Genomic DNA, 144179 nt, shown 5'->3' with positions numbered 1-144179 from the left:
CTCCAATTGGATGAAAAACCAGTGCAGGGAAGCACACCTAGTGAGGATAAGCAGTATAGAAGATGGATGGTTGGCAAAGTCAAGACTGTGAATTCGAAATTTCCTTCCTTTGGTGCTGTTTACAACTATTTAAGTAGCCGAATGTATTTGTGCTGACACATAACCACCCAGACATGCTGACATTTCTTTCACATCCCCAGTGTGTGCTCAAAGTCTGGGAAATGAGCGTCATTAGTGAAAAGCTCTGTTGCTCTGTCTGAAAGCACTGCATGTATTTGCCTATCCCAGATGGTTTGTTTGCAGTCGTGAGAAGAACTTACTGTTCGCGTGAGTGTGGAGCGAGTGAACAAATATATATCTCTGCCTCCGACATCCTGCCGGAGGAAACCATTCGCATGGACCACTCATTCATGTCAGTGGCCTGACATGTTGTTACCTGTTTAAAATAGAAGAACGTGTGCCCACTGACCTTGGTGTTTTCTCCACAAGCCTGTGTGAAAAACACCAACAACAAATGATATTTAAGGGAACATGCCAGAGTGCAGTGTCTCTATTTTTAGTGCAAACATAACTTATAATGTCCCAAACCTTTATGTACAATAAATATGATATTGGTTATCCTAATACAGATGAATTTATTGCAAAAAAATCCCATATTAAATCACAATTGCAATATTGAGGGGGATAAAAAAAATCTTATTTTGATTATTTTTCAAAATTGTCCAGCCCTATCAATGACTGTGGGCCGCTTAAAAAGCAGAGTACCAAGTGTTAAGTTTTTACTTTTTATTTTCTTTTATTTCATAAATTCCACATCTTTGTTGTTGGTCTGTGCTCCTTGACTGATCTGTCTTCCCTTTATTTTATTTATTTATTTATTTTTTTAAATCCTGTTATTATCATACTTCAGTACTTACTGTATGGACATTTTTTTTTTAATGTTCCTGTTGTGTTCACAGCTTTCACACATGGCTGTCAGACAATGTTGAGGTTTGTCAATTTGGGCCAAACATATGTTCTTCTGTCACACTTTGCTGGGAGGATGCTTTATGGCTCCAAAGACATACATGTAAACATACACACACATGCTGACATGCAGTAACAGTGACAGGACAGTGTTTATTTTTGTCTCTTGATTTGCTTTACTGTGCAAAGGTGGGTGTGCAGTGTTAGTACAGCAAATATATTACATAGAAGTTGTCATAACTTGCTGTCTTGTTTTGAGACAAATGTTATTCACAGACAGCGACCGAGGGGTTAGCACGTCTGCCTCACAGTTCTGAGACTTGGGGTTCAAAATTCGGCTCCGGCTTTCCTGTGTCACGTTTGCATGTTCTCCCTGTGCTTGCGTGGGCAGGCACGATGGATTCCACTCAAATTCCAAAGACATGCATGTTAGGTTCATCAAAGACTCTAATTGTCCACAGGCGAGAATGTGAGTTTGAATATTTGTTTGTTTATATGTGCCTTTCTATTGACAAGCAACCAGTCCAGGGTGTACCACGCTTCTCGCCCAAATTCGGCGTGGGTAGGCTACAGCGCACCCCAATAATGTGAAGCAGTATAGAAAATGGATAGTTGAATGTGTAACTGTAATACATTGTAACTACAGCAATATTATTTATTTTAATGGAAAAGACCCTGTAAAATGAATGATGTTTGTTTCAAAATACATAACATACAGTATGCTTGAACATAGTTACTGAAAATTATCTACTACTGAGTTGTGGATACGGGGGTCCCTATTTTCGTAGATAGCCACACATGTGTATGCTTGGCGTATAAACTAGCACATACTGTATCCATTTTTTTTTTTAACCAGGGCAAGTTTAGTTTACTGTGTTTAGAATTTCTGCGTTCCAGTGGACCAAGGGAGATTTTCTTTTACACGCCCCTGAGAATTGGGTGACTGTTAGCAGACTAAACTTTAGACCTGCTACAAGCAAGGTAAATTGTGGCGCAGGTGGTGTAACATGATTTTGATGAATTTGATCGATGTGCAGGCAGACAGATTCTGACCTCCACTGATATGTGTGGTGGATGTCTTCTTATTTCATTGATAAATATGATCGCCACATGCATGCATTGAACCGTCTGAATCATTGTAGAAATCAATTCATTGAACAATTTCTTACTATTATCACCTTCAAAATATTTTTGAAAGCACCCCCCTGACTGCAGCACTACTATAGAAGGGACGTGGGGGGGGGGGGTCTTATCACACACGGATTCACATTTGGGAGTTGAAGGTGGTCTCAAAGTGCCCACTCCACAACAGCCACCTTTACATCATCTGCAAGTAGTTACTTTTAAACGGGTATAATGGAAATGAGGGGAGCTGCTTCCATTGAATGGCAAAAAAAATGTGAGTGTCTGTGTTCCCACCCACAACGGCGAAAACGCCCCCTTGTTTCTGTGCGCATCTAGGAAAATACCAAACGAAAGCAAACCTCACCCATGCACACAGTTAGACTGTGCTTTGCTTTGCTTTGCTAGACTTGTGCTGGGCACAAAAATAGTGCCCCATAGCATTAAACTGTTTTACTACTATTTTAGTCTTTCTGATTTTTTTTTGTGAAAAAAAAAAAAAGTGACCGACACTCGTCTGACAGTCCACCCCCCTCTCCGACTGTTTAATAACTTGAGCACCTTCGTTCACACCAATGGCTATCCGGTGCAATTGCAAGTACTGTATCTTGATAATTATGACTAGGCTCATTCCTACTATTGTGCGGTTAGCTAGCTAACTATGCCTACACCTAGAAAATGCATCTTCCCTGCATGCCACAATTATCAGGACACTTTGTTGTCATTAATTACAATTTATTATAATTACATTTCAGGAGGTGATGTTACGGACGAGCCCGCTAGCCATTTCTTGAGAGGCGCCCTGGAGCCTGCTAGCTTGTGAGCTACCTGCTGGAAAGTCACGTGATGACTATGATATTTCAGCCACAAAGGCTTTAAGTGGATATATTTTCATGTCTCAAACATGTAGGGGTGCGTAGTCATAAGAAAGATGCTAAACAAAGTCGCATTTGAGCATGGCCTGATTTTTCAAGATTTTGAAGCCTCATTTTATGTAGGTTTTTTTTTTTAGAATTTTTAAATTTATATTTTATGTCGTTTTTTTAGCATTGTTAAAACCATTTTAGTAGTGTGTCAAATTTGAAAGAACTGGGGAAAAAAGACAAATGTAGTTCACACGAGCAATCAATGGGTGGTGACAATGCGCAGCAAAACATTTTGCCAGCCGCTAACGAGAAAGAACAGATGAAGCCACTCATAACATGGACAAACTAGTCTACTCTTTATACCGCCGCAGTCACTCTGACTAAACACATACACACAAGAATGGCGACGACAAAGAAGTTTCGTGTTCCTCACTTGACAGCTTGTCTTCTGCTCGTGGTGCTTCTTTCACAGTATCTGGCTCATGCTTCGGAAGAAAAGACAAAAACGGTGGAGTTTGACGTGAGACCGGGAGGAACGTTGTACACCTTCACCGAGTCCATTGTATGTATGTTCAAATAATTACATAATCGCACAGCATGCACTTGCTTAAAAAAGTACGTTTGCCGTCATGTTGCTTATTATTAAAATGCCCTTATAAAACGATGTCAGGTTACAAGTATGTCACCGCCACACGACAATAACTACTGTCTTCTTTTGTGTACAAGTCACCGGCTTTATTAGACCCCCGTTCATTGTTTGTGATTGTCTTGCTAAACATAAGGTTAGGTGCTGCCTTACAGACGTCCGTTACATCGATGTGCACACATTGGCTAGTTAAGCATGATGCTTAAATGTAACTTCTGATGCTAAATAACGTGCCTATCAAACGTGTCAGTCATGTTTTGTCTTCACTTATAACTGAAGACAGCGTTTATAAGCCTCATGTGTCATATTTCTTACTTACGAGGGGAATCAGACTACATTTTGTCGCCTTTTGATGACGCCAAGCATATGAACGACTGACACGTTGCTGGCTGCTACAAAGGCACTATTCATTGGTTGAGGAATAGCCATTATGTGGAATGATGTCGATGGAGCTAAACTTAATAGTGTGTGCACGACTGCACATTGCACATTTTACTGTAATACCCTTTCATCATTATTATAAGTGTTACTCTTATTGTTTTTATCATTTTGGTGGCACAGTGTTAGAGTGCTTAATAAAGCTCACAATCTAAATTTAAACCTTACACTTCTGAAGTTTGGGGTTCTTGTTTGGTTGTTTTTTTTAATCATCATCACATAACAATAATCGGTTAATAAAAAGCAATGGTGGTAAATAATAGTTTTGTAATACACTTTATTGCTAAATTAAATTGTATCCGATTTAATCAATTAATTGATGGACAAATCGTTAAAATGATTCTAAAAAATATCTAAAAATATTCTATAGTGACAGCCTTAGTTATCATTGTTATTGCAGTGATAATTGTATTGCATTAAGCTGTGCTTTTGTTGATGTTGTAGTGTGACATTTTTCCAAGATGGATTATAGTACAATTAATTTCATTTTAATAATTCAATTTATTGTATTGGAATTATTTGAAGGCGGCACGGTGGTCGACTGGTTAGCACGTCCGCCTCACAGTTCAGAGGTCGTGGGTTCGATCCCGGCTCCGGCCTCCCTGTGTGGAGTTTGCATGTTCTCCCCGTGCCTGCGTGGGTTTTCTCCGGGAAACTCCGGTTTCCTCCCACATTCCAAAAACATGCATGGTAAGTTGATTGGATACTCTAAATTGTCCCTAGGTGTGATTGTGAGTGCGGATGTTTGTCTCTGTGTGCCCTGCGATTGGCTGGCAACCAGTTCAGGGTGTCCCCCGCCTACTGCCCAAAGACAGCTGGGATAGGCTCCAGCACGCCCCTTGTGAGGAGAAGCGGTACAGATAATGGATGGATGGATGAATTATTTGAATTCGATTATAGATTTTCACATTTGCCTGCTTAATACTTTAATCATACTAGTGATAATCAATTTCCATCTTCAGAGGCACTCACTCACCAGTTGAATTAATTTTTTTTTTAAACTGACCGGATATGAATGGTGATAAGATATATTTGATGGAATGTAGCTGAAGGTGTGTCAGCATTCTGTTTTTTATGTTTTTCAGGGGGATTACGAATGCTCGTTCTCATTCAGTGCACAAGGAGGAACGAATGAGGTTTGTGTAAACCAGTTCCCAAGCATGATTCCATGCTTAAACACACGCCCATGTCAATTACAATCAACACCGGCATTTTAACTTTGCTGTCACGACGCGGAAAGTTGTTGTTGAATGATATATGACAGCAGGGGTTGTACCTGCATGACAACATGCACAACAATGCAATTGTAGTACTGGAAATGTTTCCAAGAGATGGATGGTTTATTGCTGTCAATTCCAGTAGACTGAGTTTATTTCGATAGTGTTGAGCTATGTTGTTCTCTGTTTCTAGAAATGGCTCATGAGTGTAGGCTTTAGTGATGACAACAAGCTTTTTACCTGCTCGGTGTGGAGGTGAGACCAACACACGCACACGCATGCACACAACCCACTAGCTCAGTCCTGTAATTGGAAAAAATGAAAAACAAGCAAGAATATCATGCAGAGTGTGTCCTGTAGGTGGCAGTAATGTAATATCCATACAAACACACTGGTGAAAATGTTACCTCCTCCTGTGGTGCTGTGGTGCAGGTAAAGGCCTAGATAGACCAAAAAGACGCTGGCCAACAATGACAGACGCTTACCCCCTGTGGCGTCCGGCCGGCTGTCGGCACGTCATGCTGGCAAAGCACACCGCAACGACAGACAGCGACCATTAAAGTACCTTATGCGCATGCATAAGATGTAATACTCTTCCGTACCATCGGCGGCAGTAGTCACCATTTCTCATGGTTAGAAAAATCCAACCGGAAAGCTGTTGGCCGGGGGCGGATTATTAAAAACGTAAACAATGCATTCAGCTATATTCTTCTCTCACGATGAACTCCCACGCGAAGTAAACCATCATGTTCTTGACACGACTGGCGACGCCGATTCAACATGCGTAAACGCCCCCAAGATGCTCACAGACGGGGTTACGACACTACGACGGTGGCCACTACACCAAATAGACGGCGCATTCAGACGCCACGACGCTTCACGACCTCCGACATCGGTTTGGTCTATCGGGGCCTTAAAAAGAGTAATAGAGAACGCCAAAGTAGTAGTTAGCATGCTACTTCCTGGTCAATAGAGGCAGGGGACCTTGGAAGTCGGAACTGTTAACTAGAAATGTAAATCAGGACTCCAAACTTCCCTTAAATTGCGACATTTTCACTCTAAAGTATAAGACCTTGCAACAAAATTTTTCATCTAATCGCACGTGTGACCAGTAAATTTGCTGTTTTCACTGCCAGGCATTTTCAGACCCTCTTTTACTCTAACATTTTGAAAAAAATAGAAAAAATATATATAAATAAGTTCCTGGGATTGAATGGCTGGACTGTGAAAAGACAAGTTCGTCAATGGCAGTGAATGAGTTAAATATTTACAAAGTTTACACTGTGCAGTATATCCAAATATGTTCCTTAAATAAAAGGGGTGGAACTTCCTCACAGTCCATGACTGAACAATACACGATAATTAAAATGATTTAAAGGCCTAAACTCAAGTAAACAAACGACACAAAAAAAAACAACTATAAACACACCTGTAATGTTGACACTACTTGCAATTACTTCTTTGCTATTAGCATACATTTTTGCACAGGTAAAACCTGCTGCTTGTCTGTAAATCTTGCATAGCAAGAATGATGGAAAGGCGTGACTGCCTTCTAAATGTTGCCACTGAAGCACAAAATCTATAAAACGAGCCCACGTGTCTTGCTAGTCCATGTCACTGCATTGGTTTTCTTTGCAGGTGAAATACGCACACAGCAACATTTCTCACAATATTCTTCATCACTTGATAACATTTTGTCCGTCTATGAGTCTACCTATCTTGCATGTTTTGTATTTTAATTTTTTTTTTATTGTGCTATGCGATCGCCAATAGTTCAGTTCGCTTCTCATTGGTCAATACAGACATTGCTGTCTTAACGGAATCTCTGATTGGCTTGTTTGGTCAGTTAATTTGTAAAACGAAATACGATGTTGTAAAATAATGTGTACTTTTCCATCGTGTGAAAAGCCACGGTAGTAAAGTTATTTGTTTTTCCGGTCGTTTGACCCACCCTTTTAATGATCAGAAATTGAAATGTTGGAGGTCTGTGAAGTAGGCTTTAGTGACATCATGTCGTACTTCTTTAGTCCTCAAAGTATGCATCAACAAGTAGTGCTCTCCATTTTGCCTCAATTGTTTCAAGACACTTTTAATCACCAAACAATTCCACCCAGGCGACCAAATAACGATCAATTATTCTATTACAATGTCCATCCCAAGTTACAGGAATGAATGTATGCAAATTAATTAATATGCATGACAACTAATGATTTTGTTTGTTTTCACCACAAAGGCCCACAGGGAAATCATACTTGTTTTTCACCGCGTTCAAAATGGAGATGAAGGGAACCAGAATTGAATATGCAAATGCATCCGTAAGTATAAACAAACCACTTTGTGTCATCAATTTTGTCTTTTCGATTTCACAAACATGAATCCTCTGAATTACAGCACACTTTACAAACCCTATTCCTGGTCGCTCTTGAAGTTAGCCCCTTTTTAGGGGCCGGCCTTCCTCATACAAGTGAATAATGCTATACCGTTTCCCATATACTGTTGGGCCAAATGTGTGTCGGCCTTTTAATTACCATGACGACCGAATGGAGCCTGAGCCATGTGACTAGAGTGGCTTCATGTCTGGAGTAGAACCCAGAATGTGCAGGCAAAAAAGCGAGAGTGATAGGTAAAGCTAAACTGTACATCCAACAAAAATGGGACGGAAGTACTGAACGGCGACCAGAACAGATACATATCCAGAAATAGACATGATTAAGATTTACTTGGTTGTATAGTTTCACTCTTGATGGGTGGACAGACACTTCAGAGACACAACTAATTGTTTAAAAACAACGAAAAGTAAATTTTTCATCATATGGCCCTTTAACTTTTATTGCTTTTGCTGGGCAGTTAAATTCGAGGGTTCTACAGTTTTGTGTGCCTACATCAGTTGGTAGAATCGAGTTATATGATATTTTTGCCACGGGGCGTATTCTCAGTTTTATTTTCATTCTCATTTTCCATAATATGTCCCCTCTCAGATTTCACAAAAATACCATTCAAATTTAAAGCATATTAATGAAAAACAAAAATGATGAAATAACAAAACAACTCTGGCACTAATTTTATAGTCCATTTTACACTGTACTTGGCTTTTGTGGTGTTGACCTCATTCTGGCGCAAGCGTGTCCATATTTGGCACTGGTTGCTAAGATACCCTGCAGGTAAGTAGCCTGGTGCAGTTTTCTGCTGGTTTGGATGAAAAGTAATTACAAACGTAAAGCTTTGGCTTTCCTTTTTTTTTTAGGACATGAGACTACTAGCATTATGTGTGACTATTCTGCATTTCATTTTAAGATTACATTTCTATTGTTATGACTTATAACCAACCTGATGTATTTAACATTGTGGAGATCTCCATTCATCACTGTGCCTTCTTTACTCCGTCACAGTATGTCATTTGTCTACGCTTGGGGAACTGGAACACCATATTTATTTTTCCCTCCATTTTCTCCATGTCTTTACCATACAACTCTGCCAAAATCTCTTGCTGTTTCTCTGAAATCACTTCGACACCACCTCTCCTATTTGCCGGAGCACTGCGCTCTGTTAAGTGCAGTGTAAAAGAAGGCCTTTAAAAGGGAAGACAACCCAAACATATATTTTTTTCAAGAATATATTCTATGCAGGGCGGCGCGGTGGTCGACTGGTTAGCACGTCCGCCTCACAGTTCAGAGGTCGTGGGTTCGATCCCGGCCCCGGCCTCCCTGTGTGGAGTTTGCGTGTTCTTCCCGTGCGTGCCTGCGTGGGTTTTCTCCGGGTACTCCGGTTTCCTCCCACATTCCAAAAACATGCATGGTAAGTTGATTGGACTCTCTAAAATTGCCCCTAGGTGTGATTGCGAGTGCGGATGTTTGTCTCTGCCCTGCGATTGGCTGGCAACCTATTCAGGGGGTCCCCCGCCTACTGCCCGAAGACTGCTGGGATAGGCTCCAGCACGCCCGCGACCCTTGTGAGGATAAGCGGTATCGATAATGAATGAATGAATGAATGAATGAATGTTCTATGCAGGCCCACTAGTTGAAACGAGGCACTTTGATTAAGCAAGTGATGTGGCAAAGCAGTGTGCCACCACTTGGCGATTTTCGGAGTTCCATTTGCGCCTCCTCAGCGCTTCTCCTGACAACGTGTGAGCAGTTGGCACGGCACTAGTGTTGGACAGCAAAAAACTGACACCAATTGAGCGCCAGTGCAAAGACACAAGCCCCGGTGACAGTTTTGACTTGCTATTACCTCGGATGTTCTCCGTATGCACCCCACACCCCACTATCCCCGTCGTTGTGCTGATCAAAGTGTTTCCCCACACTCTTGAGGAGGTTTGGAAAGTACAGAGTCGGCACAAATGTCACGTAATCAAAGCAAAGCGGCACAGAGGACAAGCTTCTTTTTTTTTTTTTCCTTCATGTAGTCCGTAAATAAGGACGCCTCCAGCTTGTCAGTACAACAAGGCTCAAGATGTCTGCGCCCTACGCTTGCCTACGTTTGTCTTTCATACAGCTGAGCTGACAATATATTGAAATACATTACACCCCGCCCCAAAAAAAAACACTCTTGACATGCACACTGGGGTAACTTCAATCATCCGGAGACTTTTATTATGACACAACGTGATTTTATTGCAAGCAATGTTCGGACTACACACGTCAGCCGCATTGTTGTTGGGTGCACAGATTAGTGTTATTTGTAACGTGTGTTTGTTTTTGACAACCCTGATATATATAGTGTCATAATTGAAGGATGCCTATTCCTATTTGTTATTGTTGTTATTTGTTGGACGCCATGAGGTCGGTGATTCTCAACCACTGTAAGGTGACGCCGAAAAATTTCCGCTGTCTTTATTGTGTCTGGAAAATAAGGGAAAAGATATGTAGGTAAGCAGATTGTATTTGTTACTAGAAATACATTTTTGAGGTGTGATAAGATTAAGCCTCTTATGGGTTGGCCTTACATTGCTGAGCCGAATTGAATGACGCACATTATCACCACCACCATCACTTTGCTTTGCCCTTTAATTTATTGTTGCATTTCACAATTTATCTTCCACCATGGAAACCTGTACCTCAGGTTGTAGCCACCATACACCCCAAACAAAAAATTGAAATCAGGCAGAGGAGTGAAGAAAAAAAAGGTTGAAACTTTATTTGGGTTTCATGGAGGGGAGGTTGTGTTTGGACTGTCTTCCTGAGCAATTGTTGTGGCCACGCCTCCTTCCACCGTTAAGGACGTACTCTTGGTGTTCCCTCCACCTGCTTCACACACACACATGCAAACAAATAAAGCAATTACAAAATGAGTACACAAACAACCACTTGCAGAATCCACTTGACCTTGTTGACATACCCTCAACCTCTTCTTCCTATTCTTTCCTTCATATTCATGTGTGTGTGTGTGTGTGTGTTTGTATTTCCAGTCGCAGGTGGCAGTGGCAATAGGACAGAGTGATACGGAGCTTAATCCAGAGGAATACACCATCGAAGAGTCGGCAGGTGAGCTTTAATCACCTCCCAGTGCTTGTTGTGTCTAGGTCACCCCCACCTCTCATGTGGGAGCCATTAGAATTCACTTTAATCAACATTTTTGGCTTGTTTGCTGTCCAGAATGTCAATTAATTAAAACCAACAACCATCCGGATCCTGGAATGATCCAATTTTTGGTCTGTTTGGGGATGGCCACTTGCTACACTACAGCAGATAATTAAATGCAGTCATTCTCAACCGGTCGGTTGAGGACAAGTTTGAAAAATATAGAAATAAAAAATTACACGGGATCCTCGGTTTGCAAGGATACTGACAGACAATGTTTCAAGGTTATGAATGGTATGCGTGGAAATCGTTTGCCAAGGACAAATGCGTGACTACTTGGTGCAAGAAGGCACACTCACTTACCGTCCTATTTATTGGTTTTCATTTGACTGTTTTATATGATTTTTTTTTACAAATATTTGGCGGTATTATGCGCAAGTGTGCAGTGGAACGCCTGTAAACAGAGGACTGCCTGTACAATGAAATATTCAACATGCATCCCAAGTCGGACATGCTCCTTACTTGGAAAATAAAATAAAAGTACCCCGCCTCTTTCCCAATGTCAAATGGGATAGACTCCAGTAACCAAATGACGCTATGGAAAATGGATAGATAATCAAAGATATTAAGTGGCACACTGGCATCTCATTATATTAAATAGAGTAATACCTATTAATAAATATTATTTGAAAAAAGTTACTGAAGTTACTAATTGTGATTTTCAAATTGAATGCATTATATAAGATGACTCAGTAATGTAGTAGATTCTCCAGTAGGTAGCACTGTTCAGTCGCTCTTAGACTCAGTTGACATATTTGTACCTTCCCAAACCTAAAGGGTTTGAAGTTTTTCATCTGTAACATTGAACATGTATGGCTTTGTGTTTGGCAAATTGGAGAATATGTAGCCACGTTTTCAACTGTGCTGAATGAGTACATTCTGCATCCATGTATCACTTAGTAATTTGCGAGGTGCATAATGCATGTTCAACTTCCTAACTGTATCAAGAAATAAAAATGATTTATTTCAGTAGTTCAATTCAAAAGTGAAATCAGTTTACATTCACTAAATACATACTGAAATATTTTGCACACACAAAAATACTATTTGAGTGATTAGCGCTTACAGACACGTTAAAGGAGGCATAAACAGTGCATAAGTGGTCCACTTTGCTTGTCAAGATCGGATGCACAGTTGAACGATGAAGATCGCGTTGCGTCTCCTTCATAAAGTAATCTCCTGTCACTTGTGACCCCCTCAGTGACCCACACAGAAGGGAAGTTCAAGGCTCAACTGTCCAAGCTGATGGCGGTCGGACTCACGAGACACGTCGAGCTGTGAGTGCTCGGTCGGGACTCGGACGCCGCGTCGGGCATCCTTCCCGGGTGAGCTGCTGACTTTTAGCTCATTCGACAATGGTTCCATTTTGGAGAGTGGCTGAGTGACCGAGGAGGAGGAGGAGGATGATGATGACGACAATATAAGTGTGCGCACAATTGCCCCTCATGGTGATAAATACAGTCAACAAGATATTTTTTATTTCCACCGTATGATGTTTTTACATTAAAGTACCATTGGTGTCTCGCTTATTATTAACTTTTTGCGGCATAATGTGTGCTGATCCATCGGGGCTATTCCATTTGGAATCATAAATGTGCAATTCTAATCTTTTTTTTTTTTCCTCTCATTTTAGTATGGGCCTCTCAAGACTTTACTGAAAATGCCCCCAGTGGTACTATAATCCTTAGTATCATCACATCAAAATTTCCAAATTTTCTTCAATATTTCTTGCAGCATATTTCACAAATCACTACTTTTATTTTGGGGGGGGGGTTTGGTCAACTTTTTTAGAATGGTAGCGACTTTTTCTATCGAGGGACGGGTGTCTTTTCTTTATTTCTTTAATGTGAACTTATTTTTCAATATTTAGAAAACTAGGGTTTTGGTGCTGTTAGGAAGAAGGATGCCATCATGTACCCAAATCTGTTACTTCCATCCCCCAGATGAAACATTTCCCTAATTCCCAGTCCCTCGCTGATGAATACAAATTCCAAACACCTTTGATGTTTGTATTGTACTTTTGATTTGAAAGCTTTGGAAAACGACTTTTTCCCCTCTACTCTAATATTTTTGGGTGCTGTTTGTCCTGAAGCAAGACTCCCATCATTTTCCTAAATCGGATATTTCTATCCCCCAGAGGCAACATTTCCATAATTCCTGGTCCCTCTCTTGTCTGATGAATAAAAAAAAAAAGCAACAACACATAGTTGTGATGTTAATACCTTGTTTCCTTTGCTGTGTCATCTCTTGCTTTGGTGGCCGCCCGTGAAGGTCGAGGAAACGGTTTTAGTAGGGATTTTGTTTGCCAGGCGTTCCTCGGTGGTCCCAACAGGATGTAAACCTCATCTAGGTGATGGCTGGGAAAACACAAGTGATTCAAATGTTGCTTAATTTTGTACAAAAAGGCTTTTTCTTCTTTTTTTTTTTCATTTTTTTTTTTTTACCACTTGTGATTCCTGACTCAATAAATTCAATCTGTCACTGAAAATTCTTGTGTTTTTGGAGTTAATGAACCTCACACATTCATTGGTTGGTTGAAGTGTGTTAACCACATAATCCAAACTGTTGAGTTTTTCCTTCCCAGCGCCTGAACCAAATGGCCAAATTATTGCAAGGATGGGTGTCGTTGCACGTTCACTTGCGCAAAGGTATTTTTGTGAAATTTTGATGTTTACACTTTGTTGTTTGCTGTTTGAGTCCACAGACGGGGGGGAAACGTCATCTTGATTTGTTTTGACAGTCAACAACTGTTTTGATATACTGCTACAACTCAGAGACTTCATCTGCTTTGAAAAGTAAGCTTTTGATCCATTTCTCAGTCAACGCAAGAAAAATGTTCAGAATTTTGATGATGACTTAGATCAGTCATTCCTAATCACTTTAGTGCACAGTAGTGTAGTGAGCCAAGGAACCCATTTACATTGAAAAACATTTCATGGCACACCACCAAACAAAAAGTGGATAGACAGGTTAATTGTTATCTAATTAAAGACCATTTCTTTGTTCTGTTCGTCACTATAGATCACTGGCGGAGATGAATAAAGGTACATTTGTAGGAAATACAATAATTGTCGACCAATTACGTGATACTGGACAATTTTCTTTAGCTCATTTCATGATCTCCCGAATAACACAAATACATTGCACTGCAATGTGCAATGTGGTGCGAGAGATAATCGGCCCTGCAGGAAAGTATCCAATTTCACTTAATTGATCTAAATATTGTATGTACTACAAATGTATCTAAAAATGAAATGCTCTTCCACTAGATGGAAGAAGGTACAATTAACCTGTGTATCATACGAGAGAATAATAGCATCATGTTCAATCAATTGAACAAGCCCGGATTTCATACTTGAGTACATGTGCGAGGGAAATGTTTATAGTTTTGAGGCGTTTTGTGTCTCTTGGTATGCCGTGAGATTTTTCTAATGTAAAATATGTGCCTCGGCTCAATAAAGGTTGCGAAACACTGGACTAGACCGTGATTGAATTGTCGTGGATTACATTTTTTTTATGTAAATTGTGACTGCCAGTGAAGCGCTGTCAAATCTTTTATGCTTCTTGTCATGCCCAAAATCAACTCATTTTACACACAAATATTCTTAATTTAATCTCTGCTCTGAAGCAACAACGCGAGACAGTTGCTCAGCAAACACGACTCCATTAAAATAAATGTTTCTAAATGTATTATGCCCCATTAGCGTGTATCGTCGCGGGATACATGTTTTCCATGAGATAAAGGGCTTTCATTGTTGCCTCTGTTCTCATTCCATGCGGGAAAGGCTTTGCAGGGATGAACTAAATCCTGCAGTACATATGGGAATGTATATGATGCTGATCATTGTGATCTTATGCATATACATTATATATAAGCGTCAGGCGGGACTCATTCATTTCATGTTAAGCCTAGAGAAAGCAGCTCATCTTGATTGCCCCCCCCCCCCCCATCCAATCCCAAAGCTGTTTAAATATATATAATAAATGCCACATTGACCCGCAACACTTGACCAGTTGATGTTGACTACGGTCACGACACCCGCGAGGCATCCTCCCTGTAATAAAAGCATCAAAGGCTTCCTAATGCTCTCTATCTCGGTATCACTTCAACTCGTGTCCTCTTTATGACACTCCAGGCAGCCTTTATGTTGACATCACTACTCTTTTGCACTTCTAACGTTTCCCCCCGCTCCACCAACAGAATATAAAAATGACTTTTTTTGTTCTTAATACACTCCACGCTGGCAAGAAGCGGGGCAGATTGTGATGGCGTGCTATAAAAGTCCACTCATGATGTTGCTGCTGGGCAGACTCGACTTTGTTTGCCAGCTGGTCCGCCCCTCTGCTGCTCCCTCCAAAATTTCTCGGCGGCCATCTGATAAAGGCTGTCATGAGATGTTGTAAATACTTTCATGCTCCACTTTTGATGAGCTCAACTTGACTTTGGAGTTTGGAGTCAAAGGTCAGCGCGGCAGATTGGCTGCCCTAAAAATGCAAAAATAAAGATTTTCTCTGTTCTACCCGTTTGCCTCAAACAGTGGAGCGTTCCAAATCCAATGGCCCCAAAGTGGTACAATTTAGAGGTCAACTAAAGTAAAGTCTAATGAAACGGGGGGTGGCGGTGTCGGAAGACCAAGCCCTGCTGCAAATGGCAAAAATCTGCAAGTAATTGACGTGCCCTTTAAAAAGGTTGATGATTGCTTATAGAAGATAGCACACACAAGATAGCAACGATGTGACTAAATTAAGCTCCTCCCACACTTAAATATATTTGCATAGCATCAACATGCTACAAGATGGTGCCAAAGGATTTTTTCTTTTACCTAAGCACATTCACAGCAAATAGGTGAATTTTCCTGAATGTTGAGGAACACCGATATACAGATGGGTCACGACATTTTTACTGTGCTTAAAACCTTTTTATTTCCCCAACCAAGAATGAAAGTTGAATATGAATGACTTTAAATAGTATACATATTTACAAAGCAATCAGAAGCCTCAACATGGGTTGTTCTGCCGCCTGCCACAGACATAATAATAACTGTAGTACTTATAAACTGCACCTAGGTGACAGTATTGCTCTTCCCTGTTCTCTAATCTGTGCATGCGTAAAATCGTTTTCTTTTTAATTTAGGACGTGTGTGTATTCCCTGTAATTATAATGTTATGTTATACTCATGTAATATGATTCTCATTGTATTCTTTTTTTTTTTCCTTTAAAGTGCAACCCAATTACTTTGTGGATTTAACTCAATGTGGTTCACAGTTGAGAGATTTGAGGGTCGAATCTTGGCTCAGCACTTCCTGCGTGGAGTTTGCATGTCCTCCCTATGCTTGTGTGGGGTGTCTCCCACATTCCGAATACATGCATGTTTGGTTCATTCAAGACTCTAAACCAGGCATGTCCTGTTTGGACACCCCTGCTCTAAACTGCCCATAGGTCAATCCTAATGAAGACATTAGACTTCAAGTGATAGAATGGATGGATGGATTCGATTGCATTATATAAAAATCCTGAGCCATCCTTAGCCATTTTTTCTCATGCTGCTAAACCCTGAGTCAATTTTTTGATAAATGTTTTATTAGTTTGGATGAAACCCCACAGCGGATGACAACCATTTATAATAGATCACTTCCATATACTTCATGAATTCACCAAATGTTTTTTTGTTTGTTTTTTTTTATCATACTGTTTTATTTTCCTTTTTAGTTCAAAACTATAAAGCCCTGCTGGTGTTTTGTCACTGGCAAAGCCAACTTATTTTCTTCGGCATGACCAAACAGGATTTGGGCTTAAGTGATGCTAAAGTCACCAAGCAATCTTATCTTTTAAAAAAAAGAACCCGCTCAAAATAAACTACATAAACACCTCCGGTGTGAGCAATGAGCGACCTAAATGAATAAAACATGGCTTTGCTGTGCTGTAATGAATCAGGAGTGCATTCCACAGTGTCCTCTCACACACACCTGCCCCCTACCTCTCCCCCCTCTATTTTGCATCTCCTGATATTTAAAAGGGAACAGATGGAGGTTGTGGCCCGGGTCAGTCAAACCATAGGCAGGAAAGGCAATAGGATTTTTCTAACACCAGGGGTCCTTGAAGGACTCAACCAATGGCCAGCTGCCCCCTGTCGAGCGTGCGCTGACCCTGTCAGCTCAGAGCCGTTCGACGCCGCTCTAGTCTTATCTGGCCTGGATACAATTTATCACTTCTTTACCCCCTCGCTACATGTACTTTTTTGCACCACTGAGCCAAAGCAGTCTGAGCTGCAATTAGTTCCCATTATATCCCAACGCCTGGTGGCGTTTATATAACCCCCAAGGTCGTAATGGGCTCAGGAGTTGTCGCTTGTCATTTTTGTAATCATTTAAATTTAAATCCTTTCAATTCTGTAATTGGACCCTTTTTCTGGGGTCCTTTAAGCGCCCGATTTACTTAAGGGTTGCACGTGTCAAGAATGGGGGCAAACTTGATTGCTCACACAAATAAATGTAGAAGCTGATCTACTAAGCGGGAACGCCCAGGATTACCAAATAGATGATAGACGATTGCATACACGGAAACAATGGGCTTCCGACTATGCTTAGTCCGTCTATTTCTTTAAGTTTCCTTCGTTTATCAAAATGGGCGTCCATCATAGACGGATAGACGGACCGGTCCGAATGCCCAGCTCTGGAAAGCAGTATTTAAAAAGTAGTGCAAACTGGCACTGCTGATGCGTACTGATGACTGCGGTTATTGTGGTTGGGAGGAGGCAGAGGTCAACTACAGGAGAACAGATGTTTTTTCCACGTGTAAACATTTGTTGAAATGCCAGAAACAAAAAATCTCGCACCATATGGTATATTCAGCAATGCAGTTTTGGAGCTTCTGAATAATCCAAGTGATGACTTGATGACAAGAAGGGGTCGTTTTAACTCTGCACTTCATTTTGTCTGGGTGATTTCAGTATACTGTACTGTATGCCCAGATCAGTTTTTCAGGTGCGCCGTTTTAAATGCAGTGTTAGGACACAACCATCTATTTGCTACACAATCAGGATGAGTGGGTATCAGTGCTACCTGTAGTGCAAAACCAGCATTGACACCTCAATAGCCAACCGTGTCACAATCATAGATCAAGCATCGCACAACTACCAAAAAGAGCCTACGATCTGTTAGCGTGAACATGGAATTCAGCGGCAACAATTTGAGATCATCAAGCCCAAAGAGTGCAATCTGTGGGTGCAAAGCGAGCATCTGCACAGGGGCTCTCGTTACCAGAACATTAACCCGGACAGATGTTATGATGGCCTGTGTGTGTTGAGTCTAAGTACCGGGGGGATTTGTAGACAAGCTGTTCTTTCCTTACTCACCCCAAGTCTACGTCCTGTCACCTTGGAAACCTGGTCTGTCTCAGCTCATTGTGGCCCGGCCTTGAAACTCTCCTGTTGGGTAGAAATGATCTAGAAATGATCATTCATTCCTTAATCTTCTAATTTTTTTTTCTTCACCTCTCTCAACAAAACTTCATTAGACCGTCTCCAATCGTTGTTTTTTTGTACAGTAACATCTACTGTATGCTAATTGCATAAATTACGACAACTGACATTACAGTATATTCGCTAGAAGGCTTTCGGTAACGACATTTTATGGTTTGGTTGAACATAACAGAAATGGAAAATCATTTTTCTGTGCCAGCACAATGAATTATGGGGTACATTTAAGTGTTTTAGTGACCATTGGTCACTAATTTTCAAGAAGAATGTGGGGTACATTGAGGGCAGTATTTAGGGTATACCCAATAGTCATTAGACTTTTGAACAGCACTACAAAATGTTGAAGTTTCTATCCTGGGTACTATATAGCGGTACCTTGACATTTGAGATGCCCAATTTAAGATTTATTCAATTCGAAAGCCGTTGCTCGCTGATTTTTTTCTTTTTTGCATTGTGCTGTGAGCAAACATTGGACTTGAGTGAGCGTCAGACACTTTAACCACTCACTGGCAACTTAACAACATCCGGCCATTATCAGTTCACATTGGTTACTTCCAATGAAAGTAGTATTTTTTTTTTTTTTGCTTGCATTAAAATAATAAGAATTGTCACGGGGCAATGAATGTTTGAACAAAAACGGTGAAGCAACACATGTAGGCGGATATAACAATACTCACAGTTATATATCATTTATTGTCTGTGAAAAAACTACTGATATCTCTAATATAGCATCTTACTGAGTCGGTTGTGAAACTCTTTTTTTGTTTGTGTGTATGTGTGTGTGTGTGCGTGTGTGTCTACAGTATGTCTGGATTAAACTGCCCTCTGGTGGCCAAGGCGCACACACCAGAAGGAGCGCAGTCTGTGTTGCTGGAACAGATTCATGTCATTTCCTTTCATTTCAATGGCGTGATTGATTTGAGATACGAGTATTAGAGTTATGAGCAAAGTCACATAATGAATTCAGCTCATAAATCAAGGTACCACTGTATCGTGGATAGGGAGTGATTCCAAACATAGCCTATGTGAAGCACTTTCCAAATCCTGTCTGTGAAAAGTGCTACATAAATAAAGTTGACTTACTTGCTGTTGGAGGGGCCGGAGTCTCACACCGTGGTTGAGAGCAGTCTTCTTTTTTCAGGGTACGGAGGAGCTTTGCGGGGATCCTGCGTTGTTTTTGCAGAGTCTGAGAGTCTGTTGTGAGGGTAAGGCGGAGGCTTGCGACCCCTGCGGCCTTGCCCAGATGGCGGTTTGCCGGTCGCCGCCAGAGGCGGCCCCGCCGATGATGCCCGCCTCTCTCTATCTGCGTGAGTAGGCGTCTCCGAGTCTGCGGGTGGGCAGCTGGCGGACGGGTGTCGAGATGCCGCGGACGGACAGAAGCGCACAGTCGCCGGGTGGTCGCTTCGCGGCGGCTCGATAATGACAGATGGGGCGAGCACGGCGGTCGGATGACACTTTGGGGACACCGGCGAGATGGGGCTGATCATGACGGAGGATGATGCTCCCGGGGAGGATGGAGGGGACTTGGGGACGTTGACTGTCAGCGGCGAGAGTCCGGGGGTGGGCGGTCGGACGGGGAGGCTTCTTTGAGGGGACAACGTGGGGTGCGGCTGAGTGCAAGAATCTGGATTGTTGACCAACGTTAGCAGCCCTCCGCGTCGGGGAGAATTTCCGAACCGAAGAGTTCTGGTCAACTCTGTGCTCAGTTGGCATGGCAACTCGACTGGAGGCGATCCCCTCCTACTGGGATGGTCTCTCCTTAGAGTGAAAGTGCTTCCTCGGTGGTCGATTGGCACCGAGGGCCTCGGATGGGGGCTGATCACCGTCACTTCATTGGAACCAGAAGAGGAGCAGCTCTCGCCTCCTGCCGCCTGGTCTTGCTCTTCGTCATCCAGGTCTAAGCAGGAGGTCAGGTAGTCGATCTGATGAACCACCTGGAAAATAAGGGTTGAGTGAAGGCTCCTTTTGGAACTTTAGGCCGACAATGACTTGTCATTGGGAAACTTAAATGGCCATGTTTTCACCAACAAGTTCATTTGATATCTTTTTTGAACGGGAAAATGAAAAGAGCTGTCATTTTCTATTTGATCAATAAATTTGGGAGAAATTAGGAAATAAGTGACCCCATGAATAACGCCTCTTGTTAATGAGGAGAATGGCCGCGCCCCCTGCCGTTCTATCCTCGTTCGGTCGCAGTCACTGGAGGAACCGATTACAAACTCTCCATTGGAAATCATTGTACTGATAAAGATCCATGCTTGCCTGATTGCTTGCCCACTGCCAGTCGCCGTCTGCCTCCCGAGGGTTGATACGAGTTTAGCGTCGCTAAATGTCCGAAATAGAACCAGTCGGAGTTCGTGTGCCTGTGGAAGTGGAGCAGCGATCGCCACGGTATTTTTGATTTCGTGATTATGATGAGATCAAGTTTTATGTCAATGAATCCAAACTATTGTGCAGAACACTTTTATACTTTTACAGGTTGAAGTGGACAAGAGTAGTAATGTGCATTTGCATTATGGTGGCGATCGGTCGCCGTTTTAGACAACAGAACTGACAAAGCGAGCAATATTACCACGCTTGGCTCCCTCCCGTGACGTAGACAGCTGAGACCGAAAACATAACATAAGCCACGCCCCAAAAAGGGGTGGGGAGATTTGCTGTAAACCTAATCACAATCCTTTTGTAAGTGTTGAATTTCTGGGAGAACTTCAGGTTTTCAAGGGTAATTCCAAAGGCGACCTTAGGTTTTGGGGAGCTGTTGAGAAAGGCGCTTTAGGCCTTAATGGGTTAAGGATGCTACATTAAATTTACTTCAACTGCAGAACATAAGTGGCGACCGCCTTCAGTTCTTCAGCCCGCCCAAATCCAGTCATGGACCCCATTTTCTGAGTCAAAATTATGAACCCTACCTTGAGTTAAAGTAACCCAATCTGCTGATAATCCACAGCTACAACCTTCAGTCTGAAAAAATTTAATCTTTGACCCAATTTTCCACGCCAAAATTATGAACCAAACATTTGGTAAAAGCAACCCAAACCCCTCAAAATCCACAGCTACCCAGCGAGTGTGTTAGGGAAATAACCCAGCATTTTTGACTGATATGTACTGAACCGGAGAGTATGATGACGCATTTTGGATGCCGCCTCTAAGAACGGAAACGTTTTTTTTGTTTTTAATTTTATTTTGGGGGGGGGGTTTACTTCAAAATGGCTTACTTGGGCCAGGATCCTTTGCACGCTGTGGCCAAAGATAGAATCCAGGCGTTTTTTTGTAGGTAGATCCTTGTTCTGCGGACCGATTGCATAGTTTCTAGCTCGCTGGGTAATTGGGGAGCTATAGAAAATGAATGGTTGGATGGACAGTTGATATTTATTATATTATATTGGGTTAATAAAATAATGCATTTGTATTGTATATAAGTTATGTTTGGTTTAGGGCACAAAAATATCAATTTATTCCAACACTTACTTTTAGCCACACGTCAAGTTCCACGCAACAGTGTTTTGTTGGTTGAGCACAGAAAAGTTAGATTAACGTTGATATACTTAATATTTGTGTGTTAGCAAACTTATCGCGTGCTTTGACATCAAAATATAAACTTTGCTTTTTTCTTAAATTGCTACACTTGAAATGTCAACAGTTAAAGGCGCATTCGTAAGCAGATAAAGCCACAGGACATTCAATTGTAGGAAGTTTGATGTTGTTTGACATCAAGCAGAAAGTCAATGTGCAATTATGAAAATTGATTATGCTATTTTTTTCTTCCAAGTTCAGAATTTTTGCTTGAAGGTTTTTCTGTAATAGCATTGCAATTGTATCGCATGTTGAGCAAAGCACCTGAGATTACTGTCACGCAAACTTAATTTGTTTAGATTCTTATGCACAACATTTAGTACATATGCGGTAAATCAATGATTCCCAACCGCAGTATCACGGCAAATGATCCAATTTAACTTCATTGGTCCGAAAATCATTTATTTACCTCAATTAGTGTGCTTTTGTTCATCTATTTACTCAAGTGCCGTATATTGACAGACAAAACTGAATGCCTTTCCCACCAGATGGCAGAAGTTACAATTAACCTGTGCATCCACCTGTTGCCGTCAATACAACAGAGTAGGCCATGGCTAACTAAATTTATGATGAAATTGAGACGAAAGCATCATTATTTCAGTACTGTATACTTTTTTTTGACATTTTTCTTTGGTGGTGTTCGGGGAGATTTTTTTGAATGTAAGATATGTGCTTCGTCTCAATAAAGGTTGGGAAGCACTGACGTAAAATACAGGAATTGACTGCGGGTAAGATAATGATTGCAAACAGCACTATGTATATTTATATCTATATAAGGCAGTCAATAGGGACAATGTTTTGGGTTGGCACACACACACACACACACGGAGTAAAATAATGGCAGTTGCGATGATTGGAGAAAATTACTCTGGGGAAAATGTTTGACCTCTCCCTCCACCTGTGCATGGATAAATCCTGAGCTGGAACAGAAGTATTATTGTTTTTTTGTATGTTCAAAAAATATCCTTGCTGATGTCAAAGGATGACCTGTTTTTTTTTTCCCCCCTCTCATCTAGCTTTGTGTTGGAGGCTTTTGGTTTTACTTTGAAGTGCAGAGTGCGTGTTGTGTGTGTGTGTGTGTGTGTGTGTGTGAGACGTTGGGCTCGCAGCTTGTTAGAATGTCAGGAATCACCAGAGATAAAAGAGCGCAGGACCCTGATTTACTGTTGCTGCTGCTCCCAAGTGTGTTGGTTATAAACAATCACTGTTCTTCAAGTAGTGCTGATGAATGCTGAGAGACATTCAAATTGTGCAGGAGCCGCGTAGCATGTGCTAAGTTTTTGAGTTCAGTTGGCTCCAGTGGCGACTAATGATGTGCTTTTAATGATCCCAGCATAGTCAATAGGGCAGAAAGTTTGTTAGTTATGCAGAATCCACTTTTAAGATACATTATAGGAAATTGACTATTGAAGTGCATGTATTATGAATAGTTGTGTCTCTCTCCATTAAGTGTGACATTAAGCAACCAAGTAAATATTTTATATGCCTATTTTCCAAAAATGTCTGTGTGTGTCTGTAAGCAAGCTGCGCATCTTAACTCATTTATACAATAACTGCCCCCACATAGTTTCTCCTTCCATAACATGATCAGCTAGGCTGGCCAAAGAGTCAGGGCCACTATCAAGTCTGGATGAACGACGAAAAATTATGTTATTTCCCCTCAATATTTAATTTAATATGATTATTTTTTTCAAGGTGCTCCTCCCATGTATTTTTTAGCAAACACAAACAAAAAATGAATCTGCATAAGAGAAATCAATATGAGATGTATTATACATAAAGAAAAGTACTGTAGATATATATATATATATATATATATATATATATATATATATATATATATATATATATATATATATATATATATATATATACATATATATATATATATATATATATATATATATATATATATATATATATACAATACATAACAACAACCTAAAATAAATATAAACTAAACTAAAACTAAGCATTTTTGAGAAAAAAAACCCCAACAACTAACAAAAATAATTGAATTTATAAAAAAAAATCCACACTAACAAATGAAAAATCCGAAACTATCATAATCCTGATCACTGGATTCTAGCAATTGCTTGAAAGTGGCTTTGGATCATCGGCCAGTCTATCTTGTCATTTCAAGGGCAGAGAAATTTGGTGTTAGTGCAGAACAGCTTCCTTTCTGACACATTTCTAGAAAGACAACTAAAGAATCACTTGGTTGTTTAATTTTACTCTTGATGGGTGGACAGGCACTCCAGAGACACAACTGTATTCAAACCATTTAAAAGTACCAAATTTGGTTTAAGGTACAGAATAATCATTTCCAACAACTCTGGAGTCTTTCAGTCTACATGACTGCTATGCTAATGAGCAGACAGTAATCCGGTAAACGCCATAGCAAAACATCGTCTTTTCTACTTTTGCTCGACTGTTGGTAGCGGCTGTCAAATGGGTTTAACTTAAAAGCAGCTGCAGGATCATTAGAATTCCACCAGTAATTGGTTCCTAAATCAAACGGAGGGACCGGGTTCATGCAACAGAATGTTATAAGAGGCCTTTGAAATAGAGAAACGCGACAAAAAAATCTTCTGTGCCTTGTCTGTCTTTGATGTGTTGACTCTTTTGTGAAAATTGGCGATTTATTTATTTATTTATTTATTTATTTTTCCAGAAAAGTGTCAGCTTGTTGTCAACCTCCTGTCGAGGCTACGTGCGCTTTCATCAGTGATATATCAACACAGAAGCACACGCCAACCGTTCCCCTCTGACCCCGGATGACGAGGTTAATGCCTGAGCTTTATCACTGACCCGGCGGATGCGGATAAAATGCGGATAATGTGCAGTGCGAGGGGCACGGCAATAAATGGATAGTGAAAAGCGGTCCAGCTGAGCCTTGAACAGCATCTGTCCCGGAGAAAGACGAGTTTGGAGGAAAGAGATGATGATGACGGCACAGGAGGAGGAAGAACACATGAGAAGCAGGTGGACGCTTCGCCTAATGTCACACCGCATCATCTTGGGAAGCCCGTGAAACGCATGTGGCAAATGAGGCGTGACTCTCGTCTCATTCACTCCCATAAAAAAAAAAAAAAAAAAAAAGAAAAGAAAAACTACGCATGACTTGAGAGCAAACATTGCGCACAATGGAGACGAGAGATGGTAGTGGGAGCATGAGTGGAGTTGCGGGAATAATTTGCAGACTCTGTTGGATGCGCCCAACCCAAATGCTGACTCTCTAATGCATATTTAATTCTGCTGAAGGCGGCCAGTTTGCGTATGCAAAGGCATATTAATGTCTAAAGACACACTGGGAAAAAAAAAATTATTTGGTTCCCTTGGATTTACTTAATTCGGACATCGGTGGCATGATTCAAATGTGTTAAACTAACATATATCATTTGAATATTTAAAAGAGTAGAAAAATTAATCAGTTGACCGCATTTTAATCATGTGCAACCAAAAGTTACATACTTTTTTTTAATGCATGGTTGTCATATGGCCGCAATGGTACAATGTTACAAATAAGGTGCTACATTTATACCTTTAAAGAGGAAGTCAACGCAAACATATTTTTTTTAAGAATATGCTCTATGCAAGCCCACTAGTTGAAAAAGGGCATTCTGATAAATATTGTGTTTGTGGAATAAATGTTAGTCCACTCGTTTTTAGCCATCAGCGGGGGCGGCCATTTTGTCCTCTGTCGACTGAAAATGACATCACAACTGTTCACAACGACCAATCACGGCTCGGATTCAGAAATCAGGTCAGCCGTAATTGGTCGTTGTGAGCAGTTGTGATGTCATTTTCAGTCGACAGAAGACAAAATGGCCGCCCCCAGAGATGGCTAAAAACGAGTGCATTTTGCTGCTTGACTTATATTCCACATAGACAGGCTACTGAATAGCATCTAGCATGTGTGGTTGTCTTATGTCGCCGTAAACAACACATATTTGAATTCAAATGGGGCAGCAACACACGTAGACCAACAATACTCATATGTATTCTGTATCCTCTGAGAAAAAAATATTATTGGAAAAAATATTATTATTGCAGGGTTGCTTGAGTCGTGGCTTACAGCAGCTCCTTGCAAATGTTGTGGTTTTGTATTTGTGTCTTTGTCTGCCTTTTCCAATTAACATCTAAAGTGCATCGATGACTGTGGCTCACGTTGCCTTATTTGAAAAGGAATCACAGTACCTTAACTGTACTGTGTGTTTGAAGCTCGCTGGGGGACTCAGAAGTCAAGGTATCACTGTTTTCAATATCTGAATTTGACACTGAGGGACACAAAGTGTGTTTTTCTTTCTCGTGAAACACCTAATCCCAACACCCGTGCCCCGCCACACACACACTTTGTGAAGACATGCGTGCCATATTTCTGTCCAAATTAAAACCATTCTTTTTCAAACACGTTGTTCTTCAGCAGTCATTTACTGTACATGTTGCAACAATACAAGGTGTACAGATGTGGAAAAACCTGAGAAATCAAGGTATAAACTCATTAATAACCGATTTAATAGCTCCTGGCCGGGAGTTTAAATGGATACCAGACTATGGATTAAAACTCTAAAACATCCGGCCATCCATTTTCTATAGCACTTGTTGTCATTAGGGTCTCGGTTGAGCAGTCATAGCGGAGAACTGAGGGACAAACTATACACTGTGGGCCTGTGACAAAAATGAGTTTGACACCTCTGATTTAGAGTCTTTAAAGTGGAATTCAACCCAAACATATCTTTTTCAAGAGTATGTTTCATGCAGGCCCACTAGTTGAAACACGACATTCTGATTAATATTGCATTTGTGGAAGATGAGTTCAGCAGCAAAATCCACCCCTTTTTAGCCATTGCACGGGGCGGCCATTTTGTCACTTCTGTCGACATAGCAGTTGCTCAGGGCTCACCTAGCGACCAATCATGGCTCAGCTTCGGAAAACAGGTGAGCTGTGATTGGTCGTTACCTGAGCCCTGAGCAACCGTGGTGTCATTTTCAGTCGACAGAAGTCACAAAATGGCCGCCGCCAGAGATGGCGAAAAACGGATGGATTAACTCTTATTCTACAAACGCATAATTTATCAGAATGCCTTGTTTCAACTAGTGAGCCCGCATAGAACATATTCTTGAAAAAAATATGTTTGGTTTGAATTCCTTTTTAATGAATCTAACGTATGTTTGTGGCATGTGGGAGGAAGCCGGAGTACCTGGAGAAAACCCACATAAGCACGAGGAGAACATGCAAATTCCACACAGGAATACTCAAGAGACACACCCCGAACCAGTTGTGCAAAATCAAAACAAAATATCTTTACCTCTTTCATTTCCTGTTGAACATCCCTCAGCGCAGTCAGAACCTGCTCCAGGTTATCCACCACCCGCTTCAGCTGGTTCCGAACCATTTTTCTATTGCAGTTCGCCCCCTTCCTGTCTGATTCCTCCTCACTTTTCGGTTTGTGCCGGACCCACCTGACCTGGTTCGTGCCCAACGCTGAAATGCGCTTGCCGTGTTTCCCCGGACCTCTCAGAGTGGTGGTAAAGCCCAGACCTCTGTGAGGAACCTCGGTGGCAAAGATGACTCCATTGAGCGGGGCGCTGGAGCCCTCCACAGGTGGTTCTCTGAGCACGCTCAGGTCTCTTTGGCTTTGACAGTTCCTGCTGATGTAGCTGAAACTAGATCTGAAGCCACGCTGTCCATCTTTTGATGATCCCTGAGGGTTTGAGCTGAGCCAGACAGATGACTGCAGGTCTCTCTGATGAATCACATGGCTGGTGTAGTCCCAAACGTCCTCCCTCCTCTCCTCCATGCAGACGTCAACCTTAGGGTCTGAACCTTCAATTAGAAGAGCGGGAGTAGGAACCGGGGGGCTTCCCACAAGAGGCCCGTATTTTGTGACCGGGGAGCCAGACGTGGGAGCGGCACTGAGACTCGTGTTGCCAACGGGATCTAATTCCACCTCCGAGGACTGCTTGGACTTTGCAGGACTGCCTTCTTTCTGTTTCCCCAAGATGTGGTGGCCCCTCAGCACCACGGGCAGCATCCTGGCCATTCCCACGCCATTGCAACGGAGCTCGCTCTTCTTCACCTTGTTCTTCCCCGGGATGGAGAAGATCCCGATCCCTTTTGGTTTCTCCAGAGGGGCCAGGTTGTCGTGGAGTTCCGGATTGGATTTGTAGGGCCCGTTGAGCCCCAGGTCGCCGCTTTGCTGGGACTTGAGACTGTTGCGTAGCCACGGGATGAAGTGAGGGGCATGAGGCTTGAAGGCTCTGTGCTCCTTCGCCGCCGGAGCCCTGCTGTCAGAGAACATGCTGACGGATGATGTCCACGCGAAGCACGGGGGGGACGGACTCCTGAGACGGCGAGAGCTTCCTTCTCTGTTGCCATAAATCTCCTCCCACTTTTGCCATCAACTTCGGCAGTATCTCCTCAATCTGTATTTCGCTTCCCGCTGCTGCCTTTTTCTCTACAACTTTTATCCGATTTGCTCCCACATGCAGCTCATTCTCAAACCACCCGTGCCTCGTTTCCTGTTTCTGATGTTATCACCCTGCCTCCTTTTTTTTTTTTTTTCTTCCCTCTCTCCCCCTACTTCTGTCTCTGGAGCCTCTCAACCGCTCTTTTGGACCCGCGTCTCCTCTTGCAGCCCTCCAGCGTCCGACTGGCTCACAACAGCAGAGGCTTCTCGTCTCTACCTCTCTCGCTCTCTGCCCCCCCCCCTCCCACCCACCGCACCCCCCACCCCCTTTGCTCTGCAGCGCACTGCACTGCCTCCAATTCCCACTCTTTCTTCCTCCCACTCCCTCTCACGATTCTAACTCACTGCCCTCATCTCTCCCTGTTTCTCTCTCTCCACTGTCAGTCCTTTATCGTCTCTTGTCATTGTAACTGTCCCGTTCGTCTCCTTTTTTTTTTTTTCTCCCCCCTGGGCTTTTCGTCACTCCGCCACTCCAGCCTGCCTCCCTCCCGCTCCAGGAGGGAGAGCAGCTTGAACTCCAATCAAGATGCCAGTGTTATTAATCCCTGGTTAGCCAGAATGTGTGCCCACGTGACTCCCCCTGCCTGCGTCCTCATCTGATTACTCCTTACTCCGGCTCAGCCCTCCACAATTAAATGCTGCTTTAGCTACCAGAGGGGGGTTTAGGGGAGGGCTGCAGGAGGTGGTGCAAATAATTGCAACCTACAAGATCAGACATCAGCAATTTGACAGAAACTATAAACTGCCCAGCTGCAAAGAACAGTCAAAAATATCACGTTTTACTGTACATCCCATATTTTTTTTTTCCCCAGCACTTTCATTTGTTCCAATTATGCAGAGACAACATGCTATTTTCGGCTTTCCTCTTCGCTCGAGTAGTAATTCTTGGCAGCGTGGATGAGATTTCTTGTCTCTGACAAGCCCGGAGATGCCTCCCAGGTACCCTCCTCGCTATTCATGCGGCTGCTTGGGTCCCTCCCTCTCCCGTGAAAAGTCGACAGCACCTCACTGACAGTTTTGCTGTCACTCAGCAGCAACGAGCAACTCAAAGCGCGTGTCATTGTGCGAGTCAGCATTCCAATGTATTCCTCTGCCAATGCCCTGTTGAATGCCCACATCCTGTGACGTGTACAGGTACGCGAAGGGGAAGCGGATACAGGCTCGGCAGGGGTACCGTATAATCTGCAAGCTAAGAAGATTCCCGCCTGCATGCCGACAGACTGCTGTCAGCCAGTAATGACCACTAGTCTGGATAAAAAAACAAAAAAAACAATAAAGAGTAATAGAGCAGCTTCTCTTAATCCCGTGCAGTTTTCTTGCTCCGCACGTCATACTGGTGCATGCAGAGTGCGCGCAAAGTCTGTCTCTGTGTAATTATGACGACGCACTATAGTGAATGGAAAAAAACCTACAATGAATGCATGTCCTATATGCTGTGCTGCTACACAGTGAGAGGTTCATACTGTGTTTTTAGTTCGTTTTTAAAGGAAGGAGAGGTTCAGGCCTCAGTCTCGTACAAAAGTAATACACTCTCTGGCCACAATATTAGGGATGCCTGCATAATGTAATTAGATCCAATACAGGATTTGTAGTTAAAAAAAATATGCCTTGATGACTATAGTAATGCTCATATTCCATCAATAGTGAATTAAAAATGTTTTATGATTGCGGTTGTCACTGCAGTTTTTAATGGTGTAGAGCTGCAATGCATCGCATTGAGAGCAGTTTCAAACGTTTTGGGATGAGAGAGACAAGCGATGACACACAACTCTGACTATGATGCAATACACAGCACATCAATAAACATGCAATAGCTAAAGTTAAGACAGAACATCAATAACACCAACAATAGCGCAATGTAATTGAAATATTGGTAAGAGTGGTGCAAAGCAACAACAATGTGAAAATACAAATGTAAAGTGTTCCCTATATTATGATTCACATCACTACATCATGTATTTTTAAGGGACTGTTGATTGCCCTGAACATTGGCATCTATGTAATAGGTCTGTATGTAAAAAAAAAAATGTAAACAACGCTAAAATGACCCCCCCCCCCGCCACCCCCGAAAAACTCAGTTGTGATTTCAGGCGTTTTTTTTGGTGATGACTTTCAGCACAAGTTGTAACGCTTATTATTTGCAAGTGGGGACTGTTTTTTTTTTTTCCACATCTCAGCCTGAATATGTCATTGAAGGAAGGGGGCAAGAATTGTAATATTGTTTCCTGGCTTTCTTTGTCGTGTTCTGTTGTCACCTAATGTCTGAAAACAATGACCAATCGTCACCAATATTCATATTTCTACTCATGTCCACTTCAACCTGTGAAAATATAAAAGCGATCGGCACACCATGTTGGATTTTATTGACATTAAATGCGAACTCCTATGATGAAAAAACATTATAACCTCCACAAAACATTGTGCGGATCATTTTTAAATTTGTACGAGTTGAAGTGGACAATCGTAGCATATAAATTTTGTTGGCGATTGGTCATTGTTTTCAGACATTTAACAACGCTTACGTTTTGTTGGACTACATTTGCAGGCAGCCATGCCCTGGCAGCTAGCCTATCCCCCCACAGCTAACTGGCTAACACGGCTGCCACTGCTGGGGCAGCAATTAGCGTTCGGCCGCTGATACAGCCAAGGTTAGCGGTAATTGCCGGTAATTGCGAAATTGCCTTCTTACTGGCCGAAGATGCAGCTGTTCATGTAGCTGAAGCGGGGCTAATGCTAATTCTGTCCGGCTAGAGATGCAGCTCCACGTCTTGGTGCAAATGGCTACTTCGAGTGCGCCAATTATGGATAGGTAGTTGTGCGACAACCCCCAGAGGTTGGCTTGGCAAAAATTTCAAAGTTGGACTTTAGGATAAGCGGTATAGAAAAGGAATGGAATGGATGGGTTTTTACGGCGCTTACTGTAATGCCCTCGCAAGGCAGCCACAGTCCTTGAACATTGAATCAAATAAAACTCACCGTTTTTTTTTTTTTAACAGAGCACTCGCGCAGAACCTGCTGTTGGGTCATATCTTGAATAATTCGTAAGTCAAGGCTCTTGTATCTCAAGGCACCACTGTATATCCAAAATTGAGAACAAAACTGCAGACTAACCTGTCCCTAATGAAGAGGCCAATTAGAATAAATCTCTCTTAAAAAGTTCCATCCATCAATTTCACCAGTTCTATTTCTCAGAGCCTATCCCAGCTGACTTTCTGTGAGATAATACTGCTAATTGTATTAGTCATGCTATAGGCCAAAATGACTCAAGTCAATAAAACAACAAAGCTCGTGATGGCCAAAGACTTTTGCACGGCACTCTACATTTATTACCCTTTTCAAGACCTTGAATTTATGTCTCTTAAAAGGTTCTATTTTCCTCCAATCAGCCGGCCTCTTGGATGTGGTCCATAAATAACACGGCGGCGAAAGACACAATCATGGGAATAATAGGTAGCTGTCTCACTTGCGGTCCATTTCAGTTTGGCTCGCTGCTCAGCTTGCCTCCCGTTCTTCCATGATGTTAATGCGGCCAATGTCTGTGACCGAGGGGGCCGCTGACACAACACAGCTTTCAACGGAAAACTGAAAATGATTTTTAAAACTCTGTCCTTTTGGTTATTTTGAGTTTTTGAGCGTGAGAATGCACATATTTGACAACAGGTGTCTAAATGCATATTTTGACTGAAGGACCCTACCTTGGAGCCAAGGAACTTTTGGAAGAGCATTCCCAGCAACTTATTCTTTTTTTTTGTAGTGTTTCTCTTGGCTGCACCTGTTCCAGATTGTGTATGTGGACTTTTTTGAATCATCTGAATTCAGCCTACAACCTTTAGAATCGGATGTAACGTAAAGCAAAACCGATTCAGCCAAGTTGGACATGCCAAACACATCCGTAGCAATCCGCACGCATTCATTTTATTTTTATTTTTTTTCACGCCCACAATGGTTGACGGAGGGTGAGAAATTGGCTTGGTCTCTGGTGTCATCTCCAAGTGATTTTTTAAATGAACTCATTGACTGCCAAATATTTTCACACCCTCTTTTACCCTAACGTTTGAAAAAAATAAACTTCCTGGGACTGGTTGGACTGTGAAAAGACAAATAAACACGTCAATGGCAGCGAATGAGTTAAAAAATACAACACACGTGTTGTAGGTCACTATCAAACACCCGCCAAAAGAAGTTAGTTTGTCTTTGCAAACTTGTGCAAAGTCCTGCTCTGCTTCAATACACAAGCCCCAATTGTTGTCACCGTAATGTACCTTTCAGTTCGCAGCAGGGGAAGGAGGAACACTGGAGCCTTGTCACCTTGCCCACTTCCTCCTCGAGGCAGCGTAGCATGTGTGCAGCCGTGCAAGTGTGCTGGCCCGACTGAACCACCGTCGCAGAGAGAGAGAGAGAGAGAGAGAGAGAGAGAGAGAGAGAGAGAGAGAGAGAGAGAGAGAGAGAGAGAGAGATTCTTCCTCGACTTCCTGTGAGCAGAGAGAGAGGGCGAAGAGAGTCAGAGCGAAAAAGACAGACAAGGACACTGGCAAAAGCCACGCACAAGCAAGGCTTTGAAGGGGCAAAGGTAGCATGTCTGACTACGTTTGGTGTGCAAAATGCCTTTTAGTCACAGCGTGAACACCTTGGGGGACTTGAAAACTTGCCGTACGAGGCACTAGCATAGTGGAAATAAGTGAAGAGAAAGGGAAAGACAGTTTTCACATTACTATGTTGTGATGATACAACGTGATCAGTGGCATTTTCGCGGCATTGACCTTTTGTGAAGCTGCTTAACGGGAAAATTACATTTCTCTTCCAACGCGCAAAAAACGCACAGATATGACATAGACCACGTTGATGCACCGTAAAACTTTTAATGAGCTCGCAAGCACAACTTCAAAGACTTTTTTTCCCCCCTCCCTCATGCTCATGGCAAGTCAGTGCAGCCTCTCGTTACGTGGACAAAATCATGGGGCACGCTCATTTGTGCTCCAAATTTGAAAACTGAATTACTGTTACCTTGACAGCTTGGGGCTCCACTTCCTCACCTGGAAAAGAGAGGACAGGGAGAGTTGGCCAGAAACAGGAAATCAGACAGACAAATCCACCCATTTATTTTCTTCTGATTCTCCGGGGTCAAGCCCAGACTTCCCTCTCCCCAGCCCCTTTATCCAGCTCTTCTGGGGGATTCCGAGACTCCTGCCGGGAGAAATCGTAGCTCAGGGGCGTCATGGTTCATCCTTCGGGCATCCTCCCGGCGGGACGCGCCCACGACATCTCACCAGGGAGACATCCAGGGGGATAAACCGATGCCCGAGCCACCTCATCTAGTTTCATTCACTGTGGAGGAGCAACGGCTCTACTCTGAGCCCTATCCCGGATGACTTTTCTCACCCTATCTCTAAGAGAGAGCCCGGATGCCCTGGAGCGAAAACTCATTTCGGCCGCTTGTATCATGAGCTTCTTTCTTTTGGTCACAACCCACAGCTCCTGACCAAAGGTGAGGGCGGGAACATATATTAGATGGTAAATCGAGATCCTCACCTTTTGATTCAGCTCCTTTTTCACCACGACAGACCGAGGCAGTTCGTATCACTGCAGATGCAGAACCAATCCGCCTTTTGATATCCTCTATTCTTCCGCCAAAGCAAACAAAAAATATACTAGGGCGCTTTAGTGGGTATTCCACCCCTTTACAACTGAGGGTCTTGGCCTCAGATTTGGAGGTGCTGATTTTCATCCCAAACGCTTCACACTCATCCGTGAACCGAATCGCAGATTGATGAAGCTGAAAACGAAATCCATTTCACTGTTGGCTATGCGGTCCACATCACATGTTAAGAAAACTCCCATACGCACTCCAGAACACTGCTGTGGAACCCTGGTGTAGATCTGGTCCACTGTTCCAGTTCCAGGACGAAAACCACATTGCTCCTCCTGAATCTGAGATCCAACTTCCCGTTAGACCCCTGAATAGTCTATTTAGAAACCCTGAGGAGACCTTGGTCCCCGACCCACTTCAAATGTGCATTTTTGAGCAGATTGGGTTACTTTTACCCAAGGTTGAGTTAACTATTTTAACCCAGCAGACTGGTTTAAATTGTGGCCAGTTGTGTACTGAAGTTGAAGTCAATTTAATGTAGCATTCGTAGAGGAAGGCGGCCGAATGGCTCAGTGGGTAACACCGCTGACTTTAGCCCATGCACAGTCACGGCTGAAAGTTTGCAGGCAACACAAAGTTCTGTTTTGCTGCATTAAAAATGGAAGTGAACAGATGCTGTCTTTCCCCCCAAGTGTCCAGCGTGGCATTGTTGATAATCCTCCTCGGCTCGGTGTTCTGCGTGTAAGCACACTGCACGCACAGAGACGCCACACGTCCCCACACACACAGGGGAAGAGTGTCTTTGCTGCCCCTTCGTATATTTTTGTTGTTTGCTTTCGGGAAGCCCCCCACCCTCACGCACACACGCACGCACACGCACACACTGCCCCCCCACCCCATCCCCGCCGTGCTTTTCATCCTTGAACACGTCAGCCAGGTTCTCTCTAAGGACTCACTGGAGAGAGGAGGAGAGAGGCAAAGCGAGAGTTGTGGGGGACACCAAAAAGAGAAAGCGGGAGAGCGTGGAGGAAGAGAGGTTTAAAAAAAAAAAAAAAAAAAAAAAGCAGAGTTTTGAAAGACTTTTAAGTTGCAAGCAGATTGCCGTCGCTGTGCTTGCCAGAGGGGAGAGCACCTTTAAGCATACGGGATGAGAAATGATGTGGAAGGACTACAAAAGCAAAGTAATACATAAATAAGCAGCGTTCACGTTGGCTCTGCAGGGGCAGCTCACCTCCTCCGGGTCGCTGTTGAGGAACATTTGGAAAGCGCTCAGGAGGTCAGCGCCCAACAGCCCGTAAAAAGAATTTGGGGCAAAGCGCGGTCGCACCGATTGAGATGTCAGCCTTGACATCGGGATTTGCATCAAAATGAGGAACAAATGAGAGAGAAAAAAAAAATCGGGCCGTGAGCGGACGACATCAAATTGTGACAAAATGTTATACCTATTAAAAAACTTCAGAGTTCTCACTTCATATTTAATGCATACGCGAATCCACTTCAGGCCGATGTCGTGTCAACTGAGGCTGCCGTCCGTGCGTGCGTGCGTGGTTAACTATGTGGCCTGTGACCAAAAAGCCACAGTTTCAATTTCCTACATTGCAAACGGATACAGTGAACCCCCATTTAGTCTGGGGGATACATTGCAGGCCCACCCCCAATAGGTCAAAATCTTCAAAACAGAAAGACCACACATTATTATACACTAGCAAAAATTGCAAACATAAAACCTATAAGGTAAATGCTGTATGTATTGAAGTGTTTATGTATTAGAAATGTCCACTGAATGTGTTTTATTGTTCACCAGGCATTCAGCAAACGGCTGAGTGCATCAGCAACTGTGTCTCTCCTTTCCCACATACAATAAGTATTAGGGCTGCGCAATAGTTCAAACTCGTGACATGGATGTTGACTATAACGATTATTGCAATATCGTCAGCCTCTTAAAATAATGTCTTAAGTCATACTGTGACACTTTTTTTTTGCCTTAATCATCTCCTCAAGATGTTAGCCGCCTCTTAGGCTGCATCTTAGTTAAACAGATCATTCAATTGTATGCCTGATTAATTAATACATTTGACGTATTACGTATACGTTTTTCATGTTTTCTGAAAAAAATGACGCAGGTCATTATTTTAAGAGGGTGATGATATGTAACTAGTCCCTAAAGAAATTACATTTTTATTATTTGAAAGAAGTAATTTTTTTTTCATGGTGCAAAATAAGCAAGCTCAATGTGTTCTTAATTAATTGAAATTCTCTTAGATAATGTACAACTGTGGCGAGTGGTATTTAAGTTTGCATTTGACTGGTCAAATTCAGATAAAAGCAAACAATTCCATAAGAAACGTACTGCATGTCTTTGCGGTATGCATATTGCATAGGCCATTATCGCGATACCAATATTTCTTCGAAAATATAAATATATAAGAAACCAAAAGAAGATGTTTCGAAATTTGATCGATATTTCTTTGATATATATAATTCAACCCTACTGTAAAATCCTAGCGACAGCGGGGGAATACAATATGTGATTAAGCAATGGATATACAGTGGAGCCCTCTAATAGCGAAATCTGCATATAATTGACGCCTATTGAAATGCATTGTGAAATTTAAAAAAACTATACGCTGCCCCAAAATCTTTTTTAAAAAATGCTGATAATATTCTTTTTCTATGAAAAACAGGGGGGGGGAATGAAAATATTTTTTTAAATAATGCAGAAAAATCTGTGACTAGCTCCAGTACTTTACACAAGTATGAAACCTGCAAAAATGTATCATCCAAAAGATGTACCTTGAATTCATTTCTTCAAAATCAATGCGGCATGCAGTCATGAGGAGGATGGCATTTGCCATTGCCGTTGCCAACCACTACACTAACCTATTTCAGTGGTCTGTAAATTGGTAGACCAGCCAGGACACCTTAAATGATTCAAAACTCAAGAGTTCTTGCACTTCATATTTAATGCAGTACAAATGAATTTGCTCATATGCAGCATCAATTGGGACAAAACAGCCACAGGTTCAATTCCTAAACTAGTATATTTGAAAGAGGAACACATCATCTCTTGAACCAATAAATACTGATCGCCGATGGGTATGAAAATCCCCAAAATGTTTCCTACAGCGTAAAAAAAAAAACCTGAGTCATTTCGTGGTTTCTAATTCAGTTTTAAGAATAAATATGAGCTGCTTCAAAATCATTATGATGGCACACTCGAGAAGGACAACTATTTTACTACACCATGGCAACCCCAGATTACCTACTCGAGCGGTCACCAATAATGGTGGACCAGCCAGGACACCTCTCATGTTGAGATTAATGTTCAGAATTGTGCTCAGTGCACAAACAAACAAATGATTTTAGAACAGGGGTGAGTTGTGTTATTGTATAGAATGTATATTGCCTGGCTTGGCCTCTTTCGATTCTGACTGTGAGTACATCACTTTGATTTCCTTCAGCTCGACAATATCGGCAGAAAGCAGTTAATTAATGATTAAAACACTAATATGTAATTTAAGCACTATTATCTCCATCGGGAGTGTCAGAATAGATGTATAATTTGATCTAATAGGCCACAGGGCTTCATTTTCTTCAGCACTTCCCAGCGAGTTCAGCAGTTCAAGCATTAAAGTTCACCTTGGGCAGCTTCTAAACAAAAAAAAAAAAAAGAAAAAGTTTACCACTGTCCATTTCGATTTGGAGTAAATTGCACTCCACGATCGTAGGAGGAGCCCTGGAGAAAAGCGGAGAATTGAAATCATTCCCTGCTGCGTCATTTTCAGTCGTTGGGCCCAAAGGGAACTGTAATTGGTGATAAAAAGCAATCTTGAAGTAGAACTGTGGAAGCATGCGAGTGCGGAGTACATGCTGCTTTTACAACAGCGGTTCTTAAACTACGGTCCCTGCACCCACGAGTTGTATCTTGGGGGTCCGCAAAATAATTTCAGTGAAAGGAAGTGCAAGATTACTGGAGATTATGAGGACTGGCTCAGCAATAAAAAAATACAATAACAACAATTTACTATTACCTACCTTATCTTTGGGCCAATTAAAAGCTAATCTAAAATCTTTGCATGAAACAAGCTATTTTTATTTTTTAGGGCAAAAAGATGTATTACTACAGGAATAGTCCTAGAACAAAAGGTTGAATTTTTTCAAGTTTTTTTTTTTTATTTTATTTTTTAGAGCAGTGATTCTTAAAGTGTTTTATGAGTACAACTAGAGGTTCGCTAAATAATTAAAGGCAATTAAAATTTATGACATTTACTTTTTAAAATCCAGTATTTTTCATATACAGTACATTCTTTTGAGTATAGTTCAGATAAATTTAAAGGGGAAGTCAACCCCTAAATTTTCTTGACAATAATATGTTTTGTGTGCCTCCACTTCAAGTCCAAACACGGCATTCTGATTGATATTGTGTTTATGGAATATGAGTCAAGCAGCAAAATCAACCAGCTTTTATCCCTCTCAGGGGGCGGCCATTTTGTCACTTTCTGTCAACTGAAAATAACATCGCAGTTGCTCAAGTCTCAAGTAACAACTAATCACGGCTGACCTGTTTTCTGAAGCTCAGACACGATTCGTTGTTACCTGTTATCCTGTTACGGGTCCCTGGACGATAAAAGTCTGGTTTTGAACACAATGCCCTCTGGTTTATTTGTTTTTTTGCGCCACCCAGAACTCAAACATGGAGCTTTTTGTTTGCGCCCGTATTGACAGCCGCTCTGACATTGCTGCGGTACGCCAAAATCAACTGTATCCTCTTAGGCATGCGGCGTGAAAATCCTGCTCGGTTTGTCCCACACCAGCAGCTCTGTTTTTGTGTGCGTACGCAGCCAAACAAGCACCCGGGATGTCATCTTTGATCCTGCAGAGAAGCGTGATATTACAAATGTTGTTTTGTTCAGGTAAGGAATTCTTGAGTGAATAAGGTGCGCTGCTTACACAGTCAGGGATGCTGATGGAGCCTCCGCAGGCCTCCTCTTTATCAGCGTCCTCTTTCTGGGGACGCGGGGCAGCTCCTCTGCAGTCACTTCATTATGGAGAATGATAATTACGCCCCAGTGGAGGTTTCTTACCCCCACAGCCTCTTTTCCTTCTCTCCTGCTGCTTATCAAGTCATGAATGCCGAGTCAAATTTTCTCTAGTTTTAATAATAACTGCTAGTCGCGTGAGGCAAGGTTTGGCGGATGTTTGGATTTGGCAAAAACGTCACTTTGTACAAGGGCCATGAAAGACAACATTAAATGTTGAGTACAGCGATTCGTGGTCCGGTGGAGTTTTCTCCAGGCTAAGTCATATATATAGCTGAATATCTCTACCTGGATATGCAGACAACATTCAATCACATCATTAGCAGCAAGCTAGCAACCCGCGTTAGCAATCTTACCTTCAAAATTAGAGGCTTCAACTCACTTCACAACAAAACGAACATTCAAGCTGTTTCCAAGCCATTCCTAGTTGAAGTTTACTGTCAAACTAAACATAAAACAAGGTACACGCGGATTTAAAACAACCAGATAGCTTAGCCTTTGTCGGCTAACTTAATGCTAACGTTAACGCGTAACAGAATCCTGATAAAAACACCATGACTAAGACTATCAATTAGCATCTATGTTGTAACACATTGAAGCAATGGCTATTTCACACAAACGGTGGAGCAACACATGTACCCGTAGAGAGATAATATAAGGATACTCACAGGCCCATATTTTAATCGTCTGCAAAGAACAACTAATACGGCTTCTCTGTCTCTATGTAGGTACATCCGTATGGTGTACACACCTGAAGGAGCAGCATAATATATTGAATTGAAGCAAAAAGTGAGTCAAAAGAGGTTCTTTACATCTTATTAATGTTATTACTGTTTGTTTGATAACTACAAAAAATATCTTATTGAGTGCTACTTTATGACATTAAAATACACATCGCAAAATGTTTTGTAGCACAATGGACTAGTTTGTGCAGCAGTACGTCACACGGTACACAAAGGCACGCTCAGTTACTTCCGATCTTACTGTTTTTCATTTGATTATTTTGTATTTATGGAGCACAACTGTTTTTCATAAATATATTTACTGTAATTAGGAATTCACTCCTCGGTTAGTATAGGATAATGGTAGACTACGGCACGTTCAGACTTATGTACAATTTGGGGTTACGTGGATGCTGTAGCCGTTGTTTTAAGTCTTGATTTTGTTGGCAGTGTGACAGTGACCCACCACATCCAGCAGATGTCACTGCAGTGCAAAAAAATATATAGTTTTTAATGGGAATTAGCGCCAACTACAGGACCGGGGGGCAGGAAAGACATAATTTAAATGCATTTTAGCATTTGTCCACAAATGCAACTGTATTTTATGACACACGCCTAAACGCAATGGTCTAATTTACAAATGAGGGAGCACCAAGATATTTAGTTGTTTTTCGTTTCGGCCTTCAAAATGTTTAACTTTACAACATCCTCAACATTCCTTGAAGTATGTGGTTAGCATGTCGAAATCTGAGTCAACGGTTCTGGATTTGAATCTCAGTTTGAAGTGTTCTCTCCATGCTTTTCTCGAATGTTTTTCCTCTTCCTACGTTTCAGAAACATGCATGTTAGATTTAATTCTAAACTAAGTTATCCATGGCTGTTAACGTGAATGTGTGGATGTTAAATGTCTGAATAATACGTGCAACGATAATCACAGGAAGATCAAGCTGCTCAGAGATGGTCTGATAGCCTTTAACGCGCTTGTCTATCATTTTCTTTCTAATCTCCTGAGACAACTCGCTCCTTCGCTTCCTCATTTCCATGTTTAGTGTGGTACACACCATATCAGCAAACAGCACAGTGACTATGTGTCATCCTTTAAAGAGGCTGACCGACTGATTACAAGTCTGAAGACACCTGATATGCTAATTAGAGGATACACTTTGGGTGAACATGTCCCCATGGTCAAATAATTTTCAATCTTTTCTAGGGGTACCATCATTTTTGTCCTGGACTGTTTCGTGACATGTTTTTTTTTTTTTTTTAATAATTCAAAAAGCAATGTTTGATTTTCTTTGGTTAATTTTCATACATTGTTTATCTGTTCTTATTTTCATCAGATTCAAGTTATTTCTGTGACCACTGTTTTTTTTTTTTTTTCATTAACAGAGGGTTACCAACAATTTTGCCTACGCGTGTATTCCCAGCAATTGGTTGGCAACAAATCCAGGGTGTAGCACTCATCTAGCCCACGATAAGATGGGATAGGCTCCAGCTCCCTGGCAACCCTAACGAGGATAATTGATATGTAAATTAGATTGGATATATTGTTTTGCTAACTTTTGATCGTAATATATTTAGGCATAACCTCACTCTAGTCTCTTTCCAGAAATGACTTTCTTCAGGTTTTTGTTTGGTTTAGGGGTCATCAGGACACAACACTGTAGTCTGTTTGTCGATTTATTTTGCATTAATAGCTAACGAGAAGAGCACACAATATGCTGTTCGTGTCGTGATTAATGGGCCCACGTGCAGGTGATGGATGTGACGGCTCACAACGTTTTTTTGTATTTTTATTTTTTTCTAAATCTAATGGATCATTTCTATTCTATTCTGTTCATTTGTGTTGTGTAAGGTTGGGTATCAACCCAGATTTGAGTCCCCAATCTCACAACTGTCAGCCAGACGTGCTAACCACTAATCCACCTTTGTAATTTCATTTTGAAGTTGTGCAATGTAGTTTTATTATGCAAGGTGCCAATTAACATTCAGAGTTGGCAAGGGACCTTTGCGTTACTGTAATTGTACAGTATGACACTTGTAATTCATGTACTGTATGTAGGCCAAGTATACCGACTGAGTGCACTTCAAGGCACTCATTGGCAAACATACAAACTTTAGCTATCAAGTGGGTTCAAGCGCGCTTCTAACGGACCAGTGCACAGGTGTCAAACTCAAGGCCCGGGGGCCAAATTCGCCATATCACTATGGAGCTTGCTTAAGCATGTTTCTTGCTGAATGGATTTCTTGTTTTGATTTGGCAGAAAATCTATGCTGAAATTGCAATTTTTCTTGACTTGAGCCAGTTTTACAACAACTTTTTTTTGGTGAATGTACCAAAATATTTGCTTGTCACTATTTCTCATGTATTTTGATTTAAAACTCAATGTGCTGTTAGAAATATGTTAATCAAATACAGGGAAATTGTGTATATCCTATAATGCTGATTCATTTGGACCTTTTCACTATTTTAAGTGCAGACAAGACAAATTAATTGGACAGCGCCTGTGTTTTTAATTGTTACTGCACTCACAGCTACTTCTCTTTATTAATCTAGGTCAGTGATTGTAAAAGTGAATAAAGTTACAGCGGTTTACAACAATAAATAATAAGAAGAATACAAACTTGGAATCGTTTTTGATGAACACTTCCGTTACTGTATTTCAGTGTTGGTCATTATGGTGGCAATAACAAAAGTTTGAGAACCACTGATGTAGGTAAACGGATTCTTTGTACAGCTTGTATATATGGCGTTTTGGGAGACGTAGGGCCTAGTTAAAGAGAATTAATTTGTATAATTATACATTTAGAATTACAACTGTGAAAAAAGAATTTTATATGGTTTCCAGTCAGGGAAATTAAGATATGGCCTGTGATAGAAATGAGTTTGACACCTTGGCCTTGTGCAAATGTCACTCAGAATTTTGCTTGTTTGTTATGAAGTTCTTTTTTCCTTTTAGACTCAGGGGTCAAGAAAAATGTGCTTAGAAAAAAAAAAAAAAAATACTGGCGAATGGAAGCCCACAGACGGAAAGCACATTTACAAACAAGTCCCAAAAGCACATGTTGCCTTTTGGCTTACTAAAAAAAAAAAAAAAAAAAAAAGCGGGTGTGTCGTGATAGTTAAGCTTTTTTTTTTTTTGGCTTCGCTGTTAGGTTAAAAAGAATTAAGAGGAAGAAGTACACGGCGAAACAATGAGACGTGACGGAAGCGAAGCTCCCTCAAGTCAGTTGACGGCCAACAGAAGCAGAGTGTGTATTCACAAAACGCACAAGCAGAGATAATGACCATTAGAGGATAATTGGGCGCTGGGACCAGCCAAAAGTCTTTCAAATGTGCCGCTGGGACCATCCTCAGACACACTACGGGCCAAATTATCTCTCCCTAGTCCAAGTCGTGTCAATGACAGATTAAACTTCACACTGGATTCATAAATGCAGTGCAGTGATTAATTTAAATATCCCAGAAACAGAAGCCAGTCTCTGGCTGACTAATTTCCTGCTCTTGCAATCGACTGCTGCGTGGGCCCTGAAGGAAGTGGAAAGAAATGACCTAAACTTGAATTGCTTGTGACTCAGATGGGTTTGTGTTTATTTTCACGGCTTCCTCACAATGCTGGGAGTGGGAGGAGGGGCGGCGAGGGGAAGGGGAAATAGGGGGGATGGGGGGGGGGTGGTTGGGGGGATTTGAGTGACTAAATCCAGGTCAGGCTGTCCGATTAGCGCCTTGATTTGGCCGGAAATGTTCCAACAAATTAATGAGAGGGAACCTTGATTAGCGGTGGACTAGTGGTTAGCACGGCCACATCACACTCGTAAGGGTTGGGTTTCAATCTGGGCATTTTAAAGTGGAAATCAACAAAAAACATTTTTTTCGGGAATATGTTCCCAGCAGGTCTACTAGTTGAAACATGGCATTCTGCTTAGTATTGTGTTTGTGGAATACGAGTTAAGCAGCAAAATCCACCCGTTTTTAGCCATCTCAGGGGGCAGCCATTTTGTCATTTCTGTCGACTGAAAACGACATCACAACTACCCAGGGCTCAGGTAACGACCAATCACAGCTCGCCTGTTTTTCGGTCATTACCTGAGCCCTGGGTAGTTGTATTGTCATTTTCAGTCGACAGAAGTGACAAAATGGCCGCCCCCGGAGATGGCTGAAAAGGGGTGGATTTCACTGCTTAACTCATATTCCATAAACACGATATTGATCAGAATGCCGTGTTTCAACTAGTGGGCCGGCTAGGAACATTTTCTTGAAAAAAAAAAAAAAAATGTTTTGGTTGTCTTTAAGTTAAGTGAAATATAAGAAAGAATAGAAAAGTCAACTTTAAGAAAAGTAATATACTGTATTTGCTGTGCCTGGATACAATACAGGAACACACACCAAAACAAAAATCGTATGTACATACAAAGGAAAAACATTTCACAATCGCAGTAAAAACGCAGAAAGGATAGTATGAAGAGCTTCAGATAAATAAGTCATTGAAGACCACATATCTATCCTGGTTTGATAAACAAAGAGAACCCTGAGATGGCCTCAATATAAAAAAAAGAAGCTGAAAAAAACCCAAGCCCCACACGTCTTCATCATTGAGTGTTATGATAATCAAGTGCATACTGTTTTGTGAACGCTTCCCCGGGAAGAGGCGACGTGCCGAGTAACAGCAGCTCTTCTACGTCTCCTCCTCCTCTTTGGCAGAGCGGCTGAGTGAGAGGAAGTTAAAGTTTCTGCAATCCTATCTGGGAAACGTACAGCACTTATTACACGGCTCAATTTCCAATTCTGTCACAGGTACGCACACGCACGCTCACACCGTCACTCGCGGAATACCAAATTAGGCCGAGGCGCACAGCAATCTCGTGGACATACCCGGGTGATGGAAAAACAAAAGAAAGCCATTGCGGAATAGCCGAAGCGCCTTTGCGCAAGACAAACACGGAACGTCCTTTGACTGCATTAAGTGACGTGCTGTGCAAATGGCGCGCGGGGTGTGAGGTGAGGCCGCTGTGCGTAGAAATGAAGTAGTCGGGGCTAAGGACGTTCTAACAAGCCCAGCCAGAGTGCCGAGCTCTAATTACAATGAAACAGTACAATCAGGTGCAGTGTTGTGCGGCTAATCTTTACGCGCAGCCTTGAAGCCTCACTTTTTTTTTTTTTTCCCCCACAGCCAGCCTTTTCATCACGCAGCTTTCCTTTCAGCCCGTTTCTTTGGAATCGCGGTCAAATGAAGCCGAGCTGATTCCACAGGTCCACTTTGAGCATTAGGCAGCATGCTTTCAAGCTTCTCGCCAGATATCATGCAGTGCTCTTCCCATAATGTTATGATGACGCGCGTCAGACGTCTTCACTTCCTCTACCCGCATTCCCAAACTAGGGGGGTCGGGACGAAAAATATGTCCGAAATTGTATTGGCTTGCCAGTATTGTAAGCTATTTTGTTGATTATGAAGCAGGCAAACCATTTCTTGGTTTGTTGTGGTAAATGTTGGTCTTATGTCAAGCTTATGGCAATACGTCGTTTTTGAGTCTTGAACTGAAAACAAAAGAAAAGGGTTGGGAAATGGCCTAAACCAACAAGAAAATAACGACGTTTAAGTGAGATTGCGGTAGTCATTGGCTGTACAGCGCTAGTTGTCGCCCTGCTCCATTACATCTGTGCACTTCTGAACAAGCACCCGGTTTACTTTTACTGCTACTTTTGCCAGTATGTCTCTATAGCAACCAACCAACAGAAATGCGCGCTTAGCCTGGTTAGCAAGCTACAAATAAAATGCCACTCCATTGTGATTTTTGCTTGCTATTCACTTTTTGTCGTAATCATATACAACTGACTTTGTGCCGGTTTTACCAGCAACTAACAAACAGAAATTGAGCGCGGTTAGCAAACCGGCGTTAGGAGTGTTGTACTTATTATTGTGAGCAACAATATTGTTTAGGGAAAAAAAAAAAAAGTAGTAATCATCTTTATTTGGAATCATTCATAATAATCAGACCTTTACTTTTGTTATCTTTGCGATTCCACATTAGCACATGCAGGTAGTAGAAGTGAAGATAACGTCGTCACGCAGTCGATTACAGTCACAATGTTGACTCACTGAGAGACGTCTGAGTCAGCGCAGGGACAACACACACAGCGCCGACTCTTTTATATTCCAGGTCCCCTACGACCCAAATACTTCATCTTCGTTATGTGCTGGCTAGGAACCAGACTGTTTAAAAAAAAAAAAAGAAAAAGTAGAAGGGTCTTTATTGATGACTTTGGAACAAAAAGCCCAGCCTCACGACAAAGTTAAGATGTTTAGATATTTGAAATTCAGGCTAAGCAGGATTAATCTGCTCTAGTTCACATAGTTGCATTAATGCAGGAAAAAGTACAGTACAGCGCTTATTCAGGCTTGAGTGCAATAGTAGTTTAAAAATATATTTTTAAAAAAAGAGCTTTTATGTCTTGGGTATTTGGAAACGATATACAGACATTTCTTTCCTCTCCAAGCAATTTCTACAGAGATAAAACCGCCGGTTCAGGGATTCACTTCTTCTCAACTGAGTGAGACGGCGAGCATTGTGCCACTGGAATGAGGAGGAAGGTGTTGAAGGTTCTGTTTTACATTCAATTGTATGGGCTTTGTTTGCTTTGAGATAAAAGCAAAAAGAAAATCAAAAAGACTTTGGGTAAAAAGAGAAAAAAGAGAGCACTTGAGTGTTATGATAATGTTTGCGCGCACCAACCAACCAATACGTGGACAAAAGTTCATGATTGTCACCTTAAACTCAAAATGTCCATCAAGATGGGAGGGGGGAGGGGTGTGAGGAGGAGGGGCCTCAAGCAGAGGTCAAAGGTTTCCCTCGTCGAGCATCTTGTTGACGCCGCCGCAGATCCTCTGCAGGTGAGCGCGATAAACCTCGGAGGGCCCGTAGAGAGCGGCCAGGAAGTCGCAGTCGGCGAAGTGATTGAAGACGTGGTTGACGCGCGAGTGGCTCTTGGCCGTCAGGTGGCGTTTGATGGCCTGGTGCAGCAGTTCGCGGCAGTCGTTCAACAGGGCGCTCATGACGCGCCGGTCAAAGGTGAAGTCGATTTGGTGGAAACTGACCGCCGTCATGGCCAGCGTGTGGACTTTCTTCCTGCGAGACAAAAGAGGAGACGGACGGGGCTGTCAGCCTCCGGTCCTGACTCAGTCACATCACTTGTTTATAAATAGAAACTGCTGCCTTGTTCTTTTCTTCATCAAACTTTGGACACCAACAGGAAGCATCAATGCAAGAAAACAATTCAATTTGTCTCCCCCTGCCAATATTGTCTTCCCCCCTTGCAGACATAATTAAGCTTCCACTCTTCTGCAAAGACATTCAACATGATGCTGGAGCGCGTCTTGGACCAAAAACTGCTAAATTGGTTTGATTTCGATTAATTGTTCAGCCCTATTCCAGACTCACTTACAAGAAGTGAGAAGCTGTGATACAGAAAGGCCAGAAGATGCCTTCTCCTTGATACCACTTTTATTATGTCTTGAAGACATTAAAGCCCGGAAGACCTTGAACGTTTTGAAATCTAATGAAAAGAAAATTAAAGTGATGGTTTTAGTGGTCATCCCCCCCCCCCCCCCCCCCCACTGTTGACTTGGACCTTTGCATATATACAACAGCCTCAAACTTGAGCTTTACGTTGGACAGTGATTTTAAATTGGATTGGGCAAATCGGAGAGGTAGTTAAGTCAAAACTATTTTTTCACCTCAGGCAGCTGGCAAAAGCGAAGCCTTTTCTTACACAACAGGACTTTGAAAGTGTAATCCACGCTTTTATCACATCTCGGCCGGATTATTGTAAATGCCCTTTTACTTTCGAGTCAGCCAGTCCTCCCTCAAATGTCTGCAGTTGGTTGAAAATGCCGCTGCTCGCCTCTTACCTGGCAGCACATAACGCCTACGCTGTCTGTCTGTGCACTTTTCAGTTCATTTTAAGATTCTGCTATGTGTTTTTCAAAACTCTCCTTTACCTATCAAATGTCTCTCTGAGCTGCTCCATTTCTAGACTCCTGTCCGGTGCCACAGGTCAGCTAACCAGCCGCTACTGGAGGTACTGAAGTCTTAGTGGAAGTTCAGAGGGGAGAGAGATTTTTCTGCTTTTTCTTGCTGGTCCCAAACTGTGGTGCACAGCGTGTGCCTTTAAGAGGCGGGCTGGGATGGCGTGCGATAACGGCAAGTATGCGTGCGAGTGTCTGGGTGTTAGCTGAGGCTATCAGCAGCTTCCGCGTGAAGATGTTTGCGGTTGTTCTGTTTTTCTGGGGTGCAGTAAACAGCTGAAATGTGCATCTCCTCTCCCACATGGGAACGGCATTAATGTAAATTAGTGTACTTTTATTTAAAAAAAAAAAAAAAAAATCAGTGTAAAAAAAAAAATAAAAAAGCCATAAAGCAGGGACGCGAATAGTGAACCTCGGTATAGCGGAGGAACACTATACTCAAGTATCCTGACTTGCTGGATAACGACTCCACAAACATTTGAGTATGTTCTGGGTAGGGTCATTTTTCCCGTTTGATTAAATTAGAGGACGATGAAGTCAGACAAAAACATCTGCTTGGGTTAAGAGGAAAACAATGGCAGTCCGATAGAGCGCAGTCCAATGTTTAGTGAAGATAGTAGTCCTTATACACAAAAGTGAAGCGCAAAGGTATTCTGTGCAGTGAACATTGGACAAAGTCAAGTGATAGTCAGCAATTGGCCTTGCATCAATTTTGATGAATTTTCGCGATTCGCGCAAAGGTTAGATTTGCCATTCTCTTGCGCCATCGACCAAAACAACAACCCAACGGTGGCGCACTTGTAAAGTCAAGGTGTTTGTATAACCCTCTGAAAACGTCAATACGGTACACGCTATCGTGGTTTCCCCCGCTCTATTTACAGATAAGCCCGCTGGGGTATCACTACTGGCGTGCTGCTGATTTTGAACTGGTCTCAAAAGACCAGTTCAAGACTGGGTCAAGATTATTTCCTGGAAAGGTTTGGGAAGGTGATGTAGTAACTGACCGTACGGTATACCTTCTTGTTTTGAACCTGTCAGTGTAGGATCTCCTACAGTATAGGGTTGCAACTACCAATTATTTTAATAATCAATTAATCTGCGGATTATTTTGTTGATTAATCAATGAATGCGATAAAAAACATGTTTTGAACAGGAAAGAAATTCAAATTGACTGCATACAGTGCATAAATAAATTAAAATTCCGTTACTGGCTTGGTCCGTAATATCAGAAAATAGGCAAAAATGTTGATGGTTGTTTTCCAAAGCAAAAACAGATGTTTGCAAACATTTGATTTAGATTCAACTAGTGGTGGGCGATATGGCAAAAATATATTTCACAAATAAAATCACTGTTATGACTGGTTGTTTACGTGTTGTATCAGTTGCTCTGCAGATGTTACGGTCCTTTGTGCTTTATGATGTCGTATAGGCCTGAAGTCTTACGGTTTAAAAGTTCGAGTTAAACACTGACGCATTGTCAGTACGTCAAACTGTTTTAATGGGAATCATGTCTTCAGCAAGGTATAAGTCACTGCCTCAGTTACTTCTGTACACTGCTTGCTTGTTTTTTTTCATATGGAGTGCTCTTGTTAAATGACTGTGTTACCGTGGGTTGCGTTAGCTTGGAGCTAGCGGCTGCCTCTGGCTACCACGTGTCTGATCTCCGTTTGCTTTGGCTGTCGGCGTAGTATTTTGGGTGCCGTCTCTGTCCCCGCGAGTGATTAAACAGGTTTGTCGTGTCGCCATCTGACATCCGAACCGAGTCCCTGCAAACTTTGCAAATAACTGGTTTGCGCTTTCTCCTCCGAGGAAAAAACGAACCAAATCGACACTGTGGATGTGGAGTTTCTTATCGGGACCAACTCTGCTTCATGGTGGCGTTCCGCTATAGCTTCCCGCTAGACAAACAAAGAGGGAAGCGGGAAGTGTCACGTACGGTGCACTGTGCGTGCTGTGATTGGTTGGTCGGGTATGCGTCAGCGCATTTGAGCTGCCATAGAGCTAAACTGTTTGGAATGTGCCATGTAGACGATCAAACGATCTTTCGGCTTTATGAGATCGTCAACAATGTTAAACCCCTTAACGATCTAATATCGTCATATCGCCCACCCCTAGATTCAACGCAAGATAATCAGTCTGCTTCCACGGTGAATTACAGAAATCCGATAGGCTGAAATTGAGAGGATTTGAACAGTTTTAAACCAAACAAGGTCTCTTAATAAAAAAAAAAAAAAAAGATTACCGAATTATAGATTCACCTGATAATCGATTAGATGTCAATTAATCGTTGTACCTCTAATCTCTTAAATATTTATTATGGCCTAGCTCCAGACTACCGGTATTTTTATTTCTTTTTTGCATACTCTGAGCACAATGGCGCCAAACCTGACGTGTACCCACCTGAAGTTCTCCACAAGGATCAGCTCCTCGCCACTGAACTGGTTGTTCCTGTAGAGCACTCCCAACTTCACCACCATCTTGATCAGATTCTTGATGATCTTCTGCGACTCTTTGCGGTTGCGGGTGTACTCCTTCGTGACCCGGTACAGCTCGTCCAACACTTCGCTGCTGGTGTCGTCGATGAAAAGGTTGGCCATGCTCTTGGTGGCCATCTTGCTCATCAGCTTCTTCTGCGCCTGGAGGGCCAAGCTCTTTGTGCTGAAAGAGTCCATGGTTAACTCTGGACAAGGGAGGAAAAAAAGCGAAACCGTTACGAGCTATACACGCGGAGAGAACAGCAAGTTGTGAGAAAAACACTGAAATACTAAACTGCTGGACATTTAGAGGTCAAATTAAGTTCTCCTGTAAAGGTTGTAGTGCATTTAAAGTTCATCCTGAATTTTCACCCGAATAACTTTTTGTGAGGAGTGTGCATACAGACAGGGGAGAGAGCGAGAGAGGGGGCAAAGCATGTCGTTTTCCTCCAAGAGTTCTCAATCATTCTTTGTTTAAAACAAATTGCCCACAACCTTGGATAATACGAATAATGTTTTCAGCAGATGATTGATTGGCAATGAAAAGTGTATTTGTGCTGAATCAAGTTTGACTGATGCACAATCGGGTACTTGAAGTAGCAATTAAACTGTCAGTAATCAGTAAAACGCCAATTCCACTGTAAAAATGTAAAATGAATGCTCTGATGACATTGGCACCTTTGTAAAAACATATCCTTTTTTATCTTGCCACACACTGTTACCAAGATGTGCGGAACAAGAAGAGAAGGTTTGAGGCTCTCTCTAATCATATTCAAAGTGCAACATATACAATATTCGAAGTACAACATATATCAATAGCTATAAAAGGACAGGATTACATTTCTGGTGCTAAAGCTGACTAATAGTTTGTGGTGTTCTCATGAATTACTTTGCTGTAGAACTGCTTCATTCCATCTGAAAATAAAAGATTTGTCCCCGGATAGCGCTGTCATTGGATCCAGCTCCAAAGTGAGGTTTTACCCCAAACCAAAGCTAAAAAGGTCAACTTTAGATATTTTGGTACCTGATTTATGACACTAGAAAGGGGGGGGTCGATCGGTTTGCTGATTGATCGTTAAGAATTGTGTTGTGTGGAATTGATTGCTGTTCTACCTCGATGATGAGGCACAATGGCGTTCATTACTGGCTGCAGCTGGCAGGCGTGCTTCTGATTCCACGGGAAGTCAAGTCCAAAATGTTCTTAACAATACTTTGTTCTATGCAGCCCCTCTACCCTAAAAACACGGCATTCTGATTAATATTGCGTTTGTGGAATATGAATTTAGCCGCAAAATCCACCCGTTTTTAATCGATCGCAGGGGGCAGCCATGCTGCCACTTGCCGTCGACTGAAAATGACATCACAGACCCTCAAGGCTCAGATAACAACCAATCACGGCTCACCTGTTTCCCGAGTTTGGTCATGTGACGTTCGCAAGCTGAGCAATTTTAGCCCTTTAAGTCTCCACAAATTTGCTGAAGACTAATCACCTTCAGTATTTCTTGGACTGCGTGAAAAACAATTGATATGGAATATTGCTATTGTAATATGGATTTGTGGAAAATCCCTTCCACAAATCCATTAGTGCAATTTAAAATTACTAATATAAAAAAAAAAAAAAAAAATTGAAAAGCGACTGATTAAATTGATCATTCATTTCCCTCATAGTTGCTGAAATAAATGTCGTCAAATCCCCCTCCCTGAAGAGAAATGAGGAACTGTGCTGAGCGGTATTGCAGTGTGTGGCGCCGATGCAAATAACACGCTGCATAAAGCACCGAGCCGAAACCTTTCGTCTTTACAAGATAATGAGCGGTGACGGCTTTCAAATGAGACCCCGCCACCTTCTGGCTCAAGGCCTACGAGCTAGTTAGAGAAGAAGGAATCATAATGCATGTGGACATCTCATCTCCCGAACACACTCGTCAGGCTTTTGTGCGCGAGGGGGGACTTAGCAGGAGACAGGAGCGTCACTCATTCTCTGTTGCTCGATTTATGTCTGATGCTACTCCGGCGATTGGCGGCTCAAAAATAGCGAGGCATCGGAAATTGTGAGGGTCAGTGTGTCTGCCAGCATCCGCAGTCGTCCTCCTCTCCATCTCCCAAATCAAATGAGTCTGCGGCCCTCATCATCCCGGCAGCTGTGACTCGCTCAAAGCGTTCTGCGGGTCATCCCTTCAGGTTTGTACATTCTGTTTGTGAAAAATAAAATGAATCTGTTTTCCTCTGAACTCCTTCTATAACGCGCACAGATCTCCGAGGATAGTACACGAAAATAAATAGGCAACCAAAAGCCTTTCCCCCCCCCCGAAGGGCTTTTCAATGTCAGCGCAAAGAGAATGAATAAAAAGGAATTCTACTGGATGTGTCGAAAGCTGACTTGAGATGGCCACAAAATAATGAAAACCAGTCATTTTTGGTATGTCACATTGTGTTATCATACAAGGAAAATATCGGTTTGTTACGATTGTATTATTGTTCATGTTTTATGGCATGTTTCCTGTAAAGCGCTTTGTTAAAAAAAAGTGGTATCGAACATCCCTACAATCATTTATTTTCAGAGGTTCAGTTTTGGTAGTTGAATAAATACTACATCTTGAAATCAATGAATAATCGTGTTTATTAATCAGAATTTCACTACCAATCAAAATAATCCTGATCACTATTTTATCCATAATCGCCCAGCCCAATCAATTTGAAATTTTTGCGCGTTTCGAGCTGTCGCCTGCTCAATTTCTTCTATTTGTGTTGAGGGGCAAAATCTGGAGATATGCGCAAGCTTCAGATAAACCGCGGCAGCGAATGCCGCAACATCTGCCCAACATCCCGCATCTCACTCACAACTTGAGCTAAACCGAGTTACAAGCACAGCCATGGATCAAATTGAAGTCTTAAGTCAATGTCCCCATGCAAACGCAAACGCGCTAACGGCGCCGTCTACAATGTCGCCATCGGTTTTGGCCTCACGTCGGAGAATCTCGACGGGGGATCCTTTCCGAGCAAGGCGTTGAGCGAAGTGTTAATATGCAGCTTTGCGCGCGACGGCAAAGACAAGCGGCAAAGGCAAAGAAGCGAAAGAAACATCCTCGGCCTCCCTGGGGCCAAAGATGTAGAACAGGCTTAGATCTAATATGCCTGATACATCCCTGACATGCTAAAGATTGTTTTGCGGATGGAAGCCGCGGTTGAAGCGGCAATGATTCGAGGCAATACTGGAGTCATACATAAGCCCTTCACATCGTCACTCGAAACATTTGCATGATGGGCCAAATCCTCCATCCACATGCATGTTCCGCACCAATATTACAGATAAAATGAGTAGTAGATCGTGATATACCCGGTGTATTATTTTCAACTCATATAGTTCATACTAGAAAGTACCGATTCAGTGCGACTTTCATTCCCTCTCTCTCACTGCAACGCCTCTCCAAGAATATCAATAAGACTCCTTGGAGAGTGTCAGCAGGATGCTTCCCAGGGAGGAAGTCACGAAGGGAGGGGGGGGAGATAGCTAGAGAGGAGGGCTTGAATGCTATGGGTGGGGGAGTCAGGTGCGACATATCAATTCTCAGCCGGCATGGGGGAAACCTAGGTGTTGAATGAGGGGTCATTTATATACAGTCCCCCGCTGAATCGACTTCCAAATCTCTCTTTTCGCTTCGCATGTGCTGGTCGAAGATCATCTCGCAGCGCAGCATCAGACTGCACTTGTTACCGGATATCCTGCACTGATGCAATGTGCGTGAAAGCGATAACAAGGAGGAAGCTAATGATCCGAAGGACCCAAAAAAAAAAAAAAAAAAATCAAAAACAACAAACACTGAATTTGCTTTCATTACGTGCGGTAAGTCACCATCCCCTCTCTGTAATCACAAAAGTGGAGTCACTTTTTGGCACACTTTGACTAAGTAGTAACTTTATCTCCGCAGCCTTCCTGACGGATGAATCAGCGCGTCAGAAAGCGCGATAGCGGATCGTGTTTGCACAACCTCGTCTCTTAACGTTCACATTGCTCCGTTTAATGCGCCCTCGCAGGGGACTGCTGTCGTCTAAGCTGTCAACTCAGTGTGGCTTGTTGATGAGGATGAGGAAAGGAGGACTTTCATAGCCACAAATACAAACACTTACAACCTAAGAGTGTTATATGTCAGGTTCCATCTTGGGAGGATGGAATAAGATCCAATATGGCGTTCGCGTCCCTTCATTTATCGCCCTATGGCGAGAAAAATGAAGACTTCATGGGGGGGGGAATCCGATTCCCCACGGGACAAGTGCTCAGAATGATGAAAATGCTTTGGATGGAGGGTGCTTCCGTGGTGACTTCATGTAGCGGCATGACTGCGTTTAAGGCCAAAATTCAGACATCTATCCTCTGACAATGTGTGTGACCCTGACACACTATCCACACAGTCCCCCAAAGTATGTCAACAGTGTCCCCACTAGCGCCGCCACAAACGATTATTTTGCTAGTCGACTAATCACTAACAGTAGTCGCGATTAGTCGACTAATCGGATAAAATACAAATCGCGGCAAATCGCAGCAGCTTATAATAAGCATCATTCGCATACAGCTGAAATTCTTTACGCACAAACTAATCATGACGACAAGATGATCGTACATTCAACTTGTATTAAACTTTGCAACTCAAGCCATCATTCCTGACATGTTTATAAATAAAGGAGCGACTTAAATTCATCTTTAGTGCGTTTTAAAATTGAACCAAAACTATACACTATGCAGAGTTGCACTAATACAGTGAAATTATCTATCAATACAAAAAGAAGTACTTAGTATACATATTTCACTCTTCTTGGGCGTCAAGACTTGTTGTTTTTTTTTTTAACGGAAGGTAGTGAAATCAGAGGAGTAAATTGGGCAAATGCTCTGTGCTAAAGAAAACTAAAATAAACACTTGTATTGGCTTTTAATTTTGTGTTAATTTAAACTTTGTCAAAAAGGTTTTGTTATTCTTTTCACTAGTATGCATAATCAAAATGTGGTATGCACCTGTAACAAAAAAAGGAAAACCTTTTTTTTTTTGCCCTATAACATAGTATATTACAACAAACTTGATTATGGATTTTATTGTTATGTGATGCCGATGAGTGGCACATTTGTCGTTTTTGTGTTGAGTGGCGATATTTCCCAGTTCATGAACGCATCACTCCGTTCGCGAGTGAGAGAAAGAGAGAGGGAGCAAGCGTGCGCTTCCTGCTTCGATGTCCACCACAGGCATAAACAGAGTTTTGGTTGTTTATCAACGCGAGTTTACTGAATAATGGCTGCTTAGTCCATAGAAGACGCTACGACGTGTTAGCGCACCAAATAGGAGCGTTACATCAAACACACCGTAACGTGTGTATGCTAACTGCAGCTAGCTTCTAGACACAACTGTGCCTATGTCAGATATGAAATCAGGCATAAGCCATAACTTACTTCCTTTTTTTTCTTTTTTTTTTTTTTAAATGATTGGGCTGCCATGAAAGGCAGGTTTGCGTTGTATTGAGTATATTTGGTGAAATGCGCCGTCATTTTCGGACTCTGTTGCCGACACGAATTAGCCCTTACAGCGTAAGGCTTACACTACTTTACCCAGTACCACAACGCTTCTGTTTACATCCCCCGGATGTGCGCTGCAGATATGAAAACAGCCAGCGGGAGAAGAGCGAGACGCGGCAGTCCCGAAAGAAAAATAATGCGCCAAATAGATAAATATAGAAATAAACGACGCGTCGATGATGAAATTAATTGTCGACGATTTTGATCGTCGACGTGATTAGTCGACTAATCATGGCAGCCCTAGTCCCCAAGAGCTCCACTGTCAACACATTGTCATCACAATGGCGCAACAGTGCCCCTGTAATTCCACTTTATCTCCACCATGTCCCCACAAGATCTCAACAGTATTCCCGCCGTGTCCCCACAATGTCTCAACAGTGCACCCATTATGTCCCAATAGTGTTTCCATCGTCTCTTCTTTGTATTCCTATGTTGTATATCCACCGTGTCGACACGGTGAGGAAACGAGGCAGTGGTTACGTTACGAGGGCACTGTCTCCCAAGATTCGCCCACACTTGACACACTACGGCGTCTTTGAGAAGTCAAATCTCCTGATCAATTTGAACGCCTTTCCTTAGCTTTTGTTGACAATGTCATCGGGTCAAAGCGCCACAAAAAGAAACGTCCTTTTGAGCATATAGGAAAAGGCAGCACCGTGTAAAATGAAATCAAGTGTACTTTTCCAAACCGCCGTCGTGCGACGGCAAATGTTGCTGACGTTAGTCCCTAGTGTGCCGTCTGTCCTTTCTCTCTATTGCTCCAAGTTTTATCCCTGCAAGTTTCTATTGTAATTTGACGATATTGTGTGTTCCCAGCCGTTTTTCTTCTGTACGTCGGAATAATACACACATTGGAGGTTTCTTTTTTTTCTTCACATTGCTAATGTTCTGTAAGGGTCACTGATGGTGTAGTGGTACACACGCCTGAGTTGTATGCGGGCAGCGTGGGATCGGTTCCCGCTCAGTGACGGTGTGTGTGTGTGTGTGTGTGTGTGTGTGTGTGTGCGCGTGTGTGTGCGTGTGTGTGCGTGTGCGTGCCCTGCGACCGGCTGGCGACCAGTTCGGGGTGAAGTCTGCCTTTCGCCCGTTGTCAGCTGTACAACTATTCTTAAAGATGTCCATTTAAACATTCCGTACTATATAATTATTGAAATGTATTTTTTGTGAAGTCTTGTGAAGCTTTGAGTTGTTCAACTTTGGCAAAAGTTATTATGGGTAACATCCTTGATACGTGCTTTCATTGAACTCCATTAGCGTTTTTAGAATATTAACAACCTTTCCTTCAAGTACGTCTGGGTCACATAGGAGAGGACAATTACTAAGCAAAAACAAGAATCCAGAGCAGCTGAGTTCTTCAGCATTTGCATTGTTCCCACAAATACGCCACATAAATATCCCCGCAGTATCACCCGCATGTCACCGTTGTGCCCATTTGGTCTACATCTCCATTACATCCCCCATACATTTCTCCTCTCCCCATCTAAGTCTGTCCCAAAGTGTTTCGACGTCCCCGCAGTGTCTCTATTTCCTTTCAGTGTCTCGGACGTTTCTTCACTCGGCAATGTCGCCACTATGCGTTCACAATGTCCCGTTTATGTCGCCATACTCATCCCCTTAATGTCTCCACTGTCTCCTGCAGTGGCAGCAGAATTCATAGGCAATTACACTGCAAGATGGCAAGACACTATCCAGTCATGTCCTGGTTTGATCATTCGTCCCAATCCACACTGTTCGGAATGTCATGGAAACACAAACAGCAGTAGCCCGCAGATGCAGTAATGTACACAGTTAAAGAATAGCTCAGAAAACATGATTCATGGAAGTGATACTTGACCTCCTCCCGCGTGAGAATTGATGTCTTGTGATAGTGCAGCAAAGCGGGTCGCAGCCAAAGACTCACACCCTCATGCAGGTGCAGACAGCCTTGCTCAAGGCTGTGAGAAAAGCCGGGCTTACCGGTCAAGTGAGGCAAGAAAGAGGAAGGAGGGAGAAAAAAAACAACCAAAAAAAAAAAAAAAAAAAACAGATAGCTGTGCCAAAAACAACACTGCCTGTAAAGAGGAAAAAAAACCTCATAACTCAAAAACTCATCCCTGCTCATATTTTGGGATAAATGGATCTGAGCAGGCCTCGAATACGAACCGACGAAGCAGAACGAGCATCGTGCGTTTGCGTCAGGCGCACTTGCTTGTCAATCAGAGATCGAGAGAGATATGAAAGGTGACCAAAGGGCGGAAAGTCTCTTGACGACGAAATGGACGCTCAAAACGAACCGGCACAAGGACAAAATCAATAACCTCTTGTGTTTTGCCACAACAAACACTCGGGGAGCTTTTCAAGGACTTTCCATGACGCTTTTTTATGCTACGAGTGATTTGGTTGATTGCAGCAGAAAATGTCACGACTTGCTAGCTTTTGGGGGAACTCTGGGTGAAGTCTAGTCACGTGGACCAGGGAGATGTGACCCTGAAAGAGACATCAGTCCTTGAAGCAGGGAATAGTGTGTTTAGGAGGATTTACTGCCAGAACATTCTCAAGGGTCATAAATCATTTCAGAATTATGCACTCCATAAACACAAACAAGCCGATAACCAGCTGCTGACAGCCACCGTTTTTTTTCTGCTAGCGGATGAATTCGGCATATTAAGGTCAGCTGAAATCTTGTTTTTTCACCCCTGGTGTATCAAAATAAAAATCGCTCCTCCTTTGTTCTGCATCTTTTCAAAAACATCGTGGCGAAAAGCCTGATAAATACAAAATAGCAGAATGTCAAGAAGCTTGACAGACGCACAATCACAATCAGCGGAGAACTAAGGCAGGGTTTTGTCAGGGCACTGAGACGCGCATTATTTCCATGTTGATTATTACATTTAAATATCAAAACCCTCGGGGAAACGCATCAACGGGGTCGAGCTTGGAAAACATGAGGCAGTAATCAAATGAATTGTTGACAGCGCAAATGATCTTTTAAGCAGAAAAGGGCATATTAACATTCATTGATCTGAAGAATTTTTCTGATGTGGAATTATTTTTAATTAATTGTGTCCTTAATAGGGAAGTAACGATTAATCGAAAATCGATTTAAACTGCTTCAAATATGCATCGAAGCAAATCGATTAATCGAATACAGAATCCGAGCCGTGCCGAGTTTTGTTTATGAACTCTGCTCATCTCTGCACTCACAACCCATATACAGCAACATCTAACAGGGATCTTAATAGGGATGTAACGATGAATTGAAAATCGATTTAAACTGCCTAAAATATGCATCGAAGCAAATCAATTAATCGAATACAAAATCCGAGTCATGCCGAGTTTTGTTTATGAACTCTGCTCATCTCAGCACTCACAACCCATATACAGCAACATCTAACAAAGACATAACATACCTAGGTCATTAAAATATATCAATTTAGAGTGTTAAAAATTATGCACCTCCTAATCTTTAACGTTTTTTTCCATTCGAGATGCATACCACATTTTGAATGTGTAGATCAAATTATGCGCTTGCCCCAAACATCATTGCGTATAGCCTTTGTGGATGGCTGCAGCGCCACACTAGCGCACCGAGACAAGCATGGTAGTGATTAAAAAAAAATAAAAAAAAAAATCGAACTGAAAATCGAAAATCGGATTGGTACTCGTGTGAATCGCTACATCCCTAGTCCTGAAGTAACTCAGGCAAAATGGCGTGCACTACTTGGCTGCAAGCAGCATTGCTGCAGTTAATTCAGTAGCAACTCATTTGCTGTCCAAAAAGAGGAACAATGAACGCTATAGGAGGCTGAGCTACATCCACATAACTCTACTGGGGCAACATTACTTGGCTCAATACGTACTGGCACTGAAACAGGAAATCAGAGAGATTCTTCCATCCCATTTAAATTAATTGCGTGAAGATTGATTGTTAATTTTCCCCATAGTTGGCCAAGTAAATTTACCCAGTGACCGGTGAAGTTTGGCAAGTACTGCTTAAGGATAGTAAAGAATATAATTACAGGACAGGGCATTGAATGATTTTCGATTACAGTTTAAGCGGCATGAATGCGAGTTGTAAAATGGACATTTGGAACTATTGAATGAAGACCAAGTCGGTTCAACTTTGAATTGAAATTGATGGATTACTCTGAGGGATAAGTACAATGATTGGGAGCGCTGAGAGTGAGCCTGCATGTTTGATCGTGATTAAAGTTCAACTGAGAAATCCTGAATGAGAAAACTCCCATCCACAAGCTTCTGCCCCGGCGGCTGCATGACATAATCCCCCCCTCCGCTCGGAGAGAAACAATAGACAATCGCGCTCGTTATATAAAAGGTGCATCCGTGCTTTGTGTTCATAAGTAAGCACTCAAATGAGCGTCGCCGACAGCAGGACATGAGGATGAGAGCGGGCGGAAATGTTCATCTCTCGTCAACTTTTGTCACCGGCTTCTCTCCAGAGGCTGCGTGTTAACCATTACATAAACCAGCCTGATAAACCGTACATGCGTGTGGCGTTGCAACATTCGTGCGATTACTTCAAAAAAAAAAAAAAAAAAGTGCTCTCGTGTGGGCACGTGCAGTTCAACACGCGTGATTTGAATGCAGCATGCCGATGAGGTGCCGCTTTCTCATCTTCCCACGCAGTCTTGTCAAGTTACGCGAGCTGGCAGCCTCTCAATCAGGCCCCGTTCCCCTTTTTCATGTTCTGCCACATTCCCGTGAACAATTAATAATTAAAACAAAAGGCATATAATGGCTCGCCGATTAATAATTCAGATAGGTGATTTGACCAAAATAGACCCAAGGGCAAGTAAGGGAGGTGTGCCGCAACAGGTTGTCGCAAACGCGAGGACTAGCAAACACAGCGTGTGACAGTGGCCGCGAGCCGATGGCCTTAACGTTGGGGAACATAAGTCACTAATATGCTTGTATAATAATCCGCAATAGCCCAGGGTCAAAACAACATACGCTGACATTTCTTCTTGCATTAAAATGCACACTCTGGGCCGATTTGCTCCAACGCAGAACATTCTCCCTTTGCTTTGACTGCCAAATGTGAATTGCATATTATTTACATTCTCATAAGCAACAGCGGCAGCGCTGCAATTAATTGAATTCATACTGGTGCTGGGGAAATGATTGATGTCTGGGCCAATGACATTTTAATTAAGGCCACCGCCAAAGCCGGTCACATAATGACTAATTTTACCTCACCTCCAGCCCACGCAGCCTAATTTGTTAAGTTGGTTAATAGAACGGCGAGGAGTGCTTTAACACGACCAGGACAGAAAGGTCACACTGCTGTTATGCCTCGCCACTCTGTATAAATTAGCGACTGGCGTGACTAATCAACTATGAATTAGTGACGTTGCGTATCATGTGGATTTTGATCCATTTGACTGAAAGGAGGGAACCAGCGGGGGATGCAAATTCAGATCAAACTTTGATGATGCTCCAAATGAGGAAGTTAAAAGTTTGAGAACTTTTTACACAGCGGCGCTGTCTGTATTTTACCCCAACAAGAATTATTATGCTCGCATTTCTTTTTGTTAATGTTGGCTTTTAAATTTTACCATATCGGGTCTAAGCTCATGGCCTCAGGCTACATTGCTTTTATGAGCACCACTATTTTTCTTCTGTGTAAATAAGGCAGTAAATGTTTATTTGTTCAGATGGCTGTTGGAGTATCATTTCTTCTTGGAAGAAAGATTTCACCCAGTAAGAAAAAAAAAACAACTCTTTGCTAGTCAAAGCCTTCAGAAATGATTATTACAAAGGAGATTTACTGATAATGACTCTTTGGATAATCAATTTAGGAAACTTGTCCTCAATTGCCCTAATATAAAACCAACAAGATAGCTGGATTTGCGATAATACAAGCGTGAAGTCTTGCAAATCACTTGTCAAAGCTTCAAACTGATGACTAGACCAGTTCACACGTCCTTAATGAAGATAGCAGGAGCGATGATTGTGTGGCAAACAAATCCCTTCAAAGAGATTAGCGCGGATGTTGCCATCGCGGCGGTTTTATCAGAACCGAACAGCATTAAAAGATATGCAAAGAATAGCGCTGCTATTGTTGGGGGGAAAAAAAAAAAAAAAAAAGTTTTCGCTCACTCAGGCAATAATCCATTATCAATAAATGTCTTTTGTAATAGTTTCCAATGGCTTTGAATAGCAAATATACTGATACATTTACATCTTACTTCTGCTGTGTGAACGGAGACAAGCAGAACCAGTCGAAGCAGCTCATAAAAAAGCCACAGTTGAGAAAAGTCTGTTACAAGGGGCAAAGTTGGAACTCGAGCTAGGGCGACATTTCGATACGTTTGTCGAACCGAGCCGGGCGGCGTGATGGAGGACTGACCGCCATGGCTTGCTCGTTCTGTTCCAAAACAATGCAGTGGCCATTGTGTGACGGAGTGCTTTGGGTTTCCGGGGAAACTGGAGGCCAGCTGCTGAACTTTGCAAGCTAGTAAAACTGGGGCAAACACCGCTACTCGTACGGTCAATAAGTTACACCTTGGACCGCACTCAGCTAGGACGACAATATCTCAAGTGTTACTACCACAGCACTTTCACGCTTTGCTTTTAATGATAATAATACCACCACATGGGGACACTATGGTGGCGTGACTTTATTGTCCTGTTCCTAAAGACGCTCAGAGGGGAGCATCTTCAATGATTCAGAGGAGAGCCACCAACCGGCTTCTGTTTAGACTTAATGGCTCATTATTGCGCGTCATTATTTATCGTCTTCCAGAATGATGTTGTGCCTGAACCACGAGGAAGCTCGAGCGCAAATCTAAGATTAATATTGGTAAAGAAAAAAAAAAAAAAAGAAGCTCATTAAAAGCATCCATGGATGAAATCTAAAATAAACAGATTAATTGCACCTCTGCTGAACTGTACTCCACTTTTATAATTTTAAAATGTCATAGAGTAATGGGAAACTGACACTTTTTTAATTTTTTTTTTTTTTTATTATATAGCAAGGCCAGTTAACTTAAGTACCAACTTTATCTTATGTCAGCTAAATAAACAAATAAAATCCTCCTTGTTTGGTCCAGTCCAACACCTCAAAGCTCATTCAATTAGTTCATAATTATGTTAATGTTTTTGCAAACAAATGCCTAAACTAGCGATGAGAATGTCACTAAATTTACTCCATCGACAATGAGGCAAATTATCAATCAATTAATTGATCATTTTGTGTATGGAATGAGAAAATCCGTCTATTTAAGTCCTCTGGTGTTTCAATGCTAATGTATTGAACAGAATAACACAGCGTGGATGTAGCTCAACTTCCTTATTTTCACAACAAAATAGTTGAGATTGAAGCAACAGCGCCTCTACTGGTTGCAACATAGAAGGGCATTCTATTTGGTTTCAATTAAGGAGGACAAGCAGCAGATGGTCGTTCCAAGACTTGGTGAATCAACATATCAATTCCAAACAATCCAATGATCGGTTATTATGCCCATCTCTAAGCTAAACAACTAAATAAACTCTCTCGAAACAAAAGTTTCATTTAAATGTGTAAAACCGGGGGACTGGAACGTAGGCTTTTTTTTTTTTTTGCCATTTGTTCCTCGGTGACTGCTTTAAAATTGTTGACTCAATTTTGGGGTTATTATTTTCAGATGTTGAAATGGGTTTCTCTAAGACTCTTGACATTTTGTTCCACCTTGCGGCTTGTTGACCATTATAGCAAATAAAGACTCAAAAAGAAAGCTTATGAAATCGAAAGAGAGGTAGTGAAACTCTTCACCGTTTAAACCTCTGACGCCGGCAATACAACAAGTCCAAAGCCTCAGTCCAAAGTCATCATTCATCAGACATGTCTGTGGCGGCTGTGCAAGATAACGCGGGCTGCAAGTTGCCCAGACTCTCCAGGCTGCACAGTGAAGCCATTCATCCACACTTGAGCCTTGTTCTCGAGCAAAGCTTTACATTGTAAACACTGCAATGTGTTACAAAACATATCAGTGTTTTCAAAACACGTCTCAGCCTTTTAGTCTTAAGCCCAGTTCACATTAGCGACCGTTAAAACTGTTCGTGAACATCTGGTGACTGTCTTTGCGACCGTTTGCAACCTTGAACGCACTTTGACAAATTTAAAAAAAGAAAAGAAAAGAAAAAGAAACATTTGGGGGTTTAGTGGACGCACAGTAAATTAGCCAGCCTGCGACTGCAATGAGGCTCATTCGAAACTACGGTTGTATTTCTCTGCATTTCCTCCACTTCCTGTGAGCTTCTCGCAACGCATAATGTGAAACCTAACGCCCTTGTGCAATACAAAATACGCATCCTCTCTCTGTGCCATCCAGTCCAGACAGTCTGACTCATCTATTGTCTGAAATATCGGGCCCAAAGCCTGTATATACTAAATGTGAAATATGGAAAACAATTTGACAATGACATTGTGTTTTATTTTGGAAAAACAACTAATATAAGAAGGTGGGCTGATCATCAAGCACACTGTCTCAAAGTCAACATAAAAGCATAAATAGTCATTGTTGTTTTTCCTCCACCCGCCCCACTTTATTTCCCAATAATACAAAAATACATGACATCTGCTCCCAGCACTCTCTATCAAGACCAATATATCAAGACTGTCACACACTTATTACGGCGTTCGTTCATATGCAAACTGAGCTATGGACATAATCAAATCTTAGTACCTCCCTAGGATATGCAATTCCTTCAGAAATTGCATGAAAATGCTGAAAAATAAGCAGCCGAAAGGAAAAATAAAGTTTTGAATTGGACCCTACTAATATCGTAGCGATCCCACATATCAGGCAAAAGTGCCACAATGTGAAGTTTCTGATCTGACAACTTTGAGTCCTTCAAAGACATCATACCAAACCCGATGTAATGCACATTAACCATAAATTCTTGATTCTTAGCATTCATCCAAAATGCTTGAATCTCAGCATTCACCTCAAAATAGTTTGATACAAAGGGATTCTGCATCCTTAGCCCTCACACGATAAATGGTTTTCAACACACAACAAAAGCATTTGGACTAATGCTTGACTTTAAGCCTTCGCTCGTAGCATTCACCCCAAAACATGTTGAAATCAAAGCCTGGCTCTCAGTAAAAGTTTTTGACTCACAAAGACATTGACGTGTGAACTTGACTCTGAACAATGCCTCAATCAAGGCTTCTGGCACAAAAAAAGCAACTGATGTGACTGCTTGACGCTCAGAATTCATTCACAAGATTTCATTCCACAAGTCATTGATAAGAATCGTGGACTGTCAGCATTGAAAAACATTTTTGCACACTTCTCAGCATGAAACCTAATACAAACAAACTGTAGTGTGGAAGCTTGGCTCTTTAAGCATTCACAGTTAACTCACAGGAGGTTTTGGTTTACAACCAATGTAGCGTATATGCTTGCCCCTCAGCATTATAACAAGCAGACCTTAGCGTCTGTCATGTTGTAAAACACGGTGTCACTTTGCTTTCATGTCCTGCTCCATATGCTTACAAACTACCGTGAACGGTAAAAACTAGCTGTCAAAAACACAACTACGCCCCCGTTGAAATTGCTCGACCGTGTTAAGAGTGGGTTTCATTTGACAGCGGTTGACTTTTGACGACCCCAACCAACAAAAGCAAGCCCTTTTCTGTCTGTTGATGAAATGTTTCATTAAAAGCCGCTCGACCATTAAACGTTCGAGACGAGGGGCTCACCTTGCTCTCTCTCCACACGGGAGCGGTCAGGGGGACACAACAAGCCAAACTTATCTCAACTCTATCTAGCGGGTCTTCATCTCTCCCGGCGAGGCGGGGAACGGTGTTTCACAGCATGTTTGCCCGCCTTTTGCTTGTTGTCTCTCGGCTTGATGTCGTCTCGGGTGCTCCTTTTCCTCTTCTCTATAACCGTGTGCCAGACACAGATGTGTGAATTATTCAAAGAGTGTTTTCTTCCCTCGGCCGCGAGTCAGCTCGGTTGCCAGAACTCGTTTAGTTGTAACCCGATTCCTGCTTGTTAAAAAAAAAAAAAAAAAAAAAGTTTCAAACTTGCGGGGAGACCTGGACATGGGCAGATTGATGTGGTTTTGGGCCAATGGAGGCGCAACAAGGACACCGGTACGGCCCAATCAGGCCCAAAGAAAGGAGCATTGACGGTCAAGCGGATTCCCTGCCCCCATGGAGGTTTCCAGCAATTATCCAGGTCCAGGTCCCAATGCTGGAAATTTCCCAGAGGAAACGGGGAGAAAGGAACAATGAGCAGGAACCAAGAGAAGGGGCTTTTCCCTTTGTGGGTAAAACCATAACCACTCGTTAGGCGCGCTTTTTTATTTAAGCATATTTTATATTTTGTGTCTCTAGGTCAGTGGACTCTAAAAGTGCACTACTGGTACTTGAAATAATTACTGCCCAAGTACAGTTCAATTGTATTTAACTTTTAAGTCTAATGTATTTGCATTTAATTTTTAACAACTGTTTGCTCTTCAACATTTTTAGGAACAAGTTTTAACTCTTGTGTGCAATTAATTTTAATTTAATCATATTTAAAGCGGAAGTTAACCCAAAAATGTTCTTTACAATATGTTGCATGCACCTCCACTAGTCCAAACATGGCATTGATTACAATTGCGTTTGTGGAATATGAGCTATTAAGAAGCAAAATCCACCTGTTTTTAGCCATCTCAGGGAGTGGCCATTTTGTCACTTGCTGTTGATTGAAAATGACATCACAGTTGCCCAGGGCTCAGGTAAGAAGCAATCATGACTCAGCTGTTTTCTGAAGCTGAGCCATGATTGGTTGTTTCCTGAGCCATAAACAACTGTGATGTCATTTTCATTCAACAGTAAGTGACAGAATGGCCAACCCCCACCAATCATGGCTCAGCTTCAGAAAACAGCTGTGTAATGATTGCCTGTTACCTGAGCCCTGAGCAACTGTGATGTCATTTTAAGTCAAAAGCAAGTGACAAAATGGCTGCCCCCTGAGGTGAATAAAAACAAGTAGATTTTGCTGCTTAATTAATTTGTATTTCACAAACGTAATGTTAATCTGAATGCCAACTTAAGACTAGTGGAGCTGCAGAGAACATTATTGTAAAGAAAATGTTTGGGTTGACTTTCTCTTTAACGTCAAACAGTTATTTTGTTTTCCTATTTCTGCACGGTGTTAAAGCTTGCCACTATTTTTCCTCGACTTCTTTCAAAACTAGTTATCCACCATAAAAATGACAATGATCAAATGCAGGGGCAATTATCTAATAAAATAGTGTCATTATTTGGTTTCAGACACATCTGCTGTTTCATTTTAAGTGTCTTTAAATTGGTCGCTATTTATAAAAAATGTAAGCAAATGTAAGCATATAAGATAAGCAAATATAAAGTTTGCCAATAAAAAGTAATTTGCTGATTGCTCCAAATGGGAACAAAACAATAATCTTAAAACCAAACTAAGTACCAAATTATAATTTTTTGGCATAGAATTACACCACTAACGATAACACGTGCTCGTGGCCTGTGATGAAGGCAAGTTCGAAGCCCCTGATCTAGGAGAATAGCTGTTTACGCTGCAAGGTTCTTTCAGAAATATTTAATGATGAAACCTGTCTGGCATCACTACCAAAACGGCAGATAATAAGTGAAAAAAAATATTCAAAACGGAATTGTATTGACATGCTAAAGGTACAATTTGATCAATAGCCGACTGACACGGTCCCTCTTATCCACACCCCACCAATCAGTGTCACCACTCTGAGCTACATTTAAATGTCACTCATCACCACCCAAGTATACAGTAATACCACCTCCCATCCTCTCCATTGTCCGTCTAAAATAAGAGGTGGCAAAGTACTCACACTCTGTACTTAGCGGATGTACAGCTTCAAACCCTTTAATTATGTAAAAATAAAAAAATACAGACTCTGAAATGTATGTGTCGATAAAAATGTCAATTATACTGTAAGCAATACCAATTTTGCTAACTGGGCACAACATAAAAAAACATCTATGCACATAACAGTTTCTCTTTTTTATTAACTTTCATGGTGCTCATACTGAGAGGAAAAAACTAGCAGACATTGGCGCAAGCTTTTATACTATCAAAGGTACGTGTTTCCATAGCTTTGTTGACATTGTGAATTGATGAACGAAATGTGCAGAATAAGTTAATGATAACTTGCCTTCTATGCTTTTTGTCAGAGGAGATGGAGAATTTTTGAAAGGCTGACTGGTGTTTTTTAGGTTGGCACAGGACACAAAATATTTGCCTCAAATTATTCTCAGTGTTGCCAAAATCAACATTGTCTTAAGTAAGGATATGGATGGGGAATAGCTTGTTTCTCCAAATCTGTTGCACTTTTGTCATTTATGCTCCTTGGTTCACGTTCCTTCATGTTGCTGCTTATAACTCAGCTCAACTTTAGTAGTGAGCACTTAAAAACAAAAAACACAGCTGTAATAAAGTGCTCTACATAAATAAAAATCAGACATGAAACATTTTAAAACAATAAAACTAACCAATTAAAAAAAAAAACCCCAACAAATAATAATGATAATTATGATTAAAATACCAAAATAGTAATACAGTAATACAAATAATTATAATCAATAAGATGTAATTTTTAGTAAAAATGTATCTCATTAAAAAAATGAACCAGCAGCAGACCCTCTGTCTTGAGATCATTGGTCTCAAACTCATGGCCCGGGGGCCATTTGCGGGGTGACATTTTACGGCCCCCTACTTGTTATCAAACTTCAATGTTAGAGCGACTTCCATTTTCAGCCATGTCATCATCCTGTTTTTTTTTTTCTGTGTGTTTTCTTTTAAATCACTTATGGGCTATCATGGCTCATATTAATGGCAGCTTTTGGTGGAAGAAAAAGATATTCTGTCACCCAGTCAAAACCTGCTGTGAATAGAAAGGTTGGTGACGGTCATGGACAATGTGAAGACATTTGAATCCACAGAGAAAATTGTGGTGGTCAAAAAAAATCAGACGTCATGACTCAGCTAGACATGCTGACAAGGATGCAAAGTACCAGGGATCTTGTTCACATTCTGAAAAACCATTAATGCTCTGAACTGTCATTACTGAGAAGATTGGATTAGTTCTACTTTTTTGAATACTTGAAGAACTTTTTTATGGAATACTTGATGCGGCCCAGACACACCCAGACTCCATCACAAACGCCCCCTCCCCACACAAAAGTTAAGTTTGAAGGTGATCTCAAATTAGAGGTTCTCAATCAATCAATCGATCAATCAATCAATCAATCAATCAATCAATCAATCAAAATCTCAACTGAGTTTGACTACCTCTTTTCAACATTTTATGTTGTGTCATCATCTGCGGTGGATGAATAAGTAACAAGCTTATTTTGACAAAGTAAGGAGTAAAAAGTTCAAATTTGGCAAAGTAACATTTAGAAAGTACAACTGTAGGGAGTCCAAGTTAAAATACTCAAGTGCAGATACTTGAAAAATCTACTATAGTAACAAAATATTTGTACTTCATTATTTCACACTACCACCTTGTGCCTAAGTCCGCTGATAGTGTAGTGGTACACACGCCTGAGTTGTGTGCGGGCAGCGTGGGATCGATTCCCGCTCAGTGACAGTGTCTATGTGTGCCCTGCGACTGGCTGGCGACCAGTTCAGGGTGTAGTCTGCCTTCGCCCATTGACGGCTGGGATAGGCTCCAGCAACTCCCCGCGACCCTATATAGGATAAGCGGTTTGGAAGATGACATGACATGGCATGACCTTGTGCCTATAATTCTACAAATAATTTATTGAAATTCTATAGTAGGCCTTAATGACAGCATCAGCCAAAAGAAAAAAATATACTGGTCTTACTTAATATAACGTGTCATTTTTTTTGTGTTGACACGCCAACTGGTAGAATTTGACCGCACCCAGCCACGCCCACATTTAAATATCACTCTTCACCGTCGAAGTGTTAAAATTGATTTGGCCCGACCTCTACTGGATGGTCACATTACTGAAAAAAAGTAAAGCGAGAGAACCTGTTTGCTGACACAGTCGGTATTATTTTTCCCGTCTGGCTACTATAATTGAAATGGAAATTTTCTTTAAAAGTTGTTAAAATGTACATATAGGATGTTTTTAATTCTTCGAACTCCTTCCCACACAAAGTGCGCTTTACGGCCGGGAAGTGACGTACTTTTGCTACGTGTCCGGAAGTGGCGTTGTGTTCGACATGGCGGCGCAGCAGACCGATGTTGACGAGCTTTTCGATGTGAAAAATGCCTTTTACATAGGCAGTTATCAGCAATGTATCAACGAAGCTCAGAAGGTGAAGGTAGGTCACGTTTTGTGAAGGGTTTAGTATCTTAAAATACGATCGTATGCTCTGTTGCCAACCCAATTGGACCGAACGTTACCAACTACATTATAAACTGTAAAACGGCGCATAGTTCTGTTCTGTCATTACGCTGAAAAGATTGAACGAACACATGCTTTTATTTAATTTTTTTCTTCGAAAGAATTCAACACCAGAAAAGGAGACTGAAAGGGACACGTTCTTGTACAGAGCATACATTGCCCAGGTAAGTAGCCCGCTTGTCGTGTGATGTGATAGACTAGTCTATCGATAAGCAGAATAAACATGTTAGTCATATTCACCATACATGTTGTGTATTATAGAAAAAGTATGCAGTCGTCATGGATGACATAAAGGCCAACTCTGCACCTGAGCTTCAAGCTGTCAGGATGTTTGCAGAGTATCTGTCAAGTGAAAGCAAACGGTAAACAATATGGCAAAAATGCTTGATCCCCTAGACTAGAGGGACTATATGCTAGTAGTTTGAAAGAAAAAGGGGACTATTATTTAGTAAATTGTAACTTATAAGGGTGTCATTTTATTGGCCTATATATATACTGTCAACTAGACTGAATTATTTTTCTGTAAAGGTCTAACATGTAAGTAAAATTCACAGGTCACAGAGAGAATACGCTGACAGATAAAATTCAGTGATTGAACAACAGAACATCTTGAAAAATTGTCGTTCTCTACTGTTGGTTTCCTACATAGGGATGCTATTGTGGAGGATCTCGACAAGAAAATGGCAAAGAGTGTGGATGCTGCCAACACCACGTTCCTCCTCATGGCCGCTTCTATCTACCACCATGCGGCGAACACTGATGCTGCTCTCAGGACTCTGCATCAGGGAGAAAGCCTGGAGTGGTAAGCAGGGCTTAAAAGCATTATTTTGTCAATCCAATGAATTGGATTTTAAAAACATGTTTTAATTTCCATGCCATTATTCAAGAACATGCCATTATTTCAAATTGACTTAAATTGACTATGATTCCGTTACAGGTTTGGTCCATAACATGTCAGAAAAAAAGCTAAAATATAGATTTATTTTTTCAAAAGTAAAAGCAAATGTTTTATTTTGATTTAGCGCAAAGATAATCAGTCTGCTTTCACAGAGGACTACAGAAAACAGACATTTACTGTTGAGAGCCTCTAATTCCAAGCATTTGAACAATTTTAATCAAAAATGTATACAAACGGTTCATCGATTATCAGAAATTAATTTGATAATCGATTGGATGTCGTTGCACCTCTATTTTACACAAATACTTAACTAATAACTTAAAAAGTGAAGCAGGGAGCGTCTGTGCCACTGATTGCACAAGTCAAGTCTATGAATGGAGCCGACAGTCTCAAATGTCCACAATACTATAGTTATAGCGGCCGGGGCAATCTGCTTCTTCTTTGACAATCATGCTATAACTTGTTTGTTTTTCAGCATGGCCATGTCAATTCAGGTGCTGCTGAGTCTGGATCGTGTTGACTTGGCAAGGTAAGAAGCAATAGATCTGGCTAAAGAGAGCCATGAACGATGGCCAAATTTGCAAGTGAATGTCAGTTTTGTTTTATAGATATCCAGCAAAGAATTCATGTTTCAAATGAATCCAGTGATGGGAATGTACCGTCATTGTCACCTGTCATGCTATATCCAGTGAAACTTTTAATGTTGAACTCTATCTGTCAGGGACACTGTTCGATCGCCAATTAGTTTGGATTTTAAAAAGACATTTTCAAAGTAAAATAGAAAAAATTCAAAAGGACAAACATTTGGGTTTTCAGTGATTAAGTTGGCATAATGACTCACAGATCACGCATTAACTTTTGGTGTATATTCTTCTCATGCTCTTAAATATAGAGCGCTTTTCCAGGTTGGTCCTTATTTTGGGAAAAGAATAGAAAGAAAATCCACAAATAGCAAAATTAATTTAAAACCAAACGTGAGCAACAGTTAGGTCTCTCCCACTATGCTGTAGTTTTGACAGTGGTCCATGTTTTTCAATAGGAATTGCAAAACAGTCAAAGAAGCAAAGCACACCAAAAACAGTCATTTGATGCTTGTTGAAGTGTTGTAAAATATGCCGATGATGCACATGATGGTGATTCAAGCATGTTTTAGTTGTTTCTCATCATTACAATTATATTCCCTGGCAGGAAGGAGCTGAAGAAGATGCAGGAGCAAGATGAGGATGCAACGCTAACCCAGCTAGCCACAGCATGGGTTAATTTGGCTGTGGTGAGCAGATCAGTACCAAGATGCTCAGTTGACCAGCCAAGATTTTCACTGATTATTGCCTTTTCGTCCGCTGAATGCTTTCACACTTTTTCATTGTGCACTGTTGATGGCCCCCTGCGTGTGGTCCCAGGGTGGAGAGAAGCTGCAAGACGCCTACTACATTTTCCAGGAGATGTCAGACAAGTACTCCTCGACGCTGCTGCTTCTCAATGGGCAGGCAGCCTGCTACATGGCTCAGAACAAGTGGGAGGAGGCCGAGGGAGTGCTACAGGAGGCACTCGACAAGGTTAGATGGAAATGTGATGTTTGGTAGACTTAGGTTTCTTGCTGCCTTATACCCTCTCACTGAGCTAAACTGGCTCACATTCTGATAATCCTCAATGAGAAAAGAAAAAAATTGGTTTATCTTTATACTGTCAACCCCTGCATACTTGTGGTTCGGCACCCGTAGATTTGCATGTTCACGGATTCGAAAAAAAAAAAAATCCTTTCAATTGGCATCAATTATATGCGCATTTTTGAACTGCGCGCCCTATCCTCCACGGATAGCTGGTGTCGACTGTTCACGCCATCTGTTATGTAACAGGCTGACTCACAGATGCATTTTCACAAATAGGCAGATATTAAAATATTTACTTGGTTCTTTAACTTCACAATTGAGGTGTGGACAGCCACTCCTGATAACCACTCATTTGTGTACAAACAATAAAAAGTCAATTCTCCATACTATGTCTCCTTTGAAATTAAGTCTCAGCGGAACTGTTAGAGACTACAAAAAAGTAAAAATTTTTTCATGTACTTTACTTTATTGAATAAGGCACTCAGAAGACTTCTCAAATAGTGCTGGGAGGAAAAAAAGGTTCCCTACCCAAGCTTGTATTTAGCGTTGTATAAAAAAAAAAAATGTATGTATCCATCCAGTCAGCAGAGGGCGCCAAAGCGCTTGCCATAAATTCCATTGGATGGGCAGGTTGACTAATGGACGTTGTTGGGGATGCACATTTGTGGTTGACATTTCATGTCAGGTTAACTTTGATTGTAAACCCCAGATAAGACCTTTGCTAATGGGCTTGCGTAGTAACTGGGCTATATGGCAATAAATATGACCCCACGTTTATGACGCCATGATTGGCTGCTGCTGGCTGTGGTAAAGTTATTATCTCGCCGGTTAACCTTTTGCAATGTTATGTTGTACTAAACAGGCCAAAATGCAGAACAGTCATTTTCCTAGTGGAATACAAATCTCACAATGTGGCTTTCCCCCCACTTTCTTTCTTTGCTAATCCTCATTTACAGGACAGCAGCCACCCTGAGACGTTGATCAACCTGGTAGTGCTGACTCAGCACCTCGGAAAAGCCCCTGAGGTTAGACTTTGGAACTTAAGCCGTGAGCCAGGTCACACGTTTTGTCATTTCCTCTTGGTGAATACACTCTCACCTACTCTTGTTGCGGTTCCTCCATTTTGGTTACTCCATGATGTTGTTTTCACCCGGTGGCATTTAGCCATGCATTTTCATTCTTGCATTTTCTTCTGACCATGTAAGGCGTCGTCTAATCATATCTTTGCGTTTAAGTGCTGCGTCCGTGCTTTGCACTCTTATAAACGTTCATAAGATAAAGACTTGATAGTAATGCAGCGAAGTGCTGAACATTGACTCCGAGCCATCACTACGGCGAGATAACTACTGATTGCATCTTTTTCAAGGTTAAAGCTTTGTGCAATAATTTCAGGTACACTTCCACAATCGATTGAGGGTAGCAAGAATTCTGTTTTACATTCCCATACTTGCCCAAACTTTTTGGTAACACTGGCTGCAGTGTAAACAACATATAGAGTTTGACTGCAGATTTTCCACTTTGCTACTGCTCAAACCTTAGATTAAACAATATGAGTCATTTTTGTTTCAGTTCCCCTTCATCTTTTATTAATTTGTCCACAGGTGACTAATCGGTACCTCTCTCAACTCAAAGATGCACACCGGGCCCATCCATTCCTCAAAGACTATTTTTCCAAGGTGACCTACTTGTCTTACTTGCAGTCCTCTTGATTATGTGACATGACTGATTTGTGTAATTACGTGCTTGTGAAGTTTGTGTATCATTACTGCTTTGGATCATCAGCACTCGGATTGCTAAAGTGGGGTACACACTTACTGATTTTTGACATCCAAACAGATTTTTTAAAATGTGGTAAACCCCACACGTGTGGTAACTGCTCATGCACACGCACACATTTTCTGCTATAGTACTAAGATGGAACTTTGAATTGCAGCATGGACATTCAAAATGACAGAAAATACAGAGAAGAGTAGAAGAAGTCACACAAATCGAGATTTTCATACTGAAATACAAAACAAATTCAGCATGTTCAATTACGGGTCCCAACTGTTTTCTGAGCAGATCAGGGAGAAAAAAAAGAATCACTCTGAGGCATCTGACAATCGAGCCTTTGGTGGCTTTGATCACAAGGGAGAGGGACTGCTCAAATTTGACCCGATTGTCAGTATGTGTGTACCTTACTTAACCCGGCCTGTTGTTTTGGTGGAAGTGCTGCAGGCGTTGTGGGAGCCCTGCCAAAAAGTACTCCAAGTCTTTGGCCTTTGTCACACATATAGTTGCACAATGGCGCAGATGTACATAAACACTACACACTACCAAACAATTCATGTTATGCACAGCTGTTGTTGATCTTTATTTTTTCTTCTTGTTTTTGTTTTTCCCCTGCAGGAGAATGAGTTTGACAGGCTAGCGATGCAATACGCTCCCACCGCCACAGCATAATGGCCTTCAAGTTAACCGTCTGCTTGTCCCGCTGTCTTTAATGTGCAAACCTGGATTTATTTTGATGATTTATATGAAGAAAAAGTGTTGACATGAAACTTTACCAGACAAATGGATGTTGCTGTATTAATTCTAAAATACACTAACTGGTCATTAAATGTGTTAGAAATTAGAAATTCTTCTTGACTGCACCCTCCACATCATGGATGCATATACTACTTTCTAGGGAAGTGTTTCCCAACCTTTATTGAGCTAAGGCAAATATTTTACATGATTACAAATCTTACGGAACACCAAACCAAATTCACCAAAAGTGGTTGCCATCGAGCGGAAGATTTTTTTTTTCTCTCTGTCACTGCACATAGCTGACATATGTAGATGGGGAAAAAAAGATATATTATTTTCAGTAAATAATTGTCCGGATAAGTAATTTTTGGCAACACACCTGATCGCTCATGGCCCGCAGTTTGAGAATGTTTTTTCCGGCCCTGCCACATCACTTTGATCTCCTTGTTGCTGAACTGCGCTGCATCATAATAAGATCTGCCCCTAATTTGTTTGGGTTATCTGATTTAGCTACGCAACAGTTACAAAATATTGGAAACTGCTCTCAAGAAGAAGCTGTACTCTTCGACAGCACTACACACCACAACCACGTCAATAAACATCGTTAAACCCACAGCACACTCAAAACTGGCAAGCAGAAAGGCGTCAGTTTTGGATGCCATTAGATTAGGCAAGTGCAAATATGGTCACTTGCGTAAACAATGATGAACATTTCTCATGCTTGTAATTGAATTCACTTTGATGTGCATTCCTTTGTAGTTCAAATAAAAGCTCAACACGTATTGGGGTGTGTGCTTTTTTTTTGTAGGGTGGTGAAACATGTAAGGCTGCACTTGGCTTTCTTATTTTTTCCACATACGAGAGGACGTGTTGCCGTGTGTTTCGACAGCGCGTGTAGATAGCGGTCTACGTCACCAGCCTCTGCCTCCCCCTTGGGGTTTTATTCCCTTTTTTTTTTGCATAAACGTGGCTGTCGCCCTTCTAGCGTCGCACACCAGCCGTGGACACACTTCACATTTAAGATCGACCATCGACGGTTTAGCTGGGCTTTACCCTCCCCCACCGTGTTTGTCATTCGTGTGCCGTTGTCTTTTAAACTTAAAAGATCCGTTATATAAACCGAGTAACGGTCCGAGGGATGAGACGTGACGTAGCTGCGTCGTAACGGCACAATAGTCGCGTGCTGTCTGTCCGCCACAACGTTGCGCTTTATGGACCCAATTTTTAATGCATTTGGCGTTCGGGAACCTTTGTAATAGCGACTTGGAAACCACTGCCAATGCCCGTCTTTTTTCCTGTGGAGTGATTTGAAGTTAGCTCGACAGCTAACCGGCAACACGCCGCGCTTCTGCCGGTGAATTGGCCGCGTGCGCAGCGGAATGATGATGATGATGATGACGATGATGGTGAGAGGAAACCTGCACGCCGTGCTCCACGGCTCCAGTTAATTGCCTTTTACATGATCACGTTTTTGCTATGATTATCTTTCCTGTGTCTGCGGGGACGCGATAAGAAATCATACCGGGCGAAGAATGAGCGGGCCCATGCCGTAAAAATATGGACAACAAAGAATAAGGCGACCCGACCGAGACAGCGGGGTGTCAGATCAAGCTTTTTTTTTTTTATTTTAAGTCAGCTAGCAAGCTTGTTAGCGGATTAGCCACACGGCCTGGACTCTAGAGGGATCTCTTCGCCCCCCTTTCGGACGTTTTCCCCCCTTTCCCAGCGCTTTTTCTCTTTTGGCTCCCGTTTTTTTCTCCTCCGAAGCGCCGCGCTATGATGGGCGCTCAGACCGGCGATGTGGAGCCCATGCCGGGATACTTGGAGCTCATCAGCCGAGCCTCCAGCGTCATGCTGAAATCGTGGAGAGATTGTAGCCAGTGCGGGCTGGAGCTCACAACACGGACTCTGCTGGATCACGCATACATCACCTGGACCGAGATTGCCCTGTTCTTCTTTTGCGCCTTTTTGTGGACGCAGATCAGACGGGGGCTGACAGTAAGTCTATTCAAGGTGGGTGAGACACACACACACACATGCACGACCCCATTCCACCTCCACACACCCATTCCGTAGCATCCATAATTGTGGCATTAATTGCTCCCCATAGGCACTACAGACACAACAGGTGTGAGCAGTGTGGAGAGCAAGTGTTGGCTAGAAATACAGAAAAGGGATGTGCTATACACAACTACTGTATCTCACAGACAAGTCACGAGATGAAGATAGGAAGTGTGCACATCAAACCCCAAAAGCAGGCCTTGCAAATGCATACTCAACTCATAGGACACAGAAAAGGGATGTGTGACTCATGGATAAACTCTGAGAAACACATCAGAGTGAGGCAGTGCAAACTACAAACACAATTTCCAAGATTCCCTAGTGGCACGCCCGTCTGCCTTGCAGTTGTGAGGTTCTGTGTTCAAATCCTGGCTCAGACCTTCCTGTGACTAGTTTCCATGTTCTCAACGTGCTTGCGTGTGTTTTCGCCAGGCATATTCCCCCAAAACATGCAAGTTAGGTTCAATGAAGACTAAATTGTCCATGGCTGTGAATATGAGTGTGAATGTGCGCTGTGACTGGCTGGCGACCAGTCCAGGGTTTGTGTAGGTGTACCTAATGAAGTGTCCGTTGAGTGTATGTGTAGCTTGGCCATATGATCAGAGGCCTCAAAGAATTGGTTTATCTGCTTTGGTTCAAATTAATTCCTCTCACTTGTAAATGATGGATCCTCTGGCTTGGTATAAGTGGTGAATTTTAGGTGTACTGTTGCGCCTTTGATGTTAAGTTGATAATTACATGACCTATTACTTTGTCTAGCATTGCATAGGTTAGCAGTTTTCTGTTATGATCATATTTTAGAGAGACATCAAATGAAATAATTTTCCTTTGTATTCAGCCTTTGCCTGAATTTTGCCGAAGCATTTCACGCATTTATGTAGTTCTTGAATTTTGTTGTCATGTAGGCAAGTTGGGTATTTTATTTTTCGCCCATTTTAGGTTTCTTCTGAATTGTTTCACTCTGTAGCCTTTCTTCAACAAACCAAAGCACATACTTTTTTTTTTTAAGGAAAAATATTTGATTTTTTTCCATTGATTTACTTGTAAAAAAATAAATAAAAAGGACAAAATACAATTTACTGATGTTTGAAGGCCAAGCAAGAGGTAGAGATGATGTAATCAGCACCTTTTTCAATTGAAAGGCTCATAGGTTAGTTTAAATAATAAATTAGTTGTTGATTATTCATTTAATTGTTGCACCATTAAATCAGTAATTCTCAACTAGTTGGTCAGGACCCAAAAGACCCAAAAGTTGAAAATATACAATTTTTCTGGCCGATCTCCAATCTTTAAAAAACCTGCTGACCCCAATTTTTGCTGATCTTGATTTTTTTTTTTTTCACGTCCAACATCATTTATCTTCAATGTTCCATTCTTGTTTTATTGTAAAACATTGAACAATACCTGTGAAAGAATACAAACGGGTTGTTCAAACTGCACAAAGTAGTTTCCTCAAACAAAAAATTCAAACCCTATTAGTCATCTTATAGCAGAGGAGGACAAAGGCTGACTTCTTTCAGACCTCTGTGGAGGGAGATGCATTCAGTGGACAATATTTAGTATTATTTTAAAGGATTGAAATGTGGGTCGCAGGATGACAACAGATGAGGAAAAACTGCTCTAAAAGATCCACTCTGAAAACTTTCGGTTGCGCAGTTGGTAATCGTGTTGGTGAAATTGGCTATTGTTTGCCATTGAATTTCTTGCCTGTTAGAACCTTGCGGTTGAAGCTTAATTCGCCCATCAGTTACATCCCCATGATTCAGTTTGCATGTCTCTTATCTTAGTTCCAATGACGTCATGCATCTCCTTATGTGCAGTTTCTGGGATTCATTCTTATTCTTTCTTTACCTTTGGATGTGACAGTTTCTGCTTTTAAAGGTTTAAGTAACTTAAAACGTGATCAGAGTTTATGTCTTTGACGATGCATTATTGATACTGTAGTTGAGCAATCCTGAAAAGTGATGATTTTGGAGGTACATGCTAGCGAAATGTAGGTCAGTGCCTCAATTGTGTTTAGGCCAACCGGGCAGGCACTGGTTTAATCAAATGCCCATTCGTAGATTTCGGACATAGAAAATTGATCTTATGTATGGCAGTGAGAGTGCTATGTTACAGCTGTGTGTGGCTTTTTAAAGTGCGCTATTAAAAAAAATAATAAAGTTGCCTTCTTTTGCTGTTGTAAAAGTATGAAAATGAATTCCCAGTCAGCAGTAATGTTGCATCAGAATCAAGAACATCCTCAATTTCTCAATTTCTCTCACACGTGCTGAAGATTTCTTACCGACTGCTTTTATGCTCTGTGTAGGTTTTTGCCACAGAGAGGACACCCTTGTCATTAGTTAGGTGCTCAAGGATTTGCACTTAGACAAAAAGGCTCTAAGGCCGCTTCTCTTTCCTTCACCCATCCCGCCCTGAGTGCCTCCATCCTGTTGCTTTTACTGAGCAGTGAAGCCCCTCTCATTATGGCCTCTGGCCTATTGTTCTGCCATCCATATGAGTGGGGAGTGGAGTGTACACATGTGTTAGATGCGATGGGGAGGATGCTATACGCTAGCTCAGGGCTTCGTGCGTAATGCCAGATGTGGCCAGAGAAAGCAGCGAATGAGGCCTCCCAGATAGCAAAATATGGGTGAATCAATGTTGAAATATGGTTCGGCTTAAGTGTTGAATCTACGTCGAAACCTAAAGTAGAAATTATACAGAAAGCGCAAGGTTGATAAAATGTTGGGGCAACATTTGCTCACACAGCATCAATGTTGATTCAACCATCATCTAAATTGGAATTAAAATACTGTAAATGGGCTGTCACTTATTATAGTGCTTTTCTACCTTGGGTACTCAAATCTCATCTCTCATTATCTCCTGATGACACAGCATTGGAAGAAACTGGGGGTTCTGTATCTTGCTCAAGGATACTTCGACATGGTCACAATGGCCGGTGATGGTGATCGATCCCACAACCTCCGGGTTGGGAAACGGCCACTCTACCTATGAGCCATGCCGCCCTGCTGTAAGAAAAACATTGGCTTCGTCCACTACAAAATTAGCTTTTCCCTTACCCAAATGTATGAAAAACCTATGACAGAAAACACGTTTAATGTTCAAAAATGTATTAGAAGAGATCAAAATACTGCACGGAAAAGGCTAAGAAATGAAAACGTTTCATGAAACAGGACCGACACTACGTGTGCTCAGGGCAACAACAAAAAAATCAGTCAGAAAAAAGAGGTTAAAAAAAATAAAATAAAATTCATATATGGAGAGCGACAGCAAGTGAGAGAGATACAGTACACACACTTTTTGCGGTTGAAAAAGGCCTGTCCCCCTCAGAATTTGCCCCTTTCCCACCTCCCTCTGCTGAAGTAGAAAAATAGAGAAGGGCAAATGTAGAAAACACAGATTCAACATTAGTTAAACATTGACCTTTCATTTTTTTTAATTCAACCAAAATACAATGTAGATTGAACAGCATCTTTGAATAACAAACTTCAATGCTGACAAAATATTGTTGAACCAACGTTGATTAAACAGTCTTCAACTAAAACCAAAAATCAACCTTCTTAACCCTAATTCAACATTGATTTAACATCTTTTGACGGAAAACAGTACTGTCCTTCGGAATCAGTCATTTTTTATCATGTAGTGAATGCTTAGTATGCAGAATTGTCTCTCTGTTAGCTCGTGCGTGCTAGGCTAATGCAGCACAAATATTACTGCTTTTTGAAGTCTGCGGTGGATTGTCAGATGACGCCAACCACACTTAATTGACCCTGGGCTGAACAAACAAGGTTCTTGTTGCATTGAACGCTTATTAATTCACAGTGCTTTTATTAACGTGTCAGTACTGATTAAATATGCGGCTTCCACTTTGAAAGTACACAATCTCCATGAGCTGTGATTCAAAGAGTTCTTGCCGACCTGTCTTTTGGCCAGAATTAATGACATCGAATGCAGTCCATGTGCAAACACTGCTAATTGGGGTTAAAAGTGTGGACGTCAGTGGATAAAAGCGGGAATAAATTTACTGTGCGATATTAAATGTGCCGTTGCCATCTTCTAAAGACTTCACTAATGGGATCTGAAAGAGTGGCAGCTGTTGTCGCACTCTAGTGTTTGTATTAGGGCCGGCTGTGACTGAGTTTCCTCGACTGACCGAGGAAAATTAACAGTCAATCGATGAACCGTTTAAATGTTTTGTGAATATAGATACATGGATCTCTGCATCCCAGTGGATGTAATTTTGTCCGTCATTGGTCAGCAAATTAGTGGAGATGAAATCAACAAGGCCTGTCCTGTCGCATCCAAGTAGTGCACTCCATTTTGCATCAGTTGCTTCAAGATATCATTAATCAATAAATAGATTACCATGCCATTGCTCATGCATAATTTCTATGTATTTCGCTATTTGTTAACTAGAATGTACTCCCTTTAAAAGAGTCAAGAAAAGCGGTTTTGTTTCGGAAACCTCTTTTCAATTTAGGTTCAGTTTGCCTTATACAGAGCCACTTGCTAACAAAAGTTACACACAGAAAAACCAAGACACTTTGGCGGGGCCCTCCATCTGCCTCAACTGGTTGATTAGAACAGAAGTTAGTGTGATAAGCTAACAGCCAAAATGGAATAGCATTTAGCATGACTGCAGATTCCCAGCCTACATAGAGGCGGCAGAAGTACTCACACTTTGTACTAAAGTAGAAACAGAAATACATGTTTTAAAAATGCTTTGGTACATATAGAAGTACTGATTGAACTCCTTCAAATTAAGTAGAATTAAAAAAAACAAAATCTGGAATGTATTTAATTAGAAAATTAAAAAGGAATTTTTGCTGTCAATTACAGTATATTCAATACACGTTTCCCAGAGTCTGCCTGAAATTGGATAAAGTAATGAGCCTAATGACTAGAAAGCACAGATATCCCTTTTCAACAGTAAGGAGTAAGCTACAAATAAGCGGCACGGTGGCTGACTGGTTAGCACGGCCTGCCTCAGACTGCCGATGTCGACGGATTGTATCTCGGCTCCGGTCTTCCTGTAGGTTAATTGACTATATGTACTGTCCTTAGCTGTAAGAGCTTGTTTGTCTTTGTGCCCAGTGGATGGATGGCATCCAGTCTAGGGTGGACGCTGCCTCTCACCCAAAGTCATCTTGGATAGTCTCCAGCACACGTGCTACTGTAATGAGGAAAAGCGATATAGGAACTGGATAAATGGATGGGAGGAAGGAAGTCTTCAGAAAAATAAATACTCAAGTACAGCACAGTACTACAGATACTGGAAATAATCTACTTAAATACAGTAACAAAGTAAAAGTAACATTGTGTTTATACTTAGTTCCCTTTACCTGTCACCACTGGTCTGGCAGATTGTCCAGAATCCATTGTTAAAGATATCAACAAAAGCCAATTTGACATTATGTCTTTTTTTTTGTTGTTTCCTTCTCTAATATGTACACTGCACCTTCTTTCTGATAACAATCTTGTACCTGCACTCTAAAAACAGTTGGGTTATTTCATGAACCCAATTTTTGGATTGTTTGTGTTGGGTCAAATTTCTGGGTTATGTCTTCTAAATTAACCCAGTTGTTGGTTCAAATTAACTATATATTGGGTTGTATGCCAGTAATGTTTTATGTTGGGTCAAAAATCAACCTTTCAGGCCCATACACAGGCGCCAGATTTACACTTGAATGAAGTATGACTGGCGGCCATGACAGCCACCGACATACTGTTCATGTCTACACACGCAGCATCGTGGTCAAATCAACGACACTTTTGACATCTGGATTTCTTCATTTATCACACTGTTTTGGTAAGTACTTCACACATTGTAATCTTTTGAAAACGAGTTGCTTGTAACTGAGCGTGTGTGTTGGACAGGACGAGTGCTGGAATCGTAAAAAAAAAAAAGAAGGCATTAGTCTGCTGCCATTGTAGGATGTGATACTTCACAAGAACTGTGCGTTCTCCAAATAATGTTCCATATTAACTTTGTGTTTACTGTAATCCACAGGAACATTTCTACGATTACCAGAGTGGTTCTGGTTACCTTGCTTGGAGATTGAAAACTGTTGAGCGCAACTCTCCTCAAGAGGTCAATATATCTCAACACACTTTTCAAGATGGACCCACTACTCATCACAGCCCGTGTGAAAGTGTGAGGCAGTTGTCTGGTGATGACCGCAGAAGCAATGCTTGGTTTAAAGAACTGAAATAAATTGTGTACCATTTTACAAATGTATCTATCTCATGGACTGATTTGCATTTTCCTGGCTGACAGCCAATCGGAGTGATTGTCGCTGACAACACTTTGCAGACTGCCCTTGGTGTCTTATTCATTCAATTCATATCAAAAAAGCACCATGAGACAAAATATATGACTTTGCCATAATTCTAAACAATACTTTTTAATTTAGATTTGTTGTAATTTCCACCATGAATGTGCTGAACAAAATTCTGGACACGTATGAATTCTACTTTATGAAACCATGACTGAGGACCGCACAACAAACAATGACTTGCCTGCCATGTTAACATAAGCATATCACCAGAGCTGAGCAGAACTTGACCCTTTTTTGCCAATCCGACCGCGATCCTCCGGCCATATTCATAAACATTGTTGGCCCCCGCCCCGTTCCGTCCCCTGACCCCAAAATGAACAAAGAGTCCGTGAGTGACGTCGCCATGGGCGATATGCTAACGGCAGAGGCTTTTTAAAGATAATTAGCTGGCTAATTTACAATTCGAACACGCTTCAAATGCGCCAGTAGTACTTACCCAACTGTGTGTGCTTACTAGCATTGCGAGCCCCGGGATTGGATTTGTCGCAATTGTATGTATAATTATTTGGGTCCAACAGACAGCCAGAATTCGCAGTCAACAAGTTACTTATTTTGCACACTTCCCCTCCTTCACATTTCCCGGCCTTCAAAATAAAAGCATACCAGCAAACCACTATACACAGCAGGTTTGTTACGGCGTATTTCCGGAAGTAGGGAAGACGAGACAGAAGAAGTGCATGAGCTCCACCTTGATGTGCCGGCGGCATCCTTGAGTGCTGTGCGTAGCTTGACTATACTCGTGGACACAAGTTGTTTTGAAACAGTTACGTTCCTAGTTGGGGGGCGTCGCTTCAAAAAGACAGCGACAACAATGGATATCGTGCCTGCTACAACCATAAAGTGATCGAGATGACTAGACGATGCATTTAATTTTATTGCAAAAACGATCTGGAAGGTGGCGGCCAAGGGGGTACGTGGGTTAGTAGCTTCTTTTTACACATAGGCCGCTGCCAAACTAGTTTGCTTTGTTGCAGCAACGAGCTGCGTGGTGCATTCTCTCCTCCGTGTGGGAAACTGTATGTCATCACAACATGTGACATAATGGACCAATCAGAGCAGCAACAATTCCTGATGGGTGCGTGGCATGTGTTGCAGACCTGTCGCCAACAGCACAATGCGTCGGTCACGTGAAACAATGCGACAGTTGTTGCTCGCGCCGACGCGGCAGTAGAAAGAAGCCTAAAAAGAAGCCTTTCACTGAGTAGCCTGAGATGAAACACGCATGAGGGCCGATTAGCGGGCCGGATTAAAATCCGCTTCCACCCTTGCTTAATCGAGCCCTTTTTTTCAAACGTGTACCCCCTAAGAATGGGTGTCTGACCAGTTCGGCCCCGGGAGGGAGTGCCCAGTCTTTTCTCAATTATTTGCGTTGTTTTGACCCAATTTGTTGTGTTCATTTAACCCTTAAAGTTGGGTCAAAACTGAATAACCCAATTTTTTTGGTTCAAATTGACCCAAGTCTGGGTCGGTCCTTTTTTAACACAACAATTGGGTCAAATTTAACCCCCAAATAGTTATTTTTGACCCAACTGTTTTTAGAGTGCTGTTGACCTTTATATGTAATCTACAATGTGGCATGGTTGGACTCCTATCTTCAGTTATTTGTATCCCGAGACAGAGGGCCAATGGGGTACCAGTACCACCCTATGGGCAAATTGTCCTTCTCATGCCTTCTACTGCCCAATCAAATATTAATAGATGTAAATCTATAAATGATTCAGCATTACTGTAAGCACACTCCCTCAGACTCAAACTTGGACAGCCCTTAAGCTTTGAGTTTTAGGGCTGATTTGGTGTTTGTTGTTCTAGACAGTACTAAACTAAGCAAAGAGTAAGCCGGTAAGCCCCTTTCAGGCTCGTGTCACAGGGTTCGAATTGCATACTGATCGCATCGAATCACATTCTGATAGGTTGCTATACTGTGTTACACGATTTCTACACATTTTCATCCATGTCTATTGTCTACACTAGATATGTTGTGGTCCTTGTTGAAAAGCCCATCATGAATCAAGCAAAGCTGTATAAGAAAGTACAATGTCACATGTTTAAGTGTGAAAATGTTTGTAGTCCATATACAATGATCTAAAAATTATACGCATCCCTGCTCTAGTAGATTTTTTTTTTTCCCAGCAGAACCCTGACAGTTTCTTGCGAACACTGACTGACTGATATTATTGTTGTTTATTTGGTGTCGTTTAGTGATAAAAACAATTAAGCAATATCACACGAGAGGTACCGATGTTACTGGTTCTGTCATTGTTTTCCAAATTCATTATTTTCCCAAGTTGAAGTTTTTGGCCTTAAATCCCAAAGGTATGTTATTAATAGTAGAAAAAGTTGTGAAATTATTTATCTTGGTCAATATTTTTTTATGTCACAAAAACCTGGCATTTGAACAGGGGTGTGTAGACTTTTTATAACCACAGTATGTGTTCCTACTGTAGTGTGAATGGAAACTTTTTTTTTTTTTATAGTACAACAAACGAGGTTTATAGATCACATGGAAGCACGGCAAAAGAGGGAAGAGAGTAGAGAGCGGAAGGAACCGAGGCCAGAAGTGAGGCCTGCTGAGTCAGCGTGCAGCGACCAATCATTAACACAATAGCGTGCATACCCAGCCACGTGCGTATCTTCGCTTGAGCACCATGCAACTTTCGTCACGGGCAGCGCATTCTTAACACAAGTAGTGGCAACCAAAGCATGCATGGCTGGAAATCTGTCAGCAGCAGACCCTCAGACCCCCACGCGCACACGTGTCGTTATACACTGAACTGTGAGAGCTGCCGTGTGCTCGCCGGCGTCGCGGAGCTTATCTCCCCGAGCAGCGGCCAGGAGCAGCAAATACGCCTCCGTGGACCTAAAAGTGAAAGCTGCCTCAGGTTGAGCAAATTTCCCCGACCGCAAGATACACGATCACCTTCCTCCTCCGGCTCATTGTTATTACATTAGAGCCGCAAGGAGAAACCCGACACTTGAATTGTGGTCGGGGAAAGTGCTTGTCCGTTGGGCCAAAAGTGCTCACTCAGGTGGACGCCTTGGAATTCCGACCCCTGAATGAAGCTCAGCTATTGTTAGTTGCATGTATTGCCAATGATACTGTAATCTAATCCCATCACCTACACAGCATGCGACATGTGATCCTTGTTCTACTGTATATGCGCCATTGGGGGGGGGTCATAGAATAGATTACCGATTATTCGGCCGATTCATTGAAAAAAAAAAAATCATAAAGTAACATTCAAAATTGCATTCTACTACATTGGGATGTCGATTTGAATTTGATTAATTGTTGAGCCCTAGTTGAAAAAAACACAAGGCCTAGTGCCGTAGAATGTTCCCTAAACGTTCTTGTCAGTTTAAAAAAGAAAAAAAAAAAATCCCTTATGCTAATAGTACCTGCATTGTCACTCTAGCTTGCGGTGCATGTCAACAAACAAACAAACAGCTCATGCCATAGAAAAAAGCTCTTCCAACCCACTTATGGAGCACCGCCTACTCAGCACTTAACAGCAAACAGTGAGCAAGCGACCAGCTGCTGGCACAAGTGCCAGAGTGTTGCCTCGTTTAGAAAGAAGGTGAAAAAAAAATATTGCATCTTTTTAGCAGACGGCTCGAAACACGAATGATGTTCTTTTGTGCGTACTCCACATTGTACAAAGCACACTTTGAAATCTGCCTTGGTATTTTGCGGACCCAATTCAGTCAGCAGGTGTCTGAAGATTTTATTAGAGGAAAGGATTGCACGCTTGCCGGGGTGATGAATCACGTTGCCGCCGTATTTTCCCCTCCACAATGCAGTCTCATGAATCACCGTTGTTTGCTGACGCTGATGCTCCCGCGCTCCTCTGGGTAGCTGGAATGTGCCGAGCGGCCTTGACCGCTCCAGAGTTCCTGTGGCCAGCCGCTAACTGACTTTCCTCTTCAGTTGGCCTTATTTACCCCGACACACTGAGGGCGCAGGCTTTTTAGGCTTTTTACAAGGCCTGAACACACTCGCTTCCAATTGGGCCACTCTATTACTGCGTATTAGGAGTCAGCGGAAACCCAACTTCAGTCTGTCTGTGCAATGTGCACGCCATATTTCATGAGTGTGTGACAGTTTGCGTGCGTCTTTTCCACCGAAGAGCACCAGCAATTACTGATGAATCATTTGCTCGTCTCTTTGGAAGTGGGTGAGATCTCACAAGAATTCATAGAGTGAAATGGGCTTAGTTTCTCTCCTACTGCTACGCCTTCATTGATCATATGATTTATTTGACAAATTTACAGGTATGCTTTGGTGGGGTCTTTATATCTGATCCTATTTTGCTCAGAAAGTCGTTTTTTTCCCCTGATGAGTGGTAGAAATAGTTTTCTATCCATATTGCTTCAGTCCATTTATTGTTAGTGGGAAACTGTCCAAAAGGTCAAGCATCATCCTATGGATGGGCATTTACTGTAGTAACTTGATTTCCTTTCCTGTATTGACGTTTGGGGAAATTAGCAACCAACTGAGTCATTTTTTGGTAGTATTTGAAATTGTTCCTGGCACACTGAGATTGAGAAATTGATCAAAGTTTACTATGTCACTATATCACAGTTCTCCGATTGCACCCAGCTACTGTATAGTGCAGATGTTTAGGAGATCGTTTTTTATGGCTTCTTACAATATTCAGGCAAGTCCGACTTTTGGGGTGTGTACGTTCAGTGTAGTGCCACGTTGTGCCGCAACATGTCCAGCAGCACTGATGTCTACTGAAATAGATGCATTGAAATTAAGAGAGAGAGAGAAGGTGAATACGTGTGTATGCCTGTGAATAATGCTGTATTCTCCATTTGTATGTGTTGCTGCTCCATTAAAGTAGCAGGTTTAGAATTACCGCAACAAATGCAATTTTCTGGTAATTGCATTATATTTTATCATAAAAGCGGAACTCAACCCAAACATTTTTTTCAAGAATATGTTCTATGCAGGCCCACTAGGTGAAACAAGGCATTCGGATTAATATTGCTTTTGTGGAATAAAATTTAATCCAACCATTTTTAGCCATCTCAGGGGGCGGCCATTTTGTCACTTCTGTCGACTGAAAATGACATCGCAGCTGCTCAGGGATCAGGTAATGACCAATCACAAATATTTTCTGAAGCTGAGCCGTGATTGATCGTTGTCTGAGCCCTGAGCAACTGCGATGTCATTTTCAGTTGACAGAAGCGACAAAATGTCCACCCCTGGCTAAAAATGGGTGGGTTTTGCTGTGTAACTCATATTCCACTAACACAATACTAAGCAGAATGCCTTGTTTCAACTAGTGGGCCTACATAGAACATATTCTTGAAAAAAATGTCTGGGTTGACTTCATCTTTAAGTTATCAGACCTTAGACTAAATTGCATAGTTCGGTCGCACATTTTGGTGTTTACCAAGTTACAAAGCTTATTCCTCTTTTGTTTTATGGCTCAGGTTTACAACTTTACAACAGTTTTTTCAACTGGGAGTGAAAAATAGACCATTTGGTGCAAGAACACTTCCTATTATTTGGTGATCTGTGAATTGTACGAGCAAGAGAGTAAGAACAGGTCCTAAGGAATACTTTAAAAGTGTGTTTCCATATGTTTGAAAGGTGTGGGAGGGACAAACTAAAAAAAAACATTGTATGTTTTATTTATATCTTCACTGGGGTTCACTGTAGCATTTTATTTTATTTTATTATTTTTAAAAATGATTATTTTAGCTTTATTTCGAACATATAAGAAAATCATAAATACAAATAAAATAAGAAAAAAAACAACAACAAAAAAAAAGTGTCATTTAAGTGCATTTAAGTGCATTACGATTTAAAGTAATAGTTAAGTGTTCCTTACAGTGCCCAATTTTTCCAACCCATTGAAATTCTGTTTAGCACTCACAACAGCTTGGCAGCTCATTCAGATTTTTCACACTTGCCTCTGGAGCGCCTCTCTTTTAATTCACACACTGATGTGAAAGTAAAGCAGCATGACAGTGGAATGGCAGGACAATTTTGTACCATCGCTGTGTAGGAGAGGCTCGAGACTGTCTGCATTGTGACAACTACTTTGCAATCATCAGCCTGCGTAAATCTTCTCCAGCTAATAGAGAAGAGTCGGGCCTGTTGGAGTCACACACACACACACACACACACGCACGCACGCACGCACGCACACACATTTGCACACAGCTGTAGTGTCATGTGACCTCCCTCCTAAGCAGTGTTAATAGCATTAGCACTCACCAGGGACCCAACCTGCTCGGACGCTAACAGCCTTCCATTTAGATTCTCGCATGAATGGCCTTTCTGTGATTGGATCAGCCTGTCAAGTGTTTTGTGGGTGTCACTCGCTACATAACATTTTCATTTTGATAGAAAAGCAAGTGCATTAATAACACGGCAAAGCCGGAGCCAAAATCTGAACATGAAAATCAGAACGATGTGACAGACATGCTAACCACTAGCCATGCTGCCATTCGCTAACCCTATTTCCCCCCCCCCCCCTTTTTTTTTTTTTAACGATCCAAAATGGACTGTACATTTGACCCACTTTAAAGTTTGTGCTTAAGAGAGCTTCGTTGTTCACGATGGCGATCTCTTGAGCGACCCCATTGTCTGTTGTAGACACACACCCATTGTATCAGCCCTCTTTTCTCTCTATCTGGCTATCTGTGGCACGGCCACTGCATTATGAATGACAGCCATATGTCTCCCAACAGGCCAGCGAGACCGAGTCGTTGCAAAAAATAAGTCGAGAATGAAGTCTCTTTCATGTTGCTTTAAATGAGGCTTTCAATTGCATTACTGCGAACAGTTTGTTCCTTCCGCATGCGTCGCACTAATCAAGAGATTCATTTTTAAATTTGTGATAATACTATTAAAATGCACATGATTTTAAAACATTAGCAACGTTAGAAAGGGTCTATTATGGAGTAAGGCTGAAAATTGGCAAGGGAGCCCCTCTGAGAAATGTGAGTTTTCTTGGCAGGACAGGACTTGAGCCACTTCATTCAGACGTCCTCATTACTTTGTGCATGAGGACGGCTCTTTGCCGTTTGACGGAATGGAAAGTGTCCGCACTGTTGAGCCCATTCCTCTAACGAAGCCCACTTTTTTTTTTTTTTTTTTGTCCCCGCAAACAAGTGTGCGTTTCTCCGCCTCGACCGACTGAGCTGTGCATTTAAATGAAACCACATGTAACCCCGGAACATTTGTTTACCTCATGTTTCCTCTTCTGTTATTACCTCTGCATTTTTCACCGACATGCTCATCACCGTGAGCTCATTCACGCAGGTCCAATTCTTTTTCGTTTAGTCGAATAAAAAAAAAAAAAAGGCAGCTGTCCCCTCTTGAGAAGCTCCTGCGGACCGCCGCAACTGGCTCCAGTGAGCATACAAGATGTGGATGATTGAACTTAAATGACCCAGAGAAGAGGCGCAGTGTGTGCGATTGAGGGCAGAGCGGCAAAGGATCACCGTACTAATTTTCCCTCATCACATTTTATACATGCTTCTTTTTTATTATTTGTTTTTCTTTTTAGAATTTGCTTTTAATTTGCACTCGGATGAGGAAGGTGAGGCAGGAGTTTAATGGTGCTGACCTGTCATTATTATTATGGGCCAGCTCAGGAACGGCGCCAACCTCCCTTTCTCCAGTCATTATCAGTCCATCCATTCTTTGAAATGCTTTTTCCCTGATGAATCTTGCAAGGAGGGCCCATCTGTCGCTTCATTCAATGTGAATTGAAAGTCAAAGTATAACATGACGTGTTTTTAAATGCTGTGCATTTTTTTTAAGTAGTGAGCTAGGATGTCCTCATTTCCTGTTCCTCCAAAGCAACCAATGAAAACATGTTTTAGAATGCACTGCAGACCACAACTCCCCAACCATCCTAAAAAGAAAAGACAAGAGGCAGATTCACTTGACTTTAATTAAATTAATCAAATGGCAACAAAAACTGGGCAGTGAAATGAGCCATCGGCCTTTGAATTGTGCTTGCTTCAATTTGAAATACCAATTTATCTCTTTAATGACGACCAGAGCTTTCTTTTACCTCGCTACCAATAGTTATAAAGTGCTGTGCAAAAGTAGGCTGCCTTATTTAACTTTTTTTGTTTGATTGACCCTTTTTACAGAAGTTATTTTGAAAATAGATCAACAAAGTTTAATAGTCAGTACACAAAGGCTTCTTTTGAAATGAACTCTTCATGTGATCATAAGAATAGCTAAAACAACTAGGATACAGTTTTTACTTTTGCACATAACTGTATGTCCTCGTGTCAAAGTGAAAATGTCACCCCTTTAGGAGGCAAAAGACAGGACGAGCACTTTGAGAACAATGAGAGATACAATTTAATAACATGCACAACAAACATGCATGCAATGAGACAGTCAAAGTGTGAAGTGTGTGTTAAGTAAGAAGCATCTGCCTGGTTCTCCTTATGCAAATTCAAACAGAATATACACACTTGAACAGGGAATTATCGTCTGCCTCAGGCAACTAGCGTCCATTTTCAAAAATTGCCTTGTGCCAAAGTGAGTTTTGGGGTGTCTTGTGAAATACTATCTATGTTTTAAAATTGCTCACGAAAACCTAATCGTGACGTGCACGGTCGAGCGACAGGAACCTATCGTGGTTTATACGCAGTTTCAATGTCACAATACAGTTACTTTCATCACTTTCTTATTTGCTAATCATTGTTTGACTTTTGGACGTGTGATGACAGCCAAGGGGCAAATTCAGGTCAAACCTTTTGATTGCAACCTACAAAGAAAACAAAACGGGAACAAACACAATAGGGAACATCCATCTACCCAAAACACAGTTTTATGATCACTTCTTAATAAAATGTCACTGATTATCAGTTGACTTGGATCCTGACATCATTTGTGCGTGCTTGTAAACGTGACTCAGAGTGTGTCAGGGTGACGTCGTACTGAACTGGACAGAATCCAGCTGGAAGAATCCAAAGGGATGAAAGTGGATCATTCCGAGCAGAACCACATGAGCCAGTGTCCTGACTCACTGGCCCAGTTTGTCTGCTTATACAACAGGCCAATGAAGTCCATTCACCCTCTATGCTCCCTCATCACTTACTTCCTGGAAGGAGGGGCGGGTGTGTGTGTGTGTGTGTGTGTGGGGTGGGGAACTTTCGAACATGGAGGGTTCAGTAATTAGAGCAGCTGCATGTCAGCAGGGAACGAAAGGAAATGACAAATAAAGAATGGGGAAGAAGTGGAAGAGTGAGCCAAGGGAACCGCTCGTCATTAGGCTTCCTCACACAAACTCAGATTTGTTTTTGTTTTTTTTCTGTTTCCTTCTCTCTTCTTTTTTTAAAGGTAAAACCAGAGATGGGACTAAGTCACATATGAACAAGTCATAAGTAAGTCCCAAGTCTTAACTTTCACGTTTCAAGTAAATTCCAAGTTACTGTGGCTAAAGTGAAACATGTTAAGATAGTCACGTGACTTGCATCAAGTCATCACTAATCACACATTAAAAATCGCGTATTTATTTTTTAATGGTCCCAAACCAATCTGCGTATTGTCTATTGTCTTGTTAACTAAATGCATAACCAACAAGAGGCTTAGTTAATGTTTGACTAGCTATTGGTGAGATAAAATAAGTAAGCCAATTAAACTAGCTTACCTGTCTGTTGGGTTTATAGTGAAGGATGAAGTTAAACGTTGTAGTCGTGTTTTTTTTTATTTTTATCTTTGAGCTGCAGATTTTGCATGTTACCATTCCCGATTTGATTTTTGATTTGAAAAACATCCAAATGTAATGTAACAGGTATGACTTAAGTCATACAGTCGAGTCTCATGAATAGCAAGTTAAAATCTAGTCTTTGACAAGTTTTAGCCAAGCAAGTCCCAAGTCCTAAATTTGATGACTTAACTCATTCACTGCCATTGACAAATTTATTTGTCTTTTCACAGTCCAGCCATTCAATCCCAGGAATTTATTTATATATTTTTTCAAACATTAGGGTAAAAGACAGCCTGAAAATGCCTCGCAGTGAATGAGTTAAATCTGACTCGAGTCAGTTCATGCGACTTGAGTCCCCTCCCGGTTAATAGCGCTCATGGAGGACTATGGAATGAAATCCGAAGAGGGTCTTTCTGAGATGGAGGAGAGGGTTGAACGGTCAAAGGAGAGGTCAAGGCCACTTATCTGCCACAGGTCCAGTGGATTATCTCAGTGTCCTTCATTCACTGTCATAAAAGGCACCACAAGATAGGACTTTGGCCAAACTCATCCTCTGTGACTACGTGGGACTGCCTGGAACTAATGTAAATCGAAATCTCACATGCTACTTGTTTTTAGCACAAGCTACTTTTTGTGGTCTGTTTTTGTCTTTGTAGACAGGCCCAGAAATGTAGTAGGCCATATCGCAGGCCTGTTGATAACTCAGTGAGACCTAGAGAGATCTAAAAATATGTCACCCTTAAGAAGACCGAACAGATGCGGTTGCGTGGGGCTTCCTTTGCGCTTTCAAAAGCAATGTCGGCCACACTTGTAGACAAACAATCATTCACGCTCATGTCTGTGGACGATTAAGAGCCTTCAATGAACCCAACATGCATGTTTTGGGAATGTAGAATGAAGCCGGGGTACCAGGTGAAAACCCATTGCTCTAATCAGTACATTTTAGGGCTGAACATTTAATTAAATTCAAATCTATTGCATTGTAGTAGAATGAGAAAAAGACTGCGCATTTTGAAAAAAAAAGAAAAAGCTTCATTTCGGTTGGTCGGCTGTATTTTTATATGTATTTTATTTATGTTTTAATTTACAGTAGAGTGTCTTTGTAAGTTCACTTTTTTACATGTATTATATCATGAAAAGTTGTCGTGATAAAGTCACATATTTGTTTGCATTATTGTTTTAATCTGACCTATTCTTACTGATGTTGCAACACACTTGATTGGTGGAATTTTGTAAAGTTGTCATAGTAAGCGCTTGATAGACTACAGGTTAAAGTGTTTAGTAACTGTGTTTAACAAAATCCACCCCTTTTTAGCCATCTAAGGGGGCGGCCATTTTGTCATTTATGTCGACAGTTGCTCAGGGCTCTGATAACGACCAATCATGGATCAGCTTCAGAAAACAGGTGATCTGTGATTGATGTCATATTCAGTTGACAAAAGTGACAAAATGGCCGCCCCCTGAGATGGATAAAAACGGGTGGATTTTGCTGCTTAACTTTTGGGGGGGTTGACTTGACTGGGGTTGACCTAACCCTAACCCTAACCCTTGAAAGCAGGTGGGAGGGGTGTAGCTTTATTGTACATTTTCACCTATATCGGGTGGCATTTCTCTAATATTACATGCACAGGCAGGTGTAATATTTGCACTCTGGTTCAGGCTTTGGAGAGCCTGCGTGGGCCTGTTTTGTGTTGGGCGGGCGGGGGGTTCGAGCGATGTAGAACAAGACTGAGGGGGCACGCTGACAGCTGGCTTCTATAAATAAATGTCGCAGGCAGGGGGCAGACTGAGAGGGAGAAGGAACAGTGGAGTTGAGTTGAGAGGGAAGGAGGAGGGCTGACAGATGTGCTCGAGTATACAACACAATGTGCACCGAGTCTGCTGTCCCCTTCGTTCTGAGCACGCATGCCAATGAGTCACGGGCGTGCTTTTTTCTTGTTTTGTTTTTGACTCACATTTGTCACGACCGCACAACCCAAAGAGTGTCGCAGTTGTATGATTTCGATGTATGTGGGCCTGTCAACTTCCTTCCTTTTCTTACTTCACTCTTGAGCGTCACACAACCGCCAAGTGCACTGTATTTCATATCGGACATTTATCAGAGATCGAGATTAGGGAGGCCGTACATTTTTAGAAAATATTTACAGCCGTTGCAGCTCAAACAATTGTAAATGAATAATGTGAATTCATTTCAGCAGTTTCATTCAAAAAGTGATTCTTACAAGATGAAATTATTCAAATTCATTAAACACATGGGACATCATTTTGCATAAGGCAAACTCCTACTTAAATTTTATGATATAAATCATATTACCAGTAATTGTTTGTAATGTAATATTCTTATTTCTCGAGATATGGAAAATGGGCTTTTTTAAGCTATAATCAAATAATTTAACTTGTTCATTTTTTATATATATTACATAATATATCTTACAATTAATATTTAATACAAATATTTTAAATAGAGTGTAATAGTAAAATGTTTGGACCTCGACATTCCCTTTTATACTTTGAGAAAGTGTGTCCACACTTTTGAATGACTGTACAACATCCTGTTTTGTAAATATGTTCTTATTGGAAGAGTATATTGTGATTATTTTGCACATTAGTGTCAGAATTAATGAGTTACCATTCAAAACATCGCCACTGTGTTAATTTGATGACTTTAACCACAATACACAGTGACAAAAAAACGTAAAAGAACGTACCTGGGAGTGAATATCTGGATTCTTATAAGACATAAAAAAACATCCCTGGGAATGAATAACTTAAAAGATTTTATTTGATGAAGATTGCACCAAATCAAGCCTGGACCAAAATGTACTTATTGCATTTTGAAAATGAAATCTTCATCGTGACAACAGACCCAACCATTCATTGCAGCTTTATATTTAGAGCAGTAGTATAATTTAATGTGATGATAATAAAGGAATCCTTTAATTATGACCTTCAGAGGACGCATGGTTTACATTATTAGCCGTAGTCACATTTCCTGCATCAAGTTGGGGTGTAATCAGAGCCTTATCGGATCACGTCCTGTTGACTGTTTGCTAACAACTGACTCAGATGGAATGGATAGCGGAGGTATGAGGCAGGCATCTTTCGCTCTCTGCTTGAACACTTTGAATCCCAAAGTGCCGTATTTGTGTGGGAACGTTATTTATGAGGCTGTCACAAAGCTGGGTTTGAGTTGAAACACGAAATAAACACCGCGGCTGTCTTATGCTGCTACACTTGCACTCTGAGCGAGCGTTACCTGTCTCTCTTAATCTGCACGGGGCTGTGAGATTTCGCGTGATCTGGTGCTTTTGTTTGGCAGCCTGTTCTCAAATAGGAGGTTAAAACAAAGAAACTATTTTTAAGCAAACTTTAGAAAACGGGAAATTGTTTTGCTGGAGTGTGAAATAAGAGTAATTTGGAAGTGAAATACTGTACTCTCCAGGAGCAGGTTGTGTTGGATTTTTTTTCAAACACACTCCACAACATTATGTACATTTGTACAATCTAATGACATCCGGTCACATGCACAAGAGAGATGATTCCGCCACCGATAGCATGATGTCTATATGTTGGGAGTTTACCTGTTGCTTCCCTGTCTCACTGTTGTGTCTCGTGTCTCCGCAGCCTCTGGCCCAGTGGTGCAGGTTGCTGCCCAAAGATGCCGCCAAGATGCCGGAGAGCGCGTGGAAGCTGGTCTTCTACACCATGTCGTGGTGCTACAGCACCTACCTGCTCTTTTTCACCTCCTACCCCTTTTTCCACAACCCACCCTCTGTCTTCTACAGTGAGTCACAAAACACTGAGCACATTCATGTAAAGTCACATCATTTGGTGCACCTGCACAGTCTAATGAGAGCAGTATTTTGACACTTAACTCCTTTATTGCCATTGGTGAATTTACTTGTTTTTCACAGTCCAGCCATTAAATCCCAGGAATTTATTGATATTTTTTTTTGCAAATATTTTCAAACGTTAGGGTAAATGAGGGTAAAAGAGGGTCTGAAAATGTCCTGACGGTGAATGAGTCGATAGAGGTTTAATGGGTACACATCTGATCTCATTTCTACACTTGTGCAAACATGTTTCTAACAGTACTGAAAATCTCAACATGATCAGAAATGTTCAAGTTCTGACATTTTTTTTTTGATTGATTCAGTACAATTCAAAAGACATGAACTTTTCATGAGCTAACCGTATGACTGGAAATCACTTTTTTGAACAACTTTTTATGTTGGCTGCACGGTGGAGCAGTGATTAGCACGTCTGCCTCACGGTCGACAGGTTAGGTTTGAAAACATATTTTCTGCGAGTACTCCGGCTTCTTCCAAAATTCTACAACAGGAAATGTTCAGTTCATTAAAGTCTAAATTGTCTGTAGGTGTGAATGTGAGTGCCAATGGTTGTCTCTATGTGCTGGCCTGCAAACCTAATGAGGACAAGCGCTAGAAAATGGATGGATGGAACATTTATGGATCATATACAGTAACTAGTTGATCCCCAGTGGGATATTTTGTGGCCGTGGCACACTATACCAGGAACTGGTTGCCAGTTTGTGACTACACTATAAAAATGTTAAGTTGACTTTTCGCTATTGTATTTTGTCTAGTGATTGCGCAAAATAAAATCCAGATACATTTTTATAAATTGACGTATAGTCTACTTTTAAAAAAAAAAAATTATTTTGTGCAACCACTTGATGAAATAAAATTGCATCAATAACCTTTTGAGTTTTAATGTTTATCCTACTATACGTTGTTGGTGCTTGGGGGAAGTTTGCGCTTCTTTTTTTCACCCCCATTACGATGAGATGCCACAGATAAAATACCCAAACAAAAAAAAACTGTGTACTGTCCCCCCCAAAAAATAATTATATTTAAGGGACGTACACACAACTAACGCCTGAGTAAAAAATAGCCATAGATATGAATACTTACGGCGATGCTAAACTATTGTCCATGCTTTCATTGTCTGTGACTGAAACATTGCCCCCGCCAAGATGGCCGCCACATTGAACAATGCTCTAGTCTACAAGCAGTCTCTGTCTGTTGATTGCACCACAGCGCCGTTGACTGGCTTTGTGGGGAATTGCGGCCTATTATGGAACTAACCGATTTAGGATATGATTTTCCTTTTAATCTGGGCTCCATTGGTACGTTAAATTGAGGTTCCAATGTATTTACATTGTTACAGTAAAATCTGAATTGAATTGATTGAACAAATTGTTCTCAGAGCTCTTGTTCTGGATCTCATTTTACTGTGAAGGTGCACCTAGAGAAGAGTCAAATTCAGTTTAGAGTTGCACAGACAAAATGCATATTTAATGGCGATGTTACCGAGCCCGTCTCTTACGTAACTGCTCGAGGTAGAGAAGTCAAAGACAGGTCTACAGTATTTGATCAGCATGAAAGCTTGTGTATCTCAGTGGCAACGGCATTATTCCATCCTTTGCCCGTAAGCGGTATTGGTCGGCCACATAACCGGTGCAGAAGAGTCCTGTGGGCGGCCAGCCAGCCGTCTGCCCTCGAGAGGTTGCAAAGATAAGAAGCTGCAGACGTTTGTGTGTATGAAACAGCAGCAAGTGGCCTGGCCCGTTGCCACTCTGAAAGTGCTGCCTTCTTATACAAATAGACCCATTTTGGCTGTTTATTATTATATTATGACTGCACGGTAGACTAGTGTCTGTTCTCCCTGTACTTGAGTGAGTTTTTCGGGTAGTTTTCATTCCTCCAACTTCCAAACACTCGCATGTTAGGTTCATTGCACACTATAAATTGCCCATAGGAGTCAGTGTGAATGTTGTTTGTTGAAAATGTGGCCCAGGATGACCAGTCCAGGGTGTACCCCACCTCTCGCATAGTCTGATCAAATGATGTACACTGCCTAAATTCAATGAATATATACGGGCGTTTACGGGTTAGCCCTTGGTAAATTTGAAGTACATTTTTTCGAGATTATTTTTGTCGGGCTGATTCCGGATCCTCATAATTTTTTCCCCGTACGGTATTACATCAGGTTTTCAAAATAATAATAACAATAATAGCAGTAGTAAAAATAATAATAATAATAATGATAACATGTAATATAGTAATATTTTTAGTAATATTTATGAATTAAGGCCGGGTTAGGTTCAACATCAGGTGGATTTCTTTTCTGAAACGTCATAGCTTTAAAGTATTGTGCAAGCTTTTCTCGGCCAAACTTAAAAACAAAAAAATTTAAATATCTCAAAAAACAAAAAGGAAAGGCCGTTTTGAAATCAACATTAGAAATACATTTATGGACACATAAATCCATCTCTGATTAAAATTTGCTGTTGGCCAAGAGAATCATGCTTGGTCAAAACAACTGTGATTAACATTTAGGCCATAATCGTGCAGACCTATTTTCTTGCTTTGGGCTGTTATCAAAGAAAGTGTGTTTGAAAATCACGCACTGTTTATGACATGTAAGAGAAGCGTGCCAAAAAATTGACAACAATAAAGACTACTGTGTCACAGTGAGCCTTGAATGAAGAAACTACACTACAGAATTGTATAAATGCTAACGGCCAGAAATGTTAGCACATACAATTGTACTTAGTAGTCATTTGAATGATACAAAATTTGACTTAATAAAGCTATTATTTTTTCATAACAATTGTATACCTATTTTTGTACCTCCCACATGTGCACCATTTCCTATGCAGCCTGTGATGGTGTGCTGGTTTGTAGGAGATTTGACATCATTGTGGTTGAAGTGCAGTTGATACCTCCCCTTGTGTCGAATGTACTTGGCAGATGTTGAACTGGTGTGACAACTGCCGCCGCAGTGTTCACAGGGGACAGAGCTGCTTGTCGGGATTCCACCTAAATCCCTTTTTATCACGTGGATGTGATTGAAATCACTCTCTCGGGGCACAGAGATTACATGACAGTAATATTCTTGTCGGGAGTACTGATGAAAACACACAAAGTCAATATCCATCCATCCGTTTCCTTCCATTTGTCCTCATTCGAGTCGTGTGCGAGCCGGAGTCTATCCCAGCTGACTTCAGGTGAGAGACGGGGTACAGCCTGGACTGGTCGGCAGCCAATCAAAGTGCACATACCGTATAACAACTAGTCCCCCATACTGCCCCAGTTTTGCATAGTTGCATATAATGTATCTGTAGTAATGTTGATTTTAGAATATAGTTAGTTTAGATACAATCATTTTATATATTGGAAATATACAACATAAGGTACATTGAACCTTTTTGATATGTGGGGGGAAAATAAATCTAATTTGTAGAAAAACACAATGTAAACAGCCATTTAACTCATTCGCTGCCATTGACGAATTTACTTGTCTTTTCACAGTCCAGCCATTCAATCCCAGGAATTTATTTATATTTTTTTCAAAATTTTTTTTTTTCAAACGTCAGGGTAAAAGAGGGTCTGAAAATGCCTGGCAGTGAAGGAGTTAACATCTCGCACAGGCGCTGTTACTGAATCCCGAAATTCAGTTCCTCTCCCAAGTTAATGGCATGTGCGTCCAGTTTGTTTCAGACACTGACGTCTCTTCTTCATTTCTCCAGACTGGAAGAGTGGAATGCCAGTGCCTATAGACATCGCCATCGCCTACCTGATCCAGGGCAGCTTCTACGGTCACTCCATCTATGCCACCGTCTACATGGACGCCTGGAGGAAGGACTCTGCTGTCATGGTGGTGCATCACATCATCACCCTGGCACTTATCTGTTTCTCCTATGCCTTCAGGTAGCTTTTGTGCGATCACTATCAAACATGTTGACGTGCTGCTACACCTGTGGTCAACAAACTGTTGTGACACTCGGTAGATACCACAACGTGGGCATCCTGGTGTTGTTCCTCCATGACATCAATGACATCCAGCTGGAGTTCACCAAGCTCAACGTCTACCTGAAATCCAGAGGAGGCGGCTACTTCCTGCTTAATGACGTGCTCGCAAACATGGGTTCGGTCAGCTTCAGCATCACCTGGTAGGTATATGAAAAATGGAACAAGTGATTTATAGATCTAATCTAATAAGAACTGACTTCTGCATTCAGCAAAACATAAAACAATAAAATGCTAACATGCTACTAGTTTCATGTGCCGGTAGTAGTTTCATGTTAGCATACAGCAACTTAGTAACATGAGTAACATAAGCGGGAGGATGGTTAGAAAACCATTTTACGCTTTGCTCTGTATTTAGATACTAGTGACATAGTCACTTGAGTTACACATTGTCTTGTGAAATGAATGATCTCTTCGTCCCTCAGGTTCTGGTTCCGTCTATACTGGTTTCCCCTAAAAGTACTGTATGCCACCTGTGTGTCAGTCCCGAACATTCCATTCTACTTCTTCTTCAACACTCTGCTCCTCGCTCTGTTGCTCATGAACATCTACTGGTTCTTGGTAAGAGCACACACAAATGCACAGCTCCCCTGCTACATCGCTGATTGAATTTACGTAATTACTTGTCTATCACGGACATTTGCGGTTGACAATGATTGTTATTTTATGAGCTTTTACATTATACTTACTTACTGTCAGGAGCTACTGTTGGCCACAGCTCACACCTAGACACTCACGGACTAGCCAATGTCACCTGCCACCCCACCAGGCCCCGCCAATTAGATCCACGTCTCTAAAACACAGACACTATTTTCAACACATTTTATGCTTGCAATTTGTATTGCAAAATGTATTAATATATGTTTACATTGTGCTTTAAGAAGTTTAAATGTTTATAAAGCTTGAGGAATTGGTAAAGTACTATTTTAAAACATGATTTTTTTTTTTTATGATCAATATTGCAAAATGTTCACCTATTGCAGGTGGCTCTGGATAGAATTTGATTGGGTCTGTGTGTTTTCCCCCAAAAGTTCATCGTCATCTTCGTAGTGAAATTGCTGAAGATGAAGGAGGTGAATGACGTCAGGGAGTACGAGGAGGAGGAGGGCGCCAAGGCAGCAGCGGGCCTGCTCCGAAACCCTCAGGCGGCGGCCATGAATCACGGCGATGATCACACCGATGATGATGATGCTGGACATCACAACTCTGACCAGGGGTGAGTAAACACTGACACTTGATCTTTTCGGCATTTAACCCTATAGACATCAGCTAAACATAATTTAAATGAGGGCAGAACACGCCAAGCCCCGCACGGGAAGGCCCGAGCCGAGATTTGAACCCGCAAACTGGTGACTGTGAGGCAGACGTGCTCAACACTGCATACAATTTTTGGGCCAATTTAGGGCAAGAGGTGGGCAAAGTATGACCCGTGGGTCATAGATGTTCTCCTACCCACCTGTAATATTCGTTGCATTCATTTAGCCATTTCTTCTTAAAATTGGTTTATTAAAATCATTTTTTAAAATTCATTCAATTAGTTTAATTCATTAAATATTTTCTTAATTGATTTATTGTAAATAATAATTACAAACATTTGTGAAATATATATTTACCTATATTAAATACTTGTTTAATTCATTTAATTAGTAGAAAATCATAAATAATGATTGTATTTTTGGATGATTATATTCCATGTATCATAATTTTGATGAATTATACCTAATACCATTTAAATTGAGTAGGAAATAAAAATGACAGAGAAAGAAGAAAAATGTATTTGACATATTTTGCACATTTTACATCTGTGACCTGGCCCCATCTGCTCATTATAAAAATCAAATGTGGACCTTGAGCACAACAATTTTGAGTCTCGCATTCACACCTATGGACAATTTAGTCATCAATGAATCTAGCACGCATGTTTTTGGAATGTGTGAGATTCAAATTCACAACCTCTTGACTGTGAGGCTGATGTGCTAACTACTGTGTCACTGGAGCGGAAATGTAATTTTATAATTCTCCCAGAAAGTGCTACATGGCCAAATTAAACTTATGAGGTCTGTTTAAATCATATTTTATAGTCAATCGATATACCGTAAATGTATAGGTACTCATTAGGCGCTCCATCTACTGACGATCAGTCACAAACGCCACGTAGACAAATAAGCATTCACATCCACACCTACGGATAATTTGGAGTCAAATCACTAACCCACACAAGCCCAGGAAGAACATCCAGACCTGACATAGGAAGGTCAGAGATTTGATCCCAGAACCTCACAACTGTAAGGAAGACAAGCTAACCAATAAGTTAAATAGCGTCACGGAACAGCTTGTGTTGTACTGGAGAGATTCCTAGGGTGGCCATGAAATGCAAAACCACAAATAATTAAACACAGCAACATAACAACATCAAAACAAATAGCTAAACAAGACAACAAAAAACTAAACACTACAGTAATTGAAAACACAAAAACAAATACCTAAACAAAACAATAAAAAGCTAAACATCAGCAAATGTATAAAACAGAACAAAACAACAAAAAAGTAAACAACAGAACATGACAAATGAAAAACAATAGCTAAACAAATGTCCTTATGTTAAGTTTTTTTTAGTTTAAGCTTTTTGTTTTTGTAATTTGTTGTTGTGTTTTGCACAACCGTAGGTTCCACCGTAATCAAGGTAGTTAGCGGAAGACCTCCTAACTTATCACTTGTGGCCTCATAAAGACACATGTGTGTAGTGTCATGCAATCTGTACATGATAACTTGGTGAGCTTTAAACAGGAAATCGCACAGTCAACTCAAATTCAAGCACATGTGTTGTGCTTATGTTATGTTATCTGAAGTCATGGATTCATCATACCTTGACTCCATATTATCTTCCACTTTTGACCTTTGCACCCAAAAGAAAACACATTGTGAGCTGTTCCTGCCGTATAATGACAGTGTTTGTTTGAGTAGCTTTAAAAAAAAAAAAAAAAAAAAAAAAAACCTCGTTGCGCCTGTTACCCCCAGGCCGCTGTGCACCCTCAAAGTCCACAGTGCAAGTCACAGCTTTGAACGTGTCTTGATATCGCCTATTGCTAACTCTCTTCCTCTACTCTGTGCCGGCAGGAAGCACGTGCAGAATGGCATAGCCAAGGAGAAGCATCTATGAACGGACCTTTGGCGCCCCCACCAGGCAGGAGGCCGCGCGGGAAGAGGAGCACCACCGCACTCTAACACACGCACACACACAAACATTTTGAAGTATTCCATGTTGTTTTTAATTCAAGCACTGTGAATGTTATCTCGTTGAAGCAGTGAGAAACAGACTGGTTGGGTGCGAGGTGTCACACGCCCCCCCCCCCCCCTTCCAAATCATCCAATCCCTCGCTTATTGATTTGACTCATCACACGGGTCCGCTGCGGCCTCCTGCCTCCATTAGCAACTTTAGTGTATGTGAGTGTGAGTGGTGAATGGATGCCGAGCGAGTGGATGCAGCCTGTTCTTTTTACAACACTTTACCTCAGTTTGTTAACCCCTCCCCATCAATGAGTGTGTGCTGCACTGACATGAAGGCCGACAAGCTGACTGCTGCTTTAATGACAGCAACTAGCTGGAAGTGATTAACTTGGGTTTTTAAATCGTTTCATTTTTTTTGGTGCGTGAAAGGACCCAGCAGAAGAACTGTAAAGGATTCAGAATCAATGATTTAAATACAAAACTAAAAATAAGTATGCACACGTATTCAAGAACGCATGACATTGGAATGATTTTGAGAACATGCTATGGATTTTTACTACGCGAGAAGATCTCGCTATGTAATCTGCGTTTTTCTTTGGAAAGGAGCAAACCCTCCCTACGAACGCATGCGATTTGCACACAATACAGAGTAGGAAAAAAAGGTGCCTCGGTACCGCTGACCCTGTCGATCAACTTCGGGCTCTTGTTTTGAAAACGCAGCATGCTTGTGGTGCTGGAGCGGGGCAAGCACTTAGTCACCAGTTTACCTTGTCGTCTCCCATCATTCCCACGTACGCTACTCAGAAAAAGGTTCGAGGGTTATTCGGCTATCAGGTGAAATTACAGGATGTACCTAAAATGCACTTTAACCTTTACATGTGAATTTAATTTCAATCCCTACATCTGACTGTCCAGCTGGAGAAAAGCAAATGAAGTTAAAACTGTAAAGGTTCTCGGGGCATTTTAGGTTCAACCCAAAATTTCACCCGAAAGCCTAATATTCCCCCAAATATTTGTGAGTAGTGTATGTCACTGTTTTAGTTCAGGGGTATTGTTTATTTGTATTGGAACTGCTGCTGTTCAATTTTTCTCTTTTTTTTTCTCTGAGCACACTGTTCTTATTATTTTATTTTATTGTATTTTATTATTCTCTCCTGTCTTGTGTTGGACAGTCTGATGTAATCAGATACAAGAGGGACCAGGGAGAGTGGACTTGTTCTAACGCACGGACACGCAGTCACTCACACACCCGCGCGCGCACAGAACGAGCATCGCGTCATCTCTTCCTTTTCGTCAGGAATGCCGGTTCACGTGTCCATGCGTGCTGCCTGTCAAAACGTCACGATGTTGTATTAAGGACCGACTCTGCTGCAAGATGTGAGATTCCAGTTAAAAGCCGCACAGACACTCAGTGATACCCAAGCATGTGCAGTGCAAAGAGGAAGTGGACACACCATTTTTTTGTGTCTTCCAAAACATGTGATTTATAACCTGTACGAAAAATTAAAATTGGGGAAATAATCTGCGAATAATCAGTTTTGAAAGCCTGATTTGGAAATTTAAATTAGAATCTTGACTGTAAACCCCTAAACATGTCATGAAATTAATGACTACAAAATTATTTATCATGCTGTATTTTTTTTTAAATTGTAAAAATATTTTGATTGTGTTCACTTTTTCTATCCACTGTCTAGATACAACCACCATGTCACCTCATATTTTTCTCAAGTTGACACAAACGTGTTATGTTTTTCATTCTGTGGCTGGCACGTTGTCAGCATATATCAGGCTGCTGTGTTGGAAATCAGTGAGGCATCTTGTGGCAGGATTTTCTTTCTTTTGTTTTGTGCATGTTATTATTCAACTAGTTTAGTAAAACACAGTTAACTCCTCCTTTGAGGAATTGGCCCAGGAAGTGACACAACTACTTGAAATGATTTCAGGATTTTTCTTTTTTTTTTCCTTCGGAAACAATAGTCACAGTCAATCAAGTCATATGAAAGACAATGTGAAAGTACAAATGTGGTTATGGAATTCCTTTTTGGATGGAGTCGAAGATACTTAAAGCTTGTCCACTTTGATAGTGTCACTAGATATGTGGCACAAAAAAAAAAAATGGATGGCAGGAAGGAAAAGGTGAATGCATTTGATAACCGAGCAGTGGTGATTTGTCTCTTTTGTTCGACTGTAAACTGATTTGAAATGAAAGCTTTGATTGTGCCAAAATGTCCACTCGTAATGTCTAATCAAGAGTTGGAAAGGCTGCATGTCAGGCTGAAAGCCCTGCAAGGTCTTTGTTATTTTACTAAAAAAACATTCTAATTGCACTGTAATTTATTAGCGTTTTTAATATTCTTTAGATCAATACTAGAAAAGGGAATGGTGAATTAGGGGTATTTTTAAGACCTTTTTTTGATGTTGGGATGAAACATTGTATTTTAATCATTCATTTTTGGACGACTGATACATGGCCCTGTAAAACTTAATTACCCACGATTTGAACCACTTGCTCTTTTATAGAATATTCAGATTACTTTTTGGTTTATCCCTTGAAATAAAAAGGTGTCAAGTAAGAAATAAATAAAATGTGAGTTATTTTGTCATTTATTTTGCAAAGATCATTATTTGGTTGCACCAATGACAAATAAATTGTGATGAATTGTGGCAATAGTTTAGAGCAGGTAATTTGAACCCCTTACACTGTATTAAAACCCAAATTTGAATACCTAAGTCAGTCTTGAAAGCCTAATATGGGAACAGTTTAATACGCTTAACTCATTCAGTGCCAGACTTTTTCAGGCCCATTGTGAAATGACATAAATATGTCATTGGGATAGAATGAGTTAATGTTTAAAAATAACTCACTTTATGCTTGAAAATTTTAGACGGGCTTGAAATTGTAATTGCAAATCTAACTTGAAACCGTAACCATATCTTTAAGAAGCATAAACATACATGATATAATATTATGAAACCTTACTTTTTTTTAAAATTTTGACTTTATTCATCCACGTTTGCAAAATAAAACCCTAACTTAAAAAATACCCATATTTACCTACTTGCTCTTTTATAGAATATTGAGATTTCTTTTGGTTGTCACTTAAAATAAAAAGGTGTCAAGTCAGTAGAAAATAACAAAAGCAAAAAACACGAGTTATTTCATCATTTATTTTTTTTTATCACTTTTTTGTTTTTTGCAAAGATCATTATTTCAGGTTCCACCAATGTTCAATAAATTAACTTATGAAAGTGTGGCCTTTGATTTCGGGTAGAACAAGTCATGCAGTAAAACACACAAACACAAAAAATCTCAGATTTTGCTTTTCACCGGTCACCTGTTCACTTTAAGACTAAACCCCAGTCCGCCCCCCCCCCCCCCACCCCCCCCCCCCCCCCCCCGCTTTGTGTAGTTGTGCCTACTTTACACAACATGTGAATTACAGGTTAGCCACAATCAGCAAAAGGTCATGGTAACGCACAGTGATAACAAACAAAAAGTAATTTATCAAGTTGCAGATGCACTCTTACACACAAAGCTGTGATTAGACAAGAAAATGGACTTGTGGATTTGACCTTTTGCTGCGTTCAACCAAGGGACATTGGGAAGGTCAAAATAAGACATTAAGCCACATACACACAATTTGAATCACTTTTAAGGGTTCGAGTTTGACCTTTTTTTTTTTTTTAAGGGGGACAAACTGCGGTGAATATCTTGAAAGGTTACCTACATACTACTTCACATTAACTTTATTGGTTAACAATATTTCAAGTGGGCTTGTGTTTTTAATATTTGAATCACGATTAGAGATTTAGTTGGTGCCAACTAATTAGTGTGGATTTTTGGGTACTTTTCAACCGTCAACATTTTCCCTTACTGGTCTTCAAGGTGTCGGACTTTGAGCCAAGCATGAGGCCAAATACTGTAGTTGTCATGAGTTGGATGATGATGACGTCGTCAGCACGATTAAAAACATCCGACCTATTAAAGGTAGTTTCATTCAAAAGACTGCTAGTTGTTTTAAAGAGGTTCCAAACAATTAAAAAAAAATCTTTATACAGTAAGACAGATTTGCGTCCCTCCAGCTGCCAGTGACATCAGTGCATTGGTGAAGATGACAGTAGAGGTGAGGGGGAGTGTCAAACTACTTCTGGCAGCATGCAGATTTGAAGTTGGCAGCAAAGAGGATGATGGGAATGACTGGGGCGGCTTTGAAAAGCACCCTGAGAGAGTGTCAAAATCAAGAAACGGAACGAGTTTGTGGGGTTGGAAAGTGTTGCTGTTGGCTTTAGTGGGCCTTCACTTTGGGTAGGGTGACTCTCCGTGCCACGCTGTATAACACTCCAAAGTTCTGTTGGGAGGGAAGGGGGGAATACCATTTGAACACAATTTTTTATTACTCACTGATTTTAGAGATTTTAATATGGATGGGGCTTACTTGGATGGCAAGATACATGGCGCCGAGGTAGGCAGCGATGCAGACGGCCAACAGCAGGTCAAAGATGGCGGGCTTGACTCTAGTCGACAGGACAATTGAAAACCAAACAGTGTCATTACATTATAGGACAGTATATAATTTTAGCTTGAAAGTACAGTGAACAACACAATATTTCTTGTTTTTTTTTGGGGGGGGGAGAGCTAAATCATTTCTACTGTGCTTGATTTGAATCAGTTTTTAGTTGGTTTGGTGCCAAAGAAACAACCTCAGTGAGAAGATGATCACCTGTAAGCATTCATGGTCTGCTTGAGCTGGTCGTAGAAGACAAACTCTGGATCCCTGCAAGACACACATGTGCAAAGCTGTCACGTTTACAACCAAATACAATTCACTTCTGCGTGCTGTAGATGCACAACAGTAAAAGTTGATGAGTTACATTTTCAAAAAATGTGAATATCACAGAAAAGTTCATTTATTTCAGTAGTTCATTTCAAAATGTGAAACTCATAGTATAAGTTTAATAAACAACCAGTAAAATATATTCTGTTTAAATTAACCAATTGGGACACATTTGGGGTTAGTGTCTACTACTTTTTAAAGGAAATCCGGTATTCCTCAAAAAACATTCGGTGGTGGTGGTGGTGTTTACCGCTTGTCTGCTTTGACATAATGTTTCTTGACGTCCTTGAGGTAGCGTCCCAGGTGGTACTCCAAGGTGGACACCACGCTGCTGTCCTTGTCCACTAGCTGGGCGGCCCGCGGCTGTGCCGAGAGCCAGTCCACCATGGCGGACAGGTGCTCCTCTTGTACCTGCTGGACAAAATAAACACATCATATACATCCAGACCCCAAAGACAAACGCCAACTGTCACGTATGCAAAGTAAAAATTATTTTTAAAAAAACAAACAAAATATATTCAAATACAATGGAGCATTTCACTTTTAGCTAGCGGTACTTGTTCTGCACAGAAATACATAGAACCTAGCATAGCATATACCGGTAGTAGAGCGTGCAGTGTAGTGTGACCTGCTCACCATTTGTTCAGTGAAGATGTGCAGGTCGCTGGAGGCTCCCTGAGAGGACATAAGAACCCACCGGTAACTTGACAGGCAGCAAACACATTCAAACATGCAACGTTCTCCTTCAACAGTGCGGCCGCACCTTTTCTGTGAGGTTGTAGATGACTCGGGCAAGAGCCTCTGCCACCACCTTTGTGTTCCTGCTCAGCTTCTCAATGTCTACGTGTGGCCTGGAACACACAAGACCCACACAGTAGGACCACGTCCACAATGGGAGAGGAAAAAAAAATGGCGGCAACGAGCAAATATTAAGGACAGGGGGCCAGTTTATGAAATTGCTTGCACGGCTCTGTCACTGTCAATTTTCATTTGATTGTTTTAAATTTATGGCTTCCAAGTGTTATTGTAATTAATAATGACTCTATTACTGTGGTAGAATAGTTTAGACTACAACGCATTCCGACTTTACGCACAAATTCGGGTTACGTCGCCAGCGTCATAAACCGAGGACTCTCTGTACACACAGTCCATAAATGAATTCAAACACTTGGAACACAATTGAAATGTTGTTTCAAACTTTTACAGATGCTCACAGCTGTGGTAAACTACGCATTTAAGCAGATACGTTCACACACAAATTTACTAGACACAAAAGAAATACTGTGCTGTGTTATAGGGCCGGTTACAGATATAAAGAAAATACAAGAAGCATCAGAAAAGTTCCTGAACTGACAACATTAGCATCTGTATTTATTTTTTTTTATATATACCTATTTCCAGGTGACAAATGGCACACAACAAACTTTTTGCACAGAGGCATAAGAATATGTGGTCATGTGACACAAGAAAACTGTACTTTTTTTTTTATTTTGTCTGACTGTCTCCTATTTAAGGCCTAGACATGTTTTTTCATACAGATATGTACTGTTATCGTGTGTAATTAACTACTGCAGTAACCTAGGTTACTGATATACTAAAGAACTCTATGAGAGGAATACTCTACTTTAGCCATGACCAGGCTTGGAAAAAAGACAACATAAAACAACCTGTGGAAACCTCAATCAAGAATTCAATCATGAAATGCTTTGTGAGGAGGAGGAGGAGGAAGATGCACAGCTTCTGGAAAGGTGAGTACAAACATATTTCTATCACATAGTCAGGATTTTAGCTGTGATGTAATGTCAATATAATGTGTTATCCTGTTAGGCTAACAGGCCTTGTGCAGTAGTGAACCCACCCAGCAGGGGGCTCTCCTGCTCCGTAGCGAGGGGAGGGGGGCACTGACCGCACGTCCATGATGCTGGAGCGCTGAGCCAGGCGGTGCGAGGGCAGGTGCGAGAGCGTGAAGGCCGGCAGGCGGCGGATCCCGAAGCGCTCGTGCTCCCACGCCAGCATGTCGTCGGCCAGGTTGATTTTCTTGTGGACCATGGAGAACTTCATCCCCGGGTACTGGCTGGCCGCCACCTGGGAGGAGAGTCGGGTCCCCAAAATATTAGGAACATCGCCCAGTATGATGCAGTGCACTTGTTTGCTATGAAAAAAAATTACTACAAGTAAAGATGTGACTGTCAATGTGCATTGGCGCCTTTCATTCAGGCAGGACAAGGTGAAAAATGTCTTACCGTCTCCAGCTCCCTGAGCAAAGCATACTGCGGGGTTCCCTCTTTGGGGGGTTTGGACACGTGCAGGTGCAGAGCGTCTCCGTTGCCCAAAGTGTCGAGACACAGCACGAAGGCAACGTTGTCCTGAAGAAGACTAGAGTCTACAGGGATAAAATGGAAATTTGAGGTAGGATCGTATGGAGAAGATTAGAAATTAAGAAGAGTTGACAGAGGTGTGTACCTGTGTGGTCCAGATTGTCTTCTAGCCAGCGTTTGGTGCCCTGGTAGTTGAACTTCCCCCCGCCAGAAACAAAGAACAGCAGGTTGTATCTGAACGCACAAGAACATTCAAAAATAAAAACTCTTAGTGAGGCAGAAGGTGGACAATATATCAAGTTGCCTGTTTGAACAAATAAACCCAGCACTGGTGACTGATTGATTGTTCCATTCAGACAAGAAAATACGTGTCAGTGTGTCACGGTACATTGGCACTGGCAGTGCTCTACAAATTGAGTCAAATACTGGATTTACGATGCAGCTTCAACTTCAAGTACCCAATTGCAATAATGCCAAAGAGCCTCGGTTTGCAAACAGACGCAATGTTTCCCATTGAAGCAAATAGAATGGAAATAGTAGTAGACAAAAAGTGCAGTGTGTGTAGACAAATGAAAGCACTCTGAATCAATACCACCGCGTGTTTAATAGCAAACCAGTGAGGAATGTGTACTGGCAGCCCACTTCAAAAAGTTCCATTAACTTTCTCCGTCAGCTGTACCTTCCATCCTTTATTCTTTTTCCATCATGCTAAACCGTTTACACCATTACAGAGGTTATCATTATTAGTAGTATTACTATTATTCTGTTTTGCAACACTTTGTTACAGCTGCTGTTGTTTTTTTTTAACGTGCTGCAAAAGTATGGGAACAGCAGGCCTTTGTTTTTGTTGTATAAAGAAGACATTTGGGTTTCAGATCAAAAGATGAATATGAATCAAAAGTTGAGAATTACGTCTGTTTCCATCTTAAACATGTGATAGTGCTTGTTTTTGGCTTTGGGTTTCACCTATGACAACTACATTTGCTGCTAGGCAAACATTAAGACCAGAGAGCTGTCTATGGGTGAAAAGCAAACAACTTTGAAGCAGAGAGAAGATGGGAAATCGATCAGCGCGATTGCACAATCCTTGGGCATAGCCAATACAACAATTTGGTTTATCCTGAAAAAGAAAGAAACTACTGTTGTACTGAGCAACAGACTTTGCATGGCTGCTTCTGGAATGGGCTCACTCGCCTTTAGTGATGATGTCACTCATGATGGTAACTGCAGAATGAATTCTGAAGTCTACAAAACCATTTTGTCTGGCAATTTACAGAAAAATGCATCCAAGCTAACCGGGAGAAGCTTCATCATGCAACAAGATAATGACCCAAAACAAACTGTCAACACAAGAAAGGACATACAACTATACATATACAAATTATCTATGGTACTTGATACACCTGCACAATACAAAAGCGGCATAAAATGACATTGTCTGGTATCACTATTTTTTTTTTTTGTAGTTAATTTAAAACTGCATCATACAACTCAAAATAGTGACAAAGACTCAGCAAAATATTTTTAAAAGTTCTGACTATGAAAAATACAAGAACTCTCTTGTGCTGGAAAGTGCAGGTGTACCTAATAAAGTGTCCTTTGAGTATAGCTCATCTGCTTAATGTACGCTCACCCAGCATGTGTCCTCTTGTAGGTGTAGAGTTTCGAGAAGAGACGGGCCAGCTCCAGTAACATGGACACTCCGCTTCCATTTGAGTCGGCGCCGTACGACAGCCACTGCGCATGCAGTACAAATCAATGTGTTTGAGTATTATCCGATTACAATATTACATGCTTCCAAAATGGCGGCTATACCGGAGCAATTCCAAAAGAGTCGTAATGAGCCACCACCACGATTGTGGGTAGGTCCTCTCCTCCGACGCCAGTCAGGCGACCCTGTTGAATAAGAACATATCTTATTCACTGGGGACCTATAAGAAACTAGGCAGTTGTTTGTCGGTTCAGTCACTCACCTCCAGACTGGTGATGGCCCAGTCACTCATTGCTTTGCTCTGAGCACCACTAGTGACCATTTGGAAGCCATTGGCAGTGGCCGTATGAAGCAATACTACAGAATGACAACAAGAGAAAGCGACTTGTTAACATATTGTATTGACTGTCGTGTTATTCTCATGATCACGAGTAGAGTCTAGCCAACTTGTTTCTGTCAATGCAAAAATGTTTCTGGGGCAATGTAGAATGAAAAACCTTTGACCGTGTGTGATTTTACCTTCAGCTGCAGATAAGGCTCCCTGGGAGGAGGAGGAGGTCAGGGTTTGAGTGTAAATGGACAGCAGCTCGTCATCCTCCATGGCAAAGTAGACGGGGACGATGGTCTCGGTGGACAACATCTCCGGCTCCAGCTCCATGAATTGCTACACACAGAAACACAATTTAAGACATTGGAAAAACTTTTTTTTTTTTCACATGACTACTAGCAACACTCGAAGTGACATCTTAATTAGACACAACTGATGCATCCTTCTTTACTGTGATAATTTGGAACGACTGAAGAAAGAAAACAGTAAATTCTTTGTCATTTGCTACGGAGTGAAAAATGCCTCCAAACAAAGGGGTCAGATGATATTACGCAAACAAGTGCTGTGAAAAGCTCTTCAGCTCCACAATCTAAAAGCCTAGGCCTGTGCTTGACTTCTTAGCTGTTTCACCTCCCATAAAAGAAGCGATTATTTTCATCTTTTTATGTATTGCTCGTTATGTAGAACATCGTTGACACCAAATGGGGGTAGTCAATTTATTTATTTTTGCCTTGAGAAGGAGTACTAGTTCTGTAACTAAAGTGGGATGATGTCTGTGTGCTGAAAGTGAAAGATTTACTATGCTTTATGTCACAGAAGACACTGGTGCTGATGTTGTCATGTTTTTTTGCTCTGTTGTGGCACAATTTTCATAGGAATCCTCACATGTAGTAAGTGCAAGGAATGGCTACACCCTCAGTAAAGATAAAAATTCAGCCTACCTGTATTTTACTTCAAATGTACAGCATTCCTGTTCTTTTGAGAAAGTAATGTAACACAACAAGTATACAGTAAGTGAGTACCTGCACTATGTCCTGGGGCATAGTGGACATGTTTTGGGGCAGGATGATGACCACAGCACCCGCCGACTGACGCAAGGCTTTCTGATACTTGTCATAGGAGAAGTCCGCTAGTCGCATGATGACACAGCGACGACTTAGGACCTCCGCCTCCACAGTACGAGCTTCAGTGTTCAGGATGGCGTTTCTGGTACCTGAGGAATACCAAGTTCAGCTGTTACAGTCCAGTCTTAGATTATGGCAGCACGATGAACTAGTGCCTCTTAACATCTGCTTCACAGTTCTGAAGTTCAGGGTTCAAATCTAAGCTCCTGCTTTCCTATGTGGAGTTTGTATGTTCCCCCATGCTTGTATGGGTTTTCTACAAGTTCTCTGGCTTCCTCCTACATTAACATAATCGAAGACGCTACTGTAAATTGCCCATTGAGTTTGAAAGGCTGTTTGTCAGGTAAAGTTAGCTGACCTTAATGACGACCAGTTCCACATTCTCATTATCTATCTTCCAAAAAGGAAAGCTAGCGGAGATTTGAACCCTCAACCCCAGCCACTAATGCATCATGCTGACAGCTCCAAATAGGCATTCAATATGAATAATGAAGAAGCTTCATCTATTGTTTTTACTGACTGAATATGTGGATGGCAGATTCTGTCAAATCAAGTCATTCAACAATATATTTGTTTAAAGGTTGCTGCCAACTAGCCTATTAGCATCAGGAGCTACGTTAGCCACAAGCTAACTCATGCGAACCCACTACATGCCGTCATTGTAACGCTAAATTGATAAGAGAACTAACCTTAGCTAAAGGCTACGTTAAGCTCCAAGACGGTGTACTTTTCGTATCGAAATCAAAATGTGACATTTGAAGGGAGTAACTGAGCATATAATACGTTACGGGACTTACCGTAAGGCTGTCCCTGCAGGTCATATTGCTGCATGCGATACACCGTGAACTCATGTGCAGCTTCGGCCGGGAGCGGTGACACCAGGATGAGCACCGCCGGGATAAATACGATGAAGGTGAGGGGAAAGGAAGATTTAAACATGTTATCAAACACTTCGCTCGCCTCCTCGAACATTTTGACGACTGCAATCGGATCACAGAGGAGAATGAAATATTTTTGTCGTCTGCCGTCCCTGCTTGTTGTCTGACAGCTCTAGCCTACCCAGTCAGTCAGTCGAACAATTTTAATCAGGCAAAGAGTCTATAGTTTATGTCCCAGTTGAAATACTGTCAAATACATTGGCATTTGTACATATTCTATTAAAAATTAAAATACACATGAATAAATATGAGAGCTTTATTTCATATTTCATTAAAAACAGAAAAATAAGGTCCTTCAGGCATATCTAGGACAGTCTAAGCTTCCACGCTGTTACATTTGCCACTTGGCGGCGCTAGTACACTGCAACAATGACAAATGACGACAGTACAGTGGTACCGTTACTTACGAATTGAAGTCGTTCTGTGGCCAAGCTTGTAATTCCGTTTACTCATACATCAAATCAATTAGCCCAGTAAAATTAATTAAAATGCCATTTACGTGTCCCAGACACCACACCGCCGCCCCCCCCCCAAAAAAAATAAATTAAATGTTTGTTTAGTAAAGCAAATAGCATGACATCATATTAAAGCGTGATAAAGAATGCAAGGAAATAAACTTGTTTTATAAAGTGTAGTTAGTAATGTACATTTAGGAATATTCCTGTCTCGATGTGTGCCATTAAGCAGTGAGGCCTGGGTGACATCGGGACCTGGAGCAGGTTAGTCTGCGTGTGAGCACCTGCAGCTGCTTGTGAGTGATCCCATGTTGTTTTAACGTTTTGACTATTTATCCAGTTTAATAAAATGCTGAAAGTAAATCAACATTAATTAGACGACGAGAGCATGAGTGCAAGCTGTAGTTGTTGCTACTGTGTGCAAGTTGCACGGATAATAAATACAAGTTGGCTCCAAAGATAAAGAATGTCCATTTAGTCCTGCATTAGATGGAAAATGGGAATCAGCCCTGAAGTTGGAAAACAGAGGTCTCTTGCACCCCAACTATGGTCCGTAGCCTCGAGTTGGAACAACTCACAACTTTTTTCAAAGTGATGCTTGAATGTTATTTCTTTGCGCAGCATTTCTGAAACAATACTTAAACATTGTAACTGCAAAAATAAATAAATACTGTGATAGCACCATTTTTATTCAGCAAATACAGTGCATCTATTACATTGGAAAATTCCATTGGAAAGGTCATCAGTTCATAAAAAGACCTTGTTTTTTGGATAACTAGTACAGTGTTCTTCCATTTGTTTTAACCAGACTACAGAGACAGGCTGTTTTGTACAAGTAAATGCTGCAATGTTATTGTTTGTGGAACTGTGCGAACACAGTAACAAGGAAACATCCACATCTGTACAGTCATAGTATTGCAGATCTTGCCAGTTTGGCTTGGTGGTGTATTAAATGTCAGATATAATTTATCTGTATACAAAAAAAAAATCATCTTTTATTCCCTGCAAAATAAAACGAATTCTCTGATTGCCTCCTGGCCTTAAAGGCAGAGATTGTCAGTTTATCCAATCAGTTGAAATCACTTCATGGCAATTGTAGGGGGAAAAGTAGAAACGGTGATACATGACGCTCGGTGCACAGAGTGCAGACAATCTGGCCTGATCTTGATCACAGTTCATGGGAACACCAAAGTGAATTTGTTCGTGACCTGACGAGACCTTCCCATGTTTTATAGCCAAGTAAGAAAGTCATAAAAATCAAAAGCCCGAGTCCGGTTGGGAAGAGCTGAGAATCACATTTTCTCCTTCTCCGTCGCTTTGTCTGTCCTCAGGCTGCTCGGCTAAGTAGAAGATTAATGCTGATATGATGTCCTTCCATCCCACTTAATGGAGCTTGGCGTCATGGTTTCCTGTTGTATGAGTAATCCATGCAGGTTGGTGAGAGGGGAGGCGGCAAACCACAAAACCAATTTGGGGGGCACGTTGAAACTGTCAATTGTAACAATTCGGCAAAATTGAGAAACGCTTCCCAGCATAAAGACAAGTACAGACAACTTTAAGTATAGAAAATATCAGTTGCTACTACTACTACTGCTGCTAATAATGATTATAACGATTAATAGTGATAATGGGACAGGGCAGTACAGTTGAGTAGTGGTTATCACATCTGCCTCACAGTTATGTGTTGAAGAATTCAAATAATTTTTTTTCTCCTAAAATCGTGTATGTTAGGTTCATTAAAGAATGAAAATTGTACACAGGTGTAAATGTGAGCGTGAACGGTTGTTTGTCTTAATGTTCCCCACGATTGACTGTTGACCATTCCAGGGTGTACCCCGCCTCTCGCCCAAAGTCAAGTGGGATAGCTTTCAGCTCACCTGTGACCCCTAATTAGGACGAATGTCAAAGGAAATGAATGGATCGATGGACAATATCCGTTCACTTACACTCGTATCCCCAAAGGAAATAATATAAAGGGCACTTACATACTAACATTTAGTAAAAACTACAGGCAAGATATTTTTTTAACATAAATGTTATCCAAAAATAAAAAAGAAGTTAACAACTCTATAGCAAAGCTAAAATAAAGAAAAACTGCTCAACATTTTGAAGTCATCACAATGTGTTTGCACTTCTATTGTTGTCACACTATTAGTCTTTGCAATGACTCTTCTGCAGCGACATCACAATACATCACAAATAAGACAAAGAAAAACCCTGAAATGAATCCATTAGATGTACCGGATACTGTACGTCTGTATTCGTACTCTGACCCGTAAAAAAAAGCTCTGATACTACCCAACGACATCTCTGACTGAAAATGATTCTCTATAAAACAGATGATAATCTTCGCTCATGCGGGGAAGGATGGTGCCGCCCCGTAAATTACGGCAGCGGGCCGTCTGGCAAGAACTGTACCAAGTTTCTCAAGCCCTATCACCCGCTCCATTAAAATGTCAGTAATAAAAGTGTTATATTTGAGTGACACTCACTCCATGACATCTTGAAGAAAAGGTGTGTTCTGTGAACAATCGACGTGAGTAGGGACTATTTAAAAAAGAAAAAAATCGCTCGGCCGTATCTGCCTGCAATGGACCGGCCGTTTGGGAGCCAGCTCCATTTCCCCAATTGCCACCATGCCCCATTTCCAGAGTACTACTTCTCACCCCAAAGTCAGCTGGGATAGACTCCAACTCACCCACGACCTTAATGAGGGCACACACTATAGAAATTGGATGGAGGATTTTTTTCGATTGTCACAGACTGTATACAGTACGGATTCATGGCTTTTGGTGCACATTACAGAGTCACACAATGGGTAAACTGTTCAATGTCTTCCTCATTTCTTTCTAGGAATGTCTTGAACGAGCGCAACCATTGCCCCTGACCCGCCCAGACGACAGAAACACATCCTCTGTGTGACCATACAAAAGGTTCACTTAGTGTGTGTGTGGGTAAATGCTGCGGATTAACGAGAGATTAGCGATCTAGTGATAAGCATTTTTTTTTCTCCAGTGGCACACCTGTTTTAGTATCACCACTCCTTTTTTTTAATCCCCTCTTAAATTCTCTAGGGATGTTGTCATTTTATCACCACTGTGGCAGGTTGTTAAAACACAACGTCATGTCACGCAATCCTGAGGATGTAACGCAAGAAGCAGTACATTCTTATTTCATTGAATCCCCTGGTTGATGAGCAGATAGCTGCAACACAAACTTTTTTCATGGAGAAATGTGTGACATAAATGACACTCGTTAATCAGATTCTATTGCCACAATTGAACAGCTTCTGGGTTTCTCTATACCATCCATCCATCCATTATCTATACCGCTTGTCCTCACAAGGGTTGCGGGCGTGCCGGAGCCTATCCCAGCTGTCTTCGGGCAGTAGGCGGGGGACACCCTGAATCGGTTGCCAGCCAATCGCAGGGCACACAGAGACAAACATCCGCACTCACAATCACACCTAGGGGCAATTTAGAGAGTCCAATCAATTTACCATGCATGTTTTTGGAATGTGGGAGGAAATTGGAGTACCCGGAGGAACCACGCAGGCACGGGTAGAATATGCAAACTCCACACAGCCGGGATCGAACCCACGACTTCTGCACTGTGAGACGGACGTGCTAACCAGTCGCCCACCGTGCCGCCGGTTTCTCTATACCTAGTGGGGAAATTGTTTCAATTACATAATCGATTTCATCAACACTTTCATCAACTCTTTTCAGAAATTTGTCAAAACAGAAGGATAGGCTATGCAAGTTTTAGACCATGTTGACATCTGAACATCTGCTAGCATGTATTGTACAAGACATATATTTTAGGTTTAAAAAAGAGAACATTAATCAATGTTGATAGGTGGATTAATGGAAACTCACTACAATATCAAACTGGACATGAGAAACACAGATTAATGTGTAATGTATAGTGAAACTGTTATAAACCTCACACAAAATGTTGCCCGTCAAGAAAAAGAATAACATTTTGATGGGCCGCTTGGTTGAATTTAAAGGGAAAATCAACCAAAACATATTTTTACCAAGAATATGTTATGTTATGTATATGTTAATAGGAGTTAATCCACTCGTTTTTAGCCATTTTAGGGGGCGGCCATTTTGTCAAATCTGTCAACTGAAAATGACATCACTACCCAGGGCTCAGGTAACAACCAATCACGGCTCAGCTTTAGAAAACAGGCGAGCTGTTGGTCTTTCCATGAGCCCTGAGCAACTTCAATGTCATTTTCAGTCGACAGAAATGACAAAATGCCCCCCTGAGATGGCTAAAAACGAGTGGATTAACTCTTATTCCGCAAATGCAATATTTATCAGAATGCCTTGTTTCAACCAGTGGGCCTGCTCTGAACATATTCTTGAAAAAAATATGTTTGGGTTGATTTTTGCTTTAAGTACATTTAAAAAAAATGAAATAAGCATAACACAATCATGTACATCTTAGTAATATGTCATATTTATAAACTCAGATCATGACTTTTTTTGCATTACAATATATATATTTTTTTTACCGTATCCACTTCCGTATGTCTGGAATTCAGCGGTCGAACCGGTCAGGATTAATATTAATGTATACAAATACCAAAGCGTTAAGCGGTTTCAAGCGTAAGATTATGATGCTCAATAACCTGAAGTCTGTACGGGTAAAATTTTAGACTTTAGACTGCTGGTGAGCCAGATGTGGCCTCCAGGCCGTACTTTGCCCACGTCTGCTATAGATGAAAGTTTAAAGCCAGTTCCATCAGTTCTGTCTTCCCATTGAACTCCATTTTGTGTGGCACGAGGGATGTGACATTTAAACACAGACACACAGACACACACACAAATCAATCAAAATGACTGATCCACGGATGAAAGAAGACCACTTGTGTGTATCAGTGTCCCGCAAAATAGAAAAATCATCTTTGCCCGAGTCTATGTGATTTCTGATTTCTAATAATGATGGATGTTGTTTTTTTGGTGAGATAAAGACTGCTTTTCACTTTTAGAAATCTCTCCTCGTCTTTTTGCACTGATATTTGTCCCCGGGCCCACTAGAGGGACCTACTTTACGTAAAGCAGCCAATTGATTTAGCCATTCATTACAGTATTGCCGGTGGAAATAAGACAAGAAGAAGAATAGAATATAGCACATGACAGGCCGAAAGGCTATCTTGTTGCGCGGGGCAACAGTCAGATAATGGATGGCGAAAGCCTCTTGGAGCCAGTCCTTCCATTAAGTTTTGTTAATATGCTCAGAGGAGGTTGGCGTGCCTCATCTGCCTTCATCTTCACTTTCAGAGACATTCACTCATTATGGCCAGTGCTTTTCCACATCTGCCGCTATCTCTCTCCTCCCATTGTCTGTCTTAACTGCTATTACATTTCAACGTCTCTCCCCGCTGGAAGTATTCATTTCTTACCTCGCTTTATTTCATTGCACAAGTCGGAGTACATACTGTATCGCCTTCGATAACTATGTCAAGAGGATTTGTGCAAGAGCAGCCGAGAGGGAACTTGTGAGGCGCACACGTGATGACTGACTGTCAGGACCATGTTGTGAACTGTACATTTAGTGGGTGGAACATAGAGAAAATTCATGAATGGGGACATATAAATACTGGCATATAACACAATATATATTTAATTTGAACCAACAATTGGGTTAATTTATAAGAAATACCCCAGAATTTGGACCCAACACAAACAATCGAAAAATTGGGTACTGTACATATAGGGCCAGTAGAATAAGAAGTGTATTATCTGAAAAAAAGTAACGAGCAGAGGTGGGCAGAGTAGCCAAAAATTGTAGTCAAGGATGAGTACTGTTACTCTAGAACAGGGGTGGGCAATTCCAGTTCTCGACAACTGGCAGCAAGGCCTGCAAGAAGCTTGATAACGATCCTGATCATTTGAATTAGGCGGGTTGCAGCGGGGTGACATATAAAACATGCAGGACATGCCCTCAAGGACCGGAACAAAATAAACTCTTATCCCAAGGCTCCACTGTATATGTAAAAAAAAAAAAATTCATATGTTGATATTCTCTCAAACTTGAGTGTGAGTTGAACATCAAATGCTGCAGTGACTTTTCTTGCACGAGACAGCATAAGCATAACATATGATTGGTCTTTGCGGTTGCTCCCTCTAGAGGTTTCCACATTCCTCCATAAGTGATACTTAAAGCTTCTGACCACAGCCTGAGTTCTTCCTCATCATTGCTTCATCAAGTACATGAACAAGGCCTTGGATTCTTTCGTGTCCCCCCCCCCCCGACAATGGACATCTATGCTCCCTGTGACCTTCTCCCTCACACTGGCCCTAGTGATGGCGCTCTCTCTCTCTCACTCTCTCCCTCCCCTCCAACTGAGCGTGTAAATAAAGACAACACATTGCAGCAGGTTACAAGTATGCAGCGTAGGCTGCAGCGACTAATGTAATGAAGTTGGCTTCATGGAAATGCAAGGCAATTAAAACTCCCACGATGCCGCCCGCCTGCCCGGGCAGATGGACTGGAAGGGGGGGCTGAGGTTGGGGGAGAGGAAAAAAATGGGAGCTGGATCGAGAGAATGGAAGTGTTTGTTGTGGAGTAGGATGTAGGAAGTGTGCTCAGTGTGATTGAGCTTATTTGTCATGGGGGGGTGGGTGGGGGCGCCATGTCCCAGGGTCAGGCGGGGCCGACGGGAGCACCGTCCCGCCATCGCTCACGCTCCCGCTGTTTGTTTTTGCTTGTTTGCAGTCCTGATTGGCTTGATTGCTCACTGATTGCCTGCCAATCGTTGGTTAGTTCGCATGGCTGCAAATTATGAAGGGGGCTTAATGTATTTGGGAGCTTAATGTCAGGATGTGCGCCATCATTACTTTTGGCGTGTACTCTTTTGAGCGTCACATGTGCTGTTTGGGAGGTTTTTGACAAGCGCTTCCATCTGTTTTCAGTCATTATGCTGAGCTAAGCTAACTGGCTACGGGCTGTTGTTTCATTCGCAAAGGTGCCCAATGCCTTTTACAGGAGCTGTGTCGACAATTCTGCCATTTAAAAATACTGCACTACTCTTTCTTAGATGGCGTGCAACAGTAATTTAATGCTTGAAAGCATTTATAGTTTTTTGGGTTAATTATTTATCTTCATAATGCATATATTCCACTTAACTAATGTCTTGTGTTTAATACACATTTTTCTGTGCTAAAAATATAATTAAATGTAGAGAGGGCGTGTTATACATGGGTACCAGGGAAACTAAGAAAATGTGTCTAATTTTATAGACATTTATTGACGGCTAGAAGTTGTGAAAAAGTTTCATACCAATTTGTAATGTCTAATCGTACAAATTCATATATGACAACATAATTTTCGCTACTCACAGATAATCGTAGAGCCTCATAGGCACTGCCATATTGTTAACTGTTGTCATATCTGTTGCTATGTTGTTACAATGTTGCTGATCCGTTTACTGTAACACGACATTGTAATTAGTGTTATTAGTTTACTAGATGTCAGAAACGCTTACCTGTGACTTTGCAATATACCTTGCACACGTGTGTAATTATATTTCCTTAGACTATGTACCAGTAACTGCTTCCTGCACGGACATGTCCCTGTCATCAGTGCATGCCAACAGAGCAAGGCAAGTATTTTCCACTTTCGTTTTGCTTGGCACATGCACAAAGGCATTTTAAGTCAGAGTACCTTAAAATGTTGTTGAAAACTTTGAAAAAAACAGAAATTATGATGCGGCTAATAATTCAATTTTTGCGCATCGATATCAGCAAATTGGGGGAGCTTATCATGCATGAGTACAAAGAAAAATAAGTTGTTGAAGGGCTATTTTAATGTTTTTTTAGGGGGGTGCATTATACACAAATACATATTATACACGAGAAATTAGGGTATGACTTCTGAAATATTGACCTCTTTGATCGATTTCAGATTATGTATGGGAAAGTAATGATGCCATGGGACGGCCTCGCTAAAAAACGCTAAATTTGAATGGAATGTAATTTGACGCTTGTGTGAGAATTAAGAATGTCCAAAAAAATGTGATGCATGAGCAGCATCTACAACCTGAATCGCCACCAGCCTTTATACCTTTATCGTTAAAGTTAAGACTGGCCGGTAACACTGGTTAACTTAACTGTTTAGAATGTTACTATTAAAAAAAAAACATTGCACAGTTAATAAAGATTTTACAGTGGCAACAATTTGACTCTGGTATGGATTAGGGTTAGTGGCCTCACTCCTCACTCAGCATTCATACACTTCAATTATGTAGTTTAACAATGATGTAGAATTCTTTAATTTTCATTACATTCCTTTAGATTGTGAAGGTGTACCTAGTGGTCGTGCAGCATATGTTATCTAACAGAGCATGCAAATCAAATCTGCTGGGCGACCCATAATATATAAAACAATTCCATCATACAAACGGTGTTTGTATGACAGCCATTCGTTCTCTCCGCGTTCTGTATGAAACAGCAGCTAGACAGTTCCACAAGAAAAATGCATTCATATTATTTGGTGAGAAAAGAAGACAAAAAAAGATGGATGCAGAAAAGTTCCATTGCGCAACGCCAGCCAAATAATGTTGTTGATGATGTCGAGCAGAGCGCTGCAGGCTGGTGGAGGTGTCTGCAATCCGTCCAGCCTGGTGGAAGTTTATTACAGGAGACAGCAGCCTTATAGCACTTCCTCGGTTATTTTATATCATTCCTTATTGTTATGAATATAAATATTGGCCGGATGTAGGAGAAGGAGGAGAGAGAAGAGCTTGTGATGGGTCGAACGTTCAGGAAGTCATCTGGAGAGAGGCAAAGGATTCCCTCCGCTTCTGTTTCCTCACCACATGTGGCTCACATGTCAGTGCTGACCTGCACCTTATTGATGCTGCTGCTACCTCACACCACATCAGAGCAGGGTGTTAACGCCATCTTTGTGTGCAAATGCTTAACATGTGTGCGGGCGGACGACTCTTAGAAGACCAACCGCCGAATAGCGGCACAATGGCATAAGTGGTTTGAAAGCTCTTAAGTCTCTGCTGACTTGGAAGAGGCAACGGAAGCTCCAAAGTCCATGCGGTGGAAAATTTCAGAATTTGATCTTAATAATAGAGACGATTTGCCTTCGAGTGAATATTATCCATTTTTTTTTCACAAAAGGTCCGTGACAATACCCCAAGGATCAAGAATTATTGTTGATTAATTACAATAAAATTGACACTTTCTTTGATCCTTGAATACGATTCTTTTCCTGTAAAATACAACTGTTGAACGATACACCAAAGACGCATAGCTAATATGGTATTTGAATTTGGTTTTGCAAAGTGCACAAATTATTTTGGATTTCTCCAATGAGCCATCGAGCAACTTTTTAAAGTAAAACTACATAAAAGTGCATTTTTGTGACAGTGACTCTCATCTAAGTTTGGCAGACGGTAGCTGCCACAGGAAACTGAGTTAACTGAGTTAATTTTTTTTTTATGTACTGGTATTATGAAATTTAAATTAATCTCCATAGTTAATGCTTTAACTTTGACAGCCCTAATATATATATATATATATATATGAGGGAATTCTGTCTTGGTGATAAGGTGATAATATTCAGTTTTCAAGTATTGTGAATGATTGTATTTGTATTTGTAGCGCGGCACGGTGGTCGACTGGTTAGCACGTCCGCCTCACAGTTCAGAGGTCGTGGGTTCGATCCCGGCTCCGGCCTCCCTGTGTGGAGTTTGCATGTTCTCCCCGTGCCTGCGTGGGTTTCCTCCGGGTACTCCGGTTTCCTCCCACATTCCAAAAACATGCATGGTAAGTTGATTGGACTGTCTAAATTGCCCCTAGGTGTGATTGTGAGTGCGAATGTCTGTCTCTGTGTGCCCTGCGATTGGCTGGCAACCAATTCAGGGTGTCCCCCGCCTACTGCCCAAAGACAGCTGGGATAGGCTCCAGCACGCCCCGCGACCCTTGTGAGGAGAAGCGGTACAGATAATGAATGAATGAATGTATTTGTAGCACCTGGAACAAGCTGATTGAGCACCCTGAGGAGGTGTCTGGTCGAAGAGGCTCCCCTTGGTGTCCTAACGTGTTTGGTACAGTGAAGTGATTAGTTCAACATGTGTCAAATCCACATGTTGATGTGACATATCGCAACATTTATCAGTAGGGATTACATAATGTTTATTAATGTCATCTCGACAGCAGAATTTGTTTTTATTGGATTTGGTCTGCTGGATTAACATTGTAATCAGATGAGAAGAGCCTCAGGTGGTTACACACTCTGTCAGAAGTGACAGCTTGCAGTTATGTCAAATATTTTGTTTGCTGGAGGGGTTTCACTCTGCCACTTGTTAAGGAAGCATGGGAAGAAAATAATGAACGTTTACAACAGGCGTGCCAAACGTGTTTTCATAATGGGGCAAATTGTTGTTATGGTTGCCCTCAAGGGGCTGTTTACGGTGAAACCAAAACAAGGTAAAATCGCTACTGCACACCAAAAATGGCGGCTCCACATTGGAGACAGTTAGGGAACAAACTGCAAAACAAGCTACTTATGTTTTTATGTAAACAGGAAAGGAAAATGACATTTATAATGAAACCGCAATGGCTTAGATCTTTTGTTTTTAGGAGAGTGCAACATCACTAGTTAGTCTTCTTTTTCGGAACAGCGTGAATTATTATGCTTTAAAAACAGCATTTCTTTATGCTTGGACTCCCTCTGAAGAGCATGGGAGAAACTCTTTGAATGGGAGGTTTGGGGTGGGGGGGGCAATTACTATTAATTACAGACAATACTTACTTAGCTCCATACTTTTGATGCTACTGTACTCTATTTACGTCGCACTGCTGCAGTCAGTTGTCTTCAATGCCGCCCTTTTCGACAACCACTGGCAAGTATTACCATAGACAACATTTACAGTACATATACATATAGACACGACTTTGAGTACGTCAATGCCGCAGCCATTTTGGATGTGGCAAAGTGAAGCGATTTTTGAAGATGCCTCGTTCACTTGCTGCCAGCAAACTAATTGCATTAATACTGAACAACTGCTTTTATGTCATTCTCACTCAGTTCAATATAAAATTATAATAATATGAATAAAATAATTTGCCGATGTAATGGCTAATACAATGGCCACGTCCAATATGAAGACTACAAAGTAAGTAGTTTGTCGTAAAAAAAAAAAAAAATGTAAACCAGTTAAGTGAAACTGGGTCCGGCACACCTGATGATGTGTCAGTGTTCAGGAATCACTACATTAGAGTGTGTCGGTGTACCTAATTAAATGTCCTGTGAGTGTCCTGTGAGAGTCTGAAAGTTGCCTAGCCACCTGCCCACTGGCCATCGTCTCCATGCTTCCGTTTGATGCTATTTGCCGATGTGTGTGTTCCAGATGTGGCACAAGAGGGGGGAAGAGTTCATTTAATCCCCTGAGATATCCCTTCCCGAGCCCCTCGCGCAGTCCTGACCGCCTGTTGGAGCCATGTAACGTACGTGCGCGCATGCGTGTCCCTTCAACAACCTCAGTCCCACTCGCTCCCATCTTCCCTTGTTCAGCATGTCTGTTTGCTTCTTCCACTTGCATTATTTTCATCCTTCATCTTTTTTTTTGGCCTCCCTTGCTGCCAGATGTCATTATCACGTACAAATCTGTGCTGCATCACATTAATGGGATCCATATTTTTCATTTTTGTTTGTAGTTAATTTTTTTTTTAATGTTCACAGTGTTCTTTTTCCACCCTCTGGTACTTAAAGTATGGTAACATTTAGTGATTTATTTATTCATGTATTTATTTATTTATTTATAAAAGGATGCCATGCTGGCTCCTGCAGCAAGACTTGTATAATGTAATAGAATGAAAAGCGCAGGTGTAATGGATAACATTCGCAAGGCCTCGGGGGTCTCCTTGGCTCACTGACACAATGAAATTGAACTGGGCCTTCGTTAATGTTGTTAGTTTCACCTCTGCTTGCCGTGTTGCCACAGAACAAATAGTGTGATGGCCACAGAACAAATAGTGTGATGGAGCTAGACGTGTGTGCAGTGTTCCCCCACGATATTGTTTTTTTTTTTTTATGTGATTATTTTTTCAAAAATGGGTTTTGACAGTTTACTTATTTACCGTAATGCCTTCACATGTAAAGAAGAAAAGCCACAGTCACTGATGCACTTTTCAGCTGTGTATTAAAATGGAAGTCAACCTCCCAAAATCATTTGGGGGGGTCTTTACAAACATATTTTATAATATGTTCTATGTGCCTTCACTAGTCTAAACAATGCATTCTGATTAATATTGCGTTTGTGGAATATAAGTTAAGCAGCAAAATCCACCCGTTTTGTCACTGTCACTTCCTGAAAATGACATCACAGGTGCTCAAGGCTCAGTTAACGACCAATCACAGCACACCTGCTTTCTGAAGCTGAGCCATGATTGCTCGTTATCTGAGCCCTGAGCAACTTTGATGTCATTTTCAGTCAACAGCAAGTGACAAAATGGCCGCTCCCTGGCATGGACAAAAACGGGGGAATTTTACTGCTTAACTCATATTCCACAAACAAAATATTAATCAGAATGCCACGTTTTGACTAGTGGGCATGCATAGAACATATTCTTATAAAGAAAATTTGAATTCTTCTTTAAACAGGTGTGGAAAGGAATAAAACTGCATAGAAGGTGTTTTCATATGCACTCGCTGTATAATACAGTATTGCATATTTCCATCTACTGCAGGTGGGTCTGGAGCATTTCAACCTGATAAATGGGGGTTTACCAAATAGGAAAATGCGAAATGGAAAGAAGAGCATTCAGTAGAGCTCAGATGATGAGGGAGTATTAGGGTCACACGAAAAGAAAGCAAAAAGTTGTGAATTCACAAGAATGAAGTCAAAATCTTACAAGAATGAGAAAAAGTAGGTCTCAGAAGTATACATATAGCGGCCAGAAAGTTGAAGGAAAATAAACCAAGGTTGATTTTTGGCTATAGATTGATTCGTAATTCAATCTGCATGCAAACAAGATGGCTTCTTCCGAGGCCCGTTCCACAAAGTTTTGAAAAATAATTGCTCATGTAGTTTTTCATCTGAGAAACATGTAACAGAGCACAAATTTTGCGGCTTCCTGCAAATCTCAGAGTTTTCAGTAGACATTTGTGTCTGTATTCTCCCAAAAAAATGTGATCACAGAGGCTTCTGTGTATCTTCATGTTGATTCTTAAGTACGTCACTCTAACCGACCCCAAATTGTGGTCAGCTGCAGCGAGAAAGCTCTACGCTGAGACACCGTTAAAAACAACTTTAGTTTCCACCGCAACTTTCTACCACAAACGACATAGTTTTCCATGGCTTTTCGAAAGATTTAGCACACAGACGAAAATAATCGTAAACGCTGTGATATGCACGCCAAGCCTCTAGTTGGCAATGCTCTTTAGTAATTCGATATTACACACATGCACCAACTAGTACAGGGGGAACAATAATTGTTTTAAATATAAGCACAAGAAGAAAGCATCTGGAGAAGTCTCACCTCTCTGTTTTCTCCTCTACGCTGCTGCCCTGTGGGAGGGGGTGAGCTGTGGTTCAGTGTGGAAACAGGATGTGGGCAGGAAAACTGGGCATCTGCCACATGCCATCAAACCTCTGGAACTCATTTGTATTGGCCATGTGTGTACAAGGCTTTGGTTTCAAGCTAGTATCACATCAACCATGTGCCAGTCTCGTTGTTGTGCGGATTTGCAGTGAATGCCTCAGCATTGAAAAGCTTGTACGTAAAGCACGTGCCAATTTGTGCACAACTACAGTATGTATGTGTGCGTGTGAATGTGTGTGTGTGTTCCCACTCCAACTGTGGGTAGGCTTCTTCTTTTCCTGGCAGTATGCATGGTGTGCCCACAGGCTCCTTCTTAGGCCCACCCTGGAAGAGGCAACCATGCAAACAGGCAGTTTGTCCATTTTAGCGTCCAAAATGTGGCTACATATGCTGTCGAAAATTAGATTAACCTTTAGTAATTGATCAGTCTTGTATATCAGGGGGCAAAGAGGGGAGGGAGGGCAATGCCCCACTAGACCCATCACTTGATTGAAAGTTTTTTACTTTCTTGAGACTTGAGTTTAATATGTTCCATAAATGCTCTTTACCCAGAACATGTGTCAAATCATCTTTCCCCATTGAAATGAATGTAAATGGCATTAATCCATTCCAGCCTCCCAAAAAACACCAGCAAAGATTTTTGTAATTTGTTTTTTAATAAGAGGAACACCACTTTTTAATATTGTACTTTACATACAGTAATGAAATAATTTATGTAATTTTTTTTCCAATTTTTTCCCTTCATTTCAATTGACATTGTGCTGCTGCTCCAGGTGTGTGGGGCTTGGACTAATGATGTATGGATACTTTTGTCTAAAGAGGAAGTCAACCCAAACATCCATCCATCCATTATCAATACCGCTTATCCTCACACGGGTCGCGGGGTGTGCTGGAGCCTATCCCAGCTGTCTTCGGGCAGTGGGCGGGGGACACCCTGAATTGGTTGCCAGCCAATTGCAGGGCACACAAAGACAAACATCCGCACCCACAATCACACCTAGGGGCAATTTAGAGAGTCCAATCAACTTACCATGCATGTTTTTGGAATGTGGGAGGAAACCGGAGTACCCGGAGAACACCCACGCAGGCACGGGGAGAACATGCAAACTCCACACAGGGAGGCCGGAGCCGGGATCGAACCCACGACCTCTGAACTGTGAGGCGGACGTGCTAACCAGTCGGCCACCGTGCCGCCCCAACCCAAACATATTTTTTTCAATAATATGTTCTATGCAAGCCCACTAGTGGAAACAAGGCATTCTGGTAAATATTGCGTCTGTGGAATAAGAGTTAAACTACTCTGACCTGTTTTCTGAAGCTGAGTCGTGATTGGTTGTTACCTGAGCCCTGAGCAGTTGTGATGTCATTTTCAGTCGACAGAAATGACAAAATGGCTAAAAACGGGTGGATTTTGCTGCTTAACTCATATTTCACAAATGCAATATTGGTCAGAATGCCGTGTTTAGACTAGTGGGCCTGCTGGGAACATATTCTGGAAAAAACATGTATGCATTGATTTCTCTTTAAAAACAACCTCTGAGGACGAACCTATTTTGCTAAGAGAGGGACAACATATTAGAAACCACTTTCAGTAAGATGCTGTGCAGTTCTCCACCACTGCAAACTACAACAGCAATAATATACATGTTTTTTTATAATTCATTTTCTGAAAATGTTACTAATAACTCAGCATTATTATCTTTGAAAAGGTCGATTTTTTTTTTTTTTTTCATTTTGATACAGCTATTCTATTGGATCTCCCTGGTGTGCCTTATGTTGTGGCTGGTGAAGATTTGTGATGTCCATTCGCTGAGCAATGATCTTAACATCTGTTCAGAAAACATGGGTCACTTAGCAACCTGTCATGTGTTTTCCCAACTATTGGCCTTGTTTCCATTAAATACATGTGTTGTCATGCTCCTGGACAGCTGTTTTCATCTTAAAATCCTCAAAACAAATATAGTCAATACAGATCCAGGCCTCTTGACAAGTAAAGCCCACACTGACTCATGTAATTTATACCAATCAGAATAACAGAAAAAAATATGACACTGGAGAAATTTACAATGAAATATAACAGCAATTCATCTTCTGTATGGCTTATTCTGTTCAGGATTGTGGGAAGCTGGAGGCCATCCCAGCTGACTTTGGGCGAGAGTTAGGCTACACCCTGGATTGGTCAGCGTTCGATCACATAGCACTTACAGACAAACAGTGTAGATTCTCAGTCACCCAGATCATAGTAATCCACAAGGTTGACAACTGGACCCTTCTTGTTCGATGAATGTGGTGTGTTTTTTCTCGTTTTCCGAAAGCGATCAAGACTAATGACTTGCAGTGCAATTGTGCTATTAGGCTAACAATAAGAAGATAATGGAGTCCTCTTTGGCTTATGCACTGTAATTAAACACCATCCCTCTGCTGAGTTTCATGTAAATCGTCGCCTTTTCTGCTATCCTGCCAGCAGACAAACAAAGTGACGCCAGATAAACATAATCTCCTTGGCAGAGTGAACAAATGGCACAATGGCCGACGTCATTTAGTCCAAGTAAATACTGCAAACTTCCCACCAATCAGCAGCCAACGGAGAGAGACTCTCCATGTCTGGACAATCCCTTCGAAGTCACTATGACCTCCCGTTCGAATTTTCCATCCACCTTCATTTTATAAACAACTCTATTGAAGCTTATTCAGCCTTCTTTGCTATTGGTGCACAGAATAACCTCACCCTAAAGTCCAGCATTGAAGCAGTGAGAGAATACGAGACACGAAAGGAACGGCAGTGAGTTATGAAAGCGCCCCGAGAACATTGCAGGGGCTGCAGTTCTGCTGCTCCAAACTGCTTTTGTAAGATATTATCTTGATTCAATGAGAGCACAAGAGTTTAATTAATGAATGTTATGGCTGGCCATGTAATAGTCGTTGAAATACGCTCTAATCTTCACTCCTGTCCTCTAATCGTTTTGGATTTATGGGAGGGAACAGTTGGAGCCACCGGCTGCCGTGTTTCTATCGCAGTCCAACACCACCATGATATTCTGGCACTGTTGAGTCCGGTGGTGTTTTTATAGTCAAACGAAAGGTAGGCTTAATATGACAAAAAAACACCTTGACTTTAGATTGACGATGACTTATGGCTGATTTTTCTTTTTGTCCTGAATTGTGTCAGAAAAACATGTCTTTACACTTCTAAAATGTGTTTTTTTTTTTTTGCTAATTACATAATCTTTAGTTTTAGTGCAACAATATGAAAGTAGTCGTTCACACACGGCCACGAACGATCGTGTTGGAAGAATTTTCAACATCTGCAAGTGGAGGTCTGCTTGCAGTTCCCTATAAATTCCCAATTCTGCTTTCGCACCGTCAAAGACTATGTACCGCCTCTCTTGTGCTGTAATCAAACTCATTCACTGCCAGACATGTTCAGACCCTCTTTTACCCTAACGTTTAAAAAAATATAAATAAATTCCTGGGATTGAATGGCTGGACTGTGAAACGACAAGTAAAATTGTCATTGGCAGTGAATGAGTCGGTTGTGTTCACTCCCACAACAACGCCAACATCCCTTTCTAACTGCGCTCATATATAAATATAGAGAAAGAAATAAAAGTGGACCCGTGAGCACAGTTAGACTGCACTTTGTGCTAGACTTGTGCTAAGCATGAAAATCTATTATTATAGTCTCACTTTGCTGTCATGCTTGCAGTTTGGATTAAATGTCACAGACATTATATTAAGAATACAAGAAACGTTTATTGTGAAAGAAAAACCAGAGTATGTCTCCTTTGAGTGGATGACATACCTTGGGACTAATTGTGGAACGGTGTCTATTAAATGTTTGTACAGTCAGGAAATACAGTCTTTAACTTTAAAACTGCGGGGGGAAATTTAAGTTCAGAAGGAATTGGGCAACATGTTTTACCAACATGTTGAAGACATTGGGACATAATTTATTTATAAATGCTTATGCATATATTTATGCATGAATGACATATATAATGCGTTATGGTGTTCTTGATGACAATGCCACGTACTTGATCTCATTTGCCCCTAATGTAAAATTGCAACTGGACGATTCGCTGAATTTAAAGGGAACGAGATGAGCTGCTTCCATTGGCCGTGTTGCAAGTCGGCTGCGCTCGCTCCCGCAATGGCGCAAAGACCCATTTTTAACTGCATGCTTCTGCGAAAATACCAAAAGGAAAGAAAACCTCACCCATGTGCAGTTAGACTGTGCTTTGCACGATTCATTCGCTGGGGATGAAAATAGGGTCCATTGTGTCGCAATGGGTTTGCAGTAATGTGCAAACCATTCATGGTTTTATGACCAAATACAACTACAATGCCATTCAGTTGTGCAAAGACTTCCATCAAGCCAAACTATATTCAGATTCTCATGCACCAGCCCTCGAAATTTTTTTTTTTTTTTTTTTTGTCAACCCACGAACTGTATGTGCCCTACTATTCACTGTTTTACACGTTCAAATGACAAAGGGATGCACTTCCATCCAAACAGTCTCAATAGTAAGCTCAGCCTTGTTTTAAGTAGACTTCATAGTGACTAAAACTGCCGTCCTTACACAAGAGGTTCCCTCCACTGGGCCTCTCCGTCAATCTGCAAGATTTTCAAATTTAAAGGCCAAGTCCCAAACTACCGGAGCGTCCCTGCTGATGAAACACTGACACTATTCTGCTGTCTTTGTTGACAGCCGGATTTTACTGCCACATACTGATGTGATATTTCTCAAACCGCATTTTACTGCATTATTAAAAATAATTGTTTGCACATTTGAATAAAGTGTCATCACATGTGGATGAATATTTGTTGAGTAAAGCAACATGCTCCATCTTTTAGCCTCTCAAGTCCATCCTAGCTCATTTTGATATTGTGCATCATGTTCTCTAATATGTTGTAACTGACTTTACCATTTGCATTCTGGAGGATAACATTTCTGTTGCATCGCAGCCACGTCAGTACTGATGGAATAGCCCCCTCTGGTAATTTGGCCTTGGTTACTTCCACAACTGCGCAAACGCCCCTTTCTCCCTAAACCCTTCCACGAAAACACCAAAAGAGAGAAAACTCCATCCATGTGCACGATTAAACGGCCCTTTGGGCTAGACTTGCGCCGTGCTCGAAAATAGGGCCCCATAGTGTTTTATTTCATTAACATGAACTCAGAACTCATTAACATTTCATTTACAAATCGGTAAAAAGGATAAAAGTTGCAATGCGTGTATCCCGTTTCATGTTGTTTCCATCAATGGCGGGATCTGATCAGCCATTAGTTGAGCTGAATCACATTGCTGAAACATGATCATGCACTCCCTCAAGGAGGTTAGCAAAAAAAAGTGCAGCCAAGCCCTTTAAGGGGGGACTAGAACCAGAAAACGGAGCGAGGTGTGCATGTAGACGTGCGCATGTCAAAGTGACGGACACTGGGAGGGAGATAAGGAAGCTGAGGGACAAAGACAGCCCGAGAGAGCGAGAGAGAGAGAGAGAGAGAGAGAGAGAGAGAGAGTCAACATTGCATTAGCCACTAAGAGCCACTGCTGGCTCAGTGGAGGCTAATGCAATTGCCACAATAAGGGTGTCTCAGCGGAGGCAGTGAAAAAAACAACAACAGGAGAGTGGAATGAAACAGGAGAGGCAGGCAAGGAGGGAGGGATAGAGTGGAAGAGGGACGGAGGGAAGGAGGGAGGTAGGAGTTGCGCCTCCAGACTCTCATATGGCCAGTGGTTCTCTTGGGACGAGTGCTTGAAAGTCTCACTCCCTCAAGTGTGTGTGTGTGCGTGTATGCGTGTGTGTGTGATTTATCAGGCTTGAAGGGAGGAGGTTGTGAGGCACAGGGAGGCAGATGACACCGGTGGCGGGCAGGCACTGTTCACTTACCAACCGGCTGCTTTTGTGTCCGTGTGTGTGTGTACGTGTGTGTGTTTTTAACTCTATGAGATGACAGCAGGCTCCCCTCACCGCAGACTATGGGAACAAGGGGGGGGCTGGAAAACACCTTTTTTTTTGGGAGCGTTCTGGAGGAACCGGACGAAACGTGGAGCTCGACTTGAACTCCTGGATGTGAAGTGGCACTCGTAGTTGTGTTGTGCATCGGGCATTATAGACTGTCGGGAAGATTAGTTAGTCAGACACTCAACCAGTCACTTCCCAAAGGGTTCGCTTGGTGCACATGTACACCTGAACTCTAACGTGGAGCGACCTGCTCGCACGGTAAGTGCATGGCAAACGTCCAACTCTGACTTTCTGCTTCTTTCTTTGGGTGTGTCTATTTAATTGACTTCAAATATGTCTTGTCAAAGCGTTTGTGCGGGCTTCATGCAGACTGTCGCCTTGAGTTGTAAAAGTCACGTCTTGACTTGTGATGACGTGTAAGGAAAAATGTGCTTTTCCGACCCAAAAATAAATAAGTAGATAGATAAAACAGTAGGCATGTTAGTAACGTTGTCTGCAGCCATTTAAGGGGAGAAATCATATTTGATTGGCTTTTTCCGGAGTTCAGCATGGCTTAATATGTGGCAATGTCATTTCTCCAAACCAATCAAACAAACACCAGAATAATGGAAAAGTATAATTGATTACGTATATATTATTGATTATTTTGGTATGCCAATTTTGATCCCTAATGAATGGTGTAGTAAATGAAAAATGAAAAAGTTGAATGCTCTTGTAATGTATTCCAATGAGTGACGTAGTGACAAAGGGTTATTTATTTTTTATTAGAATTATATAAATGCAATGTAATTAATCCATTTCACTCAACATTTCCATTACTATTGTCATTCTACAGTATTGATTGAAAGTTCCAAATGAGTTAACTTAGCTAACATATTGTCATTCATAAAAGTTTAATCAATTATTGTACACAGTCCAAATTGAACTTTAACACCAATGACATACACTTCACACCTGTAAACAGTATTTATCTTTGTCTCATTTCTTTGACCAGCATTTGTGTTGTCCTTTTTTTCTTTACTCTTATGTTTGTGAAAGGAGTTTTAGTTTGATAATTAAAACTTGACTTGACCTTAAAAAGTCAAGTGTACAGAACCTTTTCTTTTTTTTTTCCTTTTTTTCCTGCTTGAACAAATTCTTGAAATATTTGAGCATGCTCCAAGGCTGTATCTGGCTCTGCAGTGAAATCACTGTGTTGTTCCCATGTGAAAGGTTCATGTTGCACAAGGAAGACAAATTAGACTGGTAAACAAATGATGATCAGTCTGACATTTGTATTATTTCAAATCACCAAGCAGCTTTGACTCTGGCAATAATGCATCAAGGGGGTGGATATTAAGATCATGTTGCACTGTCTTACTTCTGAGTGTTTTTTGGCCCGTAGTGCTAAAAAAATCTTTAAAAAGTATCAAGTACATTGTGTCAGTGTAGCAGATGTGGACGTGGGCGTTGTCTCAAGAAGAGTGAAGACACATGTTTGTTATTGGGGCTGCTAATTTGCCTGTCATCAATCAAGCCCTCTCCAGTGCACCTGCATGATTCTACACCGCTTTGTTATTTATGTCGCTTTCCATACAGACTTTCCCTCTTTCTGTCCTTCTCTACATTCAGTGTAATGGTAGGTAGGTTGTATTTTTTATTTATTTATATAATTTATTGTTTATATTGTTCCTATTTGTGGAAATATGTTTTTACACAGAACTGGTCCGTGTCGCAAAAAAAGTTGGGTACTGCTGTACTGTGCTGTGCTGAAAAAATGTCATTGGCATCACACTGCACAGACTAACCGACTTTGACTCAACTTTCATTGCATTTTAGTCGACTCCAAAAATGTAACACATTCAATACTTAATTTAGCCATTCAACCCTTTATACATTGAAGTATTTAACATGCATGCAAGGTTGGATTTGCCTTTTATTTGGATTTTTTTTTCTTTCTTTACTGGCATGCACCAAGAGCATTATAACAGTACTATCTGCATATTCATGGTTTTGTTCCCTTTCTAAATTTGAATTGGTTTCAAAGAAGTATCTTGCCATCCTGACTGAAAGACAAGCGTTCTGAAATCGGGAGAGTAACTAGGTTTTTTCTGGATACTTAGTGAAAGTTTCTTCAGATACTGAAAAAGGGACTCCGAAAGGCACTTTGAACATGTAATCATGCATAATTACGTTTAAAGGCCTCGACACACCAATCAGACGTCAGCAAGCCGTACAAGTCGGTACAGGTCGGTACAAGCCGTCTGTTTGGTGTGACCCGCAACGTCGTAAAGTCGGAGCCGTTGTCGGGCTGTCTGGGGGGGCGTGTTCGGCCGATTCAACATGTAGAATCGGGTCGGGCTGTTGGGACAAATGATCACTGTGATTGGCTGTTAGCTAGCGATTTAGGGCACTGGACCAGAAAGGGAAGTGGCAAATGCGGACAAACGGTGAAAATCGAAGAACTAAATCAGCTTCACTCATTTTTTCATATCTCCTCTATGGATATAAAAGTTGGCTGGACAAAAGAGCGCAAAAAAAAAAAGACCGCCGTTATTCGGCATCGCCGTGAAAGGCTACGCCAATCGAGTGATGCAAGGCAAGCTATGGGAAGCCAGTGAGACAGCTGGTTATACCAGGTAGGATTTGTTTTTATACTTGAATTTATTTTCATATAGAAACCATTCGTAATTGTTTGGTAAACTCCGATATGGCATCGAGGGGGGCGGCGTGCACTACCTCTCACACATGCGCAGAAGGTCCGGAGTGATTGGCGTCTCTGTCGGCTTTTGCAGTGTGTTATTCGGTCATTTTCCGGTCCGACGTGTCAACGTCTAGGCCGACGTCGGGTTGGCGTGTAGAGGCGTTAACAATATGATAAACACTTGTTTTCAAAGACTATTTTTGAAGAATACATTTTGTTTTCTTATCTTCTATAAAAGTGGGTCGTGTCTTTGGGACACAAGTAAAATACGGATCCCAAGGTGACAACAGCTGAGAAACACTGTTTTAAATGAAATTCGGGATGTGCAGGACATTCCGGGGCTCCTGAGGAGAATTTTAATCAGCGGCAAAAGCAATTACAGAACTCATCCAAACGCCTTGGGAGCCAGGATCCAAATGAAGGGTCCTTTGATAGACCCCCACTGGTGCATATTTACTTTTTACAAGCAACCAAGTCGTAAACAGCTAGCCTTGTCACTGAAGGAGCGACACTTTTTCAATACAGTCCTGTTCACCCACATAAATACTCATTTGTATGAAGAAAAACCCCCAAAAACTCCTCCTGCTAGTCCAGGCCGCATAAAGCATCCGTTTGCTAATGTCATAATCAGGTTTGCAGAGCTACGCCTAGCCGTTTTGTTTTTGTTTTGTTTTTGTGGGAGCTGCAGACACAGCAGCGGTAGCGGCCAATTGAAGCCATGTGTGGGGGAAAAACAGGCCTCAGTTTGCGGAGAGATGGCATGCGTGGAGTGGGAGGGAGCCTGCGTGTCGGTCACCGAGGTCACAATGTGACGGGCCCTTGACTTCCTCACATACGCCATGACCACAAATGATCTCAACACTCAGTCTGTCGCTTCTGTCTCACTTTTTTTTCAATTTCAACCTGAGGACCTTTTGCTAACAATGCAAATGTAGTGTAGTTGGAGCAAGGCTTGTGAATCATTATCTTCGTATTGAATTGGACTGGGTGTGCCACAAATATAAATGGGACTTCGTATGTGAATGACTCACACATGGCCCCTGAAGCAGTCAAACGTACCTGAAATTCATCAACTACTACTATTATCAGTGCTGTAATCTCAAAACATCTTTCCCTACTGAAATGGATGGAAATGCCATCCTTGTCTACCTCCTAAAAACCAACAAAAGTGTGTCTTTTAAACAGAAAAATAGCACTCTGTGATATTGTACTTTATAAAAACATACAGTAATGATATAATTAAATATAATGTAAAGAAATTCATCACTTTTTGCCACATTTTTTGATCCAATTAACTCATTCACTGCCAGACATTTTCAGACCCTCTTTTACCCTAACCTTTGAAAAAAAAAAATATGAATAAATTCCTGGGATTGAATGGCTGGACTGTGAATAGACAAATAAATTCGTCAATGGCAGTGAATGAGCTAAATGGACATTGTGCTGCTCCTTCTGGTGGGTGTGCATTGGACACCTGGCGGCATTATAATACAGATATACAGATGTACTGTACATGGAGATGGTCAAAACACCTCAGTGAGCTCAGAAATGTTAGTTGTTCTCTGCAGTGGATAAAGAATATATGCCTGTGAATGCTATTATACTATCTGTCTACATGCATTACTTCGTCGTTTTTGTGTAAGTACCCATTATTTAAAGTTGTGATCATCATCAGTGAGCTGCAATCAGTAATTCAAGCCGACCCATATGGACCTAATCCATCCCTCGTCAGCGACAGCCAATCTGCGTCAATAATTTACTTTCTGTGTCACAAGCAGACACACAACCAAATGAATAAAAAATAAAAACCACAGACACACACGGAGCGTGGTGATTGGTGAAAGAAAAACAATACGGGACAATGTCATTGTGGTCTGTTGGACCGAAAGGCATACAACAAGGTTGTACATTTTTTTCTTTTTTTTTTGCTATGTGTCTGCTTGTGCGGTGCTTGCGTGTGACGTAGTACAGGTAAGTGCGTCGTTGACACCGATTGGCTGACGCCAACTACTCGGATGGACTGTGCCGGGCTGTGACACTGACGTTAGCTAAGTGACGGATTGACAATGCCGACCTTTGATAACACAGTGACACAGATGCTATCCAGTAGCTATCGCTAGCGCCATAGCTATTGTGTGGCTTTTCCCATTGTGTTGGAGTGTTAAGCTAGCAAACTTTAGTTATGCGGTTGCTTGAAATACCCAACATGTAATTTTCCTCACATTCTCACATTCATCTGCGAGTGGTGATAAACAGCTTGAAGCCTCTTCTTTGAAGAATTGTTCACTATCTGCTGAACTGCTTCTCATTGTGTATAGTGAGCTGAGTTGTGTTCACTGCCAGCCCGCAGTGCTCAGATCCAAATTTTTGCTCACAGGTCAAAGAAAAAAAATCACTTCTTGAGGGCCACGTTTACACAGGCAGGGATAATGATTGCTAGTCAGGCACCTGGTGATCACACAAAAGGGACGGAGTCAATGCTGGGTTATTTATACACAGGTTGCATTATGTTTAGGATTTGACCCAGCACGTAGAATCAAAATTTTGATCCAACAAGGGTTAAAAACTACCCATACTGACGAGTTAAAGCTACCAAGAAATGGGTTTCCTGGATAGCAAAATAGCTGGGGTTAAAAAAAAAATACTAATGTAATTATTATAACAACATTTTCTAAGAAGAAAAAACAACTTTCCCTGGTCAGGGGTCACCACAGCGAGGTACTTGCATGATATGTTTGGCACAGGTTCTACACCAGATGCCCTTCGTGATGCAAGCCACCCATTTGTCACAACAAAACTGTCCAAAATGGCAACCAGCTTCAGCTCTTCAGCCGGCCCAAATCTAATCTTCAAACCAATCTGCTGGATCAAAGTAGTTATCCCCACCTTGGGTAAAAGTAACCCAAACTGCTCAAAATCCACAACTACCCAGGATGGTTAGGAAGGCAACCAAGCAGGGTGGGATGAAGGTGTTCACTCCCCGCCCCATGTCAGCCCCTTTTGGCCTTCGTCCTCTACTTCAGCCGACATGGGTTACCGGTTCTGGGCAGATGCCCTTCAGCAGGGACTGTGACCGGTGCCTACTGGTTGGGGGCCTTTTTCTCTCCTGTCGTCCAAGTCCGCCCGGGACCCGCTCTTCAATCTCGGATGGTTGAGGCACAGTCTGCCCATGCTCATTGTACCAGAATACTTCTGATGATTAACATGCATGCGTGATGGTGTTGATTCACTAGCATGTCTCCCTAGACGCACGCCAACGGGATTTAGTGACTTGGTATGGGGGGCACTCCCGATTGACTTTTTACCTTCCTGGGCTGCCCTCTCACTTGCACTCCATTTAAACCAGCCACTCAGACAACACACCGGTAGCACTGCCTGGCTCGTTACCTGGTCCTGCCCTTTTACCTTTGCTACTTGTTGCATCTTCCCGGCCCAAATAATATAAATAGAACCCGACTACTATGTAACATTGTTGTAGTCATATTTCTGTTTTATACCCATACTGTTCAAATATTTTTGTGTTTTTTTCTTTGTTTGTTTTTTCTTCATCAACTCTCAAACCTCGGTCTACCCGAATGCATTTATCAATATCCCTCTATCCATCTATCCATCCATCGATTCCACAGAGAGAGTACATCAAACTCCTCTGATGGACAGAAAAACATTTCCAGTAAGCAAGGTATATGGATCGATACTCCATTCTGCACGTCCAAGCAGCCGAACAGGATAGGTAAAAATTCAATTAGTAAACAAACAATTAAATAAATAAGTAAATAAATAAATAAATGCATGCATACATAATACATACATTCATACTTACAACTACAATATTTGTCAGCACATTTTCTTCAATTCACTAATGGCATATTAAATATACATAAGAAATTACATTGTAATAAAATTATATATCTATATATCATATATATATATATATATATATATATGTATGTATGTTATATATATATATATATATATATATATATATATATATATATATATATATACATATATATATATATATACATATATAGTACAATATATAATAATGATAAAAACAATGCATTTAATTGCAAACTTTTTTTTCTGTATTTTTTTCATGAATCCATTAAACGTGTAATACAGGGGTGGGCAATTCCGGTCCTCTTATCCTGCATGTTTTATATGTCACCCTGCTTCAACCCACCTGATTCAAATGATCAGAATCGTTCTGCAGACCTTGCTGATAATATGATAATTTGACTCAGGTGTGTTGCAGCAGGGAGACATAGAAAACATGCAGGATACGGGCCGTAATTGTCCGCCCCTAGTTTAATAAATACAATATTTAATAAGAAAGAAATCACTGTAATATATATATATATATATTTTCAATGAATAACTATTTTCCTTACTGTTTTTGGTCCCTCCAATGAACCTGATAATCTGCTATTCAAACGAAGTAGGCCCTTATCTTTTCGAACATTCCAAAGAAAGGTCAATAAAGGCTTGGAAGAACTGCTCATCATCTAATATATTTTGGACCCAGATTCCCGCAGACACACTCTAAAAATTATTTATAAAGTCTCCCCAGAAATTTGGAAGCGGTTCCAGCTCCATCGGGTGGTGGGCAGCTTGTCTATATTTGACTTCCCGTAGGTGTACCGTGCAGGTGTCCTCGGATGAACTTGGTAATTGATGCTGTTGTTGCTTTCCTGCACTCTTACGTCACCTAAAATGACTTTCAAACAAACAAACATAATCTCTTCCATCCCTCTTTCTCGCTCCTTCTTCCCCAGTGGCCTGCCTTCTCGGCCTTCTCGGGTTCTAGCCATTAGCTAATAGCCGATACATCAACTGCTATCAGATTTGCAAGGAGATAAGCTTATAGCAGGCTTCACTTCACCTCTGCCACTTCCTCCCGTGCATCATCATCGATTTCTGTCAGAGCACTAAAGCCGGATCATTTTTTTCATATCTTCGTTGTTCTTAAATTGGTAGTTGAGCCCTTGAAAGATCACCAAGCTTTCGGCTACTTTTTCAGACAAAATCCCCAAAGCCGACTCAAATCTGCTTAGGCTCCCGATAGCTTATTCTTTGATTTTGCGTGAAATGACACGAAGGCCAAATTGCATTAAGTCATGGCAAAGTGGATTTTTGTTGATTTGAAAAGGGCTGCTCTTATCATCAGTCACATGTGAATGTAGACTAGGAGATCTAATGAGCTAAATAATGAAGTCCTGACTCTCCAAAACAACTGTAATGACTATGTAATATGCAACAACACAAATGCCTAGTAAAACTAGGCAATGCGATCCTAAATCATGAGACAGACATCATAATGCTGTCTATAGAGTGTAAAATTATTCATGATTTGCTACTTTTGTACTGGACAAACTATTTGAATAAACTAGCCTGGTAGGTGGATTAACCTTATTAGGCAAGGCGGGACATTGTATGACCTGCAATATTTCATCTGGAACTGTGCTTTGTGATTGTGGTTACCATAAAAGCAACTATCTATTTTAATATTTTGTCATGTATTTTCAGTTTTCCTTTTTTTTTTTTTTTTTTTTTTTTTAAAAGATTTTGCCGCATTCACACTTTTTGTTATACGGGCAGGTTTGAACAGGACCTTTTTATTTTCCCTCAATCTCAACACTTGCGAGAGCAGGTTGACATATCACCGTTAGATCGGTGTGACATGCCTGGTGACGTCATTGGATTCAGATGTGGGTACTCTGTCATGGAGTAAAGCATAGCAAATACAGTACAGTACTGTCTGTATATCATAACAAGGCACAGATGTGGCAAAATACTCATAATCTGTACAAAAGTAGATATATTATTCATATATACAATACTTACATTAACAACTTACTACAACGAAAACAATCAAACCCCCTTTTTTTTTTTTTTTTAACAGTGCTTATACTGAGAAGAAAAAAATACTGGACACG

At 41.4% G+C, this 144179-nt stretch overlaps 6 protein-coding genes and 1 long non-coding RNA gene across 13 annotated transcripts; 3 read left to right on the top strand and 4 right to left on the bottom strand.

The window, feature by feature from the left end:
- Positions 1 to 2923: 2923 nt before the first annotated feature.
- On the top strand, positions 2924 to 13036 carry mydgf (myeloid-derived growth factor). Its single transcript, XM_086047655.1, has 7 exons — positions 2924 to 3516; positions 5124 to 5174; positions 5449 to 5510; positions 7489 to 7570; positions 10663 to 10738; positions 12036 to 12159; positions 12468 to 13036. The coding sequence occupies exons 1-6, from the start codon at positions 3355 to 3357 to the stop codon at positions 12113 to 12115; spliced, it is 513 nt and encodes a 170-aa protein (XP_085903781.1). The 5' UTR covers positions 2924 to 3354; the 3' UTR covers positions 12116 to 12159; positions 12468 to 13036.
- On the bottom strand, positions 10367 to 28605 carry LOC147138397 (uncharacterized). Of its 4 annotated transcripts, none has more exons than XM_086047652.1 (5): positions 27198 to 28605; positions 19396 to 20246; positions 18190 to 18279; positions 13057 to 13191; positions 10367 to 10501 (listed from the first exon to the last, which is right to left on the bottom strand). In XM_086047652.1, exons 1-2 carry the CDS (start codon positions 28188 to 28190, stop codon positions 19419 to 19421), a joined length of 1821 nt encoding a protein of 606 aa, XP_085903778.1. In that variant the 5' UTR covers positions 28191 to 28605; the 3' UTR covers positions 10367 to 10501; positions 13057 to 13191; positions 18190 to 18279; positions 19396 to 19418. The 4 variants fall into 4 exon arrangements, with proteins under 4 accessions (XP_085903778.1, XP_085903777.1, XP_085903780.1 ...); XM_086047651.1 differs by having other exon boundaries at positions 18190 to 18261; XM_086047654.1 differs by having other exon boundaries at positions 10367 to 10498; positions 18190 to 18261.
- An 8460-nt stretch (positions 28606 to 37065) lies between these two features.
- Positions 37066 to 39714, bottom strand: LOC147138396 (uncharacterized). The gene is made up of 3 exons (XR_015089048.1): positions 39653 to 39714; positions 38896 to 38983; positions 37066 to 38818 (listed from the first exon to the last, which is right to left on the bottom strand). It is a non-coding gene; the product is annotated as an uncharacterized LOC147138396 (long non-coding RNA).
- Positions 39715 to 44035: 4321 nt separating this feature from the next.
- On the bottom strand, positions 44036 to 66081 carry tnfaip8l1 (tumor necrosis factor, alpha-induced protein 8-like 1). Its single transcript, XM_086048021.1, has 3 exons — positions 65453 to 66081; positions 50131 to 50410; positions 44036 to 46831 (listed from the first exon to the last, which is right to left on the bottom strand). Exons 2-3 carry the CDS (start codon positions 50400 to 50402, stop codon positions 46543 to 46545), a joined length of 561 nt encoding a protein of 186 aa, XP_085904147.1. The 5' UTR covers positions 50403 to 50410; positions 65453 to 66081; the 3' UTR covers positions 44036 to 46542.
- Positions 66082 to 69883: 3802 nt separating this feature from the next.
- Positions 69884 to 75930, top strand: cope (COPI coat complex subunit epsilon). Its single transcript, XM_086047206.1, has 10 exons — positions 69884 to 70049; positions 70234 to 70296; positions 70394 to 70494; positions 70782 to 70934; positions 71506 to 71559; positions 72219 to 72300; positions 72431 to 72586; positions 73597 to 73665; positions 74242 to 74316; positions 75029 to 75930. Exons 1-10 carry the CDS (start codon positions 69948 to 69950, stop codon positions 75080 to 75082), a joined length of 909 nt encoding a protein of 302 aa, XP_085903332.1. The 5' UTR covers positions 69884 to 69947; the 3' UTR covers positions 75083 to 75930.
- Positions 75931 to 75956: 26 nt separating this feature from the next.
- On the top strand, positions 75957 to 107349 carry cers1 (ceramide synthase 1). The gene is made up of 7 exons (XM_086047205.1): positions 75957 to 77161; positions 96870 to 97029; positions 100801 to 100981; positions 101062 to 101223; positions 101506 to 101641; positions 102112 to 102296; positions 104198 to 107349. Exons 1-7 carry the CDS (start codon positions 76925 to 76927, stop codon positions 104238 to 104240), a joined length of 1104 nt encoding a protein of 367 aa, XP_085903331.1. The 5' UTR covers positions 75957 to 76924; the 3' UTR covers positions 104241 to 107349.
- A 362-nt stretch (positions 107350 to 107711) lies between these two features.
- ncln (nicalin) lies at positions 107712 to 115690 on the bottom strand. 4 transcript variants are annotated; one of them, XM_086048273.1, is made up of 15 exons: positions 115423 to 115690; positions 114524 to 114714; positions 113693 to 113837; positions 113436 to 113530; positions 113278 to 113358; positions 113096 to 113199; positions 111608 to 111696; positions 111388 to 111527; positions 111003 to 111229; positions 109908 to 109995; positions 109781 to 109819; positions 109395 to 109558; positions 109031 to 109084; positions 108746 to 108824; positions 107712 to 108658 (listed from the first exon to the last, which is right to left on the bottom strand). In XM_086048273.1, the coding sequence occupies exons 1-15, from the start codon at positions 115595 to 115597 to the stop codon at positions 108596 to 108598; spliced, it is 1734 nt and encodes a 577-aa protein (XP_085904399.1). In that variant the 5' UTR covers positions 115598 to 115690; the 3' UTR covers positions 107712 to 108595. The 4 variants fall into 4 exon arrangements, with proteins under 4 accessions (XP_085904399.1, XP_085904400.1, XP_085904401.1 ...); XM_086048274.1 differs by having other exon boundaries at positions 109395 to 109555; XM_086048275.1 differs by having other exon boundaries at positions 111051 to 111229.
- Positions 115691 to 144179: the final 28489 nt, after the last annotated feature.

Source organism: Filicampus tigris, chromosome 12 (genome assembly GCF_054856515.1).
Source record: "Filicampus tigris isolate MCC_2025a chromosome 12, RoL_Ftig_1.0, whole genome shotgun sequence".
Classification (NCBI taxonomy): Eukaryota; Metazoa; Chordata; class Actinopteri; order Syngnathiformes; family Syngnathidae; genus Filicampus; species Filicampus tigris.
The sequence above is the reverse complement of the archived record's forward strand: the minus strand, read 5'-3'. Positions and strand labels throughout refer to the sequence as shown.

Bases quoted from the DNA above. Each gene is read 5' to 3' on its own strand.
- cope (XM_086047206.1), top strand. From the start codon at position 69,948: ATGGCGGCGCAGCAGACCGATGTTGACGAGCTTTTCGATGTGAAAAAT. The intron at 70,297-70,393 runs GTAAGTAGCCCG...TGTGTATTATAG, and splicing joins ACAGAGCATACATTGCCCAG to AAAAAGTATGCAGTCGTCAT. The intron at 71,560-72,218 runs GTAAGAAGCAAT...ATTCCCTGGCAG, and splicing joins GATCGTGTTGACTTGGCAAG to GAAGGAGCTGAAGAAGATGC.
- ncln (XM_086048273.1), bottom strand. From the start codon at position 115,597: ATGTTCGAGGAGGCGAGCGAAGTGTTTGATAACATGTTTAAATCTTCC. The intron at 111,697-113,095 runs GTGAGCGTACAT...TTGTGCGTTCAG, and splicing joins TACAAGAGGACACATGCTGG to ATACAACCTGCTGTTCTTTG. The intron at 108,825-109,030 runs GTGATCATCTTC...CCTGTCGACTAG, and splicing joins CAGACCATGAATGCTTACAG to AGTCAAGCCCGCCATCTTTG.
- cers1 (XM_086047205.1), top strand. From the start codon at position 76,925: ATGATGGGCGCTCAGACCGGCGATGTGGAGCCCATGCCGGGATACTTG. The intron at 97,030-100,800 runs GTGAGTCACAAA...TCATTTCTCCAG, and splicing joins CCCACCCTCTGTCTTCTACA to ACTGGAAGAGTGGAATGCCA. The intron at 100,982-101,061 runs GTAGCTTTTGTG...GACACTCGGTAG, and splicing joins TGTTTCTCCTATGCCTTCAG to ATACCACAACGTGGGCATCC.
- mydgf (XM_086047655.1), top strand. From the start codon at position 3,355: ATGGCGACGACAAAGAAGTTTCGTGTTCCTCACTTGACAGCTTGTCTT. The intron at 3,517-5,123 runs GTATGTATGTTC...TATGTTTTTCAG, and splicing joins ACACCTTCACCGAGTCCATT to GGGGATTACGAATGCTCGTT. The intron at 5,511-7,488 runs GTGAGACCAACA...TTCACCACAAAG, and splicing joins TTTACCTGCTCGGTGTGGAG to GCCCACAGGGAAATCATACT.
- LOC147138397 (XM_086047652.1), bottom strand. From the start codon at position 28,190: ATGTTCTCTGACAGCAGGGCTCCGGCGGCGAAGGAGCACAGAGCCTTC. The intron at 20,247-27,197 runs GTAAAGATATTT...CTTATTTTCCAG, and splicing joins TTCAACAGGAAATGAAAGAG to GTGGTTCATCAGATCGACTA.
- tnfaip8l1 (XM_086048021.1), bottom strand. From the start codon at position 50,402: ATGGACTCTTTCAGCACAAAGAGCTTGGCCCTCCAGGCGCAGAAGAAG. The intron at 46,832-50,130 runs GTGGGTACACGT...TTTGTCTCGCAG, and splicing joins ATCCTTGTGGAGAACTTCAG to GAAGAAAGTCCACACGCTGG.